This window comes from Perca flavescens, chromosome 8 (genome assembly GCF_004354835.1).
Source record: "Perca flavescens isolate YP-PL-M2 chromosome 8, PFLA_1.0, whole genome shotgun sequence".
Taxonomy (NCBI): domain Eukaryota; kingdom Metazoa; phylum Chordata; class Actinopteri; order Perciformes; family Percidae; genus Perca; species Perca flavescens.
The window spans coordinates 395,313-532,303 of record NC_041338.1 but is presented as its reverse complement, the minus strand read 5'-3'; the positions used below and the strand labels follow the sequence as shown (position 1 = coordinate 532,303).

Below are 136,991 nucleotides of genomic sequence, written 5' to 3'. Positions count from 1 at the left end.
GGAAATGCCAAACAGGACACTCAAGGAATTAGGGACAATAGTGTAATTGAGGGCCTGTGAGAGAGTTCTGAAAATGTCGGACCAATAATCTGATAGCACCGGACATGACCAGAACATGTGAAGATTATCGGCTGGGGATTGTTTGCATCTGTTACAGTGATCACTTCTGTTAGGAAACAGTTTTGCCAGTCTGGCATTAGTGAAATGGGCTCTGTGAAGCACTTTACATTGAATTAGGGCATGTCTAGCACAAATAGATGAAGAGTGAACTAAACTGAGAATGTTTTTCCACTGGTCGTTGGAAATGTCAATGCCCAAATCATGCTTCCAGGTTAGCTTAAGGGAGTCAATTGGGGGGGGGGTTAAGGAGATAATTTTACCGTAAATGGTTGAAATCAGTCGACTTTGACCAGAGTCGAAGGTGAGAATTGAATCAATTTCTGATTCGGGAGGACGATTGGGAAAATGGGGAAATAACTTTTGAATAAAGTGCCTCACTTGAAAAAAGCGAAAGAGATGACTATTAGGAAGGTAAGATTTTGCTGATAAAGAAGAGAAAGAGGAGAACACTTTGTTTTCATACAGGTCGTTTAGAGTAGAGAGACCCTTAGCTGCCCAAATATCAAAGAAGCTGTCTGAAAGGGACGGGGAAACTAAGTGATTATTTGAAATTGGCATATGAATCGAAGCTCTATGTAGACCAAATTGTTTTCTGAATTGATGCCAAATCTTAATAGTATTGATAACTATAGGATTGCTCGATATTTTGTGTACTCCAAGGGGAAGCTGGGAGCAGATATTAGAAAGTAAGCAACGAGAGGAAGATATCTCTACATGCACCCAGGGCGGACAAGAGGCATAGCTTTTGAAGCCAACCCAATAAAGTAATTTATGGATGTTACATGCCCAATAGTAGTATCAAAAATTTGGCAGTGCTAAACCCCCTTCAGATTTGGGAAGCTGAAGGACTGACTTCCTAATGCGAGCTGGTTTGTTATTCCAAAGGAATCCATTCAATTGCTGATCTAAATTGCCGAAAAAGGATTTATTAATGCAGACTGGAAGATGCTGGAAAAGATACAAAAACTTTGGCAGAACAACCATTTTAATAAGGTTCGCCCGACCTATTTCAGAAAGGGAAAGGGAACTCCACCTAGCAATATCTGACTTGCATCTTTCCAAAAGTGGTGTAAAGTTCTTAAAAAACAAGTCTTTAAGCGAACTGGTGATAAATATCCCCAGATATTTAAACCCGTCCAAGGCTAACTTAAAGGGGAATAAAGAATGAGGAAGAGATGTAGCCAGCTGATTAACAAAAAATAACTCGCTCTTTTGAAAGTTTAACTTGTACCCTGATAGGCAGCCAAACTGTTCTAGAACAGATAGTATAGGGGGGATAGAAGCTGTGGGGTCAGAGACGTATAATAACAAGTCGTCTGCATAAAGGGAAAGTTTATGGACCATGCCATGACGTGTGATGCCTTTAAATGCATCGTGACTTCGGAGCCAGATGGCCAAGGGCTCAATAGCTATATTGAATAACAAAGAGCGGACAGCCTTGACGCGTCCCCCGCTGGAGTAAAAAGGGTGGCGATCGAACACCGTTGGTATGTACCGATGCGGACGGGGAAGCGTACAAAAGCCTTATCCAAGAAATGAGTTTGGGGTCAAACCCAAATTTTCCTAACACAAAGAAGAGGTATTCCCACTCGACCCTATCGAAGGCTTTCTCCGCATCCAACGAAACTACAACTTCTGGGGTATTAGATGAAGGAGAAAAAATAATGTCAAGTAGTCTCCGAGTATTGAAGAAAGAATGCCTATCCAATCTAAAGCCTGTTTGATCTGATGAAATTATGGATGGCATTACCCTTTGGAGGCGGGTAGACAGAATTTTGGCTAGTATCTTGCAGTCCACATTTAGCAAAGAAATGGGTCTGTAGTTACCGCAGGAAGTGGGATCCCTATCCTTTTTCAAAAGTAAGGATATAGAAGCCATGTATAGCGTCGATGGGAGTTGACCTTCTTGAAATGAATTATTGTACATCTTCACTAAGATTGGGACTAATAAAGTAGAGTATGCCTTGTAGAACTCAACTGTAAACCCATCAGGGCCTGGGGATTTCTTATTTTGCATTGAGTTAATCGCTTCTTTGACTTCTTGGGGGGAAATAAGGCTGCCCAATTCCTTAGCCAACTCTTCATCAATTCTAGGAAATATTAAAGAATCTAAGGGATTGGGGAACATTATCGGAGCTGAAGACTGTTCCGTAGTATAGAGGTTAATGTAAAAGCCTAGAAAAACTCTGTTGATTTCAGCTGGGTCTGTGGTAAGATTACCACTGGGGGACATAATTCTTGGAATTAATCTAGAGGCAATGGCCGCACGGGCCTGCTGGGCTAGAAGTCTACCCTCCTTATCACCGTGTTCAAAAAAACGTTGCTTGGATTGCTGCAGTTGTTTCTCAACAATATGAGTCATCAGACAATCATATTCTGATTGTAGTAGAAGTCGTTTTTTGTAAAGGGCAGGTACGGGAGAGACAGCGCAAGTTTCATCAAGTTTGAGGAGTTTGTCTAGTATGTCCTGCCTTTTAGTCCTTTCAGCCTTACGCATGTACGAGGTGAAGGAAATAATCTGACCTCGAACAAAGGTTTTAAGGGCTTCCCATAAGAATCCACTGTTGACCTCAGGGGTATCATTAAATTCAATATAATTACTAATTTGAGTGGCCACAAAGTCCTTAAACTCATGACATGCTAATAAATGAGAACTAAATTTCCAAAGTGAAGGGGAGATAACACTAAGAGGAAGATTAATATCAAGCGAGGTGGGGGCATGGTCCGAAACAACTATGGGGTGATAGCCACTAGTGGTAACCAGATGCAACAATTTATTATCAATCAAGAAAAAGTCAATCCGGGAAAAGGTTCGGTGAGGCGGAGAGAAAAAAGAGAAAACTTTACTCTGGGGGTTTTTAAACCTCCAGGGGTCCGAAATTCCCAAATGAGATGAGCAGTTAAAAACTACTTTAGCAGAATTGGATAGATTAATTTGCTTAGAGGACGACCTGTCGAGAATTGTGTCTTGCACTAGATTAAAGTCGCCTCCTATCAGTATGTGATGATTGTCACTGTTCGGGATTTTAGCAAAAAGGTTGATGAAGAATTGCTCGTCGTCCCAATTGGGAGCATAGATAGAGACTAGGACCACTGAAAGGCTCTGTAGCGAGCCCGATACAATGACATAACGGCCATTGACATCCTCAATAACATGTGTTGGTTCAAACAGTATATTCTTAGTAATAATAATAGCAGCCCCTCTAGCTTTGGCCGAGAATTTCGAGTGAAACACATGACTCATCCAAGGCTTTTTGATTCGTTGGATATCTGATGTTTTAAGATGCGTTTCCTGTAGGAATATAATATCCCCTTTCAAATGTTGCAGCTGCGTCATTACCTTACCAATCTTAATGGCCTTATTCATTCCTTTGGTATTCCATGAAATCAGGCGCACACCTTTACTCATCCTCGCCATATCGACCGCCATTTAGAGCGATTCATAAGGTTGTAAATGGAACTGTATGGGCTTCTGCAATGGGAGAGAGGGAGGAAGAGGAGACAAAAAAAAAACGTATTTGAGGCCTCACCAGAAATATTCCCCCAAAATACGAACATTGTCCGAGCAACACAGCTCAACGCTTTACAGCAACACAAGACTTCCAACGTCTCTTTCCCACCACATTTAAACAACAACCTACCCTTTTGTACAGAAAATTTCAAGTGATCAACAAATGTGCGGGCACATAATATAAGTAAACAACAAAAATTAGGTTATGACCATATACCATGTAAATTCGCCAAGAGAGAAAAAATAAATATATTGTAAACACTTTATAACCATTTTCATGTATGTTCAAATAGGCACAGTGTAGGCACCACTGCACATTTTTACAAGCGGAAAATAAGTGTAGAGGATGTAGAACACAAATCCATTTGGGATAGCACTTGTATTTAGTCCCGCCTGTGACTTAAAAACAAAACGCACTGAGTAAAAAGAGACCAAGTGTAGTAACCAAGTACTACCTATAATGTGCATCACACACAAACTATAGGCACTACAGCCGTAAAACTAGTCCCTCAGTGGCTAAGAAAATTAAATAATAATAAATAAAATAAACAAAACCTTGCAGACAGCTTAGCCTGTGGCTAGTGGGCCGACCAAAAATAAATAAATAAGTAAGTAAATTTGTTAAAACAGAATGTGTATAGTGACCACAAGCACCAGGCCTAACGAAGAGATGAGAGGGAGGAGAAAGAAATAATAGTAAATAAGTAAATGGATAAATAAAAATTTAATTTAAAAAAGTAATAATAATAATAATAATAAATTGGCATACCTGTAAGTGTACATTGATCTAAACTTAGAGCTAAATCACTGAACTAAATGGACACAGGGGTGTATACAGAACTATACTCCATAATGCCAATTAAAAGCCATCTAACGGTAACGTTATAGATCTAGTGTAACCACTATCATATGTAACGACCAACCGTTATGTATAACACGCACATCCAAGTCAAAATGGAAATCCAGGCATGTAAGGAATACCGCTTCATGAGTCAGTCGATCCAGTCATGAGTTACTCCACAACTCACTTCAAGTTTAGACCTCAGCAGGACGAATGGATGCAATGTAGTCCTTGGCTTCAGTGACCGACGCAAATCTTCTCCTCTCACCATCCTTCGTTACAATAGTAAGCCTGGCCGGGAACAACAGCGCTGGTTTTAGGCCAAGATTGTACAGTTCAGATAGCACCTCTCTGTACTTGGAGCGTTGTTCCATCACCTCCGGTGCGTAATCTTCATAAATAGAGATAGGTGTGCCTCGGTAGTGAAGCTTTCCCCTCCTCGCTCTGGCCTCGCGGATGATCAATTCCTTTAGTTGGAATTTATGTAGCTGGACGATAACAGGTCTGGGCCTCTGCCCCGGCCTCGGTTTGTCAGACAGCGACCGGTGGGCTCTGTCACATTCCGGCGGAGATTTCAGTACTCCATCCCCAAATGCCTCCGCAAGTAGTTCAGAGAAGAAGATGGATGGTCGGGGCCCTTCAATGGATTCAGGTAGTCCAATAATTCTTATGTTATTGCGCCGGCTACGGGACTCGAGATCCACGACTTTGGCTAGCAATTTAGCGTAGCTCTCTGTGAGGCTAGCACAGGTCGTTTCCAGGGCTTGCACACGCTCATCCTGTGCGTTAGCGTGTGTCTCGAGCGAGGCAATCTTCGAGGCGTGGTCCGTCCCGGCATTTTGAATTCGGTCTAGCTTTACCTCGAGTGCTGAAACGGCAGTGTTAAAGTCTGCAGATAGAGCAACGCGGTGTTCCCCAAGAAGGCTAGCAATGGCTGCCATGTTAACCTCTTTGCCGTTGTCTCTGCTCGCCTCGGCTTTCTGATCCTTCCTGCTTTGTTTTGTAGTTTTAGCTGCCATAATTTGATGCCGAAATGTATGCAACAAAGATATTGACCACTTGATAGTGGAATAAAAGAAATGGTAGGGTTTTAAAACTATTAAAGACAGAAAAAAGAGTGGGAGCGAGACTTAACGCGTGTCTACGCCATCTCGCCAAACAGGAAGTCCATCTTGCGTGCGTTTTCTTTTAGTTGCATGCTGTGGCCTCTCAGGGCCACCGTAGACGCATCCACATGATACAAGTCTTCCGTGATCGCACACCACGCAGTTAAGCCAAGGACACAGGAGGACACAGAGGGTTAAAAAAACATGCTGGACTCTTCAGAAGAGGTCATCATCTTCACTCGAGTTTCTACATTACTACACCATTTTCTGAACATAGCCATACTGAGAAATACAGAGAGAGTTTTGTGGAGCTGATAGTCACCCACAGTTACCCATTAACTTATTCCCTTATGTCATGCAGATTTGGACCTACAGTATACCCCCATGGACTGCCCACTGGGAGCCACGTCTACTTTTTTTGGCCAATTATGTGCCTGTCTCTCTAGTCAGCCAATCAGCTTAGTAGAAGTCAGCTCTGTACGCAGGGTTTCCAGTGGTATGACACAACGCCACCTGCATGATGGTCAAATCTATGTACAGTATAAGACAGTTAAACTCCTATAGACCTGAGCGGAATATCACCAAGGGTGCACTGAGGACAACAGTAACGGCCTCTGTTTGCATATGTGTATTTACACAGTGCTGTCGTAGGGAATAATAGATCCAGGTCCAGACTCAATGGTGGAGGTACAATGAGGACACTTGTTACAGGCTTTTGAACTGCGGATTGATTTGTAAATGTGCCCTTGAAAGATTCCTCCTGAATGGAAAGTTTGAAATGTGTTTCTTGTTCAAATAGACTTTACCTGTGGCCATTCAGTCATTGAAAAGTTTTGTTCTCTACACTTTATAATGGATTTCTTATTGGGCAAATGAAGGTCTGGGAAATTATCAAGATCACACGTTCCTTAGCAAGTAACTGAATTGAGATCTACAATTAAAGCCACCTTGAGTGTATCAGAGTCTAGTAGTTTCAAACTTACAGTATTCTTCCATGTCCTTTGAAAGTAGGGTTTTAAACTAATGACCAACCTGTAATTTTACCAAATTGAAGTCATAAAAGATAATCTCACGTAATCCTAGCCTAGATTGCTCTACTTCTAGTAGTACTGTATCTCTATGTGAGGTATTATCTCTTCTGTGTATGTATTTTCAAATCTTTAGTGGGAAGTTACATCTGGAAGTCAATCTGGAAATATAATCAAGATTGACTCGGGAGTCGAAAGGAACTGCTCAACATTGCATTGGTGTTCTATGGGAAGACTGTAACCCAAACTTTAATTCTAATTCATCAGTTATCATATGTGATGCTACATAAGTTTTGCACGGGCCTAAAACCCAGCCAGTACCCTTGTCTTCAAGGCCCAACCCAACTGGTACTGCCAAATGTGAGACTTGAACTTGACCTAAAGCTATATTTTTCATTATTTAATTAATTACTGATCTTCGATGATGTAGAAGTGTGCCCCAGGGTTTGTCAGTACTTTGTGATATTACTGTTGGGTGTGTTTTGAAATTATTCAAATTAAACAATTCAGATTGAAATTATTCAAATTCAGTTTGTTGATGCAATTATTCCATTTGAGCAAATTCAAATATAAATTATACTAATTCAGTTCTAGTGACACTTATTTCTGCGTTGCTAAAATTCTTCTTTGCTCCTGTTTATTTCCTGATCTTGTTTTCTTAGGATTTATTATTGCTGTTCAGGAGGCATGTACCTTATTTTGTTTGTGCACAAATGCAATGACCAGCAGTGAGAGACCAAATGACCAAGGCAAAGATCCAAGGGATATATTGTGCAAGTATTGACTTACTTATGTAAGTCTGTATTAAAAGGAAAATCCACCCAAAAGCATGATATATTTGATGACATTCACAGCCTTTTAGTCAATAAAGCTAAAATACCAACATCCATTGACAAGATGGAAATCACCACTTGAATCGATGAGGTCATCATATTAGTCCCCATGACTGAATCTGTGGGCACATATTTCAATTTGAGCTATTACATTCAACAGTCCAACAGTTTTAGTAGAATAAACAGAAAATGCTTCTGATTAACACGATGAAATATGCTGTGTCCCATTCTATTTTCGGGTGGATTTTCAGTTGACGGCTTGTATCTGTTTATTTATTCATCCTAGGTGTATTAGCTGTGAATGTTTACTGGGTTTCAGTATTGCGTCAGATACATGTGATGTTGCACGTTCCCACCATAAGGGTAAAGAGCAACGACTGATTAAGTAACAGCTTTGTTTTTCATCGTTTTTAAATTCATTTTTAGATTTTTTAAGATTTCTTAAATATTCTGATTTTGTTTGTCTGTGGAAATGACATGTCTTAAAGTTTGGGTGCATGGGGTGTGGTGGGTGGCAGTAAGCAATGCTACAGTTACCTGCCACATTGCAGTGTTTGGTACCACCACGAGGGGATGCCTAAACTGGACACTTTCTTACTTAATGGGGCTTTGACAGGTGCTGACTGCATGTGTAACACACACAGTTCTTATTAAACCTCCTTGACAACACAAACGTGCATGTGCATGCACGCACATGCACGCACACACACACACACACACACACACACACACACACACACACACACACACACACACAACATCACAAAGCATGAAACACACATGAAAGCAGCAGGCAGTCAGCTGACACAGCCTAAGCTTTTTATGCATAATGATATGTGATGACATCACCTATATGAAGATTAAAACTATCCTTTTGGCTAATTCTGGCAATAAAGAAAAATAAGAAAGTGCTATAACTCTAAAAGTCAAAGCTTTGACTATTTCTGATGAGTGCATGTTGACTACCCCACCATGCTGATTTATGAAACTGAGCGGTCTCCCCCCCGATGGGGTACGAGACAATGACTCTGCAGTTTTGGAGGAAAGCTGAGGTCAAACTTAAGGGGCACACAAGAAGTCCAAACAACTCTCACAATAACTTAATCCAGTCCTTTGCTCATATCATGTTCTGGAAGTACCGGATGGTGGTATGTTATATATTTTTTTGTATTATTGTCAATAACTCCCATTAATAAAATCAGCTATTATGTTATCCTTTTAAAAAATAATGTTCTACGTAGGGTCAGCCTGGTATAAGCTATGCTCTTGTGCCATAGAACTGTATTGTGAATATATAGATACATTTATTGTTGGTTTTGTGGCTTTCATGGGATTTGTCAATAATAATAAATATGAAATAACCATTTTTATAATTCATGCAAAATAAAAAAACTGTAAACACTTTTCTCCGTTTTTACTGTCAAAGGACCTACCTTCACTGGCACTAATTTACTCAAAGGAACTGTAAAATGAACTGATGCTGAGCACGGACAGCCCACAGTTAAAAGAAACAGCTTGACTGACAGGCTGAAATGTAGGCAGTAGTTTTCCACTGTTGTTTAAGTGTTACCCCCTTTTTCGCCTCAGTGCCAGCTCACAGTAGAAGGCCTATTGAACATTAACTGCATAAAATGGGATATATTTGAGAAATGCTTTCAGTGGTATAACAACACTATATCCTCAGTGTGTTTTGTAGGAACTGTTTGTGATTAAATGATTAAACACAACATGCTCTAGAGGCTCATTCTGGCAGACACTGTGACACATACAATCATAACATGTTTTGTTGACTCAGGTATTAGCCTTAGTATGTCATAACCATCATGAATATGTAAGTTTTTGTTTGGGCAGGGAGCATGCTGTCAGAAAGAAAGAGTACAGTTGATGTCCATTTGTGTTCTCTAAAGTACAACTGCTGGTCGTGTACTCTCAAAGAGTCATAGTTGATCCTTAATGTACTTCTACATTTTCTAGTTTGATAAGGTAAATATGTCCCTACCATTTCTCCAACATACAGTATAGGGGTACAGCGATGCTGCGCAAAGATTGTTGATATTTAGGCCTATATCAGCTTGTACACAGTCTCCAGTTGTTGTTTTATGACAGAGTAGTACTAGCTCCTCCTGAATCTCTCAGTCCTGGACTGGTGGATCTGTTACCTTCTTCCAGACCTCAACAAGAAGGAAAGGCTGTTACCTGGGGGGTTTGGATCTTTAATGATTCTCCTAGCCTATTTCATGCAGCGTCTGGTGTAAATATCCTTTAGGCAGGGTAGGACACCGCCTATTGTATGTTCAGCCAAACAACTGTTTACTGTTTGCTCTATTAGTCTCTGTTTTACTTTCGTGAATCATTTAGCTTTTATGCACACTGCTGAAGAGCGGCTAAACAGAGTACTCTGAGCACGATGGCAGTAAATATCTATCTATTTAATGAAGAATTGATATGTCTTATCTGATTATGCCACTAATTGATGGAATACTCGGTAGAATACTCGACTAGGCTACCTAAATAATCGATAGTTGCAGCCCTACTCGCTACAGCTACTAGCATGATAAATCTAGACTTAACCACCACCAAAATAACTTGTTAATAAATTGTTGACTTACATGTCATGCTATCACATCTTTTTTCTCTCCAAGTGCCATATCTCGGTGTCGTTCACCCATCCTGCAACGGCGTGTATTGATAAGCATCTGTACTCTTGAAAGCCTTCAGGCTAACCTTATCTCCTGGATTATGCAAGGTAAATATGTCAATGTGGAGAAAAGTAAGTTGGGACAGACGCTTTGCAGATTTTAAGGGATAAAATACAGTTGGAGGTAATAAATATGGATCACAACCAATAACTGTTTTCTTTTCTAAATATCGATTTGCCGCCCCATAGATTACAAACTGTAAGGGCACAAATATGTACCCTTGTTAAGAGATACAATAGGTGTACCCAAAGATTCTCTACATACCTTTGCTTGGAGGGTACAGCCCCAGTGACGAGCCATTGAACCCCTTATGGTACAAATTTTGCAAGGGCTACTATTTCTGTATGTGTAGGCAATGAATCTCTGCTCAGATTTTGTGACGTAGTTTGACTTTTCTGATAAAAGAGGATTTAATCAAACATTTTTTACATCCATTACAAAGGACAAAGTCTAATTTGATCAAATATGTTTTCAAAGCAAACAAAAGCAAGAAAAAGTTTCTCTTCTCTGTTCTCCGCTCTGTCCTCATGGTCACATTTTTCTATGCTTTCTTCATTTAATAGGCTATATATTTAGTTAAGACAGAAAAAGTTAGGAAGTGTGTGCTCAATTGCAAAAAAAAAATATATATATATATTTTTTCCATGTAGGCCTATTTGACATATTCTATAGATGGCTGTAGTAGACATTGAAACTATAGTGAAAGATATCAGTTATGTAATGTTGCTGGAATGATGCCAATATAAAGCCACTCAGTGAAAATAGACAGGGCGCAGCGCTGCACCCTGCTCACATGGACTGTGTGGCCGCTCCAACAGTCTGCGGGCTGGTCCTGTTAATGGGCGCCCAAATGAAATAGCAAGAGGTCCACAGCGCACACATGCTGCTCAGGTGGGCGGTGTGGTAGTCTCGCTTTGCCAGACCTTCCTCCACAGCACTGCAGAGGAGGGCCTGGCTAGTCCACACAGCATTCTGGGATGGGAGAAAAACGTGCTGTTTTAGTCGTGCGAGAGAAAACTCAGATTGGACAGATAGTCTAGCTAGCTGTCTGGATTTACCCTGCAGAGATCTGAGGAGCAGTTAACCATAGTCCTCACAAATCCACCGGAGGTTAGAATTACATCGCAAATGACTTTTCATAGTTACATAGTTACACCAAAGCCGTTTATATATACTAATCACATAACTGTTAAGGGAGTCAGCTGAACTGATGAACCCACTGAGAATCACCAGATTTTTTTTGTCTCTATTTTACTATAGAGTGCATAGTGCAGTGTTTCCAAACTCTTAGTACAAGATTCCCAGCTGGTCATACTATCATTCTATCTGACATTCAAAGCAACTGATTCTCCTTTCATTTGGCTCGTAAACATCTTTTACTACCAGACCAATGTTTCAACCTCTCAGCTCCTGGTGAAATACAACGAGTACATTTCCCCTAAACATATCACAGTGCAATTCTTTCAGTTAAGTTATTGTAACAATCACTTAGTCCAAGACCTAACAATGTAAGACACATCTTTCAAAATGACCCTTTGAAGTGCTAAAGATGATCTGTTTGCTTCACTGTTTTCACATTAGAGTAGGGAAACATTTAACTGGTCATTACCCATCAAATTCAACAAAAATCAATTTCCATAATTCCTATCCCATAATCAGAAGTGTGATCAATGAAGGCATCTTCCCCAATCATCGATGCAACATACTTTTACTGAATTACAACATTACTGTAAGGTTCTGTCTAATCAAATACTTAAAAAAAAAACAAAAAAAACAACAACCACTGTAACAGAACTGAAAGAAAATGGATTACTGTAAATACTGTAAAAGTTTTCTGTAGTACACAATACACTAATCTGCATCAATTGGGTCTTCTGGATTTGGCCATAAGTTCTCGTCCACATGACAATGTATGTTTTCATAGTTCATGCACCTTGGGCAAAATCTGACATTGGTTAGCAGTAATGTCATCACAAGCCTCATCCACACTGTTGTATTGTACACACTGTGATCATTGCAGTGGTCCTTTGTGGCCCTGATGGTTTGAGCCCTACTGTGAGTTACCAACACTAAGGTTGTTGGTTCAAATCCCACTGAGGTCACATAAAATCTCACACCTTTGGGTGGTGATACTGAAGTTTTGCATCGGACTATAATAGGCAAAATAAAAACCATACATACACTATATTAGGCAAATGTTTCACTGACTATCAGTTATGAACAATGAGCATAGTGTTAGTAAAAATTATTTTAACAATAGAGAAGAAAATCCTATCAAAAGTTATGCATGTACTTTGTTTGACCGTAGTGTATTTCAATGTGAAACTGGTCTTTAGATGTTTTTTGTACACTGTCAATGTCAGATGTACTTGGAGTTGTGAAAAGAGGTTTTTGATGATCTGTTGGTTTATTTGTATATAAGGTAGTGAAGTTTAAAAAAAAAACTGTAACATAGCCTATAGTTATTCCAAGTATTAACAGTACTATATTTTCAGCAACAACAAAAACATACATCCACTATTTGAATATTTAGGTAGGCTAGTTTTAAGTGTCATCCCTGCTGCTGCCATATAGACGGACTTTGTGCCCTCTGTGTTTTGATGCCAGCGCGTGACGCACTCCTACAGACGCAGTTTTGAGCTGGTATGGTTCTGATTAGTGCTGTTAGTGGGGTGTAATGGTCCAACCCTCAGTCTCCACCAATGGAAATATGGGCAGGGCTCAACACCCATCTTCGGGTCTCTTGCTATATAACTGGCGGCGTAAAAGCCCATACTGTTCATCTTGTGTAACATAAGGCTAATCAACGCACGCTGCAGCTTTTTTGAAGAGACTTTCTGTTGCATATTAAATGACGTAAGTACAAGTATGATTTTGAATCTTATTTTTTATCATTTCAATTAACGCTCTGCTTTTGAACAAATGACATATGAATGGAGTTGCAAGCATTATAAATGCATGTTTTTTTTAAACTGTTTTGTTGATGTTTTGGTGAAATATATGTCGTTGTAAGTATATTTTCAAAAGTCTAATAATTCATTATTTATTAATTATCTCCACTTTGTCGGTTCAATGAAGAGGGTTAACACAAACAAAACAGAATCACCTTTGGATGATTAAAAAATGAAATATTAGGAGAACCCGGCAGAATTAAGAAAGGAAGTCTACCTAATATGTTAATCTAATATTAATGGTTGAATATATGCAGAATCAGATGTGATCTATATCATATTTAGATAATAATATTCATTCTGAGTTTTATTTTATATTTCAGAATTGTATGCACCATTTTGAGGCAGATTTTTTGCAGTTGGACATCAGTCGAGAAATCTCCACTGTCATTCATATCATCTACTCAAAAAAGTATCAATGACCCTGTAAAAAATACTCTGCTACTAAAACAGGCCTATCACTACACTATTTTAACAACTAAAACACAGCAACAAATATTGAATCCTTGTCGTTCATCACGGGACTAAATGTAGGAACCCATTTAACTACTAGGCCTAATTACTTTTATGGCAGAAGCCCAAATATCAAGGGAAAATTAACAAAACTCTAAAATCTGCAGGTCGGGCAGGCAAGACGCGCTCCGCTTTTGAGACGCTCCCACTGTGTTATTAATATGATAGGCTACATCCATGGGTATTAACCTGTTAATAAGGGCGCCGAAATGAAAGGCAATAGGTCCGCGGAGCACAAGCGCCGCTCAGGTCCGATGTGGCCTGGTCTGTCCCGCACAGATAGCTCTCAGTTTCAAGCGGTTTCAGGTGCAGAATGTGTTTTTAGGAGATATTAGGAAGATAGCCGTCAGGAATTATGGACAGAGAGACACAACCCAACCCACGCTTATTGCACCATATTAGACCTTTGTATGCCCCCCCCCCTTTGGGCTGGGGTTATCTGTACCCTTAAGTTTGAGTAAATGTATTCTTCTGCTCCAACACTCATGTCCATCACTTTCATCAGTTCCAGGCTGGGTAACAAGTGCACCCTGGTTCAGATGAATGGGAATGGAGTCCACGGGAAACAAACTGTCAATGGCAAAAGCATGAATGGGCTCGGAGTCAACGGGAAGGCAGTAGTACATGGGAACAGCATCCACCACGTCAGTGTGAATGGCAGTTTGTATCTGGCCAAAACCAAGAGCCGCAGGCAGAGATGGGAGGTGAAGCCCTCGGAGATGGCCAACAAGACGCTCAATCCCATCAGAGCCATTGTGGATGGAATGAAGCTCACTCCGAACCCGGATAAACCCATGATTGCACTTTCCATAGGTGAGCAATAAATCAGTCAGCAGATAAACACTCTTTAGGACAATCTAATATTGTGTGATTATAATCAATAAAGGCTACCTCCTTACATTTCTGATTTGTTTCTAAAAAGATTGGAAATAAACCAGACCAATAACTTACCTATATGATATGAAATGCAATGGCATGTTGTCTGTGTACTGCGTTCACTGTCTTATTTATTTTAGTTTGACAACAACTCCACTAGCCTTTTATCTTTTAGAGATATGTGGTTTCTTACATGACTTTTTTCCATGTGTAGAGGGATACTTTGTTAAATGCCTAATCCTTGTGTTCTGTCCCTGTGGACTGATTGCTGACTATCACATCTGTTCTCCAGGGGACCCCACTGTGTTTGGAAACATGCCTACAGACTTTGCTGTGCTGCAGGCCATGAAAGACGCCATAGACTGCCAGAAATACAACGGCTATGCTCCTTCCGTTGGTAAGTCACATTAACCAGTAAACTCACTACATCTAAAGCAAACATCTTTAGGTTTGCACAAAGGAACCAGAAATTATCTGATCTCAGTAAATAACATACTATGTGCTAATGTTTACCAACCTCAGCAGTCAGTGATGTCCTGCTCCGAACAAGGACATGTAGTGGCAATTAACAAATTTGATTTTATATATACTGTATATAGAATGTATATGTACTGTATATTTTCTCTGTGTCCAACCACAGGTTATCTGAAGAGCCGACAGGCAGTGGCCAACTTTTACACCTGCCCTGAGGCTCCCCTAGAGGCAGAGGTGCTTACTTCTTAAACACCTCATACTTTTGCTAACATACTTTTTTATACATGCCTTTTCATCCTCATTCCTCTGCAGTGCTACCTTGGAACCTGAATTACAATATACTATGACAACCTAAAGTACACGTGTCAAACTTAAGGCCAGTGGGCAAAATCTGGCCCCTTGCAAATTTTGATCTGGCCCCCATACATATTTAAGTTCACAATAAATTTTGGCCCGCCTAGTTTTTGTCACTGTTTGCAAAATTGTTGCCGCTTTTTTCAACATTTTTGACGCTTTTTACGATGTTTTTGATACTTTTTACGGTATTTCTGTTGCTTCATTCAACGTTTTTGATGCTTTTTTTGGCATTTCCTTTGACATGTTTGCCGACCAAACTGTAGGTGAGAAGACTATATAGGACATGCAATAATACAGTCAAAGATAATTTCCTTTTTTGATGAGATAAAAACAATAAACTCTACATGTCATGGCCCTTGATGTGATTCTCATTTTCCACTGTGGCCCTTTAATAAATTGAGTTTGACACCCCTAACCTAATGGGATTGTTAGTGAATGAAAATTACTTCCAGCGGCATTATGTAATAAACACAATATTTTGCAAGAGTGCATGTATTGGAGTTAATCTACTTGTTACAGTGACTTTATTCTCATCAAAGACTAGAAACTGTTGAGTGTTGTTGTTTGCATGGATAAGTGGTTTTGGTGTCTATGCTTTTCAAAGTAAAGATCACCACCCTCTCTATTCCAGGATGTCATTTTGACCAGTGGCTGCAGTCAGGCCATTGACCTGGCTATCAGTGTCCTATGTAACCCAGGGGACAACATCCTGGTCCCATGCCCAGGCTTCTCTTTATATAAGACTCTGGCTGTCTCCATGGGCATCGAGGTCAAACTCTACAACCTGCTGGTAAATAGGAGCACGTACCATCCCAACTCCCATTATACTGTTTATTCTTTTGTGTCTATTCACTTAGCCTCACTGACTATGTTTACATACACACAATATTGCTGTTTTTGTCCATATACTGGAAATATGTTTGTGCATATTTAAAAACCTGTTGATATCCAAGTCTTTCATAATGTTTAAAATAGGTGTGTTTCCCGTTTTGACCAGAGATCTGGGATTTTCCTTTGGCCATGCATCTCTACCGCAGCCTTGCAAACTTTTGGCTATGGTTGGTTTGTGTACAACAACCATAGCAATGCACAGAGCTGACCCGAAGCCATAAACAGGCAAGAGGACGAAAACTGTTGCACCCTAACTGAGACCCATATTCCCAATGCGCTGTATACATGTCCAAAGAAAGCTCCGAGAAATTCCACCAGATGTTTCATTTCAGCCAGATGTCCGTCCCCTTCCTCTGTCTCTGTGTTGGTGTTCTAACCTCCGGTGGATTTGTGAGGACTATGGTTAACTGCTCCTCAGATCTCTGCAGGGTAAATCCAGACAGCTAGCTAGACTATCTGTCCAATTAGAGTTTTCTGTTGCACGACTAAAACTACTTTTGAATGTTCACATGTTCCACCAAAACAAGTTCCTTCCTGAGACTATTTAGCAGAGGCACCGTCGCTCTGTGTGGTGCTAAGACCATTGACGATTGTGATTGGTTTAAAAAAATGCCAATAAACCCAAGCACATTTTTCTTCCATCCGAGAATGCTGTGTGGACTCCACAGACTTTCCTTTGCAGCGCTGTGGAGAAAGATCTTAACCTGACTCCACCAGATGGATTGCTTCGCATTTGCTCGGCACATCCATGTGGGAACTTTCCGTTGGAGAACTTTTGGGAAGGGGTGAAAATGCTGGTTAGCTGATTGGATAAACCATCTGTCTATCACCACCTATAGTTTGTGATAGACGGGCCAAATCAACCAATCAGATCAAACTCTTGCCGAAACCATTCAGGAGAAGAGCACAAACATCTTTTCCTCCGAGAAAAGCCTCCAGTGCTGTTTTTTGCTCTTCTTTCAATGAAGGAATACGTTCTAATTCGGATAAAACTTGCGCGATAGCTACGCTCATCTCTTCCGTGGAAGCTGCCGTGTTGCCAGTCGCTTCTCAATTTTACAAGTTGCTTTCTCATGTTTGCAATAGTAACTATCCCTAAACATCTTCAAGACATGGGTATTATTATCATACACAATGAATAAAGTGTCTGCCCTCACCCAGACAAGCATCTTTGATTTGCAGCCAGAGAAGTCATGGGAGGTTGACCTGAAACACTTGGAGAGCCTGATTGACGAGAGGACATCCTGTCTGATTGTTACCAATCCATCCAACCCGTGTGGCTCTGTGTTCAGCGAGGAACACCTACAGAAAATCCTCAAAGGTTAGCTGCAGTTCTGCCAACTTGGCATGTTTATGTGCGATGTGTCACCATTTTTGTTTTCTGGAACTGCCCAAGACAAATTTCTCCTAAAGGTGACAATAAAGGCATATCTTATCTTATCTTTAGAAAAATAGTTAAAATACCTCAAAAGCTTTGAAGACAGTGGCGAACATATGGATTATCACATAAACACAGCATTTGTGTCTTAGTGAAACAATCAAATTTTGCTTGTTTTCCCCAGTGGCCTCCAGACACTGCGTTCCCATTCTGGCTGATGAAATCTACAGCAATATGGTGAGTACTACCACAGGGCTTGACCCTTTGTAACGCCAGCGAGGCACTGTTTCGGCTACAGTGACAGCAGAGGTTGAGCATCGTTTGAATTTGAACAATTCTGATTCCAATTGCATTTCTTCCTTTCGCTTACAGTTCTTATTGATTCTCGATTCCAATACTTTGGGGGGTGGAGTTGAAACAAGTTACATGCGTATTTCACAGATAGGGGGGCATTTTTTAAATTTTGATTCAATGGTGATTTACAGTTTTACCGTCTTTTTCAATGTAAGAAAATCCACACTAGAGTGTTCCATGGCTGCAACACAACAAGCGCCTGGAAGTAAAGTGGCTGCTACCGAAACCAAAACTTGCACGTGTTAAATTTGGATCCCAATGATCGGATTTGACCAAATTTTTCCAAACTATTCCAATAAAAAAAAAGTTGGGACCGGTTCTCGATGCCCAATCCTAGTGACAGCAGAAGTTGTGTTTTATTTGGGGGTATTTGCCCTGGATCTGGACCATGGGTGGACGACCCTTCATCAGAACAGGGGGGATTAGTGGGCATGTGCTGTGAATGAGGCCTGGAAGCAGCAACCAGTAAGATGGGTACACTGGATGAGCAGGGTGCATGGAGGTCAGCAGGGGTAAGTAGTGGGCGTGGGCCAGGGTGATAGTGTTTTAGACTAAAGCGTGATTTATGCTTCTGCTTAAAATCTACGCTGTGGCTACGTACGCAGGTACATGGAGACAAGGACCTACGCCGGACCCTACGCCGTAGCCTGACACACACCTCTCGAAAAATGAAACTACGCGTTGCAGCGACACACGTTGCTCGGCCGTGGCTTGGTAGCGTTGCGTTTCCCCCGACTCATTTCCTGGTTCTTCTTCTCCATAAACACCATGAGATCAAGGAGAGGGTTAACTTCTCCTGCTGCAGATCTCCCACCGTGGTCAGAAAGAACAAGGGGACACTTTGATTCTCTCACTAGGACTCTAGAGTCACTACTCCCTCTGAAGATAATCTCCATCACTCTCTCACTCACTCTATCACACACACTACACACACACACACACACACACACACACACACACACACACACACACACACACACACCTTTCAGTTTTTGGTCTTTATACAGCTACAGTATGTTCTTTTAAAAGTCAGTGTTAAATAGCATATAGTATTAATCGTGGTGATACTTTTGAAGAAATTGTTAGTAGCGTGATATGAAAATGGACAAATAGAGGTTTGGTCTGTCCATTCAACAGAGTATGAGGTTAATTCATCATTTACTGTATTATGGAGAGAGAAAAATGAGGGTCTATGTCTCAATCATCTCTGTAAAGTGCAGGGAGAATCTTGTAGTTGATGGGTGCAGATAACAGAAGTAGTTGAAGAGAGTACAGCAGAATACTAGAAATTAACGAGGATATAACTACACCAGCATTACCTAGGAGTCCCATCCACTCACAGCCATATACATACTGTATGAACAAAACTTTATTTCACAGCTACACAAAAGGGAAGGCTTGCCTCTGTGGAAACGTTTAGAGTCAGGGTTCTCGGGTGCATTTACAAAACCCCCACCATCTGACAATGTTACTTTAAAAAGCAAGCAGACCAGAATGACTCTGCACTTTTTGGCAGCATGTGTTTGCAATTATTGCATATGTGTTGGGTTGTGGTGCAGCAGGAATAGGGGCGGAATGGGGGTGTTTGGTGGGTGGAGACCACACGCCCCTATTTCTTTATGATGTGAGGGTTTGGAAGGTAAGGGGCCAGGGTGACTGTGAACTGCATCACCCAAGCAAGGCTCAGTCAGAGGGGCATTATCCCCCTGTCCCTGTCCTCCTTAAGTCAAGCATTATTGTTATAATCTTGCAGAATAAAATGTTTCCTTTTTCACACTTTTAATTTGTGCATATCTACGGCTAGTGCTGATATAGTTAGTAATTGCTCCATGTGAACCTCTCCGTACTGATCATAATGTGTTATATAATTCTATGTGTACTTAAGTCATACTTTATTTCAGAGGGGGAGGTCTGTCTGAGTAAGCTCAGACAAGCACACGCCAAAAACTGCTTGCTATGCAGGCATGTTTCAAATTGACATTGCTGTTATGTCATCCAGAGCAGTCTGGCCAATAGGACGCGGGGCAGTTCCCCGCTTCAAAGATACTGATACTGGGTTTAATGAGAACCAGCTTGAAGCTGGAAGCGTTGCAGACTCTGGTTACAGACCATCACCATCACCCTTAGCTTCTCTCTCTCTCTCTCTCTCTCTCTCTCTCTCTCTTTCTCTCTCTCTTCCTTTGGTTTCTCCCTCATCTCCAGAATAAATATTATATGATCAATAAAATAAAAATGGTTGATGGGGTTATTTATAAAAGAAATACAGCCATTTGGTCTATAATGCTTGTTTTAGAAGCTGAGGTACTGAAAAAGTTTGAGGCATGCTCTTTGTGTCATATGATTTAAAAGATTGCTACCTTATAGTAATAGGTTAGGTCATTTGTAGCATTTAAGCTGTACTTTCTAATAGCTTTATAACAGCAATGAGACAAATGACTATGTACAGTATGACAATGATGTGTTGTTTGGAAAGGGTCAGTAGTTGGGACAAATCACAGCCTCACTCTGTAGTTCCCCTCAGTTGTACACTATGCAGCGTTTTAGCATCCTTTAGTTCCGTGTATTGGTGTATTGTTTAACCTGCTCAACAACCTCATTCCCAGCGGAAGCAGGGAATGAGTCGTGCCAAACAGCTCACAAACAAAGTTTGCGACTAGGTAAACATAGTGGCGGCATATTTAGCTGCTTAAGAGCCAGATATACTTCATAACAGGAATAATACAGTGAGCGTTGGTTAGGTCTGGGCGGTTTTATCGACTTTTTAAAGCTATAGTGTGTAGTTTCTGTCGCCCCCATGAGGAATTCTAAGTAATGACAACAAAATTGTCGGTGCGTCCACATGATACAAGCCTTCCGTGATCGCACACATTTTGCCATCTGAACATATTTCATTTAGTTCCTACTCCTGTTCTCAGGTTTTCCCAGGTTGCAGTTGTCCTTCCATGGCATCTCTCAGCAGTGATGTTCCCATCCTTTCTTGCGGCGGCTTGGCTAAGCGCTGGCTGGTCCCGGGTTGGAGAATGGGATGGATCCTCATCCATGACAGGAATGATATATTTGGATCCAAGGTATGTAAGCTTTTTGTGCATTCTTCTTTTAACAGAAAGAGAAAAGGAAGACTCCAATAGATCACTGTTACATTTACCTTATTGACACATGCATTATGTCTCCTCTGCAGATTCGACAGGGTCTGGTGAAACTGAGTCAACGTATTCTGGGAGCCTGCAGTATCATCCAGGGTGCCCTGGAAAGCATCCTCAACAACACACCTCAAAGCTTCTACAGCGACACCATTAACTTCCTGAAGGTAAACAGGGGGATAATGATTAAGATCTTCTTACCATCTCTGTATTTTACTGGGACTTGCACTTCAAATAGTTGTCTTAATAGTCGGCTAGTCTATATCCACGACCTTCTACTTCCGGGATTGCTCCGTCGTATGTCCTTCTTTTTGGCCGGATGTCTGTTGCTGCTATCTGTCCAATCTGAGTTTTCTGTTGCACGACTAAAACTACTTTTGAACGTACAGACTATTTAGCAGAGGCACCGGGGGTCCGTGCGGAGCTTAGCACCGCCCAAGACGATTGTGAGTGGTTTAAAGAAATGCCAATAAACCAGAGCACGTTTCTTTCCCATCCTGGATTGCTGTGTGGACTAGCCAGACCCTCATCTGCAGCACTGTGGAGGAAGGTCTGGCAATGCGAGACTAAGAGTCTCACATTGCCAGACCTTCTCCATGTTGCCATGCATAATATGGTATTTTTTTTCATCACATTCAAATTTGTATGACATATTTTCACATATTAAAATATGCACATGTGTACATTGTGCATTAAATGTTAGATTAGAAGCACAATATGAATATAAAAACTAATACATGTATTTTGAGGCCCTGTTCTGGAAAATATTACTCATAATCCCTTTAAATTATGTGACCAAACTATTTTGTGTCTTCAGTCCTCTTCTACTATGTTAGTACTTTTTTTTTTTAAACTTGTTTTGTTTATATATAATTCATGACTTACAATATAATATGTATCATATGAGACCGATTGGATGATTTATCCTTTTCTTCCTCAGACCAACTCTGAGATTTGTTTCAATGAGCTGTGCACCGTCCCTGGCCTGAACCCTATCATGCCTTCAGGAGCCATGTACCTCATGGTCAGTACTAAAAGCATGTGTGGTTTATTTTAACTATGTATACTGTATTTGTGGATGGTTGCCTGAAATGTATATATCCCACATGAGATATAAAAACGCCTATGTGAATTACCAGCTGTTACATTACAGCATCTCAAAATTGATTGCCATATGAATAGATAAGTGGACAAAAATCAATTGAATTCAAGTAGTATGTCATTTTGAGTTAGTCGATGATATTTAATTTTGACCTTTTTATGTAGCTGATGCAGGTGTTATAAAATAATATGATGCTACAGTTGTTTTACAAGAAAAAACATTAAAATACACCAGATGAGCCAAACCTAATGGACAGTGTAACATGTTATATTGTAAATATTTCACATTCATTCATTGTAATCTAACCTATCCATGCACGTGAATCATCATTCTACAGTATTATATTATATTAAAGGAGATTTGGATATTAATTTGAGATTCTTATAAGAGGGAATGTGTGTGTGTGTGTGTGTGTGTGTGTCTAGGTGGGGATTGACATGGATCGCTTTCCAGATTTTAAGAGCGATGTGGATTTTACTGAACGGCTGGTGACCGAGCAGTCGGTCTTCTGTCTGCCTGCCTCAGTAAGACACCTTTTTCTGTCATTTATCCATTTGTCCCAACATCTTTCTACACACTTACATTTAGAATACAATGTAAAAACATGTGTGACCCCTTTAATGCCTGAGAGTATCCTTGTTCTGCCCCTCTCCCAGGCGTTTGAGTATCCTAACTTCTTTCGCATTGTGGTGACCGTGCCAGAGGAGATGATGGTGGAGGCTTGTGGTCGGATCAAGGAGTTTTGCCAGCACCACTATTGTTCCGGCAGCCACGACAGCAATTATCTGGACCAGTGATGTGGCGGAGCTGGACCAGTCTGACCCCATGGGCCTCGTGGAGCCCAAAGCCCAGAGGATGCTAGTCACATACTGTGGACTGAGCTGGAATCAGCTTTAAATGTTATTCCACCATGTTAGGAAATTAGAGCTGTAGAAATCTGATGTCAAAACTGTGGTAATAATGTCATCACTGTGGCAACAAAAAGCTTGGAAGATACATAACTGATGGTCCATTGATGGTGTAATGTTTTGATGTAAACCATATGAAATGAGCTGACCTAATATTTATATTTTATACAGGCAACTTATATTACTTGTTTTTGTGTAATGCTTTGTATATCTATGAAATGTACTCTTTGATATAAACTGCAGGATTGTAGACTGTGCATAGGGACAAAGTGCTTCACGTCATACTCTGAAAGCCGCATTATTATGTAACCCACGCAACTTCTAGGCAAGACCCGCCCTTCAATAGCATTCTCACGCTACTATTGGCCAGGCGTCCATGCTTATTCAAGGTAACGTAACCCTATTTGTTCAGGTCCTATCCCCTGACCAATCGGCTATCCTAACCTTAACCACTCAGGGTCAATGCCTAACCCCAACCAATCAAGCTGCTTCGTAGGGCGGGACTTGCCTAGAAGTTACGTGGGATCCGTAATAACGCAGAATTGACGAGAAGGCAACGTCACGCAATACAAGTCAGTGGAGAGCGGGGCGTGGTTTTCCCCTCCAGTGGTGGCAGTTCCTAAATGTGATCTGTCTCCATACTGTCACACACCAGCTGGCTTCTTTTCTGAATTGAATATATATTTGAATATGCATTTTTATAAATGTTATTATTGATAATCTTCTGTATACTTTGCTTGTGCTAGAAAACAACTTTCAACGCCGTGATAGACTCCTTTGGCATGTTTGCTTTGTTTGTATGTTAATTATGTGTCATATTAAATCATATATACATATGTATATATATATATTTTTTTCTTCTTTTTCAGACACAAAATATATTTTTCAGACACTAAATTGTATTCAGTAGTTCTGTTAATAGTTACCTAAATAAAAACATATTGACATAGCTTTCAGAACTAAGCATTTTGCACAAACAACACATAAACCAATAGAAGACTGTGAACAATAGCATGGATTTTGATCAGAATTATCAAGAGAACCCCCAACACAAAATAAGACATCTACAAGAAAACGTTACGAGCCTGAATGTTCCTTTGAACCTAAAAAAATTGAAAAGCCCTAAATCATTCCTCAGAAATTAGCTTCACATGGATTTACAATCTGTGCAACATACCACACTCTATCTTTGAATCAACAATAACCAATAAAACTAGACTGGTCACACAACACTGGCGCTCTCTTCAGAAAGGGACAGAGCAGACTGTTCTTACTTCACTGCATAGTACTTTAAAAGTAATGCTAGCATACCCTGAAAAACTAACAACATTTTCCAGGATCGCATTAACAGTTTGGGCTCCAAGGTATTTGGTTAAACATAGATTTACTTAGGTAGAAACACTATGTAAATCTGGACAGAAAGTTAGGACAATGAATAAAGTAAGCCCTCTTGCAGGCTTTTAGGGCCCGAGGCCAGCTGCCTTGTTTGCCCATTGATAATCCAGTCTTGAATATTGCCATGGGGTAGAAAATGGAATGCATGTTTGCAGAGAAATTTTAGTTTTTGTAATTATCTATTTATCTATATCTATGATGTATTATATTTAAAGATTGTGAGACTTTTTATCATTGGATATAATATGATAAAACTTAGAAATCTACAGCCTTTGTATGGTCGGTGCACAGAACAGTGATACAATATCACCATCTAATGTTGAACTGGAAATATTACAGCAGATTTCTTCTTACAATGTGACCCTGCCTTTTGGTGTGTTTATGTGTGTGTGCACACTGCTACCCGTATGAGAATAGTGACCTTTGCAACATGCGTCCTCCTTATACACATTAATACTTCATGGTGGTGAAGCTGTGTGTTGTCCAATGATTAACTACTGGGCTGATAAGGCAGGAATAGGAGAGAGAAAGAAATTGGGGAAGAAAAAACACAGAGAGCGAAGGAAAGAAACACGTCAGATAGAGAAGTAAAATCAGCATAGATAAAGGAAGGACGTTGACTCAGCAGTTGCTGTTTGAGGGGAAAAAAAGAGGAAGAGGAAAGCTCTGACAGTGTCCAAGTGTGTGCAGCAAGTGCATGCTGAGTTTTCATTTTGCTGCTTTTCTCCTGCCGTGGTTCAATGTACTCCATGGAGGACACACAGGTGGCCAGGACCATAGAGCTGAATGATGGCACACAAATGCCAGTTTTGGGTCTCGGGACTTGGAAGGTAGCCTAAACACTCATTTCCTATTATTTTACAGTAAACAATCCAATTGTTAGCAATTTGTTTTCTTGCATACAGTTTGAGAGTAATGTTCTTAATTATGCGTTGTGAATACATGCATTTTAGATAAAAGAGTATTTACTGAATGAAGTAGAGAGGCAAGTGAAAATACTGGCTTCTGATAGGCAGATTATTCGTCCTCCCCCAGGGCAAATGGCACAGGACTTCCTCTCAGGCTGTACATGGAAGCTTATTTAGCTTTCTTGCCAAGAGTTAGAGAAGATCAAAATCAGAAAAGGATTTATTGCCACAAAAAGTTACACTTATGTGGAATTTGCCTTGGTGAATGGTGCATACATGAACAAACAAACAAACATATTAAACATGTATATGAAATAAACAATGAATACAGAAACAAATATATACATACAAACTAACTTGCATATGGAAAAAGAGGCTCATACCACTCTATCTGTGGCTGTGGCTCAGGTGGTAGAGCGGTCCAGACAGCTAGCTAGACTATCTGTCCAATCGGAGTTTTCTGTTGCACAACTAAAACTACTTTTGAACGTACACATATTCCACCTAAACAGTAGTAATTCTCCCATCCCAGAATGCTGTGTGGACTAGCCAGACCCTCTGTCTCAGCGCTGTGGAGGAAGGTCTGGCAATGCAAGACTACTGTGAATTAACTATGGAGCTTGAACAATTAGTCAATTAGCTTAGCATAAAGACTGGTGCTGCCAGAAATTCCGCCACATGTCCTTTTTTCGTCCGGATGTCTGTCCCCTTCCTCTTTCTTTGTTCCAAGTTGATAATATTTTCCAATGCACCTGCACAGAAGAATTTTTGGATGTGCGAATAATTTAGAAAAGCATGTCACGTGTTTTATATAGCGGGTAGATACTGTAGTGCTGGAGGTGTAAGAGAGTAAAGCTCATTTTAAAAATGTTTTACTTCTTGCAGCCCTCAAATCTTCCCCCCACCTCAGTCCAGGGTGCAGTGGAGGCTGCCATTGCAGCTGGCTACCGCCATATAGACACCGCTTACAGCTACAACAATGAGGTTGATATTGGCAAGGCTCTGTGCTCAAAGACAAAGCAGGGCATCATCAGGCGCCAGGACATGTTCATCGTCAGTAAGGTGGGTGCTGAGGAGAACAGACGTTACAGCAAGCCAGGGTGCAACATGAGAAGGGGAATACATTGTTTTTATTTTCACAACTGATGCATTTGTCTATGGCAGAGTAGGAAAAAACTCCTGTCACACTTAAAAGTGACTGAATCTTACACATAAAATAGGTTTTCTGATTAACTCAAAAAAGCTTTTGAGTTACTTAAAGGAAAAAGTATTGTGTTGTAGATGATGTTATGCATTAATGTGTGCTTAGATTTCTTACCTCTTTATATGCTTTTGTATGTTGCTGCCCTATGCAGCATATTGTTTACCTTTCTGTTAACACTCATGTCCTTTTTTAAAGTTGTGGTGTACCCATCATGCCCCAGAGGACATCCCTGTGTGCCTGAATAAGTCTCTGAAGGATCTCCAGCTGGACTATCTGGATCTTTACCTTGTGCATTTCCCTGTTGGCCTAAAGGTTGAGTGTAACTTTTTAAATATTTTTGACAGAATTTAAATCACACATTGCCAGACCTATCTGCACAGTGCTGAAGAGTTAGGTCTCGCTACACACTCTTGGATAGGAGAAAAAAAAATCGCTCTGGGTTGTTTTCATTTTTTTTAAATCAATCACTCAATCGTCTCAGTTGGCGCTAAGTCTGTAAAATAGTCTGGGGAAGGAACTTGTTTTGGTGGAACATTTGCACCCCACAAAAGAAAACGCCACACACAATATTAAATGAAGTTACTGAAGCTCACGTTACTGTTCATAGTACAGTAACGTGAGCTGTTTAAATTAGCTGGATACACGGTTTAACCATAGACTGTAACAGTTTAACGTAATTTGCTCTCACCAGTGTATCACTGTGTTTACCATGTCCATGGCATGTCCCGTAGCAAAAAGAACGGCAATGCATAGAGAGCGGACATCCTGCACGTCAGGCTTTATCTTGGAAATGTACTTCTCTTAATCCAGACTACGTGATTCTTGACCATCAGGGAGCTGAAACCCTCCAAATCAAACCCAGAGAATTGCTCCAAGACACTAATGGCTTGTCACAGTGTTATACACAACCATCCTAATGGGGTTGTGTTTCTAACCGCCTAACAAAATGTAACTTCAATTTAAACTCTGTTTTGGTCTCCACCAACTCCATAAAATACACAAGTATTAAAATGTAAATAAAAATATCTGTGTCTGCTTGAGGTTTGACTTTATTTAACCACTAGTCACTAGCTGTGTATGCTGTTTGGTGCTGGGCAGGTAGTGTACAGTGGACTTATCAAAACTCATCTGAAAACAGCAGCCTGCTTTTGCTTTAAATGGGGATAAAATGCTTTTATATGGGGGATTACTGAGAGCAGGGAAAGTCAACCATAGACTTTATGTGCAGGCCAGAGAACCACAATAATGGCCTATGGTCGGCTAAAACAGTTCATTCTCACTGCTTTGTCACTATGACAATCCTGTTCTAGTTACATATAATTTTATTCATTACCAATATCCAAAATATCACTGAATGCAGGTTTTGAGTTATTTCTGACTGTTTTTCTAAATGTTGTGTGTTAAATGTGTTTATTATCCTAAATATGTAATTATAGCACATTCCAGACATAAAGGGAATTTAAAGGGCTTTACATAAACAAAAACATGCAAAAAAATGAAACAGAAAATGTGACAGGTCCCAAAAAAGAGAGAGAAAAAAGAGGGAAGTAATTATAAATGTTGTGAAAAGGACACATGCCATATCTTTGCCATGAAGCATTTGTTTGACTGCTACCTTAACATTTCTTCCTAGAAAATGGGTGATGAACTTTTCCCAAAGAAGGATGGGAAGATGCTGACCTGTGACATAGACTATGTGGATGTATGGAGGGTAAGAACACATGTACTCTTTCTCTTTGTATGTGCACTGGCACCTCCACAGCTGCCATATACAGTATATGCAGCTCTACACATACATCTACAATATCTTATACAATGTCTGTTGTTGTGTGTGCAGGGGATGCAGGCCCTGCAAGCATCAGGAAAGGTGAAGAGTATTGGTGTGTCCAACTTCAGCATCCTGCAGCTGGAGAGACTTCTTGCTCTGTGCAGGGTGCCTCCTGCTGTCAATCAGGTATTATATAACATTTACATATAGTTGGGTCGTCCTAATAGTGTGTTCCATGCTGGTGTCACACCCGAGTTGAATGCGTTTCATTTACAAGTCAGATTTTTCATTGGTTTCATTAGCTCTAGCCAGGTTAGCCATTGTTAGCAATACCAGTTGTCCACAGTATACAGCATAACAACATGTCCACAGATAGAAGTTGGACAGGACTGTGTGTATGACACAATATCTAGAATGTTGATTCTGGATAGGGATAATATCCTTGTGGATATCTGAAATGTTCTTTTTGACTAGGAGGAATTGAATTACGGTTATATCTGACATAGGCTAAATAGCCAGTCTAGCTACAGTATTACATGTTAAAACGGCCACTTTAAAATTAGTTTTGACTACTACAATCAAAGTTGAAGATATCTTGAAAACTATTTCAATGTTGTGGATTTTTTAAATTACCATTCTGACTAGATAGAGAATATGATTTTGACAAGGAGAAATGCTATTATGGATATCTAAAAGGTAATTTTAGATAGGAGTGTGATTAAATGTTAAAACGGCATGCCATAGTGATGATGTAATGTTATTATGTGATGAATTGTTGATGTAATGTAATAATGTGATGTAATCACATTGCATCATTTAATCATCATCATGTAATGAGTCACAGGTTATGCTTTTACATCAACATTAACATTAACATAACATTGTTGTGTAGGGACATCAGCATCCATATGTGTTCAGCTTTTGTTTGGTGTTATGTCATCCATAGATCGAGCTACATCCCTACCTGGTGCAGACAGATATGATAGAGTTCTGTAAATCCAAGAACATCGCCCTGACTGCCTACAGTCCCTTTGGCTCGCCTGCGAGACCCCCAGAGCTGTAAGGCACACAGCAACACTCACACATTCCACTGACTCACAACCCGAACCCTCCCCGCCAATCAGTCCCAAAACGTCCCAGTTAGAGAGGAAATGCCGTAAACATATTCTTTGTAAATCTTTACAATCATTCCCCAAAAGAACCAAGCAGGCCTGCCTTTTTGCACGGTCCAAATGTTCTTCAAAACGTGACATTTTCAGCGTGTAGCTTGCTAGCTCGAAGTTGGTTGTTGATGTTTCCTGAAGCAAAGACGTTTGAGAACGGCGACACACAGAGGTTTTATTTTCTTAATAATTCCACACTCTCTGAGCTTGAGTTGATTTGGAAGTAGTCTAGTCAAATATACAGCTCACAAGGATATGAGCATGCAGAAAAGGTGGGGTGGGTCCGGATGTTTCTGATGCAGACTGAAGTAGGATCAGTCTAGTGGAATATGGAGTGTTGAGTGCGATAGAAATGTATTATATCCATCAAGCCTACTGATTCTTGTGAATTTATGAATCCTGTGCTCTGGTCTTTTGTATACTGCCTATGATAGGGTCAGAGGAGACACTGATCCACATAAGCTCCTGGAGGACCCAGTCGTAGCAGATATAGCCAAGAAGCACCGACACAGCCCTGCACAGGTCAGTGTGAGTCTATTGCATGTGTGCAAGTGTGTGTGTGTGTATTACTTTGTTTTTAACAGTGGTATTCTCCTAGGTATTGCTGAAGTACCATGTGCAGCAGGGTATTGCAGTCATCCCAAAGAGTGATAAGCCTCATCACATCCTTGAAAACACAAAGGTAAAACATATTAAAAAAACACATGCATATAAGGGCTATGGCATGCCATTCAGGTGTGGTAAGCATTTTGTCCTTAAAAAGATTGTACTGTATACATATTGTAGCCTGGAGACAGTGTGCATGCATTATTTTTTTCATTGGATTGACAGACTTCACCATCCCTACAGCCCTAGGGTGCCTGAAAAAGTAAAACTAAAATGTCCCTCTTCTCATGATGCATAATGCCAGTGTTGTGTCAGCATTCACCACAACATGCAATGTGCATAAATGTTATCATGGAGTATGTGATTTATTAGGGACGCAGATGATGATAATGGCTAAGTTGACCAAATAGGCAATAAGCACCAAAGTAGTGTATTTCCCCTTTGAAGGGCTGGTCTATTTTTCCATGTTTTTGTGTCTAAGTGACTGATGGGAACAACAATTGTTGAAATTGGTCCAGTATTAAGCAAGACCAGTGCAGCCGACTGCCACGATACAGGCTGCAATGTAATCACACTGGGCATTGTGCACAGTCAATTTACGTCCACTAAAAGTTCTGTTTTGTGTCTGACAACATTATGAAAATGATTCCTACAGGTATAGACCTTTTAGTTAAAGAGTAAGATCCTTTTAGTTTAACCAGAAACAGCTTTGAGGTCGCCATCGCCAAACCCACCAGCAGGGGCGGCGCCAGAGATGTTCTTTTGCTGGTGCTTTGGGGTTGCTGGACGTTTCAGTGAGGGTCTCTGAAACGTTGAGTTTCCCTTGACACAAATATAGCCTAACATTACACACACTCACGCAGATGCCCACCCACCTCCACCGCGGTTTACTAAGCAAGCGAACGAGAGAGATTGATTTAAAGTTGCCGATACAACAGCACCATAGAACTCTGATTAGCCCACCAAACATATTTCAAATACCAGCCAACCAGCCGGGTTCAAACAATCATTACTGCAGCTCTCATACAGTGGCTCAGAAGAGTAATGCAGCAGGCCAAATACACCACACACATAAAAACACACGCGCCTGTAGGCTATCCTCACAGTTTTCACACTTGCACATATGGTTAAAATAATGTAGTCATGTCTGTAGTGACTTGTGGCCTGGCTGTGCGGTCCCCTGGTCTGATGTCATGTACAGCAGGGTGACGTTAAGCCTCCTCAGCAGCAATCACGGCCGTGGTCAGCTCATCTTCCTCCGGCCGCTTTTCTTCGTCCCGGTTGGTGACAAGTTCACCATATCTCTCAGTCTCATTTACAGGTTGTGATAAAGTCTCCACACCTTGATGTTTAGGGAGTAAAAAACTATCCATTGCTGGCGTAAGACTCACTTCTCTAATCCTAACCAAATATTGAGCTCTTCTTCTTCTGTGTGAAAATGTTACTGTGGAAGTAAGGTCAAAAGTTCAATGTGAGCTGCACCCTTTGGCCGAATACGATCACCTGTGTTTTTTAGCCTAAAAACAATTGGTTTGTTTCATTAATGTATTTATTCATTTTTCAAATATAAATTATACTATTTACACGTTAATTGTTTATTTATAAATAAATCAACCACAGCAATTTCTTGGGGATGCTAAGGGGGTGCTACGGCAGTCCTAGGCGTAGCCCTATCCCATCCTGGCCCCGCCTATGCCCACCAGACTCCATTTACAGTAAATAATCACTACTTTTAGTGTGTATAGAGCCAGCATATTTCCACATGTAAATGGGTGAATAAAGGGTTTATTTCAACCAAACTAGAGTCATGATTATTGGAACAGTGGAAAGATGAACCAAGATGGCTTTTGTTAGCTTTATTCTGTTTCTGTCGACTTTGAATAAAAGTCCTCCTATTAAAACATACTGTAGGAAAACAAGGTCCACAACAGAAGTTACCCTTTTACTGTACTGCAAGACTTATAAAACACTATTGTCTAGTACTAACATTTAAATTATGAGCATCAATATAGTTGTTTGTAAAGACCCATTGGTCAAAAATAGTTTCAATGTTTGTGCAGATGTTTGACTTCAGTCTGACTGAAGAAGACATGAGAGCACTAAGAGGACTGGACCGAGGGTGGAGGGCCTGCATGCTCGAGGAGTAAGTCAACACACAGCAAGTTTTCTGCAAGGTGCAGCTATTTTCCCAGTGCTGATTGTTGTTCTGTTTCTCAGAATCAAGTCTCATCCGTACTACCCCTTTGTCTGAGGCTGCCAGGAGAGTGGAGAGAACAGACAGCACACTGGATCTACGCATAATTGTCAGACCAGCTACACGCAGTCTACTGTACCTGCAGTATCACACACTGTAATTCATCAGTGACTTGTTTACATAATAACAATAGAATATGAAGAGGGAAGACAAATCTGAGGATGGTTGCTCTTATTTGCTTCTGCTAAGTCACATTATTCAAAAGCACAACATTTATTTTCAGTGTTATGCAGCTGATACACAGATTTACCTCCCCCTAGAGAGCCTAATTACAAAAACAAATTAACTTACCTCAGTAACTGTCTGAGACATCAAATCCTTCTCCAGCTCAATGAAAATAAAACTGTAAATGTTCTTTTATTTGGAAAACAGCATTTGACCAACATTACTTTTCGTCATCTCATCCATTGGTTAAATCCCCTTTAAAATCACATGCAAAAAAACTTGGGACTCGTATTTCACGTTTGAAGACTTAATGTAACTTAATGTACTGTAGCTCTGCATCATCTCCAAACTTCATTCTTTCCCTTGATATCCACCTGCCAGTGGTGCAATGTAACTAAGTACATTTACTACTGTACTACAACTTTGAGGTACTTATATTGTACTCTAGTCTTTTCTCTTGATTCTTCTAGTTCTATTTCATAGGCAAATATTGTACTTTTTACTCCACAACATTAATCTGACAGCTTTAGTTACTAGTTAATTTACAAATTAAGATTTCTGCACACAAAACACATGTAGTTTATAAAATACTACCCAACAATATAATGCCGTACAGCTGAAATGATTATCCAATTAAACACTTAGTTGATTGACAGAAGTGATTTTTCTGCATTGAGTACTTTAACTTTTTATACTTTAAGTATGTTTCCCTGATGACACTTACATACTTTTACTTAATAATTAGTATGGGAGAAAAGGGAAATATTTTGTGAAATGGTCTGAAAGTTATATTCATACAATTAGCCTTTGTTACCACTTAGTACATAACATGCAAATAAAACCACTGTAGATTGAGCACTGTGTAAAACGGTTACAGCTTGTTTTTTAAAAACGACAACACGTCCCTAGAATTTCTTTTATGAATATAAAAGGTCCCTGGCACAGAAAAAGGTTGGGAACCACTGCTGCAAAGCCCTTTGGATCAACTGTGTTGCGTGTAAAGTGCTTTATAAATAAAGTTGATTTGATTCAGCTTCCAAATGTGATCGTAATGAATGTGACCAACACATTTTAGGTCATTAATAAGCTCTGAAAAGTGACTTTTCTAATGTTTTTAATGTTACACAATCAATTCTTTTTTAATTAAAGGCAATTTGACAGGTTAAGACTTGCAAATGCAAAGTCCAATAAAAGATTCTGAAAAATTTATGAAATTTCGCTACAATATACAATAGTGAACATTATCATTTTCTTGCATGAACTCTCTAAATATGTGTTAAGGTAGGCAGTGGGGGATGGACCTTGAAAAAGCACAAAACTATATGTGCTTTGGTTTCGGAAGGTCCTGACACACCAAGGCGACCGCTGGCCGTCGGCCGAATAGCCAATTCATCTTATTGGCTGTTCAGCTTGGAAACAAGAGTGAGGAAAACAAACAGACGACTGTGAGAGGCACAGGGAAGGCCTGCAAGTATCATGTGTAACAGAGATAGACTGCAAAGATGCAACAGACTGGCATAGAAGACCCTGTATGTAGAAAGGGTTTTCATAATTGGCAGTTTGACATCAAGTCATTTTGAGCCTCTCTTCCGCATTTGTGTATAAGTGGGCATTCACACCACCCGCGTCGGCCGTCAGATGGTGCTGCAAAAACCCAGGTCTTTCCATTCATTTTTAATGGGCTTTTGTTTATATTCAAATTCTTGATTTTCTTAACCTTCTTATATTTAGAGAATGTGCAAGATGCACCTACAACACCAAAACAAATTCCTTGTATGTGTAAAAAAACATACTTAGCAATAAAGCTTTTCTGATTCTGATTTGGAATCTTTACCAAAAAATTTATAAAAAGTGGTAACCATTATTACCACTTCTCTTCCTTTTTTGATGCTGCAGTCCCCCTGAGATTGTGAGAAAATGAATAGGGACATAACAAAATATGTATCTTATATAAAAAAAAGATTTTGTATCAGAAATATGTATCAGGCTTGGTCTCAGTCAAAGGTCAGGCCCTGTATTTTTGGACAAAGAAAAAGTCCCTCATCACAGTTGTTACATGGGGTGTAATCTTCCTTTTATCCCTTTTCCCACCTAGTTCTTCTTCTCTGGAGAGGGTGATGATGGTGAGGGCTTCAAAGTGCACACACATGCTGAGGCCCCTGCGGTGCGATTCGGCAGGTCAGGTCCCCTAAGCCATGAGCGCATCCAGGGGTAGTACACCTGAGTGGCTCTGGAGAACTCCATACCCTCCCAGCTGTAGCCCCCGAGCACAAAGATTCTGTCTTTCCAGACTGAAAGCCCTGCCTCGCTGTTGGGCAGCAGCAGTGGTGACACCCGGGTCCACTGGCTGCTGCTTGGGTTGAAAGATTCCACTTCCAGGATGTCGAAGCGCTCAGTGGTGTCTGCGTTGTCATCGCTGCCCCCGATGGCGTAGATGAGGTGGTTAAGGGAGGCCATGCAATGCCAGCCCCGGGCCACAGACATGGGCTGTTGTTCCACCCACACATCACAGTCCGGGCATGAATTATAACTCAGGAAATCTCGGCGGTACGGGCCGATCTGAGAGTCGTGACCGCCTGAGATGCAGACTACACCCTTGTAGACGGTCCCAGCATGGGCATAAGTAGACCTAGAGAAGACAGGATTCAAAAAGCCAAATTTAGCACTGCAAAAAAACAATAGCTAAAGAAAAAATCAACATCTATGATAAAGCTCCAGAGACTCTATGGTGGTGGAGACCTCACATCTTTGGCAGAGTTCAAAACAAAAAGCTGGCAAAACAATAAATGGGCACAAGAAGTATAATGACAGGAGGGCATATATAAATCACCATATTCTATACCAAATACCTCGATATCGATACTGCGGCGAAATCGTCGGGTTGACTATTGGTGCTTTCACAAAAAATGTTCACAATGAGATTTAGATAAATAATCATCAATAATGTGGATCTAACGAGGAAGTGGACGAGGTTAAACAATAGAACAGCTGGAACAGTCTGGTAAGTTCACCCTAACGCGCACACAAACATTCAGAAGATTACAATTTTAAATATTGCCATGTGAAATTGCATTATGATATGATCTGCTTGCGCGCTTTCACTTCACGCATGAGCAGATCAGTTTCTTCCCATGAACATCTCTCCTTCCTGCTCAGCAAATCCTCCATCATAACAGCTATGCTCCAAGGTGTGTGTACACACACACACACACACACACACACACACACACACACACACACACACACACACACACACACACACACACACACACACACACACACACACACACACACACACACACACACACACACACACACACACACACACACACACACACACACACACACACACACACACACACACACACACACACCTAACCTATTGGTAGTGCAATTTGAAAAGTCAGCATCCACCAAAGCCATACAGGATGATTAAGAATTATGTATTATATTATATACAATGCACATTAATCAACATTTCTGTAAATGTCAGTGTTAGCCAGTCTAATTTTCAACTGTAGTCCTAGTTACCCAGCATGCATGTCTTGATGTTGGGAGGAAACCGGAGCACCCGGAGCACACCCACGTAAACACGGGGAGAACATACAAACTCCACACAGACAGGCCCTGCCCTGGACCAGTGATGGAACTCTGCAGTGCCAACTTGCTGTGAGGCAGAAGTGCTAACCACTGAGCCACCGTGCTGCCGTGATACATCCTCGGGGAACCACAAATGCCAAATTTCATGGCAATCCAATCATGAGAAAAAGTTGCCCGTGAAGCAGCAGACCCAGTAGTAAAATGTGTTCCTACCTGGGCAGTTCTGCCACATAGGACCAGCTGTCCTCAGCGGGATGGTAAACCTCCACAGAGGACAATGTTCTGGTATCATTCCTCCCACCCACGGCGATTAGGCACTCTCCCATCGCCCCCAGATAAAAATCTGCTCGCTGCTCGTTCATTGGAGCACCCTGGGAAAGCATCACAGTGTCAATGTGTCTGGTCTATGCAGCTGCCGAAAGACAAGCAGATTGGGAATCTTCTTTTACTCTGATGCCTCCTCAGATAAGTTTAGTTTGGTGTATTTGTTTCACAGAAAATGAAATACAAATTACATTGAAGAAATACAAAAATACATGTGAGAGTGTGGTAGAAATGGCTTATTCAAAAACCACAACCAAAAGAAAATACACAAATGTAGACATACAAAATTAACAGAATAATTGCCCTATTTACAGTACAAACAAATGTTTCTAAGAGTTTTCCCCAAAATCACACAGTTAAGACAGCAGTCTATTTTTCGTCAGATTAGCTCGACGGCTGAATGTTCTGGTACTTTTGTTTGTGCTTGAGTTGGGATGAACATCCAAATCCACATGATCAAATCCAGCAACCCTGGGCACAGCTCAACCAATGGCACACTAGCAATATGAGTGTAAAAGTTTTTTGGAAATTTCCCAAAATTTTGGATCCCACATGACCTCTTTCACAGCCATTGGCAGGAGCACCTTTACAGCAGTTTGATAGACTTTTTTTTCCCATAAGCAACCCTAACTGCCTGAAGGGGCTCGGTAGATGATGACAGGCTAAATGCTGATATCAAGAACATTTTAAAATGGCACTTCATCTTTTGGGATTTATTTATTGTATTAGGACAATACTCTTGTGTTGTCTTCCCGTCGACTGTGCAACTTTTTGTTTTTCTGGGTAAAAAATAAATAAAAAATGTTCACTTTACCCGACCTTTTAAGTCACTTTTATCCAAGTTTGTATTTTGATTTTTTCTGCATCTTTTAAAGATTTTCAATGTTCTTTTATCAATTTCTTTTTTCAAATGTTAAAAAAAAATGAATAAAACACTCAAATTCAATGAAAGTAGTGAAGTGATCATTTATTTTACTTGTGAAGAGCGTTGTAGGGTGACGTTACAAATTTTTTTTTAATTTGGTTGAAAGGAACCCAAATTCCTGATATAGAAACTCTTTGAAAATGGGTCAAATTTATCATTTAACATGAATCAATGTTTCTGTAAATGCACCAATGTTAGCCAGGCGGCGTAATTTCAACTCTAGTTCTAGTAACCTAGCATGCATGAGTTTATGGTGGGAGGAAACCTGATCACCCACGCAAACACGGGGAGAACATACAAACTCCACACAGACAGGCCTGCCCTGGACCGGGGATCGAACTCTGCAGCGCCAACTCGCTGTGAGGCAGAAGTGCTAACCACTGAGCCAACCCTGCTTTACTGTATACACTTCATTTGTAAACTGAGAAGTATTTGACAAGGAGAATGGATGTGACTCTTTGGTACAGTACCGTGGTCCACTTGTTGTGGCGGGGGTCGTATCTGTGCAGGTTACAGGAAGCGCCTCCACCGTTGTCCCTGGACGAGCTGCCACCAGCAGTGAAGATGAAGCCCCCCAGCACTGCCAGGCGGTGGTGGCTCCGCTCTGACGGCAGCGCAGTTTCCACCACCCAGTTTTTCTCGTCACCGTCCAGCCAGCAAACATTGGCGCTGAGCTCCTCTCCACGTTCTGACACCTAGCAGTAAAGGGAGGAGGTTACAGGAATCCATGTTAGGCAGGGACGGAACGATACACTCAACTCTTATGAGTTATGATTTGATACTACGTATAAAAATAAATTAAACTCAGTTTACGATTTCAGGTTCCGGATTTGATTTACTCACAAATTGGTCCAATTCAGGCACTAGGGTTGTAATATCTTAAACAAAAAGTGCCATTAAAGAAAATATTTCTTTCTTTCGAAGTGAGAACAAATATTCTATATGAACACATTTTCGAGCAAATAAATAAAGAAGGTAAATGGTTACATTTGATTTTGATACTCTCAAAATTAAGTCATCATTATTATCAAAGTAGACTCGCATAGCCAGACCTTCCTCCACAGCGCTGCAGAGGAGGGCGAGTCCACACAGCATTCTGGGATGGAAGAAAACGTGTTCTAGTTTATTGGCATTTCTTTAAACCAATCACAATCATCTTTGGTGGACGGAGCAACGATGCCTCTGCAACAATCCCGTAAATTAAACATCGTCGATATAGACCACTTTGACGATAGTCTATATCGACAACGTTTCACTAGTCAGACCTTCCTTTGCAGCCCTGTGGAGGAAGATCTGGCAATGCAAGACTATCATCAAAGTGATTGGTCACCATCACACATGGGTACCTCTCCTCCAATCAGCAGTAGGCGCTCTACACCTCCCCTCGGCGCGGTGCGTCCTGTTTGCAGGAGCGGCTGGGCGCTGGGCCTGGCGTGATATGCCTCAGCTTCCTCCAGCAGGGCCTTGCAGCTGGCATCCTCCGTCAGCAGGGCCCGCACCGCCGGCAGCACTCGGCCCATCAGGTCCTCGGCTGGCACCAGAGGGAGGCGGATGTGGGAGAGGAGCTGTGCGGTGTGGGCGGCCCGCTCAGGAGTCTGGCTGAGCCACTGCAGGGTGGCCTGGAGAAGGGCCTCCTCGCTGTCATGCTGAACCTGAAGATGACGAGAGGAGCTCAGATATTTGTTGAAGATATCTATATTTATATTCTACCTAGAATAAACATTTTAGATATCGGCAATAGGATTCTTACCAGAAAAAATAATATATAATATCTAATCATTTTGACTAGTACTAGTCTTGCATTGCCAGACCTTCCTCCACAGCACTGCGGAGGAGGGTCTGGCTCGTCCACCCAACTTTCCGGGATGAAAGAAAAAACGTGCTCTGGTTTATTGGCATTTCTTTAAACCAATCACAATCGTCTTGGGCGGGGCTAAGCTCCGGAGAGAGCCACGGTGCCTCTGCTAAATAGTCTCAGGAAGGAACTGGTTTTGGTGGAACATGTGGACGTTCAAAAGTAGTTTTAGTCGTGCAACAAAAAAACTCTGATTGGACAGATAGTCTAGCTAGCTGTCTGGATTTACCCTGCAGAGATCTGAGGAGCAGTTAACCATAGTCCTCACAAATCCACCGGAGGTTAGAACGCCAACACAGAGACAGAGGAAGGGGACGGACATCTGGCCGAAAAGGACATTGACGGTTGATATAGACTAGACTACAAATGTAATTAAGGATCAAGAATAAATGTTCAATGTCCACACATAAACAACGTAGAGTAATTACCTGGCCACTGGAGAGGTAGGATGTGAGTTTGTGTAAAGGAATGCTGTGAGAGAACTCAGGGGTGAAAGAGAGCATGGCAAAGCGTGCGAGGATGAAGTCATCGATGCACGTCTCGAGTGGCTTCAGGCTGTAGAGCAGCGCCAGCTCCTGCAGGTGAAGGTAGTTGTCCTCACTCAGCTCCTCCTTCAGGTAATGGCCACAGACTTCCACCACTGGACCCACCTGAACAACAGCAGCCTTTTACATCTCACAGGTCTTCTTTATAATGAAAAAGCTTTGTTTCCATCATAATATATAGTTATTTTAATCTCCTAACAATTTAATGGGGAACACTTTATTTTTACCTGTTATTAAGCATTTGTAAGCACTATACAAACTATGAATAAATGCACCGTAACTTCCTCTAACTACACTTGCCACTGCCAACCTTGCTCACATTTTACGCTGACATTTTTTTGTCCCTTTTTGGTTTTCTTTTTATTACAATATCTGCGGTAGCTGGTTCCATTTTGTTGAAAGTGGGGAAGGTAATGCATTCTCACCATTTAGTTTTGGCCTATAGCCGTTTGTCCTTCTGTCTTTCACATACAGTGTAACCTTGCATACCTGGACATATCTCCACAGTGCTGTGGTCTGGCTACATCGCTTATCATTCTGGGATAGGGGAAAAGAAACCTTCTGGATTGTTTGCATTCCTTTACTCGAGGCCAGCGGGCCAAATCCGGCCCCTCACAAATTTTTATACGTTTTTTTCAAACTGCAAAAATTTGGCAGATTTTCTAACTTTGAGAATGGGATGCATCAACAGTGCCCTTGCAAAATAGAAAGTGGAAATCCGGCAAGTGAGAGACGCACCAGATGTCAGGCTCTATCCCAGCACCGTACATCCGAAAGATATACTGTATATCTATACAAAGAAAGTGCCCAGTTTCTAACCTGCAGAAAGTGGGCAGCTTCCAGCACATGGTCAATGTTTTCTTCATCCAATGGCAGCTTTCCAGTGTACAGTGAGTCCACTACAGTCTTCAGACCGATGTAGGACATGCCAACCAGCTCCACCTGCAAAGGGGAAGAGAACAACAGAGGTTAATCAGGAGTGGGACAAACAGAATGCTAATGTCTGGTTACTCCATCCCACTACACATTTATCACAGCAAATGAGCTATCTTAACCCTCATGCTTTCCTCGGGTCAAATTTGACCCATTTTTAAAGTTTTTTATATGAGAAAATATAGGATGTACAAATAAGTGCCAAAAATGTCAAAAATAAACTAAAAAATTGGAATTGTTAGAATAGCAATAAACAATCCAAAAATGTCAAAAACTTTGAAAAAAGCACCAAAAACGGCAAAAAAACGGGAAAAACATTGAAAAAGTGACAAACCCGTTGGAAAAAACGCGACAAAATGTCAGAAAAAGCAATAAATATGTTGACAAAAAGTGACCAAAAATGTTGGTAAAAAAGCAGCAAATGCGTTGAAAAAACAAACAAAAAACCTTTAAAAAAAAAAGCAACTAAAACAACAAAAGTGTTGTTTTTTTTCATGGTCGATGGGGAAGACAACCCAAGGGTAAATTACTTTACTATTACTAATCTCTACCTGGAAATGGAGCCAGACAAAGCGAAAGGAATGCAGTTTTTTAGAAAGGAAGAGACACAAAGAAACAAAGGCTGGGACAATGATTCTTTTGCGATAAATGGGTGCTGATTTGATTTGTATTGCAATTTTTCATTTATTGCGATTCTAGAAGTATTGTGATTCGATAGTATTGAGTATTGCGATTTTCTTTTCCTTGTTTAACAAAACCTAAAGTTGAATAATACACTTCTAGAGACAACGGCCCTCATTTATGAAACGTGCGTACGACCTAAAACAGGCGTACGCCGATTCCTACGCAAAGCTCGGCATTTATCAATTTGGACGTGAGCGTAGGCTGCGATCAAATCTCACGTCTGGTCTGAACTCGTGTACGCAAGTTCTCGAGTCAGTGTGGACTTGCGGTGCAGCATATAATCAGTTTAACAGGAGAAGCAGAAGTCATCAGTTGATCACATATCAGCAATGGCAGATCTGGCTCTTTTAGAAGACCTCTATGTGCCAGTCTGCAACATTGTTTTAGCCTGGGGGGTTCTGCACAACATCTCGCAGGAAAACACGGTGCCATAAATGTAGCGATGGAGCCAGATGACCCGATGCCCAGAGAGCAGTGTCCAGAACAGCCCCAACTGAGGGCTATATGAAGGAGACAGGATATTATTCCTCACTTTTAAAATGTAGCCTATAGTGTTATGTTTGGCAATGATATTCAATACAGGAAACATGACGATGCACAACATTTTTATTTATTCTTCAGGTTTTTGTTTCTCTTTCAAGTGAATGATTTATTTCTGCCATTGACCAAGTTATTTTGGCTTGTTTGTCCAGCCCCTCTGCTGTCAGGAGACAGGGTCCAGCACGGGGGGGAGGACACGCGCTCCCCTCAGCTGTTGCCTCGTTCCGACAAACACGAGTAAAATAAAAGACACTGCATAAACTCCGCTACCGTGTGTTTATTTAATTATAGGTACACCTACATGTAGGCCTAATAGATTGCAATAGAAGCCTGTATATTACTATTAGGACTATAGAAAATGTGTCAAGGATGTATAAATGAAATAGGCTAAACTTCAGCTGGAGTCCGATTTACTACGGCAACACTGTTGACCGCATCAGTGATCTCTTTTCATCCCGCATTCTTTCTACAGCCTTTAATACCAGTTTTCAGGCTGCCAAAAAGTACACACGTTAGTGCAAATGAACCGGAGATATCAGGGTTTCAATCTCCACCTCTGAAAAGTTCCGCTTCTCAGCCGGATTACATCTCGCCATGTCGTAAATTGTAGGGGCGAGGCCTCAAAACCCAGAATATATTGGGGCGTGATATTTAAATGACGATCGTTTCCAGCCGCCGCATTTATCAATGTACGACCATTCTTACGCTCGGATTGGTGTGATACGAACTTTTCATGAATCCCACGTGAAGCCTGTCGTAAGATGATTTCTGCGCTCATATCTGCGCTGGTTTCTACGTTAGGTTGATAAATGAGGGCCAATATATCTTATAGTGCTCATATTATGCTTTTTGGCATTTCCCCTTTCCTTTATTGTGTTATATATCTTTTTGTGCACGTTATAAGTTTAAAAAGTGAAAAAGCCCAAAGTCCCCCCCCCAAAAGGACTTACCATCTCCAACAGAAAACACTGTTCACAAACTGCTCCAAACAGCTCTGTTGCCTTTACTTCAGAGACAAATGCTCGTCACTTTGTAACACACGTTATAATGCTCGCCTAGCTGCTAGCATGGCACGCCCTCATACTCTGCTTCTGACTGGCTAGTAGTCCTTACCTAGCTACTGTCAGGGCACGGCCTCATACTCTGCTTCTGGCTGGCTAGTAGTCCTTACCTAGCTACTGTCAGGGCACGGCCTCATACTCTGCTTCTGACTGGCTAGTAGTCCTTACCTAGCTACTGTCAGGGTCCTGATACTCTGCTTCTGACTGGCTAGTAGTCCTTACCTAGCTACTGTCAGGGTCCTCATACTCTGCTTCTGACTGGCTAGTAGTCATTAACTAGGTACTGTCAGGGCACACCCTCATACTCTGCTTCTGACTGGCTAGTAGTCCTTACCTAGGTACTGTGCATGTGTGACTCCCAACAAAGATGGAACAGAAGTGAGGGCATATCATAGTGGGGGTCTGGGTGTCCTCCCCAGGAAACTTCTGAGCATCAAAGACTTCATTTCCTGCATTCTAACACACTTTTATACACCAATTCACAGTGAAAACACCTTTACTTAGCCTATGCAAAGAAAAAAAAACACAAACGACATTCAAAATATATCAAAATTATAATGTGTGTCATTGGGCATTTTTAAGTGGGTATATGGAAATCCTGAAGCTTTCTTAGTGGGTATACTGCGTATACCTGCGTATCACGTAGACTACACCATTGGTATAAAATGTATTTCATTTGTAAAGAAGTACATAACATTTTCTGCTTTCAGTCGGTTTCACTGGAAACGGATATGATGTAGTGTGCGGTACCGTAAAAATCACAAGACATACGTGAATCGATGTAGCTCCCATTGTTCAAATGATCTATAGAGTTCCCTGATATTCCCCAGTGTAGAAACATTTCTTTGCGTGTACCTCCTCCTGGTGTTGCTCCCTCATGCCCAATGTGAACATGGCATGGAAGTATGGGCTGGAGAGGGCCAGCAGGGCTCGGTGAGCAGGGATCCGCTGCTTGTCAGCCACCAGCACCACATCACAGAAGTGGTTGCGCATCCGCTGCTTGTTGAGGCCCCGCAACACATCCTCAGCATTCCTTAAGTACCACACCTGCCAGCACAACACGTTTGTTGAAGGTCTTGGGAGAGCTTTTTTTTACCCTCTCCAAAAGGGTTACAATTTGACATCCTGTACTGCTACAACTTTAATTTCTAGTCATAGTTCTATTATCTTTATTATTACTATAAGAAGTATAAGTATCTGTATCATTGTCTCTGTGTCCCATCCAACAGCGGCAAATGGGCTGCCTGTCTGTGGTTTCTGCCTGTAAAAAGAACGTTTTTGCCTCGCCGCTGTTGCACCACATGCTTGGCCTCAAGGACACGCACAATGACTTCTGGTGCAAAACGCAGAATGTAATCTATACTGTGTTTGTTTACAAGAAAACTCCACATGGTACCTTTTATTATAAGTGCTGCTCACTACAAATAATTCAAAAATAAATGTTGTAATTGAATAAAAGTTTGTAGAGAGACATTGATATGTGCACACTCTATTGACTGTCTTCTGAGATTCTGGTATTTTAATAAAGTCATTAATAATCTGACCAGTAGAGATGATAGGTCATGTGAGAGTTCCTAGGGACAGACTGTGGCTCAGAAGAAATGAACTATTCTGTACATTTGACATAGCAGCTGGCAAAGCATTCACAAACCGTTCAACGTAATCAGAATGTAACATGTCGAGAGAATACTTTACTGTAGTGTCCTGAAACACTGTCCTGCCTCAGCAAGTGACACTCATCCCTGCAAGTGGGCTTCACACACACACACACACACACACACACACACACACACACACACACACACACACACACACACACACACACACACACACACACACACACACACACACACACACACACACACAGACCTTGGATTCACTGTAATTGGATTCACTGTCAATGGATTCACTGTCACTGATCCGCTGGGGCCGGGTTGGCATCATCATCTAAAGCACACACACACACGCACGCACGCATAACACACACAAACACAAATGATTGCAATATTAGTGTGTAACAACTCTGCTTAAGTAATGTGCTCCAGTCCTAGTAACCTACTAAATTAATCCCCCACTGAAGCGATTTAGCCTAAAGTTACATGGAACTGGACGTATAGAGTACTAACGTTGCAGTGTGTAATGACACACACACACACACACACACACACACACACACACACACACACACACAGATGTGTGCATAATGACAGCTTAATATTAATCTTGCAACATATAGGCTAAGTACAATACAAACCTATTTGGAACATATTCCTTAACATGCCAAAGGTAAAACAAAACAAACAAATACAAAATAAAGACCCATAACAACCACACACACACACACACACACACACACACACACACACACACACACACACACACACACACACACACACACACACACACACACACACACAGCTTACATGTGGACGTATCGTGGAGCAGAAGGTATAGGAGTAGGCAACACTGTGATACAGTCAACAGCAGCTCTTGCTAGCGCATTTTAGCACATGAAGGACAAGCAGCTGCCTTTTTTTGGAGGAAACGATAACAATGCGACTCTTTTCAACGACGACACAAGCTGCACCGCTTCCCGAAACAGTCTCTTGTAACACAGTCACTTCTTACAGATACATATTCCTGTAAATACTGTTTTTTAGACCACAGAAAGAGCTGAACAATGCAGAGTATCGCCAGCTGAGCATAGTATATAAGCAGCTGAGCTAGCCTCAACACACGGTCTTCCGGTTTTTGTTTTCAGAATAAAAGAACATTCGGGTGATAATCATAAAGTCTATGATGACAATGAGAAGTACACGGTGAGAATATATACAGTACAATATAACAACCTCCAAAACCTGACTGTGTGAAAGGAACCAATGGTATATCAAAATATAACTTTATGTCATTTTCACTTGGAATTTAATCATACTATTATTTTGCCATTTTATTTTGTATGGGGTTCCATTTGTGCCAAAATTAAGTCGACATGCTACCTCCAAAACCTTGATGTTGTGATTCAATGCAAGTACATTCAAGACTGGCAGTGTCACCGACCGTTTAAAAGACATTGAACTATTCCATGGTCAATACGTAGGCGATATAATGAACTTGTTTGTTTGTAACATAATTACTCCACACTGCAGCGACCAAGAACAGACTACAAAAAGACTATAGTTTGTTTTTTTATGCGTCTTGCATTGCAATATCCTAACTCTTACCGTGAAATGTTTCCAAGTATTTGAATGGCTCATTGATGGGTCCAGATCAGCGAAGGGTTGGTTTTGTTGCACATTTCTATCATTAAGAAAAACAAACACAGACAAAAAATGACACAAGGAGAGAGACAAACCATAGAGACAAAACATAGAGGAAAAAAGAAAGAAATCTGGCTAAAAATCTACTGTACAGAATAGGCGTAAAGGTCTTTGTTTTGTATTTGTTTGTTTTGTTTTACCTTTGGTATTTTAAGGAATATGTTCCAAATAGGTTTGTATTGCACTTAGCCTATATGTTGCAAGATTAATATTAAGCTCTGATTATGCACACATCTGTCCGTGTGTGTGTGTGTGTGTGTGTGTGTGTGTGTTGTTATTGGTCTTTGTTTTGTGTGTTTGTTAAGAAATATGTTCTAAATATGTTTGTATTGCACTTATGTTGTTTAGGACTACCCCCTTAAAAACAAGATGGTTCTTAAAGGGTTATCCCCAATAAAGAATTTCAGAATGAAGATGGATACACACAATTATGATTTCCTTAATTGTTCACTGTTGATCTGTCCCTCTAATATAACTGCATAAGCCGTTTGTACTTTTAACGCCTGAGTCATAGTTTTGCTGTGAACAGGCGGCTGTGATGGGTTGTTGGCGGACCAGCAGGTGGCGTGGTGATGCAGTGACAGACAACCCGGAGGGACAGAGCCCAGGCCGGGTAGGTGTCAGTCATCAGAGAGGAGGAGGAGGGAAGAGCCCTCAGCCTCTGTGCTGTCTGCCTGCTGGAGCCTACTGATACTTCATCACTGGACTTCATACAGTCTACACATGTAACACCCCCCCGCCCCTGTCTGACAGATACATTACTGAATTGTGTAGTTGTATAGTTTGTAATGTATTGTATGTAATGTACAGTAACACTAGTCTTGTGTTGTAGGCCTACATTGTTAAGAATGTTGCAATGAACAGCATATCGCAATATTTGTATTGTAACACAATACTTTTTGTACTGTATAACCTAGTTTGTATTTAAAAATAAGGGACAAATCCTATACATTTAATTTAATTGAAATGAAACTATTGGTGGATTTTAATACCTCTGCACTGCCCAAGTTGCACAATTTAGCCTGTGTAAAACCGGAAGTTTATAGATTTGCCTTCAGAATAAAACAATGAATTATCTCTGAAAAAGAACAATTAATGAATTGGTATTACAAATTAAAGTAATTGTACATCCAACAATATATAATTCCTCCTGCAATGTCACAGATATCCTCATTCAATGGATCTTACAATTGTACTCTTTTATTGTTGTTGGTAATTAATTGTCATGTTTATTGAGGATTACTTTTTGAGATATATAGCCCCATTCCTGCTCTACATTTGTTATTCTTTCTCCTTTCCCCTCTCTCTGTTTCCTGACAGCAGAACTAATTCCAACCTCTCTGTCTTTCCCCATGTTCCTGCCTTTCCCCTGTATTGTTTCCAATGCGGATCGATAAGAGATAGATAAGATAAGATAGACTTTATTAGTCCCACACTGGGGAAATTCCTGTGCTACAGCAGCTCAAAAGAAAGAAAGCTGCCAAAATAAAGTCAGTTTGTTTGATGTTGTTTGTTTGGAATGATTTTCAAAGTATTTTCTTTCTGAAATCAGCTCATTGTACGATGTATATGTCGTGTAAAAACTGGACATCATGACATCATGTAGGCAAAAACAAATCATTTCTCCACTGAAGCTGTCTTTTCTTGTCTAACAGACTCATATAGCAAATGTAGCAAATGCCTTAGAAATAATAAATGGTTCATGAAGATAATAGGCTGTCAAATTAATGAGAAAACGTATTATTAAAAGGAAACTGTAAGTTACTAACCCAGCTTTGTGAGAGGTGATGATTCTAAGGCCTGGCTCGTTTTAATTTAAAAAAATAAGTTATGACGTACATGTGTGACTGCTAAATGTATCATTGCATTTATATTTGTATGTGAATAAATAATATTACAACGGTGTTTTGGCTGCAGCCATTGTGGCCATTCTGCACTGTTCAATCCCTGCACTGTTCTCTTTTGCACTACCACCATTGCACACAGTCTACCATAGCACCTTCAACTCTTTACATTTCTGTGAGTGATTTTTATAACTTTAAATTTCTGTGAGTGATTTTTATGTATGTGAGATATATGTGTGTTTGTTGTGTTATGGTAAGCTATTGGATGCCTAAAATTTCCCTTGGGATGAATTAAGTATCTATCTATCTATCTATCTATCTATCTATCTATCTATCTATCTATCTATCTATCTATCTATCTATCTATCCATCCATCCATCCATCCATCCATCTATCTATTCTCTACCTTTGTCATACTTTATTTTGAAAGTCCTTGCGGGAATATGAAGTTGTATGTTGTGGCTGACTTGACAACGGCCCTCATCCCATTGACCATTGACAGAGAGAAGGTGAATACAGCGTCTGGGGGACTTCTCGTCTCTCTCTCTGTCTGTCTGTCTGCTGGCAACCTGATCGACTTGCATCACCAACGCCCATAAAGTAGCAATATACAGGAAATAAACCTAGGTGCTAGAAGAAGAGCATCCGACCGGCTCAATTGTTCCAGTGCAGCGGTCGTGATTTTGGAGTGAAGCCTATTGTATAACGTTATCAGTTATAGTTCTCTGATGTATTACATCAACTGTATAAGTTAGCTGCTTTATTACTGTGTACCGTTAGCTAGCTCTCTCTAACCTGGACCGATACAACGTTGACTTCGACTGTTTCACTCCTGTCTGACGTTAAACGAAAAATGGCAACCCAAATCGATAAAGAGGCTTGCAGAGAAGCTTACAACCAAGTCAGAGACGATAACACGGACACCAATTGGTGAGTGTATTTATCCATACTCCGTTAAAGATTGTGACTAATGTATATTTCCTTGCACATTTGCAAAAGTAAATGTTTCATGAATGAACCTTATCTGAATAACGAAGACGTAGTAGCCATTATTCACTTCGGCAAACATACAGTACATTAATCTGTCCGTTTTTCGATCAAATTCACATAACGTTAGCGTGTTGCCGCCCACTGCGCCGTCTTTTCTGTTGTGAAGGGTGCTAAAATAAGAGGCGTACCTTTTACAAAACTTTAAATTGTATTTAAATGAGCGCAAGTTGGCTAACTAGATACATGCCGAATTGAAGACAGAATCATAAACATATAGAAAATGTAATGCGCTGTATGTTATGCCAAATGAACGTCTGCATGTACCAATGCAACTTTAAATTGCTCGATATTTTAAAGTAGTTCGACCCTCTGGCTGAATACGCACTAGAACGGCACATCGGTGTTTGCCTGTAACTCAAACCCATTGGATACGTGAAACCCTGATTCCAATGCTTAAACGTATACCAATATTGGCTAAAATACATGCAGGATTCAGTGTCCTGTGCTGGCTGATCCGATCTAGCTGATATGTATTCTGGCTATTTAGCGGTCACACACTGCACAGTTATCAGGCCCAGCGGGGCTGAAGTAATTTCCTTTGTCCTGTATTCAGAGAGGATAACGTTATGGCAGTGACACTTACACATGGCTAACACACAGCTCCCACATTGCACGGGTGTTAAGCATTTTGTGTATTGCTTCAGTCTGCAAATGGGCCTGATGTGCACATAATGCAGTTGTTGTGAATCAACAGATGATGAGACTGGATAATACATGGAGTAATAATGCACGGTGTATTCTGCATCTTCCAGGACTGTGTTTAAATATGAGGGCTCTATGATCGTGCCTGCAGGACAAGGGGCTGACTATGAGGACTTCAAGAGGATGTGCACAGGTAAAGAGCAGATTTTATTTAAATATTCCACCCTAGTTTTTATCCAAGCCTGGCCAGTGTAATGCCTGGGTGAAAGATTGTGAAAAGAAGTGTGTGTTTGTGTGTGTGTGTGTGTGTGTGTGTGTGTGTGTGTGTGTGTGTGTGTGTGTGTGTGTGTGTGTGTGTGTGTGTGTGTGTGTGTGTGTGTGTGTGTGTGTGTGGTTATCTGGACGGGTTAAACAGCCTATATGCCCCACAACTTGACACTAATCTTTTAAGACTCTGTGCTCTGTCACCCATTGGATGCCACTGTATGCATTGCATAATCTGCCTGTTCTACAATATCCTGTGCATGGTTTTTACAAGGTGAAACATTTAAGGTCAACCTTTTGAATAGCAGCACAACATTGTTTCCTGGATTGCTCTGGGAAGATGTAGAAGCCTACTTTAAAATGATTTGTTCTCAAAACTATTTGGCATTCATGCAAGTTTAATTGTTCACCTGTCACCGCTTTAGGATTAAAAAAAATGCTCCAACCAAAGCATCTACATGCAGCTAAATAAAAGAAATACATGATTAAGAACAAGTTTTTCCTTGGGTTAGGGTCCCAACACCTCTAAACTGTGTGTGTGTGTGTGTGTGTGTGTGTGTGTGTGTGTGTGTGTGTGTGTGTGTGTGTGTGTGTGTGTGTGTGTGTGTGTGTGTGTGTGTGTGTGTGTGTGTGTGTGTGTGTGTGTGTGTGTGTGTGTGTGTTTGTTTGTGTTTTTAATGAAGGATTAGGTCTGCTGTGTAGTCACTGCACAGCATTGTGCATAGTAGTATCTCTGTTTACATGGAACCCATTTTTGTTCATCACAAAAAGAGAAAAAGGAGAAAAATAGTGAGTTGGGGCTTCCAGAAAATGATTCCTAGTGAGCAAGTCCAGTAGAACTAATGAATGGCTTGCTGTAGAGAAGTTCCCCTCTTTCTGTGTCCTAAGAGTAAAGCATCTGCTCAGATGTTGGGTGTGGCTGTTTCTGATGTTTGCTCTTGTTGTCTTTAACTCTTGCTGCCTCGGGCCTGTACTTTCTTTTTCTTTTTCTTCCTGATATTTCAGAGCTCACATTCCTATGTTGAAATAACTCATTCATCACCATGCTTTACTGCAGTTCAACTGGTGCGTTTGCCATTGGTTCCTGTTCAGAGATGACACACACACTATCAGACATGTTTCTATCTGTGGGCTTGTTTCCCTTATTTAGCAGTGAAGCTGTAACTCTGCAGAAAACCCTGCTCTGAGTGTAGGAGGAGCTGATGCAGACAGCTCATCTAGTGAGGCTTCAAGAGGAGGACTCCCTTTGAACATTGAAGTTTTAAGTAAACCAGCTGCAGGAAGTAGAAATAGATGAATTCTGGCGTGCCCAACCTAGATCAATGCAAGAGCATACTGCATGCAGGGCATTGTTGTTATTTGATTTGCCACTTTTTAAGGACTTTTAAAACATGACTTCTGCTGAAACAATAACAACCAATAACTTATTGTGTCAGTGTCATAAATGATTCATCACCAAACTATCAGTTTATGAGAAATTCAGTCCCGAATGTCCCCTGATAAGAAGTTGTTTCTCAGGTTTTCTCAAGTCTTCACAATAGATTTCTAATGTTTTTTAGCCATGTTAGTGACATTGCTCAAGGGATAGCAATGTTGGCTGAATATCACGACAAATATTGGATGGATTGCAGTGATTGATGATGAATTTGGTACAAACATTGATTGTCCCCAGAGGATAAATCCTACTGACTTTTCCTCTAGTGCTGCCATAAGTTTATCATTTTTGAAAACCTTTTTAACTGGATTGCTGGGTAATTGGGTTCAGATATTCTAGATCCCCAGAGGACGGATCCTAATGACTTAAAGGCAGAGTTGGTAGAATCTCCTCGGGGCTCTGACTTACCCCTCCCCCCCAACACACACACACACACACACACACACACACGCACACACAGACATAATCTGTTGCCTGCTGCTTCAAAGTGATGCGAAACGGACTATTTTTCACTCATCCAAACTACTGCATTTTACATACATCAGTCTCAGTTTGGGAAGTCCATCTCTCTATTTATACAACTTCACAATTTAAATAGTTTTCCATTTAATTTATTCCCAGGAGCAATTAACCCTTTGTTTTTATATTTTGTTTAAAATGTTTTTTTTTAAATGATAAATGACTGACAATTTATGTTATTACAACTCTCAAGACATCTCATCTCCGTACATGCTGCACAAAATGATAACAACTAATGTGGTGTAAAAGTTGTTTATTTTTCATATAAACAATAATAATTCTCATATAGTAATCAAAACTTTGTCCAGTGGTTCCAGTGAGAAACCGGCAATCAAATTACATCACACACTCGCCGTTTTAATTCCAGAGTACTTTTGTGACTCTGCATTTCGTTGTACTTTTATGTTGTGATATACTGTAGGTCTCAAATTGAATTCATAAAGGTCTTGAGAAGTCTTTAATTTGACTTGTCGAAACCTGCCGAAACCCTGTTTTTAGTCACTGCTTTTTCAGCTTCAGTATTCCTTTTTCTTTGCTTTTTTAGCTGGGCGGGTATATTTGGTCATGGACCAAAATGTTGACCTGAGAGTGGCGCTAGTTATAAAAGATCTGGGGGTCACCAAAATGACTAGGATTCATCCTTTGGGGATCCACACTAAATGAAATGGTCAACAGACTGGCCTCCTCATCCTCAGGCTCAGTTCACATGTTGGTAACACCACTCCTTGCCAAACTCACCTGACACTGTCCACAGGAGACAGCTCCAGTTTCCAGGCTGTCTCAGAGGGACTGAGTGTGGGCTCAGAGGAAGATACGGTGTCACCCGCCCAACCTTTGGTCTGCTAAAGTGAAGTTAATGGATGCAGAGCAACAAGTCTATTTTGCTGTCTCATCATCATTGTAGTTTCAGTCCAGTTTTCTCTGCAGCAGGGGGGAGGCCGGCTGCAGAGAAAAACTGTACTGAAACTACATGCTGTGTCAGCATGGAAGACAAACCAGGAAGCCAGAGGGAGGAAGTGTGGGGGTGTGGGTGAGCTCCTGGTTGGGGCGAGGGTATGTGTTTGTACTAGTTCCTCTCTGGTATCTCAAACGGTGACAATGACAAAGGGAGGTGATTCACTTTGAGTGCCACGGAATTTACTTAGTTCAATCAGGCGTGTGTGTGTGTGTGTGTGTGTGTGTGTGTGTGTGTGTGTGTGTGTGTGTGTGTGTGTGTGTGTGTGTGTGTGTGTGTGTGTGTGTGTGTGTGTGTGTGTGTGTGTGTGTGTGTGTGTGTGTGTGTGTGTGTGTGTGTGTGTGTGTGTGTGTGTGTGTGTGTGTGTGTGTGTGTGTGTGTGTGTGTGTGTGTGTGTTGCTCCAGGCAATGTCCTTTGTGGCCCATGCTGATAAAACTCTTTATAGTGGCCGCTCCTGTAAATGTGCGTGTGATCTGATCTGAGAACAGTGCCGCCGAGGCTCTGCCAAGAAAGCCTTAATCAGCGGCTTCAACAGCTACATAAAGATAATGCAGGTTGTACTGTTAAAAAAAACTCCTAATGCAATTAAGCAAAATCAACTGACCTTTTGGCAGGAACTCGGCTTAAATGAGCCTGTTTCCACCGTTAGAACCATTTCAGAATGTATCATTCCAAATTTGAGTGTTTTTATTTAACCCTCTGAGGTCTTTATTCACATATCTTCTTAAATGGACCTTTTTAGGGTATTTGCATGTGTCTGATCCCCATGTGTTTCATATCAAAATGGTCAGAACAAACTCAGCTGTATAGTGACGCCCACGTTTTTTCTAGAGCGACGTGTGAAGAGATAATTTGGTGCTAAAGCTGAAACGCTGACGTTGTCTTTTTGAAATTCCTCAAATTCCTCAAATTCCTTCTCTTTTGAAAACAGACCTTAATTTATGATGTGTTGTATGAGTTGTTTCGGTGCTTGAAATTAATTTAAGTCTTAGGTTATATATGATTAAAATAGTAAATAAATGTCAAACATTGTTTGGAAGCCCTGGTGCGTCTTTCGTCCTCAGAGCATTAAAATCATAAAGTGAATGATTGTCTTTCTGAGTGTTTAGTTTGTTCTGTTGGTTTAGAGATGACAACTTTGTAACAGAAGGCCTGAGTTACACACTAGGGATGTGGGATTTTTACCAGACAGGGAGGGTCTAAAGAAAGAAGCCATTAGTTGCATAATTGGATGTATTCGATCCAGTGGTTGTGAGGAAGTCAGGATATCTTGCCTCTACTGCCTCAGTATGACTATTCTTTTTTTAATCTGTCTTCAGTACTTCAGCTCTATGAAGTACTAAGTGAAGTACTAAGTGCAATATTTATTCGCTAAAGTGCCTCTCTTTTAGTCGATAAAATGTCAGAAAATATGCAACAAGAGGACATCTTTGTCCAACCAACACTCCTAACACCCAAACATATGAAAGTGAAAATGACATAAAACTCTTCTCTCTTTGGAGAACCTTGAACCAATGAGTGTTTGGCATTCTTTGCTTGATAAATAACTTAACCGATTAAGTGAATATCAGAATTAATTTGGAAACGCTTCTTGACGCTTTCAACGTAAAGGCAAATAACAGTCTGGTAAGTTCAGAAAATGACATCACTTTACTGTAATGCAGCCTTTAAAACCAGGAAAAGACAACACTTACCATATTACGATATCCAAAATCTAAGACGATATCTAGTCTCATATTAACATATCGATATAAAAACGATATATTGCCCAATGTCATGGGCTTTGATCAGTCATTGACCTTTAAAGATCTTCAGGATGTCTTGAGATCATACAGTAAGGATGTTATTTCCAGGTGGAAACCTAATAAGTGTCAGGGAGAAGTTTGACTGCTCTGTTGAAGACTGCAGCGCATAGTCCGAGTATACAGAGTTTTTGTTAGTCACACAGAGGCAATAATATCTGGAAGACAATAATGAGTAATTGTTATAGTTACATAATGACACCGTACCGCCTGAAGACAGCAGACAACACAGCCTGGGTGTATTTGTTCGACACAGTATTGAGGGAAATAGGTGTGACATGGGCTAATCACACTTGGAGATCTGTGTGATCTGTGAAATACACATTTCTATTTACTTCATGTATAAACTAAAGTTATGTATGAGCGGCCTATATTTTTCATCTCACTGTACAACACCTTCTTTAACAAATTCAAATATAAAATTAAAAAACTCCCACTTTTCAATTTTCTGTGTGTGTGTGTGTGTGTGTGTGTGTGTGTGTGTGTGTGTGTGTGTGTGTGTGTGTGTGTGTGTGTGTGTGTGTGTGTGTGTGTGTGTGTGTGTGTGTGTGTGTGTGTGTGTGTGTGTGTGTGTGTGTGTGTGTGTGTGTGTGTGTGTGTGTGTGTGTGTGTGTGTGTGTGTGTGTGTGTGTGTGTGTGTGTGTGTGTGTGTGTGTGTGGCACAATAATATTTTAAGTGCAGACGGTGCATACCGGTCAGCCAAATGCCTGTCTAAACAGGTATGTCTTTATCAGATTTTTGAAAGAATCCAGAGAAAGAGCAGACCCTAACGGAGGAGACCGATTCATTCATTCCATAGATCACCTCCGATCTTAAGCCGGGTGGGTGGAACAGACGGTACATTTAACATGCTAAACCTAGGACAGCAAGCTGACGAATATGGGTGAAGTAGCTCAGCCACATACAGTATGCAGGAGCCTGACCATGCAATGCTCTGTATGTAAGAGTAGGAATTTTAAAGTAAATCCTCTAAAGAGCCTCCGTACCGGGGTAATGTGAGATCATCTGTGTGACCTAGTGAGTAGCCTTGCAGCAGCATTCTCGATTGACTGAAGACGATCCAAAGCAGACATACTAAGTGAGGAGAAAAGTGCACTAGTAGTAATCAATGCAAGATGAGATGAAGGCATGTATAAGCATCTCAAGTTTGGCAGTTGAAACTACAGATCTCAGTTTTAGGTATGTTAATAAGACATAATAAGCTTTACTTTGTATCAAATTAGACCAAAACTAGAAATACTAATAAAAATAATGTGGTCTTAACTACTGGGGACATCATTTGAAATTGGTAAAAATTTGAAGTTGGAAAAAAGCTAATACATTGCAAAATATATCGCAGAATATTGCAATATGTTTAAAATTGCAACATTATGGTATTGTGACATAATTATGGTGATGATATGGTACCGTGAGGCCTCTGGTGATTCCCACCCCTAATGGGAGACATTACTGGAGACCCTCCAGTGTTCTCGCTAGATTCAGTGACTTTTCAGACCCTCTTCGCAACTTTATTTCTAAAAAGCGACTAGTGACATATTTAGTGACTTCATATATTGCTCAGAGTAATCCCAGTCCACGGCTCTTCTGCCAACAACACGGGGTCTCTCTTTCCCACTTTGCACCGTGCGCAAATTTGCATTTCCTATGATGGCAAGAGAATGTCCCGCCCTACTCTGCCTTACTCTGTCTCTGATTGGCTTACCCTGGTATTCTTACCCTAACCAATCTCACTTCTTCTGCCTCAACCTAACCAATCCAACCAACAAAGGCAACGAGTACTAGCCAATCAGAGGCAGAGTAGGCCGGGACATTCCTTCGCCATCCTAGGAAAAGCTTTATGCAAATGATACGTTATGATGTTACCAATATGTAAATGAGCATATGACATCATTGAGCAACTTTCAGTGACTTTTGGAGCTACTTTCATTGGAAAAGAGTTGGCAACACTGGACCCCTCGTTCCATGTTCCATATGTCTGTGAGCAGTTCACGCTAAAGAGGGATGTTTCCTGCTCACATTGTTTCATTTGAAGAGGATTTAGGGGCCTGAAGAGGTACAAGTCAGAAAGAAAAGCAGCAGAGGCGGTTTTTTTCTTCTTTTTCGCCTTGTTGCATGTATTCACCCATTATTCACAGACAGTCAGTTCTGCAGTGGACCACCGTGGGAGTGACAGGCGTGGTCACTCTGGGAGGGTTGACACAACTGCAAGGCTCACAAAAGATTTAGCTCATTTAGTCTGTTGACCTGAATATTTCCTCATTGTACACACCCCCCCCACACACACACACACACACACACACACACACACACACACACACATACACACACACACAGTTTAGAGGTGTTGGGACTCCGCCAGTGCAGTGGAAATACAAAAAGCAGCACCTTGTATTCATCTGCAAGCAACACTGAAACTCTCTTCTTTCACTCACTCTCTTAGTCTGTATCACACACACACACACACACACACACATACACATACAGTACAGTTTTGCAACGCTTGATGCTACCCCAGACTTACACATCCTAACACAAAGTGACACTATGGAATCACAATGTGTAGCCTTTTTCTATCAGCAGATGGAAAAACCGAGCATGACCTTACATCACATGACAGGAGGTCAATTAGCACCTGCCTGGCGTAACAACAGACTGCTGTTTGTGTGTGTCAGGCACTGATTGGACAGGAGAATTTGCAGTGTGTAACATGTTAAAACATCAACTGCAAACCCTTTCATTCTGTGTAGTCAGTGTTACATCGTATCTTCCTTCTGTTTCCTCAGATGATGCCCGTCTGTTCGCCTTCGTCCGGATCACAATGGGAGACACCATGAGCAAACGAGCCAAGTTCACTCTCATCACCTGGATCGGTGAGAACATCAGTGGGCTGCAGCGCGCCAAGATCAGCACCGACAAGGCGCTGGTCAAAGAGATCGTGCAGGTCAGAGACTGGTTGGTGTCGCATGTGAAGAAAGTAGCAATTAAAGTAATGGTTGTTCTAATGAGAGTAAAAGAGAGTGAAGCTGTAATGGTCCCTTTGGGCAAACTGGCTGGTTACACAGGCAATATGGCAACACAGCCATCTGAACTCAAGATAATATGAAGAGGAAACATGGAGGTAGGGAATATAAGCAACAGAACATGGAGTTAAAATATGGATGGGCGGGTCCTTAGACACAGGGCCTTCAGGCGGGGGAGGAGTTCATGTCCCGGAAGAAGCTAAGGGGAAGATACAAGACTTTCACCCACGAAATGGGTGTTTGTGTCCCAGGAGTACTAGTGATTTTAACCCAAACCACAATCTTTGTTCTAATCTTAACTAGTCGCTTTGGTGCCTAAATTTAAATGTTGTCACCGCAGGACTGTCACCTTTTGTCGGATAAACTCAACTGCAACAGCTGCTGAAATGACCGTAAGCTCCCGGTGTCCTGTACCTGGCTCACAGTACGCTAAACTTAACGGTCATGTGACCGGTCGTCGTGTGACCGGCCGGCGGTCACCGTAATTGCGTAGGAGATCATACAAATGGTTGTGAATACGTTTTCGTACAACATCATACAAACCTCTGTGCCACTCTCTGCTGTGACTGGACTTTGAGTAGGGTCGGGTCAGGGCTTTTTTGAGACCAACCGAAATGTGTCTTCAGCAGAGTGCGGCAAGTATTAAAAGCTGAATCGATTTCCTCGTCAGATTCCTGTAAGGTGTGACTACTAATTCACTGAGAAGTTTGTCATACTTCCTTAAAGGAAAAAGGATTTTCTAGGAAAACGTGTTTGTATTCCTCAAAGCTATGGAAAGTATTCTTTTGCTATCTGTGGAAAAACTGATTTGAAAAATGTAAAACATTACCCAGCCGTGATTAGCTTGGCTTCTTCCCATTCTGCAACAAATGAAAAGTAACTTTTGGTTTTCTGAACTGTCTTGTCTCTGCAGAACTTTGCCAAGGAGTTTATGTTTAGTGACCCGAGGGAACTGGAAGCAGACAACATCCGCACAGAGCTGAAGAAGGCTGGTGGAGCCAACTATGATGCTCAGACCGAGTAGAGAAGTGCCATGGTTCACTGGAAGGGTTGGGGGGCGGGTCAGGGTGGGGTGTGGTGGAATAAAGGGGGGCGGGGGGATGGGGCAGGGCTGCTACCTCTTGGGGAGAGGGCGAGGCAGGAAGGAGAGGGCGCTTGATGAAATGCACTCACAATCAATGTGTCATTTTTACACTTGGGTTTGTGTACCAATTAAACACATGAGATGCAATGTATTAATGAATGAGCATTAGAGGTGTTGGTGGGTATATTCTTTTTTCTTCTTTTCCCATATTTTGAGTTTTTAAACTACCCTAACCTAATCGGCTGCTGGCTGCGGCCTTATATTGAACAGACAGATATGACCTTACAAGAAAACAGCAAATAAGCACATTTCCCAAAATGACAAACTATTCCTTTAAGGGCTGGCTCTAGTCCAAAGACGGATGCCGACAGGGAACTTGATGCGGATCTGTTACTACATTGGGTTACTGCCTCAAACCAACACTCTGAAGGAACACCGAATATACAAGCTCGCCACCATGCACACACAAAAACAGCAAGTATATAAGCGCTCTTAAAGATCACAATCTCTCCTCTCCTAGCCTCTGCCCTCTCCCCAGTCAGCTCATAGTTGGTTATCTACTCAACTGTGCATCGACATCTCATCCTCGTCTCAGCTGGGCTGCAGTTGAGCAATAGGAAATTTCATCAAGGCTTCAGCACTGTTTGCTAGAAATACGTTCATGTAATGAGCATAGGGGGGAATAAACTGAAGGGTTTCACTTCAAATTGTCATATGGTGTGAAGGGATCATGTTGTAAGAGGGAGTTCGTTGACGGGGATAGACATTTTAAAAAGGAAACTCTTTTCTTGCAGGCATGCGTTTGACAACTCTTAGTCATGATACACTGTACCTCCAGGAGGAAAAGATCTCCATTTTCTAACTCTATCCTTGGTGATGGTTGCCGGCTTGCTTTGAGTAATCTTGAGTCATACTGCTAAGCACACATTTAGCTACCTCTTCATCTCTAGCCGGACAGCTGTGTTTGGATTACAGCCTCAAAGTCGACCATTAGGTCTTGTTCTGAGGCAGACTGTAATTCATCCGCCTGTCTTCATACTTGTGCTGTGAATCCTTTTTTATCACTAGTCCAAATGTGTCATTTTGTACTTTTTACTTTCTCCTTTTCCAGCTTTTGTTGGACATGATCAATGTTAGCAGTTTCCAGAGCTGGGGGCAGAATTTGTAGAAGAGAACATGGAAAAGAATAAGACTCTCGGTCTTACAGGAGGGTTTCTGACTGTATATATTATGTTGTAGAAATACAGAGAAACTAATATATTGACCCCTCAGCAGCCTTTTGTAGTCAAGCATTGAATGTTTTGCAAAATCGCAAAGGATTCAGAGAATTGAGATCTTTTCCTCTGGTGTTTCATCTCACGATCTACCACTTTAAGGTATTCATGCCTACTGTAACCTACTGTTTGACTGCCTTAGCCTCCCAGGGAGAGAGGGGCATCATGGGAGTTTGTGAACACTACACTGTGATTGGCTATCGTCCTTACTTCGGGGGTGGGACTTTGATCTGCACATGGCTCATCACCACGTGGGCCTGGGCTTATCATCCTGACCCAGGAGGAGCCCTTTCTCGGTTGTAGCATCTCTGTTTATTTGGTTTCAAACCCTCTCTTCCTCTCCCTCTCCCCCCCACCCCTGCAAAAAAAATTGATGTTTTACTTGTACCTTTTTGTTTTTGAGATGATTTTATTTTTAAGAGCATTGTTATCTTGGTCATTGGCAGGAGAGATTTTCAAAAAATGATGCAAAAAAAAGAAAAAGAAAGAGAAAACTGAGTGGGCACAAGATCAGTCATTTCCAAATAAAAATTGATGTTTTTTTCCAAAACTTGCTTCTCAAAGTGTCTTTTGTGTGTGACATATCTGGTTTGTCTGTTTTAAATTGTGCATCAGAAGTCTGACAATGTTGTGGGACTGGAATACCATTGCAAATCTTTCATAAAATATTTATTGGATTCTTCACTGTACCAAGAAGTGGCCAATACACAGCTCTGAAATACCATATTCAATTTGTAAGATCTCTTTTTGTTACCAATGTAAGATGAGGTAATGGGAGCATTTTGGCACTTGTGGATTCAAGGTCCACATAGCAACTGTCTCTGGGAGCTTATGGGACTCCCAGGGGTTTCCATGGTCACCGCTGTAATCATCATGCTTAGCCAGTCAGTGGTCGGGGGGGGACAAAATGTTTTATAGTGTTCTAGTCTTAGTGTCTAAGTACATTAGGTCCTCCTCACTATCTGCGCCTGATCTCAACTTACATTTTGTTAGACCTCAATAAATTAATACATCACATATTAAATGTTAGTCATTTCAAAAGAAATGTTATAAGGTTACCTAAAGAGTAATGCTGTTTAGTTCTGTGTTTCTGCTATGCTGACGTCCTCCCATCCTTTCTTAAATCTGATTGTAGAGTGAATGATCAGACCAGTTGCACTCAGAGAACATTTTCTGTTGCTGCTCCGTATTCAAACAGTCCCTCTCCATTCTACTATTTACCAGGAAAGGTAAATACATTGCTGATAAGTCTGTTACCATCACTCCACTTCTGAGGTCTTTGCACTGGCTTCCTGTCCCAAAAATTAATTGATTTGTCTCAGGTGGTTTGGGACAGGTCTGCTTGCCGTCCTCAGAGTCAGAACTAAATAGGGAGAAGCAGAATGCTCCACATATCTGGAACAGACTCCCAGAAAACTGAAGCTCAGCCACAACTCTCACTTCTTTAAATCAAAGCTGAAGTCTTTTCTGATTTATGCTGCCTTTCTTTAAATAATTGTTCATTTCTTACTCTGCACTGTAACTTTTATTCTCGTATTTTATCTGTTTTTATATTTTGTATTGTTTTAAACTGCTCTTTAATGTTTTATTTAAAGCACTTTTGCTCTGTTGCTGAAATGTGCTACATAAATAAAGCTGCCTTGCCTTGCCTTACCATTCCTAATGACTGAACACAGTCAGTAAGCTCTTGCACTCTGCATTAACATGGGTGTGGTCAGTCAGCATGTCCACAGAGGCCAGGCAAAGTCAATGAAATAATTAAGGCTGGACACTGATTCCAATAAAGAGGCCTAATTAGCTTGTTCTCTTGTCGCTTACAATGCCGGATTTTCAATATAAGTGAACTCTGCTGTTCTCTATCAGGTCAGTCGATGGCTCCCAGCTGTTTAAACCCACACACCATCAGCATGTTACAGCTGTCAGATGAATGGATTAATGGTTTGTCTGCATGACTCAGCCACTGATCAAACATGACTTCTGCTGAGTGTGTGTGTGTGTGTGTGTGTGTGTGTCTGACAAGCTGGGTGGCTGGGTGGTTGCAGTGATATCTATGAGGACTAATTGCAGGTTGCATAATGACAGAGCTCTGGTATTGCTCACTGTGGCTTTAAGTAAGCTGTGAGGAAGTGAGTAGTTTAAGCTCAAGTCACAGTGTGTGTGTGTGTGTGTGTGCGTGTGTCTCTATGGGAGTTACGTATAGGTTGAGACAGGGGTGATGTGTTTTAAGGGGCTATGTTAATGAGGTTAATGCTTTAAAAAAGATTACATTTTCATTTTATGGAGTTTATATTATAGGTATGGAAAATAATTGAGTGTTAGCTTAAAATCCTCTTTTATATTGTTGTTCTCAGGTTCCAAAGAATATGTTATCAACATCCTCCTCCTAACATACACACAATACCTTGAATTCAAGACACCACAGTAATTGTCATGAGTGCATTTAGAAATCAATTTTCATGTTCTCACCTGTTCAGCTCAGCCAAAGCCTGGGAGGGGTGCTAGGGGCATGTCCCATTTATGGCAGCTACTTCTCAAGCCATTTGTTAATGGAACGCCTACAAATCTGTAAATTGTTTGGGAAAAACATGGCTGTTGCCATGCTAACTGCTTAGCACATAGCGCTTTGAACTGATTTCACACAAAGAGGATCACACAGGTAAGACGATAACAACAACAAAGTAACCAGACGACACATGAACATTTCTCACCCTTTGGATCTTGTGTACAGATCGAAAGAGTAGGTAAAAAGTTGGATCGTTACAAAGCTACAAAAAGGCATGTGAGGGCTGATGGTAGGATAAAGATCACAGTGTACAGGAAACCCACTCACATAGGCCAGTATCTCAATTTTATCCCCAACCACTACTTCAAACATCTCAGTGGGAGAAGCCTTCTACCCAGTGTGCCTCCCTTCTGCGGCGGGGCTGTGTGAACATTTAGATCTGAAACAGCTGATGGTAATCAGATAATGCAAGCACAACTTCAGTGCTCTGCGTGACCTAATACTATGTTCGTGATGACCAGTGAGCAAACTCCATCCACTGATGAAGACCATGAGGTTGAAACATCCGAAAAGCTAGTAAGTGGATTCACACAGGATTAGGGGGGCTTAGTTCGTTTTGTATCACATACTGTCTCAAGGGTCAAGAATGAACTTCCATGCTCAACATTTTGTGATAGTAGTACATTTAAGGTATTAGAATAGGGTCTTTCAATTTTATTTATAGTATCAAATCATAACAAGACTTATTTCAAGACACTTTACAGATTAGGTAGGTCTAGACCACACTCTATAATTTACAAAGACCCAACAATTCCCACTAGAGCAGGCATTTAGTGCAATATTTAAAGGTGCTCAAAGTGATGTGACGCGTTTTTTAGACTACAACATTTTTCGTCCCCTGAACACACTGTAAAAAAACGCTGTATGTTGTAGCTTAAAAACGCGTCACATCACTTAGAGCACCTTTAATAGTTCTTATCTTTATATGCAGGGATACTACTCATTTTGTGCATATACTGTTTCATAGGATTGATCTATAGGCATCTTGATTCTTAGATTAATGCAGAGATGAGCTCATACTCTATGACTAACAGGGTTTGTTTTCATCATTCATGTCTTCATGTTTATAGAAACAGCAACAGCAGAGAGAGAGAGAGAGAGAGAGAGAGAGAGAGAGAGAAAGACAGAGAGAGAGATGTTAGCATACAGGACCTGTGTAGGAGTGTTCAAACAAGGACTGTCAGATCAGTTCCTGCAAAGTGATACCACTCAGATCCTTCCTGCATTCCTCAGACCTCCTCAACACAGCAGCATATTTTACAGCCCACAGCAAGTCATGTGCTCTGTGTGTGTGTGTGTGTGTGTGTGTGTGTGTGTGTGTGTGTGTGTGTGTGTGTGTGTGTGTGTGTGTGTGTGTGTGAAAGAGAGAGAGCAAGAGAAAGTTAGAAAAAGGCAAGAATTGTCTTTCAGCCACCCAATGTCTCCAAATGTTTGTGTGATGACGATCTTGTTTCATCCACATAAAAATCAAAAAGTGATGGGACGATGATGGTTTTCGGCTCCAAACAACTCTCTCTGTATTTCTCAGTATGACTATGTTTGCGTCCGGCGACTTTCGAGCAGAAACTGGAGTGAAGATCATGACCTCTTCTCAAAAGTCCATCATGTTTGTTTAATCCTCCGTGTCCTCCTTGGCTTCTAGCAACTGGGTGAAGGGGGCGTGGCGGCGGTGTACGGTCACAAAAGGCTTGTATCATGTGGACGCGCCGACAGTTTTGTTGTCATAACTTAGAATTCCTCATGGGGACGACAGAAACTTAACACCTGTTCAAGGTGGAGATTTCAACTCTAATAATGCTGGATAGTTTGATGAATAATGCATAATATTTTAATTGTGATATTTTGTGAGTAAAGTCTGAATCTTTAACGTAACCAGTAACATTTGTCAGATATATTTAGTAGTAGCCTACAATGTTTTCCTCTGAAGTAGAAGTATACATTGTATGTCACTAGTAGGCCTATACGGTTGCATTGCTTTGGGGGCCTTCTGTAAGTTATTTTGGGGTACAATGGCTCTGGAGAAAGCTGCAAGCAACAATACAGGAGGCCAAGCAATTGGCCAATTTCCAAAAGGCACGTTTTGTTTGGGCACCACACTGGTTGCACCAATGATGTGTCTTTTTGTCTGTAAACACAGAAAAGCTGAATACATTACGTCGGTATAATTCTCAGCCATGTATACACAATATAAGACATTAAGTTTAGAGTTTGAAATAAAAAGCCTTTCAAACTTGGTCAGTTGGTTTCTTTCACTTTCAATCTGCGACTCCGTCACCAGTTTGAATGATTCAGATTCACATTTGGTTAGTCACAGCTCAGCGGGGCCCTAAATCCAAAAGGACCAGCGTGCTCCGAGTCGTCTGTGTGCGAGTGAATGATGTTCAAACAACCCCTCACTCTGGGAATGAGCTCATAATGTCTCCAAGAAAGAGACAGGCAGGGGCCCTGGGTGTGTGGGTGGGTGTTTCGGGAAGGGGGATCTCTTCCCACGTAATGATTTCATCTATTCAAGAAATATTTCCCTTAAATCCTCTCCCGTAGTGTATGTTGTAGGGTTGTCTACAGGAATAAAGATGTGTTTTACATTAATTAGTGATTGTTGTACTTTGCCTGTTGTAAAATTAATAATTAACAAGGGTATAGTGCTAGCTCTTATTACAAGCAGATTCTATTCCCTCTCAGGCGTTCAAAATCCTAAATTTGTGTTTAAAGCTGCTACAAAAAGTATTTTTTTTTATATTGGATAAAATACCAATGTGTGATATGAAAAGGGTCACTCTTTGTAACAAACCCACAGAGAAATATCACCAGCTCTTCAGTCCCCCCCCCAGAGCCTTTTAGCACCTTTGTTTTACTTTTGCACACTGTACACTACCTGCTCAGCAGCACCAACAGCAGGCAGACAAATGCTGTGTTGTTCCCTCATTTACTCACTCACTCACAATTCCCTATAAAGTGTTTATTAAAAGGGTAATATCGGGGTTTTTCAACCTGGACCCTATTTTTCTATGACCCTCTATATCTCTTGCGAATGCGCCACATGAAACACATTTGATTGACACACGATTGGGTGTGATTTCTAAATCACATGAAGTCCCTTGGTAATACTAGCCCTGTGCCAATAGAGCACACAGTGGGTTCTGGAAGTAAAAATACAATGCAATTTCTCCATTGACAATTGAAGTATAAGCCATAAATCATAACCGTCGATGTTAGACTTAAAACCAGCATGCCGACATGACTAAGCGATTGTATACTCCCCTAAAGGATTATTAGGAACACCATAATAATACCGTGTTTGACCCTATCCTCTCAATATGGGCCAACATTTCTAAAGAATGCTTCCAGCCCCTTGTTGAATCAATGACACAAAGAATGAAGGCAGTTCTGAAGGCGAAAGGGATCCCCCCCCGCCACACCATTACACCACCAGCCTGCCCAGTGGTAACAAGGCATGACCGATCCATGTTCTCATTCTGTTTACTCCAAATTCTGACTCTACCATCTGAATGTCTCAGCAGAAATTGAGACTCATCAGACCAGGCAACATTTTTTCAGTCTTCAACTGTTCAATTTTGGTGAGCTTGTGCAAATTGTAGCCTCATGTTCCTATTTTTAGTGGAGCTGAGTGGTACCAGGTGGGGTCTTCTGCTGGTGTAGCCCATCCCCCTCAAGGTTGTGTGTGTTGTGGCTTCACAAATGCTTTGCTGCAGACCTCGGTTGTAACGAGTGGTTATTTGAGTCAAAGTTGATCTTCTATCAGCTGGAATCACTCGGACCAGGACTGCAGCGTACTGGATGTTTTTCCTTTTTCAGACCATTCTTTGTAAACCCTAGAAATGGTTGTGGGTGAGAATCCCAGTAACTGAGCAGATTGTGAAATACTCAGACCAGCCCGTCTGGCACCAACAACCACACCACGCTCAAAGTTGCTTAGATCACCTTTCTTTCCCATTCTGACATTCAGTTTGGAGTTCAGGAGATAGTCTAGACCTGGACCACACCCCTAAATGCATTGAAGCAGCTGCCAAGTGATTGGTTGATTAGATAATTTCATTAACGTGAAATTTAACAGGTGTTCCTAACATTCCTTTAGGTGAGTGTATATGCTCATATAGACGCCAAAAATTATTGTTTTGAGATAAATGTCTTTTATTCACGATGTCTTGGATAAGTACTTCATTACCCACAATCCTGAACAATCCCACAGTGATGCCTCTGATTGGTGGAACTCATGCTGGTGAGGAGGGGAGCTGTCAGTACCATAGACAATATATAAACTGGACCAACAGACCCCGTGTCTCTGGTCTGAGACCAGTGGAGGATATCAGAAGTCTCAGTGTTACTGAGCAGCCTCCAACTGAGCTTGAAGACGTAGATGTGACGTGAGCAACGTGTCTGAAAGTGTGAAGTCTTCTGGTAGCTGTGCCGAGAGAAATCTCAATCATTCCCAATCTTACAGAGACGGAGAGCGTAGGTATATGTAAGGAGATAACATAGACACAGGCTAATTACTGATCACTAACATGCTAGTTAACATTAGTAATTAAACCTAAACAGCTAATGGAAGTCCAAACTGCCTGTGAGCTTCTCCTGTACTATACGGTAATTCCTCTACTGTGTGACAGTAAGTCTTGTGGTTATGACCCAATCGTTAGCCTATTGTTATAAAAGCGTCTGCTACGGCCATAACGTGAGCTACAAGGTAATGGAGCCTTTTATACATTGTCGTGTTTCTTTAGAAATAAACTCAAACTAAACACACGTAACAGCTGTTATATATTTTAACGGTTATTTTCAAGTTTTATTTTGAGAGTCTTTTAAAGTTATTACATGCTGTCTCAGCTAGCAGTAAGCCGAAATTAACTAATGTTAGCTTCCTTTATTCAGTGGTGCGCAGTGGTTTATGGGATAATGAAAATATGTACACAGTCTTGTACCTTTGACTTTTTTGGATTTTCTGTTTGTTTTTTCACTCGAAATGATATGTTGTATGCTTATGAGTCACGTCGTAGCTGGTTAGCCTAAGGCATGGTCTAAAACTCTTTATATATGGATTTTTACAGACGTCAAAGGGAGAAATGAACGGGAAATTTACTTCCGGAATCCAAGGTCTCTCGGAGTAGGGGTGGGACTGTTGAGCTCTATAGAAGAAGAAGACATACTTTATTAATCCCCTGGGGGGAATAAACATTTTTGTAGTCAGCCGATAATACGCATTACACACAGGCCTGAAAAATACACACACATGTACAAACAGGACCCATACATGCATCGATGGAGAGATGGCAGAGCGAGGGCGCCCTGAGCATTTAGGGTTTCGGTGCTTTTTTCATTTTATTTAAAGTTGAAAGATCATTGAGGGGCGACACTCATTTACAATGACATTGAGTAATTACAAAGACAACAACACAAGAACACCAACACAGAAAAGAATACGCCATCATAAGAAAAAAAGACAATCAAACTTATAATAACATTTGATAAATAAATCAGGATAATATCGGATTCAGAAGAAAATACAATTATGTAAAGCAAGTACATGTAGAAGTTTGCAAGGCTAAAACCAGATTTCTAAATTGTCCAAAAGGCACGAGTGAGTTGATTTTAAGAAAGTGCTGTAATGTGTTCCAGGAGCCTTGCTCAAGGGCATCTCGGCAGTGCCCAGGAGGTGAACTGGAAACCTCTCCAGCTGCCAATCCACACTCCATACGTGGTCTGTATGGGGACTTGAACCGTGGATTTGACAGATTTTAAGGCAGTATGAACTCTGACCCCCGAAACGCTTTTATTTTGGTTGCTTTTAAGGTTTTTGTGATCCAGGAATGGCAGTCAGTCTAAATAAAATGTAAATTGGGAAGGTGTTAGAAGCCTGACTGAAACAGGAAGAGGGAGAGAGACACGGAGAGAGACAGCGAGAGAGAGAGAAATAATGGTTGGCGGGAGGACGAAGGGGGGGAAGGGGCCCGGGGGGGGGCTTGGAAATTGAAATTTGCGCTACTGAGCAAAGCAAATGGGGGTGGGGGGTCGGGGGTGGATGGGTCTCTTTTCAGATTCTTCCAGGCCATGTGAATAGGGAAGACAGAGAGGGAATGTGAGCGTGAATGGGTCAGTTCTCAGTGCTCCTGTGTGCCAGCGCTGCACAGTGTTGGCACAGAGGTGCCATTGTCAGAGACTAACGAGCTGAGAGCCACTTCATTCTCCCACCAAAAATGAGCATCTGTTTACCAAGTTTACTGAGTGCGTTTACACTCGAAATACAAGCTGACAGTGGGGTGTCTGTTTGCTGTGATCTCAGGCATTATTGTTTTTTTATATCACTACTGATGATCTGTTTCTCTGAGGTATTTGCCTCCCATATGAAGGATACCACTGTTTGAATGATGACATCTTTATTGTACAGTTAGTCTGGTGTTAGTCTCGATTTGCCAGACCTTCCTCCACAGCACTGCGGAGGAGGGTCTGGCTAGTCCACACAGCACTTCTGGATAGGAGAACAATGTGCTCTGATTTATTGGCATTTCTTTAAACCAATCACAATCGTCGTGGGCGGCCCTAAGCACCAGACGGAGCCACGGTGCCTCTGCTAAATAGCCTCGGGAAGGAACTTGTTTTGGTGGAACATGTGTACGTTCAAAAGTAGTTTTAGTCGTGCAACAGAAAACTCAGATTGGACAGATAGTCTGAGGAGCAGTTAACCATAGTCCTCATGCAGTTTAAAATTACAACACAAAGAAAGAGGAAGGTGACGGACATCCGGCCAAAAAGAGTGAAATCTGGCGGAATTTCCAGCGGCAACGGAGCAATCCCGGAAGTGGAAGGACGTGGACATAGACTAATGGTCCCTTAACCACCATGGCTCCAGTGGAGCTGCTCGGTGGTCAGCAGATCAGACTGTGCACTGGGCAGCTTCCAGGTGTGTAACCTGTGATCAGGGCGTTCCTGCAAAAGAGAGGCTTCCTCTCAGTGAACCTACCCAGAATAAATAAAGGTTAAAAAAAACAATCTACAGAATATGTATAGAATTCCTCTCTGTTTTATTGTCATTGTTCAAGGATGTCAGTGCAGCAAATGCCATCACATCTAAGTTTCACTCATAGATCAGCCAGCTACGGTGGCCGACAGGGGCAAACGCACTGCAACTAAAAAAAACAAAACACATGCAAATAGACAAATCACAAGCAAATTAAGAAAACGCTGCATTTAGCAAACACACTGCAAATACACACAATACAACCAAATACACAAATGCACTGCAAATGAAAAGCACACAAGCCTGGAAACAAAAAGAAAGCTTGATTTTTGACCCCACACAGAGAGAGAGAGAGAGAGAGAGAGAGAGAAAGGTTTGTTTTGGAAATGGGAAGAAAAGAGTAGTAAAGTGGCGACATAAAAAGGTGCATATTCATTTTTTACGTTTGGCCCTGGTCTTTTAGAGTATTATAAAAGAGCAACAGGTTTACGTAGCTACCGTGATAGAGACTGACTTCTACAAGAGCTAACACTAACATAATTTAAAGCCGATATATGTTACTGAAAAGTAGAACACTTATTAAAAATCTTATTAAAAAATAAAACAATCCACTCTCTCTGTTATAACCTCGCCTTCCGTTGTGTAAACTGGATGCAGCGTTTATCTGTTGCATTTGTTTTCGGGGGTTTTGTGCTTTTCTTTTTGCATTGTTTCTGTATTTGCAGCACATTTGTGTATTTGGTTGTGTTGTGTGTATTTGCAGCAGGTTTGCCAAATGTTGCGCATGTGTTGTCAAATTAATGAAGACGTTTTCTTAATTTGCTTGTGTTTAGTCTATTTGCATGTTGTCTTAAGTTGCAGTGCGTTTGCCCCTGTTGGCCACCGTAGCCAGCCCTTGTATGAATGTGACTATACTGATAATACAAATCCATTGAAGAAAACTAAATGAATGCTATTTTGCATGTGCTTCCTCTTCTTTAGTTCAACAGGATAGTAGTAGAGTTGTAGAATTAAACTGAAACGAAACAGAAGCCTTATCTGCGTCTGTATGTAAGGAAGTTCAAATATACAGCTCACTTCCTGTTCCAAAGGTTATTTTTATAGACAGCTGACCAATCTAGACTGAGCGAGGGAAGCAATGCAAGAAGGAGTAAAGTCAACTTTGTGTTCACAATGCTTTTTCCTGAGTGAATGAGTTAACTGGTCCAAGAAATCGTCTCTGTTGCTTGAAGTTCGTGGACGTGACGTTAAATCTAAATCTATCCATTCAGCAGACATCTTAGTTATAACAAGATTGAGTGATCAGTTTTGTCTTTATATGTGCAGTATTTATTCAGTTTGGGTAATCCCATAATCTCTACAAAATTAACGTTAGCTCAAGTTTGCTAGCTGACTTACAGGGACTAATCGTTTCTGTTGCTTTTTTATTTTGAGAATTTCGTAAAAGCGCACGCTCTACCAGGTGAGCTATCCAGGCGCCCCTCAAGGGAGTGATTTAACGCCATGTCATTGGCACTTCAGTGACATTGCTCAAATATGACATGTGATATGTCAGAAACCCTCCAGAACATTTTCACATCCACTAATGAAGTCAGGAGAATTAGAAGCATACTTGAAATTGTTACTTGAATGGGCTTTAAGTGGACCAAGTGTCTTTCTTTTGATTGTCACATGTCTGCGTCACACTACCACTGGCCTACACAACAGCTCCACTCACCCTTAACTCAAAGTTATACCTTAAGGCAACGCATATCTCCTTTCCTAGTCCCTTCTACATCTTCCCTTTGTCTGTCTCTGTCAGACCACCGCAAAATCTTACACAATTCTGCTTTCTGACCCCCTTTTTGCTGTCTCTAACGCTTACTGTCCTTTATCTTTCTCTTTCTATTCAACTGTGCCTCCCCCATTCAATCCAATTACTAACAGACTGTACTTATCTATTTCCTGCTGAAGATTCTACTCTCCTTTTAATTAAACTATAACTCTCTGCTCTGCATGGATCAGTGACACCCAGTAAAATAGTTATTCATTTATTGAACCTGCCCTATTGACACATTGCACTGTCTTCTGTAGCCATTTGCTTATGGTAAAAGGTCAACTTCTTCTGTGCCCAGACCTTTATAATAAGAACGAGAATAGCGGTGCATTTTAATGGCACTCTGAATGACTCCAAGACTGGTTTTGTAATATCAGTGTAAATTAAGGCATGGGTCAACTATAGAGTTATTAGGGTGTAAGCCATGGCTACATATGTTTGATTCATGATATAGAAAACTCAAACTGGATACACATGAATTTATTTTATCTAAATATGCAAAAGCGTAATCAAACAGCACTTCAATTTGATTGTGAGCCCTGTCAGTAGATTTTTACTTACTTTCAGCAACATTATCCTCAAACTGCAATAGCTCAGCATGCGCTCCTGTTACATGAGCGATAGCCTGGATCAACGGCAGTACATTTCCAGGATAAAGCCTGAAATCAGTCAGTTTGATTTGGTGGGATTGCACACGGCAATAAACTAATAATCCAATAAGCTAATTTCAATAGCTCACAGTTAACAATTAACAGTCAACAGTTAACTTCATTTAATATTGTTCCACCAAAACAAGTTCCTTCCTGAGACTATTCTGCAGAGCCACCGTCGCTGTGTCCAGAGCTTAGCACCGCCCAAGACCATTGTGATTGGTTTAGAGAAATGCCAATAAACCAGAGCGTTTTTTTTCTCCTATCCTAGAATGTATCTGTGGTGCAAGACTACATGAGAGATCAACAGAGACGCATGTCAGAGCAGACAGGCAGTAAGCCTCTCTTACAACAGGCATTTTGAGTTAAGGAACAGTCACAGTTATCCCCTACTCATGATATCGTAATAAATGATGTGATGTGGCAATTCTGATGTAGGTAATAAACAGGGGTAGAAGATGTATTGAGATTGTTTAGCAAAAGTAGCAATACCTTAATACAAACATATTTCTTTACAGAAAGTCTTTCTGGCAGAGAGTTGGATAAGAAGATTGATATATATATATATATATATATATATATATATATATATATATATATATCTATATATATATATCAAACTCTCATACTTGTTCATTCAGTAGGCTGTAAGGCTACAGTTAGCTTAGCTTACTTGAAGCAGAAACAGCTAGCCCAAAGGTACATATTAAGACATTATATCTTGTTTGTTCAGACTATACAAAGACCGAAGTGTAAAGTCAACAATTTGCTGCTTTACGTGGGTTATGCCCAACTATTTCTTGGCTCAACAGCTGCTGACTATAGTTAAATATTTAGCGTACAGATATGTTGGTGTTATCAGCCTTCCCGTGTAACTCACAGCAAGAAAATGAATAAGCCTATTTAATTATTCCTTAAATATATTTAGTGGAGTGCAATATAATGAATGTAATTGCATTCCACCACTGGTAGCCTCATAAATACATATTGAGCAGAGGGATCACAAACCATAAGCAGTGCATGATGCTGCTGATGTTTGGTAGTATGATACTGTAAAAAAAATAAAATAAAAAATAAAAACACATTTCTAGAATAATGTCTTCTCTATTTCCAAACACCATGCATCAGTGTTTCTTTTTGTCAAATATGCAAATTTGCAGAGCAAAATTAAAGGGTAACTACTGTTTTTTTAGTGACTGATGGAACAACAATCTTTGACATTGGTCCAGTATTAAGAGAGATCGCTGAAGTCGGCAGTGGAGAAACAAGCTTCAATGTGTAATAGGACAATTGTCCAGCTTGTATTTACCATCACAACAGTGCTGGTTTTGCCATTGACAGACTCAGATTAATATTCTAAGTGTCTGACAACATTATGGAAACCAAAAAGGTAAAAGTATACTTGAAATCGTTAGTTGAATGGGCTTCAATTGAAGTCAAAAGAAAGCAGAGCAAGTATTCACAGAACGGAGGTGTAAAATGACTGTACCTTTATAATGGATGGAGCAGCAGCTGTTAGTAATACCAGTACCCTGTAACCAACATACCTAAGTGGAGTGCAGTCAATATATTATCATATTGATGCAATGTGGTGTGTCCTTACTTTTTGAAACACCTAATTTGATACCATTTTGTATTTTCAGGCACTACACTTATTTGTATGTCTGGTAACATGTATATGCCTTCAGAGTTTAAAAGACATTGTGCTCACCTGGCTGAACAAATGCCAGACAAATGACTTTTCAGAGATGTAAAACATCTAAGCTCTTGTACGTCATGGCTGTGCTGGGGCTGCCTTCTGTAACAGGTCTGTTTTACAAGGTTGCACTTTACAGTCAAACCGGCAAGCAGAAGTCCCAATGCCCACATGAAAACTGTGATGAGATCCTAGATTCTTTCAGCAGATGAATCAGCTGCTGTCACAGTGACAAGAATGAGGAAGATGTCTTTCACAGCATCTGACAGAAAGAGATATGATTCTTTATAAATGTCCATGTATGTACAAGCTGTGTGTGTGTGTGTGTGTGTGTGTGTGTGTGTGTGCGCGCGTGCATGTGTGTGTGTGTGCTAGGTGAATTGCATGGTTGGTCACTCTCATGCAAGTATTTACAATTGCCTTGCACGGTTGGAAATGGTCTTAGTTTCACAAGGATGATTCCATTAAAGGTTAAATTCCATTTGGCCAATCATTTTCCAACTATAGGACATCAGAAGCCAGAACACATGAAGAAACTTCTACCTAAAGGGAAACAATTATTTCATTGAATTGTCATCTACCAAGAAACATGACAATAAGTGTTTGTCGTTTCAATGATGAAACACAGCTGCAGCCTGAGGTGGTACGTTGTGGTGCATGCACAGAGGCAGAGGAAATAGACAGGTTTTCTGTAAGAAGCCAATAATTGTCTCAGACTCAGAGGAGTGTCTTATTGAAATCCTTTAGTACACAATGCACTCAGTCATACAAGACACTTGTGTACAGGAACTCTTTGGTTTTGTTGTTTTGCTGTGAGACCTGGGAAGCACAATTCCTCTTGTGACAGACCTCATATGCTGTTTATGTTAAAACCTCAACAGAAAGGTCGCTTTTACAGCATGTCATGTGTCCTCTGCAGAAGATCCTTTAAAAATGCTTGAAAATTCTATGTAATCATTCACATGATCTTTGCCTCTGGCATGAGAATACAGACCAAACACAGAAAGCACAAGTGACTACAATTACATGTGGCAAACCAAAATAGCTTTTCTTGAAATGGATATGCAAGAACGCTTTGAAGTCGGGTGACAATTTCAGTCCATCAAAGTGTATGTGTGGTGTGTGTCGTTTCTTTCTTCTTTTTTGAATTTGGTATTCAAATGGTGTATTTCCTGTGCAGTGTCTCAGCAGTGAGACTTTTACCATATAGGGTTGCAACTGAGAGGAGGGTTAGTGGACAGAGGGAAGAGAAAAGAAGAACTAACGAGACTCACTTCTCGAGTCTCAACTTGTTGACAGCTGAATCAGTAAAGAAGCATGAACACAGTTCAGCTCATAGTAATCAAGCCAAGTCTGTCTTTTTTTGGAATGTGTGCATACACAATCATATATCAGTGAACCATGTGTATTGCCTGGTTCTGTCCGTACCTGCTTGAATCACCAATGAAGAAACAAAATAGCAAAGGAGCTAAAAAAGACACTGATCTAAATTGTAAACCTATAGGGTTTGCAACTGTTGACCCAGAGTGGCCATATTGTCTTCTTTTTTTTTTGCCACAGTCACTTACCTTTTTGATAATTTAGCCAATATTGCTATCATCCTGCGTTCCATTGTACAGGCCTTGCTGTGTAGTGTTTTGGTGGTCTAACTCATGGATTAGATATGCAGGCACTATTTAGTAAAGGTTACTAAGTTTCCCAGGAGTAACACAGTTTGGTATTAACATAACTCTTTTTGTGGTACAAACCATTTAAGGCCTGTATGGATTTATAATGAGTGTACAAACATGTTATATTCAGTTTGGGGTAGTGTAAACGGGGAACCAGAAGCCACAGCAGCTGAACTGTACATTTATGTTCAGCTCTTTTCTGTGACTTGCAGATACATGCTCACCTTCTCAGTTTCAACAGCTTGTAAAGGAACAAAAAAAGTGGGGTTTAAGTGTCTTATTTTGAATCTCTCTCCATCAACTGATTTTGTTAAATCAAATTGTTAATTTAAAATTGTGTCCTTTCAAAATATTGCCAACAGGCCTATTGTATCCACCTAAAAGTGTTCTTTCACTTTGTGCTTACATATAGTAGGAAGAGGGCAACACTTTATAATGTTGGTGATTCAGCTCTGATAAAAATAATACACTTGGCTCGCTTTATGTAGGATGTTACTTTAGGAAGGGGTCAAAAACGGTTATGACCCAGATATCAACTTTGGAACTTTGTAATGAAAGTTGTGAAATTTGTTGTGAATGCACTCCAGAAGACGTAGGTTCAGAAATGACAGTATTGCTCTTGGTGCACACACTGATTCATCATTGGTATCCTGCTTACACCAGTCTGTTTACCCGGCGTGTGCAGATGGCTGCGCGTCACCTTCACATTCAGCACCGACGTGGGTGCATCCACTGTCTACAAGACCTCATTACAATGCAACACACCCAGCTCAGTGCACTCACATAGTAAATCTCATGCCCTTAAAAGGAGCTTTTCAACTGCTTGCTGTTCCTGCAAAGGGCTCTCTCTTTCTCTTTCTCTCTCTCTCTCTCTCTCTCTAGGGTAACTCCTGTGCAGACTCTACTGGTGAAAGATGAAATTACAGTTCCTCCTCATGTTAAAGTGAATTACTAGGTTTCTATGTAGGCTTACATGTGGTTTGGGGGCACATAATGTGTGTGTTTGCATGGGAAATAAATTATGGAATAAAATAGTTATTTCCTGGAAAATATATTAATGACTAAAAGATGGAGAGTAAAGCATGAGTAACCACTAACAGCGCCTTACAGTATGATTCATATGAACATTGTAAACATAATTGTTTCCCTTATCCAATAACAAATTTAAAAAAAGAATATGATTTTCTAAATGTTGTTTCAAATCCTTTTAAAGATATTGGTAACACAAAAGGGTAAAGTTGCAATTTATCTGATTTCTAACTTTAATTAGCTTGCATTCGTGCATTTCATTGCAATGACTATGTGTCTTTCTAAATATGGATTGCTGTCTTTACTGCACTTGGTTTAATACAAAATAAAACAGACGGTGTGTTGAATGTACCCCTACTAAACCACGGCCAATTCTCCCCGTCATAATGAAGCAGGTGAACATTTGGCTCATTTGATTGGCTACAATAAATGTCGTCCCTTTTAGTACCAGGAAGTTTACATTTTTTGCCACAGTGTGCAGGATGTAGCTAAAGCTTAGCTGTTGTTCTTCAAAAGGTTAGCCTTAATGTTGAAGTTGCTTAGCTTTGAGAACATCATGCACGTTATAACGTTATTTTCATTACACCCAAAGTGTTTCATATGCGTTACAGCCCTTTGTGTAGGGGATCAAAGTGAAGTCACGTCAATGCTGTGCTTTGCTAGCTAGCGTTAGCTGCTAATCACCCGAGGTCCAAGAGGAGAAGTTGTTATTTAACAATGGAGACAGGCTAGCTTCATTATTCAGTAACGATACTGATTTTAAATGTAACGTAGAGCAATGCTAAAGACATTTAAAAAAAGCGACAACATATTAATATTTACGCTACATTTAACATTTCATAGTGTTCTACGTTATCTCCGTATCTTTTGGTCGTTACAGACTATCAAAGTTGTTCTTTTACTGCAGTGAAATTCAGATTGCTGAATTGAAGTGATACATTTCTGATTGCTTTATTTCTAAATTATTGATGCAGTGTGTTGGTTATGGATCAGCCTTTGAATAGAGTTGAGATAAATATATAATTACTATAATATTTCTCATTAGATCACTGGTTCCCGATCTGGGGTTTGTCACACAACATGATGGGGAAGAAGATGAATTAGATTGAAAACCTCTCTCTCTTCAGCCTATAAGCCAAACTTGGAATTTGGAGAACACTAAGTCAATAACTTAGCAAGGTATTGCTTAATTTTAATGCTAAAAAGGGTTGGGACCCACTGCCCTAGATACTGACTAATGAGTCAACTCAGTAATGACAGCCATGATGATTTTGGAATGATACAACAAATTGCTAGATTCAGTTACAACTGATAGGATTGCAATATGTCAGACTTCTATGAGCCTACAAAGTCAGTCATTAAAGGTGCCCTGCCACACGTATTTCATGACTTTGTGGTAATGTCTGAAGTTCTACCATGGACTCTGTAAAAAGTTTTGTGGGAAAAACGCCTTGGTTACCTTGTTTCAAGCCATTCTAGCGTGGTATAGAAAGCCTGCAGGAAGACTTAGCTCGATTTGTGCCACTTCTCATTAATATTCAACGAGCTAAGCTGCTTGACTCTGATTGGCTAACAGCTAGCAAATGAGAGCCTGGCTATCAGCATCCTTTACCCAGCGCAACTGGGCGAGCTCATGAATAGTAATGAGCTCAGGCAACAATTATGATATCGTCACTTGTGTGATTTCCATTGTAAGTAGTCATGCCCCAGGGTTACCCCCAGTCAGAGCTAAAAGCTGACTTATGTAATACTTAATCTAAGATTCTTTTAAAAAAGAATTCCCAGTGGCTTAGGCCTGGTGGTAGTGGGCCACCAGGCTTGCAATACACTGGGGGAAACCCTGTGCTCTATGTAGACATATACAGACACAATACATGACTATACTGACATCAGTACAATATGCACAATATGCATTCTGTTAGGGTGTACCCCACTGTATGTTGACATAATGACGCTAGCGTGTGTGTTGGATTGTAGAGCATCATGGGTAACACAGAGAGTGTGGTGGTGCAAAAGCGCCTGGCCCGCTTCCGCCCCGAGGAGCGGCCTGTGGTGGAGGGGGTCTTCGACAGGATCCAGAGCGGTGCTGAGGGCCCTTCAGAAGCCCCGGGGAAAACGCCAGCAGGGAAGACGCTAACGCTTGAGATGCTGCAGGTGTGACTGATATTATCAGGGTTAAACCATAAGGGTTGCCTGATGGCCCGGGGCAAATAAAACGCCACGTCGGACAGTTTTTCTTTACTTTTTTAACATTCTTTTCGAGGTTTAAAAAAAGGGGCCAGTAAAACCTGACTTTAGGCAAGTGGAATTTAACGTTGAACCCTGCATATACTTCTCTATAATTAGTGCATACAGGTGTCAGGTAAAAACGACATGAGACTAGTTTACAGTATTCATTTACTCAGAGATACTACTAATTTCCCTTTACATTTAATTTCCACTTTTATTCTTTCTAATTTAGTGTAGTTTTACAGATTCCTATATGTACAGTAGGAATACGCACTCCGAAATATGCTCTGTGATTTATGTGTCTCTTTGACTTTGACTCAATTTTATGCTGTTGTTCCACTGAGCAGATGTCATTAGGCCTACTATCCAATGCATTCTATAGGTATATCTGTCAGGAAAAGCTAGTTTCTACTAGTGTGTTGCCTGTGTATAATCAAGCCTTCCTTTTGTCTGCCCCAGTCCTCAATGGGCAGCCTGGCACCAGACTCCATGGTGAGGAGGATCTACCATTGCATGTGTACTATCGACCCTGGACTGGCAGCACCCGCAGCTTCTGGGAAGTACAGCGCCTCGGCTGCCTCTGGAGTAGCTCGAGAGCAATTGGTCATCTTTCTAGCAGATACGCTGCGAGGCACTGCAGAGGAACGGGCTCCTCTCGTCATGGCCATGTGCCAGCATGGGGCAGGGGCAGCAACGGTTGTCACATGTGAGCAGGTAGCAGAGGTGAGTAGAGGGTTAAACTAAATAGGAAATAACATATCAATTTCTGTAGTACTTCTCCCCTTTTCTACTTTTATTTACGTCACAACCCTCCCTTCTCACTGTGCTACCTCTAACCCTCGATTCCAGGATTTTTTAAGTGTGGTGGCACGGGGGGAGGGGGCTTTGGGGTTAGAAGGGGTGCCCCCCTTCTAGCCGTGCCCCTACCAACCCTCCCTACTGATGCCCTACTCTGGCCCCTTTACCTTTTCTCCGTAGTTCCTCCAGGACCTGATTTCTGCTGTAGTTCAGATCCTGGTCCACAGAGGGCGCCTGCACGCGTGGAAAACAGAGCGAATGGGTGATGGCACCCTAGGTGTCAAACTCCTGGCAGAGCACATGTGTTCTGAACTCAAACCCTCAGGTAAACAGGTGATTCAAAGGAAAATTCGCCACCTTTAATGTGGAACAGAAAGAAATGACTAGGGCTGTCCTCGACTAAAGAAATTCTTAGTCCACTAACACTTATACAATTTTGTCGACTAATCGATTAGTTGATTTAATTGACAGAGCTGTGCGCTTTGAGAGGTGGTTAAGACTAGAAAAGCACAATATAAATGTAGTTAATTAACCATCTGTAAAACTGAGTTTCTCCACAATTAATCCTGCAAAAGCACCACTTTAAATCTTGTGTTTACCATAAATGTGCTCAGAAGTTTCTTGGAAATAAGTAATTAAGCATGAATAAGCATAAAAAATGACTAATCGACTAAAGAAATCTTAGTCGACTAAGACCAAAACGACAGATTAGTCGACTAATCGACTAAGAGGTGGCAGCCCTAGAAATTACATACATACGTAACATAACCAGAGCTTTAAATGAACTCTTTTGATAGCCAGCTAGTAGATTTCTAAAGTAACCAGTCAGTCAGATTTTCCACTAGCCACTTTTGTTTTTTTCCTAACTTTACTTTAATTTCGGCTCCTCTGGTTTGTTTGGCTCCGTTTGGTTTGTCTTCTCCGTTTCATCGTAGCCCAAAATTGCTATGCACGTAGCTAAGGGTTGTCTGGCGCGTCGTAGGATGTAGGATTAGTACTACAGGCAGGTGTTGCCAGATACATATTACGTTTCCAAGCCAAAGACACACAAAACTTCCCAAATTTCTTGGCAGAAAACAGACCAATCTAAGGCCTAGTCCACACGGACACGGGTATTTTTATAACCAGAGTTTTTTCTCCTCCGTCCACACATGCTCGGTTTAAAATAAATCTCCGTCCACATGAAAACGCAAAAACACGCTGTCAAGCCATTGCAAAGAATCATCAACAAAGCAGTTAGCGGCGCACAATATGACGTCAAACACAGCGGATAACGGCGCACACTCTGACGTCGCAAGGCAAAAAACCCGGTTATACTGTCCACACGTCAACACTGTAACCGGCGTTCCTGAAAATGCTCACCCTGGCCGGAGTTTTCAAAAATGTTCGGTTACAGGGCCCTGAAACTGCGTTTTTGTGTGGACGGAAGGCCGAACCACGTAAAAAAAGTCACGGTTATAAAAATACCCGTGTTCGTGTGGACTAGGCCTAAAAACCCTGACTTGTTGCATCGTTTCTGCAGCCGGCCGATTCAAACAGACGCTTCGCTTCATTCATCACCGGCTAAACTATAAACTGTTAACCGCCAAAGTTTGTTTTTACCCACATATAACAGGTTGGCAGGTGTCAATTTAAAGCCCTGCATATAACTATTTAACATTATGTTGGAAAAAAGCTATGTATGGTTACTGCAGTATGTACAAAAATGTAGAGGGATGTACAAAAAGTTCAAACTCTATATATCCTTTTTGAAAGGATATATAGAAGACAGGATGTAGGGGACTGCAGATGTTAATTAGCCTGTGGCTTACTCTGGTACAATGTATCAAATGGTAACATTTATGTTTAAAATTGAATCATGCTTAAATGTAATTTTGCCATTACAATGGTCCCTAATAAATAAAAAATAAATAAAAAAGAATAAAAAAAATTAAGGTTCAGTGTCTCTCCTCTCCTCTCCTCTCAGATCAAGGATGTTATGGTGTTTCCTGTCTGGAGGACTGGATCTTCAGGGTCTCCCAGGTATCATTGTACCTGGAGATCCTGGTAGCTGAGGGCCTAAACGTGTCCCTGAGCGGCCGGCCGGCCCCCACCCTGCTGCCCCCCTGCATTGGGACACCCTGGAAAGAGCTGAGGTGTCTGCTGGACCTTCCCACCCTTATGTTTCTGGCACCACAGGTTAGAATAATAATATATTGGGCATCATATCGATAGATTCTGACCAAAACGTCTTCACTCTTTCTTTGGTTTGAACACATTTTTGGTGACATTTCTTAAACCACATTCAACTCATTTTTTTAATGAAGTTTAAAAGATTTGTAAATGTTGACATCTCCGGAGAGAAGGAAGAAACAAATACCAACAGGTGTGTGTGTGCCACTCTTGTTTTAGTGGCATATGTCGATTCCCAGTGGTGTGTCACTGTTGATTATTGGGATGCTGCTGCTGTTCTACTGATTTACGGCACTTACTGTTTAAACCACATTAAAGGGTAACTCCTGTTTTTTTCAACCTGGACCCTATGTTCCCATGTTTCTGTGTTTAAGTGACTGATGGGAACAACAATCTTTGACATTAGTCCAGTATTAAGAGAGATCGCTGCAGTTGGCAGTCAGTGAAACAAGCTACAATGTAAGTTAATAGGACAATTCTCCAGCTTGTATACTTCACAAAAGTGCTCATTTCGCCGATAACAGACTTAGATTAATATTCTAAGTGTCAGACAACATTATGGAAAGGATTTCTAGGGAGGTCGACCTTTCTTTTAAACATAAAAACATCCACGAAATTGCGTTTGCTAAAGCCACCAGACTCCATGTAAATAAACATCATAAAACACACTTCATTCAAAGTCAACAGAAACAGAAACAAAATATAACTTAGAAAAACCGTCTTGGGTCGTCTTTTCACTTTACCAACAATAAAAACTTTAGTTTTGGTTGAAATAAACACATAGTTTACCGATTTACAAGTGAAAATATGTAGCTCAATAAACGCTAAAAGTACTGTTTTTTTAAATGAATACGCCGACTTATTGGGACTTTGTCTTATTCCCCGTATCCCCAGAGTTAGATAAGTCCATACATACCGTTCTCATCTCCACGTGTGTCCTAACTCTGTCTGACGCACCCACCGCTAGCCTAGCTTAGCACAGATCCTGGAGGTAACCGGCTCCATCTAGCCTACTGCCCCCAATAAGTGACAAAATAATGGCAACATTTTCCTATTTACATGTTGTGGTTTCTATACACAGTCACAGGGTGTACAATAACAAGGTCGCATGACACACAGCCATCTTCTAAGCGTATACATACTGGGAACTATATTGTCAGAAGGCGAAGCACTGCTACTTGGGCGGAGTGATTAGCGCAACACCCGAAAAGCCCCGTTGTTACTCTCTGCTCCTCACCACGGGGCTTCTCAGGTGCTGCGAGTAAATCACTCCGCCCAAGTAGCAGAGAGTAGCAGTGCTTCGCCTTCTGAACATATAGTTCCCAGTATGCATAGCCTACGGTTAGAAGATGGCTGTGTCTGTGACAAAAGACAGACATAATGAAAAAATGACGTAAAAAAATGCTAGATCATTTTGGTTTGCTGTGTAATATTAATCTGTTAAAAATAATGGCAAGGGATATGTCATGTCAATGACCAGATGAAAATATAACCAATTATTCATTCATAAGTGTCATCTGTGTTATAGAAAGATATTTACATACACAACACCATGTCATTCTCTCCAGTTGCCAGACCGCTACAGCGCCCCCTGGAGACTTGTGTTTTCCACGCGGCTGCATGGGGAGAGCTTCACCAGGATGGCTGCTGGTCTGACAAAGTGTGGGCCCACCCTGCTGCTTATCAAAGACACAAAGGGGCATGTTTTTGGGGGCTTCGCCTCCCACGCCTGGGAGGTCAAACCTCATTTCCAGGGTGAGAGAAGAGAATCTCGTCTGATCCTACTGTACTATACATTGCATGGCTCAGATGTAATTCACTATTTAATGAATACCATCTTCATCAAGCATCAGTATCAGCTGCTTTTAACAATTTGATAGAGAACATTAGCTGACATGACTTGCTCTCTCATGTTAGTTAAGTGAACCAATGTTACACAGTTTACCATTTGAAATACTGTGCTACATACAAGATATAACTATGTATCTTAAATTATTTTATTTTATGTGAGGGAAATGGATGAAATAAAAACGTCTTTCAAGGACCCGGAAACTTTTAGCTGTGGTAGACCCTGATAAAACATTGAAATGGTCCTCTCTGTCTAAATAATACACATTTCCTTCTCCTAGTTGCTTAAATAAATTCAAATCTCATGTACTGTTTCATCATACTGATGTAGCTTTACCTTTCTAAGCTAACTTAACAATACTAACAAATTAATACGCAGTTTATGATGCATTTTTCCAACTGAGTGATGTGTTGAAGAAGCTACCACAACCTGAATCTAAAGGCTGGAGGAACTGCAAGGGGAGAGCAATAATGAATTAATTTCCCTGCAACCTTCAGGAATGGAATATTGAACAATATTTTTTGATTGTTCAATGGTCTTAAAAAGTCAGATGGTTAGTTTACCCCCAGATTAGTCTATATTGACGACGTTTCATTAACGGGATAGTTCCGGAGCCCTCATTTTCAGCCGGATGGCCCTCACCTTTCGACTATGGTTAACTGCTCCTCAGATCTCTGCAGGGTAAATCCAGACAGCTAGCTAGACTATCTGTCCAATCTGAGTTTTCTGTTGCACGACTAAAACTACTTTTGAACGTACACATGTTCCACCAAAACAAGTTCCTTCCTCAGACTATTTAGCAGAGGCACCGTGGCTCTGTCCGGAGTTTAGCGCTGCCCAAGACGATTGTGATTGGTTTAAAGAAATGCCAATAAACCAGAGCACTAGACAGACCTTCCTCTGCAGCACTTTAGAGAACTGGCAATGCGAGACTACCCCAAATGGACATCTCTACATAGTCCTCTTGTGTTTCATTCTTCACACAAACACAATCATTATAGGTGATCAAAATTGGACCTTAGGTCAGTGTTTCCCAAACCTGTTTAAACCATGACAAGCCTCATAAGGATTTTTAGCATGGAAGTGCACTTTTGACCGGCTGATGTTCAATTGTTTCAGACTGCACTATGGGCCAGCCTTTCTTTGAGCTCTATTTACAGCCTTACATTTTACCATTGCCTGCTATGGTAACAATTTCAGACTGCTTTAATCCATGAACGTGTGTGTGTGTGTGTGTGTGTGTGTGTGTGTGTGTGTGTGTGTGTGTGTGTGTGTGTGTGTGTGTGTGTGTGTGTGTGTGTGTGTGTGTGTGTGTGTGTGAGTGTGAAAGTGTGTTGCTGTCTTGTCATTTGCTGCAGCGTACCTCATTGTTTTTGTGAAAAAACCAACAGTACATTTGTACTTAAGGCACCTCAGGGTGCAGTGGTACCCACATTGGGAACCTCTGCTTTAGGTAATAAGATTTACAGCTGCATTCAAATTCAACAGCAGGTGAACGGTTTATGGAACTGTTGATTTTGTTCTGTTGAATGAAAAAAAATAATGTATACGCATGATAGAACTGTGCCACACAGGAGTGAAGTGTGATGTCTCTGATAGATAACAGTGAATTTAGGCTTCTAATGTACATCCATAAGGCTGTCTAAAAACAGTACTATCATGTTGGTGTGGACCAGACCCCTGATCAGAACTGATATTAAAGCACTGATAAAAAGGACACATTGAGGAAGTAATACTACTTGTTTGAATACTGTGGGCTGTCACTTGACTTTTCTCTCAGATCTTAATAATTTGTATATATGTGTGTGTGTGTGTGCAGGTGACTCCAGATGCTTCCTGTTCTCTGTGTTCCCCAGACTGAGAGTTTATACAGCAACAGGATACAACCAGCACTTCATGTACTTTAACCAGAATCAGCAGACCATGCCCAACGGACTGGTGAGACTACCCTAGTTTAACTAATTTAGGGAAACTTCTGTTGGTCATGGCATGCAATTATTACATCGAGATTAAGATGTACAATGTAATTCACTTAATCTAGCCAGTTCATTTATTTTTTTTTCTTCAGATATTGCCTGGTACAACTTTTATTATTCAGGGGACTAAAACCTTTATTAAAACTTTGTAACTAACGGTCTACCGGTCCTCGAACCTTTCATGTTATTGATGCGATACAGTGTTATTCATACATACAGTATTTATTGTATACGTTACACCAGTTGTATTTTTCACATTGGTAAAAAGGCAGCCCTAATAGCCAGTAAACAAACAGGGCTGAACTGCTATTCGGCTCTCATTAGTGTCGTTTCCAGCAGCAGCAGACAGCTGTTTTCAGTGAAAAAGCTCTGATTACGCCACCTGCCCAGCACCAAGCAGCAGACAGACAAAGTTAGTGATTAGCCCTGTGTTCCAATACCCATACTACCATACTATTTAGTATGCTAGAAAAAGACTTATGTCAAATGCAGTATGCCAAAAATACCAGGATGTCATACTGCATCCGCTCGGATTTTGCAGCATGCATGCCAGCATGCTTTTCTGGCTATACTGACCCCCGATCCCTTGCCAGAATATATAAACAAGAGGGTCAAAGTTCAAGGTGCAATTTTATGAAGATTTAGTATGTCCCAATTGTATGCATACTGCATGCAACAGGACATACTTTGTAAGGCAGCTGCAGTACATACTAAAAGTAAAAAGTCAGTCAACCTAGCTTTTTCTCAGGAGTTGACCTAACAGAGCTAAAATGCTAGTGAATGTTAAACACAATATAATATGACAATTTTGTGTTTCAGTTTATTCTGCATATTCCCCATAGTGGCCAAAAAAATCAATCAGTGAATGGAGCTATAAAAAGAATTGGTAATAGTCAGAAAATGTCAATCTCTTTTGATGTGGTATTACTGTTGGCATTATTTTCATCTTTATCACAAGTGTTGAACAAAAAAAGACTTCAATGATAGATATGGTTATACTTATTAAATGCTTGTCTTAATTCTTTGTGTCTCATGGTGTTTATGTTTTGCGGTCTTCATCAGGGTATGGGCGGTCAGCAATACTACTTTGGCCTGTGGCTGGACAGTGATTTTGGTCGTGGTCATAGCCGTGCACGGCCTAAGTGCACCACCTACGGCAGCCCACAGCTTTCTGGAGATGAGGACTTCACCCTGGACTCAATGGAAGTGTGGGCGGTCGGAAAACCCCCCGAACCAGAGGAGGTTAGAGTACTTGCTTCTTTTTTTCTGCCTTTATTTGATTGCAGGCTAGGGGTGTCACAATTTCAAAATAAAATCAAAAATCGATTGAAACAAGCTTTCAATTTGGACTATCGGTTTTGACATGCAACAAAGGTACCTGGCTGCAGTTAAACTGTGGATTACACAATCAGAATACTTGTTCAATTGTTTATTCATCCTGCGAATGTTAAGGAGGATCCATGCTGTTTTCCAAGGTGATCTTGCCTGACATATTTCCACACAGTAACACTGGGACAGACTCCGTACAACCAGTCTTCAACTGTCCTACACTGCAGGCTCACAGCAGTGTTGGAGTTTGTCCACAAAGGTGGCTAATGTGACTGCTGTGAGGGGACACATATGGAGAAAACAGCAGGGACATCTGCTGGGCAAAAAAGAGGAGAGACGTGGGAATTAAAGAGGGAGACGTGTATGCACAGCCGTACGTGTAGTGTTTTCACACTTTTTTTCTCGTATACAGTCAAGGAGTAACAGACATTACAATTTGATTTTTCAACTCTACAATTTGTCATACACTGAAATCCATTTCAGTAGAATTATAACAAAACGGGCCACACATTTTTTTGGCATGTAATTACATACATGCCTAATGTTGGCATGCACATTAGGCATGCAATTAAATGTACCACAAATAGAGAACCTCATTTACATTCCAGCTGTTTCCTTTAGAACATGAAGAATTAAAGCCATTGTATTTGTGTATGTTTTGTGTTTCAGCACGAGGGGGGGAAGGGCAAGAAGAGTATCCTAGATATGGATCCAGAGGTCCAGGCCATGATGGAGATGGCAGGGAAGACTCTACACAGCCAGGGCCTCAGGGAGCCGGAGGAAGACTAGGAGCAGTGAGGGGCAACAAAACCAAAACAGTCTTAACTTATCTAGGCTCCCATTCCACCTGGTACTGACACAAGTTGGGATTTTATCATCTCACATAGCTGGACAATATTTATTACACCTGACTTTAAGACATGTCTCCTGTATACAAATTGGATTTCTCCCTTTCACCCTTCAACACACAAAATGCAGCTGCTGTAAAAATATGGTGTTGGTTAGTGAAGATGTCATCACAACATAAACCAGGCTAACTAGGTCTAAAGGCAGCTTATAAGTGGTCCGTGAAGCCTGGTCTGACCCATACACACAACTGAAAGCTACGAGTGTGCAGGCTTCAAGCCAGCTTTTATTATGCGTGTGAAAGGGACCAATGTGTCATGGCTGTGTTCACTCTTATTTCCTCCAAGCTTCACTGGTGTTTGACAGAAGCTAACAAATATACGAGAGATACGACAGAAAAAAATTATCAGATAAGGGGTGTGGAAACAGTTTGTTGCTCAGCAGTTGCCTCAGTCAACCAGAATGACAAGGCATCCACATCATCTCTATTGAAACCACTAACTCAAGTATTAGGTTGAGGAAAGTGAGCACAACAAAACAGTAAGTTATACCATTTATAGTTATGTTTAACAGTAAAAGAATACATGGAAATATCCTAAAGGGTCTTAGTTCAAAGGAGGTAAGGATCATCTCAAAGCAGACATATCATGTTCTCATACTGTCTGTCTGAATACACTTGTATTCACCCTCAGTCAGAAACAGGGAGGGCCAATGTGGGCTGATTACATCATTTTCTGGTCTAATCAGCCCACATAAAACACACTGGGTTGTCTTATGTGTGTGTTTTCGCAGGACAAAGTGAGTTTTTCATGATATGTCCCCTTAAAGGCCATTTTAAGAAAACCCTAATTGTGAGTTGCTGTGTGACTGATTATTTTATTGCTGCAATATTTGACAAATCCTGAGGTTTAGAAGACCAATTGTGACATACACGGGCTTGTTAGTCATTCTCTATCTACTGTACTAGTTCACCGTCTGAGCCATTCTAAGTATATGTGAACATGTGACTAATGAGATCCTTCATAAGTTGTTTAAACATCTGAGAAGTTTAGGAGTTCTTCAGGGAATTTCTTGAGTACAAGACTTGAGATTTACTGTTTATTCAAATACCAGGGATTCTAAATACTTTGTCCCTTCTCAAACTGACAGCTTTGGATAATCTTCATGAATACAAGAGACAAAACGTTCTTCTAACTACCCATTTTTACAGACTGGATGCACTACTGTATTGTTCATTTATTTTAATGTTTTTGTTCAAGGTGTGTTGCTTATTCACCCACTTTATGACCCAGACATTAGATGAGAGGTTGGACTGATCTGCCCATTATGGCATTATGGCGTTTTTCTGGAGCAAATCTACAACATGGAGCAAAATGTACAACAGTGTTAAGACAAATAGAGGAATGCCTGTATATGTTTATCATTATAATATACCTGTATTGTCCATGCAGATGTGCATTTTATTGTCTTACTGCATTAAGCCGAGGATTGTTATCAAGTACAACCTAGACTGAGGAACTGCATCGAAATCAACAGGAGTGTGGTACAGATTTGCAATATAGTGAAGAAGTAGGCCAGTTTATCAGGGCTTGGATGCAACAGAATCACTTAATACAGTGCAGAGGTGATTCAGTATATCACCATATAATTTGCCCACTTGCTTTTAGCAGTAAGTTTAACTAGTTGCTTTACCAAACACTGTAAAACATCATTGGCACGGGTAGGCATTTATGTCCTCAGACCCAAGTAGAAAAGTTTTGGACTAGATAGGGAATTTACTAAATATGTACCTGTAGCACTGTAGTAGGACAAATGACCATTTAGTCATTGGAACCACATCTATCTGTTCATTTTGGACAATTGTGCAGTTCGAATTATGCGTATTGCCTCCTACAATAATTTCAGTGTTGTAGAATATAGTGTTAGAAGTTGATGTACGTGTGTGTGTGTGTGTGTGTGTGTGTGTGTGTGTGTGTGTGTGTAGTGAAAACAGTATCTGTGTGTTGCTTGTATTAAAGTAAGAAGGGGCCTAGAAGGTGCAACTTTCACTTGTTTCTCAGTTGAGGGAACTGTGACAATTTCTGTCTTCATTTGAACACGTCTGACAGACAGGCTGTAAAATGTTGGCATCAACATATAAATAACCAGATCCCCGATTTGATCTCTAATTAGTCTAATAAGTTAGTACTAAAACAGACACCTGCTCAGAGACTGAAAGGTGACTCTGTGCTGATTCCCTTCCTCCTCTTCTCCTCTGCTATCATGCAAATGACTGAGCCAAGTTACACATGCAAATCTCCTATATAATCTTACAGCAACTCACACAGTAGCACGGTGGACATGGTTCCATAAAGAATGTTTATACTTGTCTTTATTTGTGTATGGAAATGATTTTATTTTATTCCCAGAAACATGAATATATTATTAACCCCGTTTCACCTCATATGCTCTTACACTTATTATTCTACCCCAGCTACATAAAAAACAGTTTATAACAACTGTATTTCTCAATTAGTCAAACTTAACTTGTATAGCACCTTTCATTTAAGGCCATTTCAGAGATCTTTTTAGGTGTATGACTTATCTATGCCTATGATGTTATTGTTATAGGCCAACAATAAGATAGCAGAAATATACTACAGGGGTCTTCAATGGCTTTTAGGCCAAGAACCCCATGGCTGAAAGAGAGACAGAGCAGGGACCCCCTACTACATACAGTATATATACATATATATATTTAGTTGCATATTACACTGGGCCAGATGGATGAAAATGGATGGATTAATATGTATATGTGCATACATCATGTTTTAATGTTAACCATACATGTAGAAGGCACAGTGTCCTTAAGCTGAACTGTATCGTGGATGGCTACCATGATGGCTACCTTACTTAGTCAGCGTATCATTAATGTTGTGTAAATTCAGTGTTTTTTTTAAATAAGCCGATTCATCTTTGCTAATAATATGTTGGATTCAGACATATTCTAATTTGAACAACAACAAAAAAACTTTCAAATAAATATTAAAAACTAATTTGGCGGGTGCCTGAGTAGTTCACCTGGTAGAGTGCACGCCCATATATAGAGGTTTACTCCTCGACGCAGCGGCCGTGGGTTTGATTCCGACCAGCGGCCCTTTGCTACATGTCATTCCCCCCTCTCTCTCCTCTTTCGTGTCTTTAGCTGTCCTATAGAAATAAAGGCCTAAAATGCTCAAAAAATAATCTAAAAAAATAAAGCAGTAAAACAATGAAAAACCAACGGTTTTGTTATCAGATTGATAGCCAACCTTTTAGTCTTGCGTTTCTATAAAATGATCCAGTCATTTATAGGCCAGATGCAAGGATTAGAGCAAACAGGGAATACATTGCCTTCTCTGCTAATGCTACTCTCATCTACAATTATTACCATAAAGCATACTTTTTAATTCAGTAGCCCGTGAAAAATGTGATGTTTGTTTCGTATTGAACAGCATTAATGTCCAGCAATTAAACAAAACACGTTTGATTTTGCTCTCATTTTTTATGAGTTGAAATAAAAGTTTTAAGACTTTTTTTTCAGAGTTTCGATGCACTCAAAAGGCGTATTTCTCTCAAATTGTGTGCACAAATTTGTTAAAATCCATGTTAGTGAGCCAAAATAATCCATCTATCTGACAGGTGAGGCCTATCAAGATGCCGATTTACCGGCATTATTATTAGACAGGTGTGCCTAGGGCTGGTCACAATAAACAGCAGCTCTGTGTGCAGTGTTACCACAACACAATGCTACACATGGCACAGGTTTTCATGCTGAGTGCAGGGATGTCCACCAGAGCTGTTGCCCGTGAAATGAATGTTCATTCCACTACCATAAGCCTTGTGTTCCAATCTCATGTTAGAGAATTTGGCTGTGCATGGAACCACATGTCACCAGGCCAGCCGTGGACATCCACATGGAGCTTCTTCACCTGCAGGACCGTCTGGAGCCACACACCAACAGTCTTCATTCTGCAGGACATTACATAAGTATTACGCTGATACAACTTTTGTACTTTAACTTAATTATGGTTTTAAAAGCCAGACTTTTATGTAATAGAGTTAAATATATAAATACATTTATAAATATAAAAGAGGTAAATATTCCTAAATGTCAGAGGGAAATACTGTTATAGATGAAATTACCCATCAGTGTAAAGTAGGCAAAATGAGCAAATACATGTTAATCCATCAGTCCTAAAATTCCAATAATCAGCCTATAATATATAATAATATAACTCCCAAAGGGATCATACTGCAACATAATACTTCAGTTTTGATATTTTAGGTATTATGCTGATACTACTTTTGCTCTTTAACTTAAGTAAGATTTTGAAAGCAATACTTTTATTGTAATAGAGTAGGATATTTTGTAACAGTGGTAGTAGCTTTACTACTTTTACTTAAAAGGCTATTGGATGAGTTAAAAAAAAGCATTGCTCTATCTTTTTATCCTTCTCATTTATTTAATTTATTACTGGGATTGTTTCAAGTTAATGAAATGATTCTTGGTCGTGTCAGGACCTTCTGGACCACCTTAATGGACAGTTAGGAGTCCCCGTACCGCCCTTTGAGAACCACCTGTCACACACGTGTGTTGATAGATGGGGTTTAAGATGGCGAGGCTTTCTCTGTGTCCAAAGAGACAGCGGACTGGCTGGGAGCAGCTTGTCACACATGTACCCTAAAGCATGGAAAGCTCCCGAAACATTTCTTTAGAAAGGAAATACTGGGCCCAGTTGGATCCCGACCCCGGCCCAGTGGCCCACTTTAAAACGCTCTCCGTCCGATGCCACTCGCACAGTGGAGTTTGCATAGATAGCGTCCTTGCTTCCGGTCCCTTTTTTATAATGCAAGTGAACTTTTACTTCCTTGTACACACAGATAGAGGAACTGACCGTTTTGCGGCTGGCGTTGTTGTCAACACTCTACATCCTCTCAGCTTCATTTCATGACTTTAAAATCATGAGCACTTAGAAAACGGGCGGCAACTTCGCAGAGCTGAAAATATTAATAATTAGTCACTTGTAAGGTAAGTCTTTTTACTTTTCTTCCAATCTGTTTTTGGTACGTGCTGAGCCGCCTGTGTGTCACTTCAATTAGGAGAAAATCCGCTTTTTACCGGCAGCATAGAGCAGCATGCACTCGGTTCCATGCCCGTCATACCGGTTCCACCGGCTGCAATTACACAACAGCCGTTCTATCTCTCTGTTCTCATGGGCTAATGGCACGGGTGGGGGGTAACCAAGTACTACTCAAGTATTTACTCAATTTGTACAAATTTGAGGCTACCTGTACTTTACTTTTATACTTTTACTCCGCTACATCAATCTGACATCTTTAGTTAGTACTGCAGGTACTTTTCAAATAAACATTTTGCACACAAAATGTTTTCCTATGAATGGAAGTAGGCTAGTCACCATAGAGCTCCGGTCCAGCTGAGATGATCAGACCATTAAACACACTCTTTCTACAATGGGAGGATTATTATACTTTGAGTTCTTTTACTTTGAATACTTTAGGTGCATTTTCCTGATGATACTTACATACTTTTACTTATATATGTGAATACTTCTTCCACCACTGGTTAATGGTGAATAGGGCTACTGTGTATTCCGGTGGTTCTCTGGGGTAACCACTTGTTAAGTAAGAGAAACACTTAGAAAACATGTGTAGATACAGGATAAATAGCATGACTTATAGAATTAATGTGTGTGTGTGTGTGTGTGTGTGTGTGTGTGTGTGTGTGTGTGTGTGATATATATATATATATATATGCATGCAAAGTTTTGGAGAAGTTTTTTATTATTATTATTATTATTATTCATGTTCCTTACGGTAATTCCCTTTGAACCACAAAGGGCTTGGTGTTGCTTTATTTGGATCCCCTTTAGCTGCTAACAGTGGAGCAGCTACCCTTCCCGGGGTCCACATACAAGAATCACAACATATACAGTATGAACACTGTCAACACATATTCCATGCACAACCATTTTGCTTAGTTTTTAATCAAACTTCTCAGTTGTATACTGTACATACAGATGTCAATTGATTAGGTCCACCTTGCTAAAAGGCTAATACTAATAATATGAATAGAAATTAATCAATCATATCTTCATGAAGGTTATAATGGTGAAACAAATAAGTGCTTGGTTTTTGAATTATGAGATGTTTTTCTATCTGTATTGATAGAAAATGATTTAATCAAATATTACTTGTGTTTGACATGTCTCTTCATTTGATCCATTTACAGAAATGTTGATTAATGCGCATTGTCCTCCCAAATAAAATGAATTGGAGCATTACACTGTCATGAGCTGTTTTAAAAATTTTCTTCACTCAGAGTAAGCTCTAAAACTGGCTGGAATCCAAGTTTCAAGAGCCCTTTTTCTGATAAAGGGAGTCTACAGTGTTATTTTGTATTGCCAACATAACAAGGACCTCTGAATGTCTACATAATTAGCTAAAAAGTAAAGGTAGGATTTTCTAAATGTTGACAAGCAATGACACAAAATATTCTGGTTTTTGCCCATATTCTGAAAAAGGATATATTTCTCTAAGCTGTTTACATGGCTAATGAAAAGGAATATTCCACTAATGTTCCTGTTTACATGCAGTGTGTGTTTGACAGGGGTCAATGCACTAACTTGTCGTTTATCATGTCAAAATAACAAAAAGTGGAATGCCTGGATCTCCTTCAACGTTTTCCACCAGCGGGAGACTTGTTTGACCGTTCGAACCAACCCATTCTCACTCCCAACTCGTAAAAAATAATGACACTTGATCAGTGGCTCTCAGCGTCAGATACCGATGCAAAAATCACCCTTTAGCGTCAGTATGGAACGCACCGGGCAGACCAGCAGCTCCGTCCCGTTCTTGTCCTGCGTACCACTGAAACGTACATATTGTAACCCCACCCATGATCTTTTCCTAACACCTAACTGTCCAGTTCTTCTGCCGCATGTCAGTTAAATGTACGTCCCGACCCAGAGCGTCAAAAAGTGACGGCAAGAGTTCCAGCCAAGCACATCTAAATATGGTGCTAAAGGAGACTTTTTGCGTCAACAACAAACGCCAAAGGCACCTGACCGAGCGTCACTTTTTGACGCGATGGGAGTGAGAATGCGTTGTTCGAACACAGCTTCCCTCCTTCAACCACATTTTTTAAAAGGTCAGCATTGCGATATTTGAGCATATCAAAAAGTAGGCTACCCTAGCCTTGCAAACTGTTGGCTGGTTGGTTTGTGTACAAGGCACAGAGATGACCGTAAACAGGCAAGAGGCAACTTGAAGTAAAACCCCCAATTGAGACACATATTTTGAATGCGCTGTATACATGTCTAAAAAATGTTCCTAAAACCTGAATAGCATATCCCACATGTCCAGCCCTAATTCTGAATATCCAAACAGAATTAAGACATGTGGGATATGCCGGTATTATTTGGGTTTTATAATCATTGTTTGGACATGTTTACAGCACATTCAGTTGGGTTTTTACCGCAGTTTATGGCCAGTTAACAGCCTCTTGCCTATTTAGAGCTTACGGTCACACTTATTTTAAACATTATACAGTGGTGTGAAAAAGTGTTTGCCCCCTTCCTCATTTCCTGTTCCTTTGCATGTGTGTCACACTTAAGTGTTTCGGAACATCAAACCAATTTAAACAAAAGTCAAGGACAACACAAGTAAACACAAAATGCAATTTGTAAATGAAGGTGTTTATTATTAAAGGAGAAAAAAAATCCAAACCATCATGGCCCTGTGTGAAAAAGTGATTGCCCCCCTTGTTAAAACATACTATAACTGTGGTTGTCCACACCTGAGTTCAATTTCTCTAGCCACACCCAGGCCTGATTATTGCCACACCTGTTCACAATCAAGGCATCACTTAAATAGGAGCTGCTTGACACAGTAAGGTCCACCAGAAGATCCTTAAAAGCTACACATCATGCCGAGACCCAAAGAAATTCAGGAACAATTGAGAAAGAAAGTAATTGAGATCTATCAGTCTGGAAAGGGTTATAAAGCCATTTCCAAAGCTTTGGGAATCCAGCGAACCACAGTGAGAGCCATTATCCACAAATGGCGAAGACATGGAACAGTGGTGAACCTTCCCAGGAGTGGCCGGCCGCCCAAAATTACCCCAAGAGCGCAGCGACGACTCATCCAAGAGGTCACAAAAGACCCCACAACAACGTCCAAAGAACTGCAGGCCTCACTTGCCTCAGTTAAGGTCAGCGTTCATGCCTCCACCATCAGGAAAAGACTGGGCAAAAATGGCCTGCATGGCAGAGTTCCAAGGAGAAAACCACTGCTGAGCAAAAAGAACATCAAAGCTCGTCTCAATTTCTCCAGAACACATCTTGATGATCCCCAAGACTTTTGGGACAACATTCTGTGGACCGATGAGACAAAAGTGGAACTCTTTGGAAGGTGTGTGTCCAAGTATATCTGGCGTAGAAGGAACACTGCATTTCATAAAAAGAACATTATACCAACTGTAAAATATGGTGGTGGCAGTGTGATGGTCTGGGGCTGTTTTGCTGCTTCAGGACCTGGAAGACTTGCCGTGATAAAAGGAACTATGAATTCTGCTGTCTACCAAGAGATCCTGAAGGAGAATGTCCGACCATCTGTTCGTGTACTCAAGCTGAAACGAACTTGGGTTCTGCAGCAGGACAATGATCCTAAACACACCAGCAAGTCCACCACCGAATGGCTGAAGAAAAACAAAATGAAGACTTTGGAGTGGCCTAGCCAAAGTCCTGACCTGAATCCTATTGAGATGTTGTGGTATGACCTTAAAAGGCCGTTCATGCTCGAAAACCCTCTAATGTAACTGAATTAGGACAATTCTGCAAAGATGAGTGGGCCAAAATTCCTCCAGGACGCTGTAAAAGCCTCATTGCACGTTATCGCAAACGCTTGGTTGCAGTTGTTGCTGCTAAGGGTGGCCCAACCAGTTATTAGGTTTAGGGGGCAATCACTTTTTCACACAGGGCCATGATGGTTTGGATTTTTTTCTCCTTTAATGATAAACACCTTCATTTACAAATTGCATTTTGTGTTTACTTGTGTTGTCATTGACTATTGTTTAAATTGGTTTGATGTTCAAACACTTAAGTGTGACAAACATGCAAAGGAACAGGAAATGAGGAAGGGGCAAACACTTTTTCACACCACTGTATATATATATATATATATATATATATATATATATATATATATATATATATATATATATATATATATATATATATATATATATATATATATATATATATATATATATATATATATAACTGTTTTTTTTTTTGATATGCTCATACATCACAATGACAACCTTTTTTAAGAAAGTGGTTGAAGGAATCAAAGAAGGGTTGAACAAGTCTGTCACTGGTGGAAATCCTGAGAGTCTTGCTAGAGTCGGGGCGCGCTCCAGTCATTTCAGTCGTTTGGTGTAAGGTGCTCATTAAACTCAGAGGCAGTCTTACCGTGTTTGATATTAAAAGTGCAGTAGGTAAAACTTATAAAACTAACTTTCTGTCATATTTGCTGAAACTGACCCTATGTTCCAGTTGAACTACATGAAGCAGGTCATTTAAAAAAAATTATCTGGCTCCTCTGGCACCACCTACAGCCTGTAGTGAGATTTGCAAAAATCCAGCGCTCCCTGTTTTTTGGCTAAGTCCTGGATCTTCCCAATCCTACCTACAGCACCTTTAACGTAAGTTTTAAGTCTCGGAAGTGAGGTTTAATCTTGTGAACATTGTCAACAACCAATGGGTGCGCTCACTCCAGCACCAAACAGGAAGCAGAAAACTTCTAGAGCCAGTTCTGTTTATGGTTGCTATGGCGCCGTGCTAAGCTAAATGCTAAAGGGGGAAAGTTGCATATTTTAACAATTCTGAAGCGAATCATCCAACGGGAGTTTTACCGGCAGATAAACGCAGACGTCCAGGTACTGCCGCCATTCATCTGCATGTATGGCGGAACAGAAAATAGACAAACCTTCACTTAAGTTACCGGCTAATGCTACCGCTAGCTAGCTGGCTAGCTTGGTTACATTTTACAAAACAAATCTAGTTATAGTTTTGCAATTTGGGACCCTTTACATATTATGAGGTGATTGTCTTTAGATGTGAGATGGAGTCAGGCCTCATTCTTATCAAAGTCTGTTAAGTCTTAATCACTTAAGGACTAGTTTGGAGTTACAGTATTTACGAACGCTACAAATGTTAGAGCTGCTCATCTCATTGGCTGAATTTGACAGCAATAGGTGGAGCCAATCAAGGGTCACAGGTTTACATTGTGTTTCACTAGTTAATTTGTTCTAGAGCTAACTCATTTATGCCAACGAAGTTGACTGGCCACAGTGGGCCCAGGTATGTGTACTCATTTTAATTGTAGACATTGAAATGTGTAAGTTATTAGATAAAATTAGCTTTTGTTTGGTGAGACTGGATGAATACAGTATGACCTCTGCTTTAACTTTCTTGCAAGTGAACTTAACTGCAATTTCAAAACCTCTCTTGTCACTACTGTCTCATCTGTTCCTCTGGCCTTTGTCTCACTTTAACCAGTGAGAAATGTTTTGCCTCTTGTTGCATTTGGTATTTTGTGCGATGCAATTAATGCAGTTTTGACCCATTTAAGTACAATATCAAAAATGTGAATTAAATTCCCATGAAATGTGATCCTATTAACCTTAACCAGAAAGTTGCTAGGTGCGTGTATTTGTGTGTATACATATGCATTCCTTCACTGTATATATGTTTCATAGTGTTTCTAAGGAATGACACACCAACAGAGCAAAACATGTTAAAATTCTGCACAGTGCATCATCACATCATAATTTCATATGAACACTGGTTTTCCTGAAGCGGGCGTGTTTGCATGTGTGACGTGAACACATTTATGGCTGTATTGGCACAGTATTTGTGTTATGTATTGCTGCAGCATGGGTACGAGGAAATTAGTTTAGTCTAAATAAGGCTGATCCCAATTGGGGACATTCCCTTCACAGGGTAAATGTTTGAGCAGGTAAAACAGGGGAATAGTTGTGTAATGTCAGTTAATCATTTATTGATATTAAGCAAGGGATTCATCGGCACACTCTTTATAATGATAAGCATCAAAGCATTCTTTTTGATGTATACAACATCACACGTCTTTTTAATCACATCTAAATATAAAGAATGGGGTCCCAGTGGCAATGATTTTTAAGAGCTTTTGGACTTTTCCAAGTGATTCTGTGTTGTCTTTAATTAACACATTATTACTTTTTTGGATGTAGAAAAATCCTAGAAAACTCTTCACACTACATTTTTATTGATATTTCATAACCTAGTGTAGTTCAAATGTCATTAAACAGAACTCCTGTGGCACTGTTTTGTTTTGATATCTCTATTCATTTGCAAGTTAAATATTAGGCATTGTGATGTACCATTTTAACCTTCAACCCTATACCTCAACTCCACAAGTATGTACTTTAAGTATGTATCCACACTATTTTTATTTTACACTATATTCCTGGTTCATTTCAGCCATAGAAATGCACCGGGTCATGGGAAGTCAAACTGTTATCCACTTACTGCCACACACATATGCTGATAAGATGGTGGGCACTGCAACTGTAGAGTTGTGCTTTTTAATAACAAATGTTTTGTCCAGTCTAGTGACGTTGTCTATTGTTGTCTAAGTTTTAAGTCCAATCAAAACAGCCCCATCCTCATTACCACCAATGCCCATCTAACTTTCTCCCTCAAAGCCACGAAGAAATAAACTAATACAGTATGCTGTATGTATAAAATAAACTAATACAGTGTACTGTATGTATAAAATAAACTAATACAGTGTGCTGTATGTTTAAAATAAACTAATACAGTGTACTGTATGTATATAATAAACTAAGTCAGTGTACTGTATGTATAAAATAAATGATTGACAGAGCACGAGGGATTGTATTGAAACAAGACTGATAATAATAAAATGATCTGAGGCAGAAAGAGAGCATGGTCACTATAAGATATGTATCTGAGCTCTTAACATTTGCATGTGATATTAATATTGCTGTTGTATTGTATGTGAGGAAAAGTGGATGACAGATGTGAGGATCCACAGCTGGAGAGGACACACAGTAACACTAATCGATAGAACAGGGGAACTCCTTTTAACTCTGTTTAACCCTGATGATGCTATGTTCACACTTGGCGTCTTTTTTTTTTACAAGAAAAAGTTGACTAGAGCACTTTTGTAGTAAAAAAAAGCTGGCAGCGTTTTGGTTCCAAAAAGTAGCCGAGAGCTGTTGCTATAACAACAGCTGCTACAGTATTCTATAGCACTATGTGGAACAGTGCTAACGTTGGATCAAACAAAGTGACTCCATTTTTTGTTGTTATGAAAATGACAGATCTGGCTACTCTGCCTGTCATTGGTCGGCTGTCAAAAAGGCGCTTGACTTAGGGGCGTTTTTTCAAAAAAGTAGAACTTTTTTCAACTGTAAAAAGACTCTCTGAGCAGCAGAAAAAAAGTCGGCGGTGGCGTTTAAAAAAACGCTTAGGACTTTTTTGAAAACACCTCTGTCTGAATTCAATTTCAATTTTATTTATAGTATCAAATCATAACAAGAGTTTTCTCAAGACACTTTACAGATAGAGTAGGTCTAGACCACTCCATAATTTACAAAGACCCAACAATTTCCCACGAGCAAGCATTTGGTGCATCACTGGCGCGGAAAAACTTTGCCTTTTTACAGGCAGAATCCTCGGACAGACCCAGGCTCTTTGTGGGTATCATCTGTCGCTGCTGGTTGGGGCGTAGCAGGGTGGTGCGGGGCATAGCAGGGCATAGTAGGATGGTGCGGGGCATAGCAGGGCGTAGTAGGATGGTGCGGGGCATAGCAGGGCGTAGCAGGGTGGTGCGGGGCATAGTAGGGCGTAGCAGGATGGTGCGGGGCATAGCAGGACGTAGCAGGATGGTGCGGGGCATAGTAGGGCGTAGTAGGATGGTGCGGGGCATAGCAGAGCGTAGTAGGATGGTGTGGGGCATAGTAGGGCGTAGTAGGATGGTGCAGGGCATAATGGTGCGGGGCATAGCAGAGCGTAGTAGGATGGTGCGGGGCATAGCAGGGCGTAGTAGGATGGTGCGGGGCATAGCAGGGCGTAGTAGGATGGTGCGGGGCATAGCAGGCGTAGTAGGATGGTGCGGGGCATAGCAGGGCGTAGTAGGATGGTGCGGGGCATAGTAGGGCGTAGTAGGATGGTGCGGGACATAGCAGGGCGTAGTAGTGTGGTGCGGGGCATAGCAGGGCGTAGTAGTGTGGTGCGGGGCATAGCAGAGCGTAGTAGGATGGTGCGGGGCATAGCAGAGCGTAGTAGGATGGTGCGGGGCATAGCAGAGCGTAGTAGGATGGTCTTGGGGCATAGTAGGGCGTAGTAGGATGGTGCGGGGCATAGCAGGGCGTGGTAGGATGGTGCGGGGCATAGCAGGGGCGTAGTAGGATGGTGCGGGGCATAGTATGGTGCGTAGCATAGGATGGTGCGGGGCATAATGGTGCGGGGCATAGCAGGCGTAGTAGGATGGTGCGGGGCATAGCAGGCGTAGTAGGATGGTGCGGGGCATAGCAGGGCGTAGTAGGATGGTGCGGGGCATAGCAGGACGTAGTAGGATGGTGCGGGGCATAGCAGGGCGTAGTAGGATGGTGCGGGGCATAGCAGAGCGTAGTAGGATGGTGCGGGGCATAGCAGGGCGTAGTAGGATGGTGCGGGGCATAGCAGAGCGTAGTAGGATGGTGCGGGGCATAGTAGGGGCGTAGTAGGATGGTGCGGGGCATAGCAGGCGTAGTAGGATGGTGGGGGCATAGCAGGCGTAGTAGGATGGTGCGGGGCATAGCAGGGCGTAGTAGGATGGTGCGGGGCATAGCAGAGCGTAGTAGGATGGTGCGGGGCATAGCAGGGCGTAGTAGGATGGTGCGGGGCATAGCAGGGCGTAGTAGGATGGTGCGGGGCATAGCAGGGCGTAGTAGGATGGTGCGGGGCATAGCAGGCGTAGTAGGATGGTGCGGGGCATAGCAGGGCGTAGTAGGATGGTGCGGGGCATAGCAGGGCGTAGTAGGATGGTGCGGGGCATAGCAGGGCGTAGTAGGATGGTGCGGGGCATAGCAGGGCGTAGCAGGATGGTGCGGGGCATAGTAGGGCGTAGCAGGATGGTGCGGGGCATAGCAGAGCGTAGTAGGATGGTGCGGGGCATAGTAGGGCGTAGTAGGATGGTGCGGGGCATAGCAGAGCGTAGTAGGATGGTGCGGGGCATAGCAGGGCGTAGTAGGATGGTGCGGGGCATAGCAGAGCGTAGTAGGATGGTGCGGGGCATAGTAGGGCGTAGTAGGATGGTGCGGGGCATAGCAGGCGTAGTAGGATGGTGCGGGGCATAGTAGGGCGTAGTAGTGTGGTGCGGGGCATAGCAGAGCGTAGTAGGATGGTGCGGGGCATAGCAGGGCGTAGTAGTGCGGTGCGGGGCATAGCAGAGCGTAGTAGGATGGTGCGGGGCATAGCAGGGTGTAGTAGGATGGTGCGGGGCATAGCAGGACGTAGCAGGATGGTGCGGGGCATAGTAGGGCGTAGCAGGATGGTGCGGGGCATAGCAGAGCGTAGTAGGATGGTGCGGGGCATAGCAGAGCGTAGTAGGATGGTGCGGGGCATAGTAGGGCGTAGTAGGATGGTGCGGGGCATAGCAGGGCGTAGTAGGATGGTGCGGGACATAGCAGGGCGTAGTAGTGTGGTGCGGTGCGGGGCATAGCAGAGCGTAGTAGGATGGTGCGGGGCATAGTAGGGCGTAGTAGGATGGTGCGGGGCATAGCAGGGCGTAGTAGGATGGTGCGGGGCATAGTAGGGCGTAGTAGGATGGTGCGGGGCATAGTAGGGCGTGTGGTAGGATGGTGCGGGGCATAGCAGGCGTAGTAGGATGGTGCGGGGCATAGTAGGGGGCGTAGTAGGATGGTGCGGGGCATAGCAGGCGTAGTAGGATGGTGCGGGGCATAGCAGGGCGTAGTAGGATGGTGCGGGGCATAGCAGAGCGTAGTAGGATGGTGCGGGGCATAGTAGGGCGTAGTAGGATGGTGCGGGGCATAGTAGGGCGTAGTAGGATGGTGCGGGACATAGCAGGGCGTAGTAGTGTGGTGCGGTGCGGGGCATAGCAGAGCGTAGTAGGATGGTGCGGGGCATAGTAGGGCGTAGTAGGATGGTGCAGGGCATAGCAGGGCGTAGTAGGATGGTGCGGGGCATAGCAGGACGTAGCAGGATGGTGTGGGGCATAGTAGGGCGTAGTAGGATGGTGCGGGGCATAGCAGAGCGTAGCAGGGTGGTGCGGGGCATAGCAGAGCGTAGCAGGGTGGTGCGGGGCGTAGTAGGGCGCGCAGAGTGCAGTTGTTAGCTGCCTGTGAATGAAAGTCTTTGTGTCTCTCCTGTCCTGTCTCAGCTGCAGAGATGGCTTCTAGGGAGCAGCAGGGCGAGATGACGGAGTACAAGAAGATCTTGATCAAACGGGACTTGGAGATGGGCGTGGTCATGACGGTGTTTCGGCAGAAGACGGAGCGGCTCACTGTCCAGGTCATCATGGAGACCCGGCAGGTGGCATGGACACGCACTGCAGACAAAACCGATGGTGTCTGTGAGTATATAAATTATTATATTAATCAGGGCTGGGACGATATGCTTTTGTCCCGATTCTATTCCTTCGGTTTGTATCATGATATACAGTACCTATATATATTTATTGTGATTCTACAAGTATTGTGATTTGATAGTATTGAGTATTGCGATTTCTTTTCTTAACTTCTTTAACAAAAACAAAAGTTGAATAATACACTTTCTAAAAACTAATTGCTTTCGAATCACAAATCAGTCAGTCTGACTGGATTTTCTGCTTTTGCTCTGTTTTGCTGGAAATGGATTTGATGTAGGCGGTAGCATATAAACAGAAAATATTAAGGTCAATCATTGGTAGAATGAAAAACTAGTGATTCTAGGGAAAAGAATCGATTTTAAAAATCATCGCAAAAAAATCACAATATCTATATATATATTTTCCCCCATCCCTAATACTAAAATTGAAAAATCATCATCTTCTTCTTAGTTAGTATTTTTCAGAGACAATATATCTTCACCATTAAAGCCATTGGGATAGTAAAATGTGGGCTATACTCGCCGCAGCTGACCTGTCGAGCGCCAGTGTGACGTCATGGGAGCGCCGTAACTGTTTATACTGGCGCATGGTGGTCGCGACACTAGCTGCAGTCTTCTCCTGAACAGAGGGGGCGCTAATGAGGAAAGGCTACCGACTTTACTCTTTCTACAGACTAGAAGAAGAAGAAAAAGGTAAACAACGGCAGAACTGGCAGCAGCATTGACGTCAGTGCTTTGATTTGATTGGATGAGCTACTTGGTGGGATCGAGCCATCATTCACCATAAAAGAACTCCTCTTAACCCAGGAAGTTTACCAGAGAGACTTGTAGTCACTCTGAGAGTCCTGGCATGACGTTGTCCTCGAGCTCGTTCATGCTTCCTGCTTCTGCTTTGTCGCACGCTGCTGAAAAAAATAGAGTGGTTAGCGCCGTCGGACGCGCAGTCAAAATCCTGGCGCGCCAGCGAGATCTACGTCATTTTGACATCACATTGGCGCGCACCAGCTCGGCTGCGGCGACTGTAAAAAGTCCTTAAGCGTGTGCAAAACCTTGGATGAACTTTAAAGAATTAAATTAATCAATCACATGAAATATTTAATGTTGACTCAATGTAAAAAAAAAAAATATTCACTTTAATTTATAGTTTTTTTATATCCATGCAATTTATTTTCTTAATGTAGAGCAAGCCAATTATTTTATATATATATATATATATATATATATATATATATATATTTTGTTTGTTTTTTTTTGTCCAAAAATTTAAAAAAAATTGTTGTCTTCAGTCTTAATGTAAATAATCCATTCAGTTTAATCTGAAATGTTTACAAACATTTTTTGAATGATATAACAAACTAATTGTTTTAGGTTTTCTCAACAAAACATATTTATTGTACATATCTGTTGTACATATCTGTTTGCAATTTACATGGATGAATAATCTCCTTCAGTTTGATGTCTAGCTGCTAGTTTATATTGTATCCCAATAAAAAAAATAGTTTCACCATAAACATGATTTACAACATTTAGTTTATATCAAAAAACTACACATTTTCAGCTATTGGAGTGAGAAAATACATATTAAGCAAACAACAGCATTGTTTGCTTTTTTCAGTGTAGTTGACTGAATTAGTATGTATAGCTTTAGTTAGCTTTAAATTGCTGTCTCATGCAGTGCATTTTACATTATATTCATGATGAACACAGTGATGATGGTACCCTGTGGAGTTTTTTGCCTTTAGTACTGTAATGCTGTTTTTACGATCGGCCCCCAGATTATTAAGGACACACATGCACGCACATTAGCATCCAGGCAACTTGGTATATATTCTGACTACCAGTTTCACTCTTTCCACCCACAGAAATGTACCACAGTCAAAATAACATTCACCTTTATTGTTTTTTTTGTTATGTTTTTTATTTTTACCTTCATAAGTAGGAACAAGTTCTTATTTACAGTGGCGGCCTAACAAGTGACAAAGCTACTTAGGGGAAGAGAAGGAGGGCTAGGAGATAAAAATACATTACACAAACCGTATGAAAGTAACACTTCAAATTGGCAGTGAACTAGTTTAGAGGCCGCAGAAGTCTCAGAGGCAGATCTAAAAACACAGCAAACCAAAAGGATCTGCCCGCCACTAGGGCTTATTTGGATTTTTCTTTGTGATTTGGGAGAACCATCCCTTAAAATAGAAAAATGTTATTATACATTGGGCAGTGTGCATACACTGTTTTGTGTCATCTCGCCATGATATGTTGGTTATGTAATTAAGCGGATATCACCATGGCTGAATGTTGAACTTGTTGTGCAAGCGCTGTACAATGCACTACCTCGACTGGCTACTAGATACTTGATCTTGGTATTATTTGGTATGTTAGTAATTTCTTTTAAGTCTTCTTTAATAGAATCCTGGTAAATATTGTTCCATCAAGAAGATATTAAGGAGAGGGGCATGCATGGGGCTGTGCTGGTTTGGACGTCTTTAAAGCTGTCACACATTGTGATGGTTGCACTTGCAGGATTCACCTTAGCTCCAGCCGGGCTCACTGTGGGCCCCTCTTATATTCTTAGCCACCCTTACATTCTTCTTTATCTTAACATTCATCCTATCGGCCCCTGAATAGCTTCACCAATGCAGGTAGTTTTCAGTGCCTTTTGTTGTCTGTAGTAGGAGCGAAAGCTGCTCTTGTCATTTCCTTCCCCACATTTCCTCAGCTACTAACAAAACCGAGTCCCTGCTCAGCTCTTTTGTAGCTGAGTCATCACTGCCTAGTCTATATCGACGACGTTTCACTTTCGGGATTGCTCCGGTGCCGCCGGAAATTCCACTGGATGCCCCGTGCGCATTTTCTCCCCCCTTACGGGCTGTGGTAGTAACCGTATATTTTATGAGGGGTGCTGCCGCTCTATCGCTAGCTATAGGTGGAGAAATTCATGCACCCAGCTGCTGTGTTAATCACTGCGGGTTGACCTGACATTAGCTGAGGCGTTGTAGTGAGCTAGCGGGCTATCGGTTGCACTAATTCCCATTAAACTGAACATTTCCATTGATGGTGAAGTGAGACAAGGTGAATGGGACTTCATTGGGAATATTTATGTTGACATTTCTGTCTAATCGAATCATAATCGCAATATCTGGCGGAAAAATGGCAATTTGATTTTTTTCCCCAAATTGTTCAGCCCTACTTTATTGCATTGAATTCCATCATGACAACAGTCATAGTTGCTAAGAGATTTGTGATGTTGCAGTTAAGATACTATTTGTGGATATTTTGGGTGTGTGTTTTGATTCTCCCGCACCAAAGTATGTCAAAGTGTGAAAATAACCATGCCCTAAAGAAAGCTAAATATAGCAGTGTGAGAGCTGAAAAAGAACCATGTCACATCTATTCTACTGTTTGTCACTTGTGTTTTTTATGATTCAGACTACAGATGGAATTCTCCTGCCTTAAAACAAATTAAATAAAATACATACATAAAATAGATAAATATTCTCAAATGCTAAAACAAATGTGTAAAACTGCAAAGCCTGCATGCCACTCTACCAGTTCGACATGACGTGCCATGTTTTGTTTTTTTGGCGGCCATGACAAATAGGTGTTATGTCATGCCATTGATTCAGCAGAAATATGTGCACTGTGTTTCAGTGGACCTGTTTGAGATCCGAGAGATCCGTCCAGGGAGGAACGCCAAGGACTTTGAGCGCTTCAAAGATGGCAAGGACAAACACGATGAAAACAGCTGCTTCACAATCTTCTACGGCTCACAGTTTGTTCTCAACACCCTCAGTCTGGGAGGTGAGCTCTTTGTTTATGTGTGTTCTAATGACTTCTAATCCAAAGTGGATTTATACATTTCCTTTGTTAGGTCTTTGGATATGGTTGATGTTTTGAAGGCTTACAGTATGCTGATTTTTTAGGGATGTCCCGATCAGTGTTGGTCATCTTACTTTAAAAAAGTAATTAGTTACAGTTACAAATTACTTCTCCCAAAAAGTAATTGAGTTAGTAACTCAGTTACCACATTGTAAAAGTAATTAGTTACTCAGCAAAGTAACTGTGGCGTTATTTTTTATGTTCTATAACATCTTTAACGTCAAATATGTTTATATTAACTGATTGAAGAATAAAAACACTATATACAGTATCAGCTGTTGCTGACCCGAAAAATTGAGCGTTGCTTGTTTTACCAGAGTGGCTCCGTCTCCTTGGCTGGAGCTCACGCTCGCTGCATTTGGGCTGGGGGGGTTGGGTTAGCAGCAGCAACAAGTGTCCTGTTAGCATGTGTTGATGTGAGGGGCTTCATAAGATTGGAGTTGTTTGAGGCAGACGTGGATAAAGTCTTTTTTTCCTGGGCATAGCGTGCATGTGACATTAACATTCTTGCCTTTAATTTCAATGAGCGAGAAGTAGGGCCGGTACTTCCAGTAGATTACTCCGTTACTGAAAAAATAACACCGTTATACTTAAACGCTGTTACTCCCAACACTGGTCCCGATCCACACACGCCCTGCGCCACAGACGCACCTCCAGACTGCCTGGATGCCGCCACTTTCAAACCAAGATGGCGCAGCCATTCACCAGTGTCTGTCCAGACAGTGTCTCATAGGTTTCCAGCCCTTGGCAACAATTTAAAAAGTCTGTCTCTCTAAGTCACCCGTATTTTACAGAAGCAGATTACTCTAATTATCCACACTTCTTGTGTATTACGCTTAAGACATATTTTAGTTACTTTGTTTACTTATTTTTGTAAACAAAAATGGTGTGCAGCTCTATTATCTGAGCAACTACAAGTATCGGATCTGGACTCGGTATCGGCAGATATTCAATAATTAAGAAATCGGATCGGGAGTCAGAAAAGCTGATCGGGACATTCCTACAATATAATAATATTTTAAGTTCAAAGATCATAAATAAAGCTACTAGGACAGCACTCTGATTTGATAGTTTAATGCTACACAACAGAGGTTTCTGGCGGCGCCCTTCCTCAGCGTGTACACCGTCAAATACAAACAAAACTCCACACACAGGTGGGTTTAATTACACAGCCAATACTGCACAGGTGGAGTAAATCATCCACAACTAGCACTTCAATCCCAACGGAGGGACCACAACCGATCCTTGTTGTTTAATGTTTAATCTCTGCACTGCTTTAGTGTCTAAAAGGAGGGCATAGGCCATCTGCCAATGGTATCTATCTCTGTAATAAACAATACAGAAATGATTTGGGTCCATGTTTAAAGCTTTTAAGATTTCTTAGCTATTCCCTATCATTATATTAGGTATCACAAACTTGCTGAAGTGAAATTTTCTTTTTTAATCTTGTGAACCTATTATCAAGCATCTAATTAAGTGCTTTGATAAGGTTATGTTCACGTTTTCTGTTTAGTGCTCCTTTGCTCCCAGAACTCGTGTGAACAATGAGCGCTCAAAGGCCAAGTATTTCCTAAACAGCCAATCTGAGGATGTTTTAAAAGCAGATGCAATTTCATTTGATTTATAGTGTCAAATCATAACAGAAGTCTCAGGAAACTATCGAGATAGAGTGGGTCTAGACCACACTGTATAATTTACAGAAAACCAACAATTCCCTTAAGAGTATGCATTCAGATCCCCTCCGCGCCATCCCACAGTGCTAAATGTCTGTTTAGTACCGTCATACTTTCTGGTTTGCTCATTTTCCAGCTGACTCTGTTGAAGAGGCACAGAAATGGCAGATAGGACTAGAATTGCTGAGGCAAGAGACACTGGAAGCTCCGACTCCAGTTCTTATAGAGAGGTAAGCTTGGTACACACACACACACACACACACACACACACACACACACACACACACACACACACACACACATCACACAGTTATTAGTGATACAGACAACCAATCATTGATCTCTTTGTGTTCTTCTCCCTCCAGTTGGCTGAGGAAGCAGATGTATTCTGTCAATCAGACCAAAACAAACAGGTACTGTATATATGTCTAATGTGGTTACTCAATCATACTAGTTTTGTACATAAATGATGAAATCAATATCAATTTACACATGTAAATGTACTATCTAAAGTAATCAAATTTCAACATGTGAGAAAGCCTGTAGGAACTGTAGCACTGCTCATTATCCCATCTTTTGTCTAAACTGTTGAAAACGTTTCTAAATATTTTACACGTTACATACAAAAAGGCATATTGAAAGCATTAAAGATGCCAGATGCACAGATGATGTGTACTGTTTCTTTGTGTCCTTCCCAGCATCTCCATGAAGGAGCTGAAGGCTCTGCTAGCGTTGCTCAACTACAAGGCCCCCAACTATCGTACTCTCAAAGACAAATTCCAGGTACTCTTGTCTTCATATCGTGTCCTCATCATTGTTGTGTGTAATTTATTCTTTAATTAATTAATTCAACTTTTTAGGGTATCTCTTTATCTCAGGCCTTAGAACCATGACTCCATGATTAAACCTACATAGACACAATAGACAAGGACAATCGGAGGACTATTAATCTATTCTACCAATGCAACTAATGCAACCAATGCAAACTGCGTTATTTCTGTCATATCAGAGATTGCCAATGACTTGATTAGTCCAACCCACTTCTCAATCCTAACTTGCTTTAGTGTCACACACTGATGCAAAAATCTCCCTTTAGTCCAATCCAATCCACCTTTATTTATAAAGCACTTTAAAAACAACATAGTTGACCAAAGTGCTGAACACAATCTAAAATAAGTAATAACATATAGTAGTGACACAATAGAACAATAAAATAGCAATACAAAAGAATTCGAAAAAGAAAAACAGCCTCAAAAATCATCCCTCAAACTGAGTTAAAAGCCAAAGAAAATAAATGAGTTTTAAGACGAGATTTAAAAACGGGAAGAGACTCGGTCAATCTGATGTGCAAAGGCAGTTCATTCCAGAGTCTCGGAGCTGCCACCGCAAACGCACGATCACCCCTGGATTTACGCTTGGTCTTAGGGATGACCAGTAGTGCCTGGTCCGCTGACCGGAGCAAACGAGAGGGGGTATAGGGTACAATCAAATCGGACAAATACTTGGGGGCCAAATCATGCAGACATTTAAAAATCAAATAAAAGAATTTTTAAATCTGTGCGAAAATGCACAGGAAGCCAGTGGAGAGATTGTAGGATAGGTGTGATATGATCACATTTTCGAGGTCCAGTTAAAAGACGAGCAGCTGCATTTTGAACCAATTGTAATCGTGCCATATTAGATTTGCTAATGCCAGTGTAGAGTGCATTGCAATAATCTAAACGAGTAGTAATAAAGGCATGAATTAAAATTTCAAAATCATGTCGCGATAGAACCGGTTTCACCTTAGCCAGTTGACTAAGCTGGAAAAAGCTGAGCATCGAGTTTTAAGCGACCATCCAACTTGACTCCCAGGTTTGTAACCACAGGGCTAATATCTCTAGTGTCTGTATGGAACGCAGCGGGCAGACCAGCAGCAGGACGTAGTATTAGGAGCACCAACGGTAGTGAGTGGGTCAAACAACACAAGACTTTCCCCCAGGAGACCGGCTTTTGTGTCCCGTTCATAACCTGCGTATCACTGAAACGTCCATTTTGTAACCCCACCCACGATCTCTTCCTAACACCTAACTGTCCCGTTCTTCTCCCTCATGTCAGTTAAACGTACCTCCCGACCTAGAGCGTTAAAAAGTGACGCCAAGAGTCCCGACCCAGAGCATCTAAATATGATGGGGGGCTAGATGCTAAAGGAGACTTTTTGCATCAGTAACAAATGCCAAAGGGACCTGACCAAGCGTCACTTCTTGTGGCGCTGGGAGTGAGAATGTGTTGATTAGACATGACCTGATTTGGAAATAAATCTTTCATCACTCTGTAGGTGCTCTTGTACTGTCGTCTCAATCATTGTTTTTTACTTCTGCTTTCACAGGAAGTGGGAGCAAAGAAAGACCGCCTGGACTTTGAGCAATTTCATAAATTGTACAACATTATAATGTTTGAACAGAATGAGGTGAGTCTAAATTGAACACATTAATGTAACTACATACTGTATATATTATTGCACCAATGTTTTTTTCCCCCAGCATTTACATTCATATTTTATTTTAAACCCAGATCCTTGATGAGTTCAAAAAGGAATCATGTGCTTTTATTCTGGGGTGAGCTCCTGTTTTTCTTCTCTTTGCCAAACACTTGATCTTAACAAACCTGATGTGAAGTTAGTCTGCAGTTAGTCAGCGTGTTTGACTGTGTGTCTGCTCTTCTCCATTATACAGTAACACAGATAAGCCAGATGCCTCGGCAGTTCTGCTCCATGACTTCCAACGATTCCTCGTCTACCAGCAAAAAGTAAAATAAGTCATTGATTAGTACACCAGACAGAGGAGGTGTTGTTGTAACTTTGCATGTCTGACTCATGTTTTATCTGCTTCTTTGTGCTTGTGTCAATCCACTATTCTCTCATTCCCTTTCCCAGTAATTTGTAACCTGCAGTTAATTATTATTTTATTAGCAACATGCTGTACACCATCTTGTATTGGTATCCACCAATCCCCCCTCCCCCCCTTTTTATTTCCTGCCTTGCATTCTCAAACCTCCATGTTCTACTTGCCTCCAAAGTCCCCTTTCTTTCTTTCCTCTATCACTTTGCAGAGGGCAAGGAGGAAAAGAAAAAGAAAGAAATACTAAGGTGAAAAAAAAGATTAACTGGATGATTAAATAAACCTCCACCCACATGACAGGGTTTCCACAGAGTCTTAAAAGTCTTAAAAAAGTCTAGCCTTTCAGCGGCAAAACCAGCACTTTTGTGGAGCTAAATACAAGCTGGAGAGTTGTCCTGTTAACTTACATTGTAGCTTGTTTCACTGACCGCCGACTGGTCCAGGTTGAAAAAAACACTAGTTACCCTTTAATAGGCAGAATCTCTTTTTGCCAGTTTGAGGACTCTGACTCTGTTTTTTGTTGTTGTTGCATTGCTCTCAATGTACACAGAAATATGTACAGGGGCTCGGTCCTCGACGCAGCAGCCAGGGGTTCGGCTCTGACCTGCGGCCCTTTGCTGCGTGTCGTTCCCCCTCTCTCTCCCCTTTCATGTCTAAAGCTGTCCTGTCAGAAACAAAAGGCCTAAAAATCCCACACACGAAAAAAAACAACTTTTTAAAACATATATTCCTCTCTTCTTTCTGTGTCCCTTCATCCCTCAGGAATCCTGGGCCAGTGACCTGAACCAAGTCAGAGAACTGATGACCACCTTCATCGATGACACCATGAGAAAAACCAATGATCCCGAGTTCACCGTCAGCGAGGTATTCTGCTCTGGGCCTGCAAGTATCGTGTGTAACAGAGATAGACTGCAAAGATGCAACAGGTGGGGGGAGGGAAGACCACAACAGGACGTCACACAAATGGGTCATTCGGATTGCTTATTCTGGTCTAAATTTGGCAGGAAATGGCAGGCTGAATAGTTATTTGTAGGAATGCAGTTCAATGACTTAGACGAGAAATATAATAAGGATTATGACCGTTTGGCTTGAAAAAAATGCTGCTAAAAGTTTTGTTGTTGTATATGAAGTTTTGTCATTACTAAAAATGAATCGCACAAATAATGAGGGACTGTGTAAACTCTCTCCTCCTCCAGTTCCTCAGTTTCCTCTTTTCCAAGGAGAACTCTGTGTGGGATGAGAAGTTCTCCGAGATCAGGAACCTGGACATGAACAACCCTCTGTCTCATTACTGGATCAGCTCCTCACACAACACGTCAGTATGACTCCACCCAACATATCATCTACTTATGCTACTAAATGCTCCGTTTTTGGTTCACTTCCTGTATTTGGGTCGGATCGCGTTCTCACCTGAAGGGAAGGGAACTCTAGAGCACTTGGAAGGAAACCGAGACCCCCGGTTTTCCACTCCAGAGTTAGTTTTAAACAGACCAAACGAGGCAGGTGTGAAAGCAACCTAACTCATACATTAATTACTCATCCTGTGAAAACAGTTCCAAAAATGTCTTCACATGCTGAGAATCAACAACACACACCTTCCACGTTCTGTGTGTGTGTCGCGTTAGGTCACTGCCGTGTCACTATGACAACCAGCCACACTCCCCTCACGCACGAGGCAGTACTAATAATCTGCAATGGAAAAAGTTTGACGGGGCACCGTGGTCGAGCTGGTACTAGCAGTGAGTAAGCGCCAAAAGTGGAGTGAGCTGGATGTGGGTTTGGAGACACATTTATGACAAAAAGTCTACAAATGTACACAATGGAGTTTAGAAATGTGGATTTTAACAAACTATATTTTTGGAGCTGAAAGTCAAGATATCCCCATGACCATTTTCTGTCACTTCCAACTTTATGGAAGCACAATACTAAGTTGCTGCAGTCCTTTAATGACTTTATCAATATTTCTACATTCAGAATGGATTAGAAAGTTAGATCCAGGAGTGTTTTTTCTTCTGGCTTATTAATGGTTAATAACCGATCTAAGAAGCGTTAGTCAATTTAATTAACAAGAATAGAGCAATTAGTTACATATTGTCAACCTTTTATTAGAATTTGGTACCAGATATCCTGGTAATAATTCACTAATTCACCAAATAGGCAAACAGGATCAAAACCTGACATCCTCCAAAATTAACAGTAAATGGAATCACCAAGGTTTTCATTTTGTGAATCATATTTAATCTGGCATGTCTCCCCTTTTGTTTGTCCTTCCACAGCTACCTGACAGGTGATCAGATTCGTAGTGAGTCATCCACAGAGGCGTATGTGCGATGTCTGCGTCTGGGATGCCGCTGTGTTGAATGTCAGTATAAAGCAGCCCCAGTGTGCTACACCTACAGTAGATCATGGATGTATTTTAGTTCACATTCGGGAGTTACATTAGCAGCATTGGTCTCATTTTGGGCCATTTCACCCAGCATAAATTTAGAAAGTAATAATAAATCATACTTTATTTTATATCTACAACACCTGTACTGAATCTGTGCAGTGGACTGCTGGGAAGGGCCCGTCGAGCCAATCATCTACCACGGCTGGACCAGGACCACCAAGATCAAGTTTGAGGATGTAGTCAAAGCCATTAACGATCACGCTTTTGTCACTTCAGAGTAAGAATCGCAAAAACATGCGTGTCACTATGTCTGTGACACACACACACACACACACACACACACACACACACACACACACACACACACACATTTTTCACATTTGTTCATTCAATCTGTCATACCAACATTCAACATAACTGCTGTATACTGTATATTGTCTGTATGTCTATGTAGGTGTATTGTTTACTCTACATGTCACCTTTTTGTTACACACTATCTATCTAGGTTCATGATTTCAAAAAATATTTTTCTCTAAAAACCATAATAGCTGGAGCGTTCCTCCTTTTCGCAGCAGAAAGGCTTCTGGCGTCATGACGTTGTGCGCTAGTGATGATGTGATCATGTTACGTGATGTCTGCTGCAAAACCATGTGACACCATTTCTATTTCTATCTAAAATGCCTTTACACTTTGTCCATAAAAATGAGCATATCTCAAAAACAAAAACTTTACTTAGTTCAAATAACTTATGGAGTGTTAAGACATATTTGAATCATGCTTCTAAATTCAGAATTCTTTTGGATCAACATGTTTTGTATTTGGTAAAATTTGATGAAAACACTTGAATGAGTCCCAAAACCTGGAAATGAGTTCGCATTTTTGCACTTCCTGTTCCGTTGTCTTGAAGTCCATGGGTTTTTTATTGTGTTTTTGATTAGATTCATGAAATAAGGTCTGTGATTAAGCTAAAGAGAACTCCATGTTGTGTTTCACGATATAAAATAAGTATCATCAACCTTTGTTTTCTGCAATAATACAAAATTCAATGGAAAAATCCCATTGGATTTTGGACAGGGAACCAAGGTTGGCGGACAAAAATACGTCAAATGGTTATTATTTATACATCACGTTTTAACGTTAAACATGAATTTGGAAGGCACAGTGTTTGGCTATCATAGTGGCTACATTACCTATAGTAAGCTTATCTTCAATTTATGTATATCATTTTTTCTAACTCTGGGGGTTACAGTGAATAAGCTAAATTCCCAATAAGTCGGCGTGTTCCTTTAACATTGTCATCTCACAGCCACCCATTGTCTCAAACACGTGGCCTTGATAACTATGCCTCTCTCTCTCCCTCTCTCCCTCTCTCTCTCTCAGGTTCCCAGTGATCCTGTCCATAGAGGAGCATTGCCCTATAGAGCAGCAGCGTCAGATGGCTCGTATCTTCAGAGAGGTGTTTGGAGACAAACTGCTGATTGATCCTGTGGAGCAGATGGCTGAGCAGCTTCCTTCACCTACGCAGCTGAAGGGCAAGATCATACTCAAGGTACTCTGTGTGTGTGTGTGTGTGTGTGTGTGTGTGTGTGTGTGTGTGTGTGTGTGTGTGTGTGTGTGTGTGTGTGTGTGTGTGTGTGTGTGTGTGTGTGTGTGTGTGTGTGTGTGTGTGTGTGTGTGTGTGTGTGTGTGTGTGTGTGTGTGTGTGTGTGTGAACATACTGATGTGTCGTGGAGTTGGTAAGTCAATGTCAAAAGGTTTTGTTTTGTCCTTGTGCAGCACAAGAAGCTCAATGTGGAGGGAGGAGGATTCAGTAAAGACTTCAGGAAGGGGGAGAAACAGGGGGATCTGGAGATCTGGGACCCTGTGGACCAGGTACTGTCTGAGGGCTCAAATGGGTTAAATCTGATGTAGCTGAGACTTCTTAAACTCTCATTTCCTAACATAAGGATGATCTGTTGATCTGTTTTACATACTGCCTAAACCATCTAAACGACATTCATTTATATGAACATTTCCATTTCTCTTTCTCAGCGGTGGAACACACACTTCTGTGTGATCTCGGATGACAAGCTGTACTACGCAGAGGAGCATGAGGAGGAGGATGAAGATCCAAGGAAGGTAAAAAATAGGGACTGACCGATACTGGTTTTTCAAGGCCGATGCCTATTAGTAGTTAATGAAACCGATAGCCGATATTTGGAACAGATATGTTTACATTTACGGTGAAAATAAAAATAAGTAAAAGGAAGAGGTCATGATTTGTATTGGAGCAACTGTAAGGTTAAAGCTACCCTTTGAGTAGTGCTTTGATGAGTGGGTTCCTATATTGTTTGTATTGTGCTGGTAATGCCCCAAGAAAACGCATCAAAATGCCAACAAAAGGCATGGAAAAAGAGTGCTAGCCAACAAACGTGGTTTAAACAATGAAAAAAAAAAAGCTTTGTTAATGTTTTATGCTTTAATGTCTCAAGGATACACACAATGCATTCTGGTGAGAAACAATAAAAGTTACAATAAGGTACATGTAACTGAAGACATTTTCTGATATTATTAAAACTTTAATTTTAAGTTTTAGGGTAAAGCACATACACTTTAAAGCAGGGGTGTCAAACTCTGTTTCACTAAAGCCCAGTTCAGACTAAAGCTTCACGACGAGATGAGTTGAAACTTGCAGGCAGGAGCCGGTCTGCAGCGTTCTGAAAGCTGCCAGTTCCTTTGCAGCGGCTCGGGTTCAAATCCAACCTGCGGCCCTTTGCTGCGTGTCTTCCCCTTTCTTTCTCTCCCCCCTTTCCTGTCTATCCACTGTCACTATCGAATAAAGGGAAAAGCCCCAAACAATAATCTTAAAAAGATCAGTGATCGTTTCCTTACAAACAAGAGACAATGACGAAGTGTGTGTGTGTGTGTGTGTGTGTGTGTGTGCGTGTTAAAACCAGTGTTGTTCTTGGGTTTCTCAGTTCCAGAACATGCACTGTTCAGAGCCGTGGTTCCATGGTCGCATGAAGGAGGGCAGGCTGATGGCCGAGCAACTGATCCGTGATTACTGTGCAGAGACTGGGGGGAAAGACGGCACCTTCTTGGTCCGACAGAGCGATACATATGTCACAGACTTCACCCTCTCCTTCTGGTACAACCTCTCGTTTCTTGATCTCATGGCCAGCCCAGGGGAGGAACAATAATCAGTCAGTGGGGGCACAGCGGATTTTATCAGAATACAGCATAGAAAATCTGCTTAGAAATATAGGAATCAATCTTATTTCAGGGGCCGCCTCTTCCAAAGGTCTGATTTAGAAAGTCAGATTATAGAAGGTTTTTGCTTTTATTGCTTTTAGGTTATAAAGATTGTGTAATATTATGTATCTGTAAGCACATGTCTTCTGTGTGTATTTCAGGCGCAGTGGGAGGGTCCAGCACTGTCGTATTCGCTCGGGTTCAGAGGGGGCACACACTTACTTCTACCTGACGCCAAACCTGCACTTTCCCAGCGTGTACTCCCTGATCCATCACTACAAAGAAAACCCGCTGCGCTGTCAAGACTTTGAACTGCGCCTCACTGACGCTGTACCAGTGCCCAACCCACATCTACAAGAGGGGTTCGTTGTATATGAACAAACATGAGTCATGAGTTCACATGCTAAAAATCATTATACAATGTAAGCTAGCGATTACAGCTTTCCTTGGCGTTAGCATGTAGCTACTGTACATATAGTTAGCAGTGGACTATACAGAGTATAGCAGCACTTTCTACCGTCACAAATCACAAAAAAGGCTTCTGAACCAAAAACTACACAGCTGAACATGTTCCAACAGGAATGTGATCCGAAATTGGGGAGAAATTAACATCTGCAGATTACAGGTTTCCCTGACGTTAGCATGTAGCTACATATAGCAGTGTTTGTACTGTAAACACTGCAGTAGTGTGTCTGGAGCAGATGACCATATATAAAAAACTGGCTCTGTACGACGCCAACAGCAAAAAAAACTGTTGAAACCAGAGTGTTTAGAAACAGTCTGTACAGTCGATGATATCTGCCTATTAATAATACTCTTAATAACAAATAGAAGTAAGGGGACTCGTGGACATAAATCAGAAGTGCCAGTACTCTGTATAATATTGGTTTGGTAAAGCTTTACCTTTCACATTCTCTTAGTATCATCAACCACAGGTGCATGCCCTCTATTTTATTTTACATTGCACTTTCACTCTCATACGCCCACAGAAGCACAGTCACTCTTTCCCCTCTCTCTTTCTTCACACACACACACACACACACACACACAGACACACAGACAGACAGACATACAATGTAACTATCTGTGTGTGTGTGTGTGTGTGTGTGTGTGTGTGTGTGTGTGTGTGTGCAGGTGGTTCTACAGTAATCTGAGCAGAGGTCAGGCAGAGGATTACCTACTGAGGATTCCTAGAGATGGAGCTTTCCTCATCCGACAGAGAGAAGGAGAACCAGACTCCTTCGCCATCACATTCAGGTGCAATGACTTGAGACTTTTTCTTTTTTCAGACTATTTCTATTTGCTGGATTCTTTGTGTGTGTGTGTGTATTATTAATCATCTCTCTTATTCAGAGGTGACGGTAAGGTGAAACACTGTCGGATCCAGAAGGAGGGCAACATGTACCTGCTGGGCACCACCACAGAGTTTGAGAGCCTCGTGGAGCTGGTCAACTACTTCAAGAAGAAGCCACTGTATCGCAAGATCAAGCTACGTTACCCAGTCACCTCCGAGCTGGTTGACCGCTTCAGCACAGTGAGTTACTGTCAGAGCAGTCTATATCCACAACATTCCACTTCTGGGAATGCTCCGTTGCCGCCGGAAATTCCGCCGGATTTCACTTTTTTCGGCCGGATGTCTGTCCCCTTCCTCTTTCTTTGTGTTGTAATTTTAAAATCCGGTGGATTTGTGAGGACTATGGTTAACTGGTCCTCAGATCTCTGCAGGGTAAATCCAGACAGCTAGCTAGACTATCTGTCTAATCAGAGTTTTCTGTTGCACGACTAAAACTACTTTTGAACGTACAAGTTCCTTCCTGAGACTATTTAGCAGAGGCACCGTGGCTCCGTCCGGCTCTTAGCACATTTTTCGCCCCGGAATGCTGTGTGGACTAGCCAGACCTTCCTCCGTAGCGCTGTGGAGGAAAGTTGGGCTAATATCAGTTCAATGCATGTTTCTAAACCCAATAATATGTCATTTGCACTGACTGGTACCTAACAGTGTGTTGTGCTAACACAGGAGAAAGGCTGTGCCTCTCTGTATGAGGTGAAGACATATGTGGAACCCAACGAGATTGAGCCCTCACTGGTGTGTATACGTCACATATATTATGTTATCTTTTGAAAACACATAGAAACACAGAAACATTCATGATTGTGTGTGTTTTGTCTCCTTCAGCCTCAAAGTACAGTTAGAGCCGTATATGGCTACCAGGCTGTGAAGCCAGATGAGCTCAGCTTCCGTAAAGGAGATTTGATACACAATGTTACAAAGGAGATTGATGGATGGTGAGTCTACACACACACGCTCACACACACACACACACACACACACACACACACGTTCAACAACAGGCTATATCAAAGATAGATGAGTTAGTCACTTTACTCAATTAAATTTTATTTTTAGTGTCAAATCATAACAGAAGTTATCTCAAAAAACTTTACAGATAGAGTAGGTCTAGACCCCACTCCATTATTTACAAGGACCCAATAATTCCCCCCAAAAGCAGGCATTTGGTGCGACAGTGGCGAGGAAAAACTTCCTTTAAACAGGCAGAAGCCTCGGACAGAACCTGACTCTCGTGGCTGTCCATCTGACGCTGCCGGATGGGACACAGAGACACAGATACAGATCAACAGAAACATGATTCATAGTAATTATAGCAGTTGGTATTTGTAGTAACAATAAGGATAATACAACTATAACTACAAATAATAGTAGTAGCAGTGCAGGGCGTAGCAGTTCCCCTGCATAATGCATGTTCATCTGCATATAGTTTGCTGGTATGGCCATTTGCAAACACACACCAAGAACAAACAGGACTGTACACATTGCCCTCCTCATTCTTCTCACTACAGGTGTAGAGGTGACCATGGCGGAAGGTTGCAGCAGTTCTTCCCAGCTAACTATGTAGAGGAAGTGTGCAGCAACACCAAACCTGAGACCAAAGGACAGGTGAAGATTAGAGTTTCAGTCAGAGTTTAAATGGAGGTCAAGCAGCGTAACGATTGAGTGAAAATAATCTCTGTGTGTTTGGGATGTGCATTAAAACAGGACATGGAAGACAACCCACTAGGAGAACTATGTAAGGGTGTTGTGGACATCTCCAAGTGCAACATCCAAAACTGTGAGTTATTATAGTATCTGATGCATGCTTTACATTCACTCCTGAGGTTGAGTGCAAACATAAGTTTAACTAATAATACTGCAGCTTTTGCATATGTCAACTAATGGCACCAACACGTTTGAGAGAAGGGGTTAGCCAGTGACTGTGAATTATCTCTTTGCAGTCCTTAAGGCTATTTAGGAATTATTTTCTTTGCATTTGGAGTGGTGCATGTGCCGTTATCACAAATGTGACTTCCTATGGTTTAATCTGTAAAAGTCATCTATATCCAAAATTAAGAATGGGATTCAAATTCCCAATGGCTATAAAAAAAATATGGGAGTTGTCCATCCCTCATCGCCCTCCCTCACTGTGCCTCCTTTCCTCGGTTCTAGTAAAGAATGGTAAAAATGGGAAGCCCAACGTACTGACCCTGCAGGACAAGGAGGAGGACAGTCTGCAGTTTGACCTGGCAGCCGGCTCTCTGGAGGAGCTGTTTGAATGGTACCAAGTGGCCTGGGACATTACTCAGAGACAGATGAGCATGCAGTATAACAGGGAACAAGAGGTTAGTATCTCATGGTATATGATATGTATGTAATCAAAACTGGCCAGTGCAACCCACCCCAAAAACCTTATATAATTTCCTTTACATATATAAAGACATTTGCACCATAAGGTAATGCAGAAAAGTGTTGCAGAAAAATTCACCAGAATGCATAAAATGTATTGTTTGACGCTCAAAATTTGAATTTTGCTCAAAAGTGGAGATTTCAAGCCCCCCAATGTCGAACACAAAGTTACGGCAAGAATGTATAAAGGCCGTTTTCTTTTTATCAAATCTTTCTGTGTCTGTCAGCTCACATTGTGGTTTTACATGTTGGAAGCCTGTTTAACATTAGTTCAGACTAAATCTAAGGACAGCACGTCACTGTATATATATGGTCTGTCAGCATCACTGTACAAACAGGAAGTGGCTGTTTCTCTGTCCAATCTCAGATCAGACAGCAGGTGGAAGTGGAGAAGAAAGCAGAGGTTGCCATGGAGATGTCAGACCTGGTGGTCTACTGTCAGCCGCGCAGCAAGGAGAAGGACCGCTTTGGTAAACACATGCACATGCTGAACACAAAGCCACGAACTCGAGCCACATGATGATGTGACAAGGGCTAAACAAAGTTTACCACAGCTTCATACAGGAAATATGCTCCAATGCATCATATACTCTTAATGTCTAAGGCTAGTTTTAGCATTACTTTAAAATTAGATAGGGTCTACTCAGTCTAGCATATATATTTCAGTATGATTAATAATAGATTCTTAAATTTGTTAAGTTTTATATATAAAAATGTATATGTAATAAATCAACGCAATACTTGGTCTTATCTTTGTAACCACTTCATAAGATGAATAAAAAGCTTTGTAGTTAAACCCCAAATCTCTAACCCCCAGTTATGAAAGAAGATATATTCAAACTGTATATATATATATATATATATATATATATATATATATATATATATATATATATATATATATATATATATACACACACACACATTAGAGTTAGTTCCATTTGAATTAGAGTCTGAATATCTAACAACTGAGCATGATACTGCACCTGAAAAAGGGTCAATCCATATGGTAACATTAATTGTCACACTTTAGATTTGCTTCCACATCGTTTGCCAGTGACATTACATTACTGCACCGTTCACCTCTCCATCATCTGGAAAAGTACTACACTACCCACAATCCTAAGCGTAACAGAGACCTCTCTGATTGGTGGAGCAACTAACAACCACATAACAACAACAACAACAACCAGCTAACAGTATGTTATGCTAACTAGCAACACCCAACAACAACTGGATAACAACAACCAGCTAACATGTTAAGCTAAAGATATTCAATATAACTACATATATCAAGTATTACAGTTCCAGTCCAGTTTATTGGTCTGTTGGTATCAACTGATGTGGCCTAACAACCATTATGAGCTCAACCTGTGCCTCTCAAAGGACTGCTCTTTTCTGTGTCTCTGCAGACGGCTACAGCTACAAAGAGGTCCGCTCCTTCGTGGAGAACAAGATACCAGGAAAGAACCGCACAAAGGACTTCCTGCAGTACAACCGCAAGGCTCTGAGTCGCATCTACCCAAAAGGCCAGCGTGTGGAGTCCTCCAACTATGACCCTTACCCACTGTGGGCCGTTGGCAGTCATATGGTGGCTCTCAACTTCCAGACTGCAGGTACAGAAGTTTATCTGGACTGAACTCTCAAAAAGGTTGGGGGTCCATACAATACTTGTTGTTCTTTTGTGCTCTTGTCAATCCATCAATTTCCATGTATTAGGGATGGTCACACTAGCCCAATAAGTGTATTATTGTACCTAGGGCTGGACAATTTTATTTTTATTATTTTTTTATTAATTTATTGACATCAAAATTCTGAAGCTGTTATCAATGTATTTTTCCCATGACGATAATTCCGATTATTTATTCCTGTTGATAGGCCTACTTTCTCCTTAAAAACATTCTACCGGGGCCCATATATAGAGGTTTACTCCTCGACGCAGCAGGCCCTGGTTTGACTCCGACCTGCGTCCCTTTGCTGCATGTTATTCCCCCTCTCTCTCTCTCTCTCCCTTTCATGTCTTCAGCTGTCCTGTCAAATAAATGCCTAAAATGCAAATCTACCACATGTGTAGTCACGTGACTTGTGACTTGGCCCGGACCAGTCAGCCGCATGGAAAGCATAACGGAGGATAACTCAAACACTGAGTCTGAGTCAACTGAGAAACTTGTGTCCGTCGTCTGAAAACCTTTAGGCTTCAGAAAAGATGATTTAGGACAACGTGATTAATTATCGTCCATTCATTGTTATCGAGGTAAAATGTGCAGTAATCATGATTTTGATTTTAGGTCATATCATGCAGCCCTAATTGTACCCATTATTAATGTTAATATTCCGGTAGTCTGGAGCCCTGTGCCATGCGTTTGCTTGGAAAAAGCACCCACCGGTATATAATAACCTTATTTTTAGTTTCATAAAACATACCCAAATTCACCAGTATGTAGGATATCACTACAGACATTCTTGGTCTTATGTCGCAACTTTTAATTTTGCTATCACTTATTCTTGTATTGCTAAACCTATCTCAGCAGCGAATTTGAGTGGTCAAAGCTGTTTAACAGTGGAAGAGTCCCCCGTTATTTTGTTATTTAAAGGCTTTTATTATAAAGAGGCAAAATCAGGAAATATTGGGTCTTCATCAGCAGTAACATAACACGACTTCTATAAGCGAACATGAATCGTAAAATGAAGCAGTGTATGTAATGTAAACGCTGCCTGGAGCAGATGAACATATATAGAAAGGGCTCGGCCGAGAGTAGAACAAACTGTTGAAACCAGAGCCTTCAGAACAGTATGAAACTTGAGGTTTTAGCTCACAGGGAAACCTTATAAATACTTAATTATTTGAAACTTTGCCCACATTGAAAATGAAAATCTGACATTGTAACTTTATAGATAAGATAGAAAATACGGAAAAACATAATAGGTCTCATTTAAATGAAACTGCAAGGGCAAGAGTGAAGTTCAGAGGTGGGAACGGGGTAGAAAGAGAGGCAGAGCAGACAGAACTTGCTGGTGTGTTATATGGATTGATTGAATAATTTCATATTGACTGGCTGCCTAAAGGCTAGGTAAAACTGTGTTTTTAGCTGTATAGAGCAGAGGTTCATACTGTATAATGTGTATGTGTCCACCCAGATAAATACACTCAGTTGAACAGTGCCCTCTTCAGTCTGAATGGATGTACGGGTTACGTACTGCAGCCGGAGCTCATGCGCTATGATAGCTACGACCCTTACCAGGAGAAGAAGAAGGTCAAGTACAACATTGCAGTTAGGGTACGTCTCTACACAAACACACACATTTCATGACAACCATAGACTGTAAAAATAATGAACAAAGCTTCTGGGCCGATACGAAAGTGCCTTGAACCTGCATTCTATCTAATTTCCAGCAGGGGGCAACTCTACTGGTTGCAAAAAGAAGTCTGTTTCTACAGAAGTCTACGGGGAAATAACCCTACTTCTCACTTGAATTATTACCTCAATAAACAGTCCATGTTTTCAAGAAAACATGACAGCAAATATGAAAACATTTCAACAAATCGTAAAACACAAAAAAAGTAGGGCTTATCTAGCAGAGGACGGACCCTCCTGATTGGACAGATGGACTGTCTGTCTTTTAACAGGAAGGAGAGGTGAAAAACACGGAAAAGTACCTGCTTTTAACAGACAGACTTTCTTTTGTGATTTGTGTTTTCCTATTTGCTGTTGTTTTATGATTTGCTGTTGCATTTTTCTATTTGCTGTTGTGATTTGCAATTCAGGGCCACCGTAGTTATGCTTGTCTCGCATTTCCAGACCGTCCTCCACTGTGGAGGAAGGTCTGGCTAGTCCACACAGCATTCTGGGATGGGAGAAAAACGTGCTCTGGTTTATTGCCATTTCTTTAAACCAATCACAATCGTCTAGGGCGGTGCTAAGAGCCGGACGGAGCCACGGTGCCTCTGCTAAATAGTCTCAGGAAGGAACTTGTTTTGGTGGAACATGTACGTTCAAAAGTAGTTTTAGTCGTGCGAGCAAAAACTCCGATTGGACAGATAGTCTAGCTAGCTGTCTGGATTTACCCTGCAGAGATCTGAGGAGCAGTTAACCATAGTCCTCACAAATCCACCAGAGGTTAGAATGCCAACACAAAGAAAGAGGAAGGGGACGGACATCCGAAAGTGACATCCGGTGGAATTTCCAGCAGAACAAGAGCAACCCCTGAAGTGGAACGTCGTGGATATAAACTAGCATTACGCCAACCAAGCTAGCTACTGCGAGCGTTAGCTGGTAACATGTAGATGAATGATGCCAGTACCCAGAGGTCTGTACTTACCGCATCACCCTCCCCAGCTCCACCCTCCCCAGCTCCACCCTCCCCAGCTCCACCCTCCCCAGCTCCACCCTCTCGTCAAAAATCGCCACATCCGGTTGCAAAACAACAACATGGTGACGCCCGTATTGGCAAACATGAGGCTTCACGTCCACTATTTTTACAGTCTATGGTAATAACTGGCTAACACATACTTCATCATCCTCATCATCATCATGAGCTTTCTTTAAGTTATATTCAAGTTCAGGGCTAAGCTAATATTGTCATCATGTTAGAGGTGCATGAGCTGGCTGGCTGATCTTTATTTTGTAAATGAAGTAAGGAGCATACTGACATTTGGCATGTTGGTCTTTGAAAGAACTTTTTAACAGCAGTTGTGGTTGTCTGCAGGTGATTGCTGCCAGACACCTTCCTAAGCCCGGCCGCAGCATCGCCAGTCCATTCGTGGAGATTGAGCTGTGTGGGCACACAGAAGAGAAGTCCAAGACCATAGTCTATCGTAAGAAAAGGCGGGAGGTGGGAGATGTGGAGGGTGACAGTTAAACCTATGGGATCAAAGAAATGAGACTGAAGTGAGAAATGATTTGTGATCATGTGAACAGCGCTGTCGTTCTGTCTGCTGCAGGCGATAACGGTCTGAACCCGGTGTGGAAATCCCCAGCAGACTCTACAGTCTTCACCGTGTACGAGCCTGAACTCACCTTCCTGCGCTTTGTGGTCAACGAGGAGGACATGTTCTCAGACCCCAACTTCCTGGCTCAGGCCACATTTCCTGTCAAAGGCATCCGCTCAGGTGGGAACACACACATACAGCACAGAGGGCCAGAGCTGGTGAACGGCTGCTCACATGAAGCTCATGTACTACTCATTATTAAGCAATACTATTATTTTAAGTATTTTTGTTCCCTAGAAGCAGGATTTCTGTACTCTATACTTCAGGGAGGGAGCGGTTCAATAAAAATATCTGAAGCGTTCGGTCTGCTAGTCACAGTTCGGGGCATGTATATATTGTTCGGTTCATTTTAGCCTCTCAGATTTCAGACAAAAAGGCTTGTGCAGAAAAAAAACTTCAAATAAAGTTATTAGAGGGGAAAAAGCCATGTGCCGTAGTGAAACCACAGTTGGCATGGATAGGGTGCCAAGTGCAGCTAGTCAGTATCGGTCTGCTGTTATGGGAGCATTAGGATATAGTTATATAGTTACCTGACAATGATGGAAAATAGTGGTGGATAAAGCAGTGGCTGTTGCAAGCACTGTGCAACTCGTGTGGCCTATGCTAGCGGCAATACTTCTGATATAATGGCAGTGTGTCCGCGCAAGACGCAAGGAAGAGAGAGTCGGATAGGAAACCTTGCAGTATTTAAACAGCCTCTTTATGCAGACTCAGACTGGGCAATCCAATCCATAACTAAATAAACTAAAGCGAAATATATGCAAACGGGGAGGATGCAGGATTTCAGCACATGATGCAAGTAACTTGAGCAATTGCAATACCGTGCTGTATCGATCCCCCCACACCCCACCCCTACAGAGCACATGGTAAGAATTGAAGATGGCGTTGATGAACATATTAACATTTTATCATGTGTCTGATGGGTACTTAAATACAACAGGATGTATGTGCAGTATGCAGAGAGTGAGACAGCAGCTTGATCTGTCTCTACAGCGGACATGGAAACAACACTGCATCTATAAAGTAAATGGGCTCCAACAATCAAACACAGATGTGGTCCTTTGATTTTATAGTTTGATATGAGTGGTTGATATAGTATGGTTATTAACACAGAGATGACGGAGTATTTTGTTTCGTCAGGTTACCGCTCGGTACCTCTAAAGAACGGCTACAATGAAAACTTAGAGTTAGCCTCTCTGCTGGTCTACATCAATGTACAACAGGCAGGGGTGAGTAAACACACACACACACACACACACACACACACACACACACACACAGTGTCTTTAAAAAAATGGAAATGATTGGTTTTATTTTCCATCACTCTGAGAGATCATTGAGTTTATCGGAAAATGGACTTGTAAATGAGGAAGGAAGCTCAAACACCTTACTGTTTTTTCTTTGGCATTTTCTCTCTCTAACCTTTTCTTTTTCTGTTTTTGGTTGTTAATGGTTAGACCTGATTTGTGGTGAGGTCTGTCATGTATTGCTACGAGCTTGCTATCATTGCTCTCAGCTACGAGTGTGGACTGGTAGCTGGAGAGATGCCAGTTCACCTACTGGGCACTGCCATGGTGCTCTTGTTCTGTAGTTAGTGGAATGTATGACTTTTTTGTGGAATAAAACACACATAAGCACACCAATCGTGAGCTTAGAATTATAAGGTTCTGTCTCCACTTTTGGCCGAAATTGAGTTTTTGACATAATCTGATCCCATAGGTGTTTATTAATGCCTGTGTGGTGTTATTTTTGTAAAAAAATATTTTCTTAGTTATTAATAAAATAAAAAGGTTCCATCTCACAAAATAGCTGGGATGTAAAAACTTTGATGCTCAATATCTCAGAACTACCCTAAACGGAGATAGAACCTTATAATTCTAAGCTCACGCAATGTTGATTTACATCCGCAGTTTGATGTCAGTGTGGAGATATTTCTGTGAATGTGATCACGACTTGTCCTTCAGAAAGCAGAGGAGGAGCTGTACTCGTCCTCCAGCCAGCTGAGGAAGAAGCAGGCGGAGGTCAGCAGCGAGCCTTTCCTGTACGACACGCACACCAACATTCAGCGCTCCGCCCTCCCTCGCCAACACAACCAGCTCGTGAGAGAGGGCAGCACCGGCGAGAAGCACAGGTGAGCCTCAAACTCACAGGCTGCACTCAACCCATTCAGCCACTTTTTCCATATGCAACAGTTATTCCGTATGAACATATTTGTTTCTGTATTTATTGTTTATTTCATATTAATGTTTAATATGTCTGTTAGTTCATGTATGCACCATTCACCAAGACAGATTCCATATAAATTGTAAACCTATTCTAGTAGCCTCCAAGAGTACAAAAATGACTCTTTAAGTCCCTCCTTATTTGCGCTGTGTTTTCTTTGTGCCCCAGGACAAAAGAAAAGAAGATTAACAACAGTAAGTTCTACTCGTGAGGACTGAGCAGAACTCCCCTGTACACGTCCCACCTGCCTGAGTGGTGGATGAATGCCGACTATAAATCCAACATCACCTCGAGGTGTTTAGTTAAGGAATTATGATTTGTGCTGTTAAGAGTTTTCCCAACTGTGACATGTTATCATTTTTCATTTTCATACCAAAAATACTTTTCTATTTATTTAAGATTAAAAAAAAAAAAAAAAAAAAACTTAATATGGGGCTTAATATTTTCTCAAATATGGAAATATTGGAACGGGGGGGGAGGGGAAAGTTGAATGGTGTAACTCCTTTATAACAGATCAGATGCAAGGTTGTAACATTTCCTCTGAGGGGTCCCACAGACAGCCGGTGTCGTGCGTAACAAGTCTGTAATCAAACTGCATCCCGTTAGAGGTGGACAACACTCATACTCAGATATTTATTTTCCATCAACTGCGATAATAGTACCACTGCAGTACAGCAGACTGTTGCTCTGCCACATATATCTTTTTAGTGTCTAATTTCAAATCCTCGTATGAAAAGCTGTTTTTGCTGTGCAGATTCACCAGTGTGACATTATTTTCTCTGTGTGGTATATTTTTGAAAGTGAAGTCAGATTAGTGACATCAAAAATGAAAGCATTTTTGATGTATTTAATTTGAAGCCAGTCCATAGCTTTCCTATAATTTCTCTGAGACCTTCTTAAGCATTGAGTCAATAAAGTATGCTTGTTGAACTATAACCTTTATCTCTGATTCATCTTACTTTCCTATTTTGCCTAGAGCTGTGTTGGATTGTATTCACTTTAATATGATTCATGTATTCATGCTGTAAACATTAAGACATAGTAGTTGGATTCAAATGAATCATTAAGATCAAAAAGTTGGCAACAGAGGCAAGATGCAATATACCAACATTTTCTGGCATTTAACTATATATTTTTTCAGCTATCCCCAATTCTGTGCTGGGCAAAAATGAAGTTTCTTTTGAACTATTCTTTTTTCCGTGTCAGGCATGTACCGGTTCAGCCTGTCGAACTATTCAGACATACCAGTGTGATGAAGAAGGTGTTGGTTCCTATTTAATGAAGAATTCCTAGGTGTAGTTACTTACGTCTCCTCCTTTTGGTGCTTATTCTGACGTTTTTGTCGCTTTTTTAAAGGTCCCAAGACGTGGTGCTCTTTGGATGCTTTTATATAGACCTTAGTGGTCCCCTAATACTGTATCTGAAGTCTCTTTTATATAGACCTTAGTGGTCCCCTAATACTGTATCTGAAGTCTCTTTTATATAGACCTTAGTGGTCCCCTAATACTGTATCTGAAGTCTCTTTTATATAGACCTTAATGGTCCCCTAATACTGTATCTGAAGTCTCTTTTATATAGACCTTAGTGGTCCCCTAATACTGTATCTGAAGTCTCTTTTATATAGACCTTAGTGGTCCCCTAATACTGTATCTGAAGTCTCTTTTATATAGACCTTAATGGTCCCCTAATACTGTATCTGAAGTCTCTTTTATATAGACCTTAGTGGTCCCCTAATACTGTATCTGAAGTCTCTTTTATATAGACCTTAATGGTCCCCTAATACTGTATCTGAAGTCTCTTTTATATAGACCTTAGTGGTCCTCTAATACTGTATCTGAAGTCTCTTTTATATAGACCTTAGTGGTCCCCTAATACTGTATCTGAAGTCTCTTTTATATAGACCTTAGTGGTCCCCTAATACTGTATCTGAAGTCTCTTTTATATAGACCTTAGTGGTCCCCTAATACTGTATCTGAAGTCTCTTTTATATAGGTCTTAGTGGTCTCCTAATACTGTATCTGAAGTCTCTTTCCCTAAATTCAGCCTTGGTGCAGAATTACAGCCACTAGAGCCAGTCCCACAATGAGCTTTCCTTAGGATGTGCCATTTCTGTGTCTGTAGCTATTGAGGAGGAGAGAGGGGGGGCAAGGTGGAGGGTGGGGGTGTGGCCTTGACCAACTGCCACTTTGCTCATTTGAAAGCCATGATGTCTCTCTCTCTCTCTCTCATGGGTGGGCCAAATTCTCTGGGCGGGCAAAGCAGAGAAAGGGGAGGTAACCTTGCTCCTTATGACCTCATAAGGAGAAGATTCCTGATTGGTCCAACTGAGCTTTCATTTTCTCAAAGGCAGAGCAGGATACCCAGGGCTCGGTTTACACCTATCACCATTTCTAGCCACTGGGGGACCATAGGCAGCCTGGGGGAACTCATATAAATGTTAAAAAACCTCAAAGTGACATTTTCATGCCATGGGACCTTTAGTGCTTTAGGGGCTTGTTTAAATGTTTTTTTTCCCTCTTTTCAATTTTGTTGTTGTTCATGGTCAATAAACCTAATTTATATGACAGTATACCTCATTTTTGAGTTTGAAAAAAAAGCAGACGGCGATTAGCTTTGGAGCGAGTACCGACTCTAGAGTCCTAGTGAGAGAAACAAAGTGTCTCCCCTGTTCTTTCTGACCACGGTGAGACATCTTTAGCAGTAAGTTTACCAGAGAGACTTGCAGTCACCCTGAGAGTCCTGGCATCTGGTTACCCTCGAACTTGTCCATGCTTCCTGTTTCCGCTTTGTTGCGCACCCCTAAAAAAAATAGAGTCTGGTCATGCACTCAAAATCCTGGCGCGGCAGTGAGATCTACGTCATTTTGACGTCACATTGGTGCACGACAGGTCAGCTGTGGCGACTGTAAAAAGGCATAAAGGCGATGTGTTCAAGCTCGGAGAACAATCGTCCCTCAAAGAGGGGGAAGAAGGGGGAGAAGGGGGAAGAAAAAAGAAAGAAGAAAAGAGAGAAAAAAAGGAAAAAAATTGAAGGCATGAAGGTATTTTAGCCCCCCATGTACACTTATAGAATTGTTTTGATGTTTTTTAATTGTTTGGGCAAGCTGTGGGTGGGATTCGAACCGTTGAACTGTGGAACTTTAAGTCTACTGCCAGTCTAGACGTTTTCCTGCCCTCTACTGTTAAAATGAACTGTTATTTTGTATTTTGTTATATAGTCCAATACAGGGCAGATATTCCATCAGTTTCTATATTTTAGTCCAGTTGTCCAGCTTAAAAACAGTTTATTGCCTTATTTGGAAACCACTCCCAGAATTGGGGGTTATAAAGTTGGGCTGGGGTGTAAATAGTGATACAATAAATAATAAATGCAGATAAATAATTCTTCCCTACACCTTAGTAGGCTTAGTTCTGATTGCAAGGATTGTTTGGCATCTTTTATAAATGAAAATTGATACACCGTACTATTTATGAGAATGTCTTTGTGTGTAATTGTTCTTTTTTTTACCCTTCTCCTACCTTCCTGAAGGACTGCAAAGGAATCATGACATGACTTGGGTAGTGGATCTCTCCATTGCTGACCCTCATTCTAAAAATTCTCCTCATGTTTATAACTGTTATGCATGTTGTCATCATTGTCATCACCATTATTATTATTATAATTATTGTTGTACTGTTTACACAAACTGTCATTAAAATACCCACTTTGGTGTACACCAGTTTTGTTTGTTCTTAGAAAAAAAGGAATAAATAAAGATTTTATTTTTAAAGATTTATTTAAAACACACCATAAAAAGTACAACAAATAAAATGAACACTTCCAATGTTAAAACTATTCACAGTAAGCAGAAATCAATTATCAAACAAACACTATTTTAAACAATTTACAGTATAATCAACTATTATTACAACTACTATTTACAGTACATTTACATAATTATTTGGAGACCTTTTTTCTCATTTCCTCCAGCCACTGAGCTTTTGTAAGAGTCTGACTGAGGGCAATACACTCTGCCATGGTAATGACTGGGTCCAGCGTCCGCTGTGCAGAACTGGCCACACTTCTTCCATGTATTGGCTTCTCCGGTGCGTCTGTATGGCCTTTTTGTAGTGGCTCCAGCGTCCCCTGTGGTGGTAGTTTCACAGGTTTGTGGCATGGGGCTCTGAACCACAGACATGGGCATGGCTACTGGTACTAGCCGTACAGTTTGTCCTGCTGGTGTGAGGGTCGGAGGTGTGAGCAAGGGTCCTGGTGCTGCGGGCGCTAAAAACACAGACAACTTTGGCATGATGGGATGTGAGGCTATCTGCCTCTGTTGGGCCTGACCTGCTGTACTCTGCGGCAGCTGGTACTGATGTTTTTGTCTTGCTGGCACAGGTACAGCAGGGAGCACTCTCGCCTCCTGAAGAGGCTCTTCAGTCACAGGGAGGGCTGGAGTTAATGATATGCCCTGGAGCACCACCGACTGCTCCTGCCTCTTCTGCCTGTTGTTGTGCCATTGAATTAGGGCACCTAGCATGCAACGGGTGGTGCTCTCCACACCAGGCCTTTTTGAGGGCTTCTTGGGTGTTGTGAAGCAACCACTCAAAAGTCTCTCCTGGTGTCGTGCAGCAAAAACCACCCGCTGCTTATCTCCATCAGCCAGCTCTCCCACAGCGTTAGAATTTGGCTCGCCTGCTGGTTGCTGAGACACAAAGAGGTCTGATTTCACAGCTCCACCAAGGACTCTCACAAATGATCAAACAGTTTAGAAAATAGCAATGTAAAACCTTTACTGACACAGAGCTCTTATGACATATTATTGATGCTGTGGATTTAATAAAATATGTGTGCATATGGACTCAAAAAATAGCAGAGCTAAGCTCATATATATATATATATATATATATATATATATATATATATATATATATATATATATATTTTATTTTATTTTTTTTATTTATTACACTTACAATATTTTCATCTTGAGCATCGACTCCAGCCTCAGAGGATGAACTAGAGGGCAGAATTGATGCCCTGGAGGCCATTGCAGATGTGCTAGGAGCCAGGGTGGATGTGGCGGAGCGGAGGAAGAAGAGGCCGAAGCCTGAACCTCCAGTAGCAGTCCTATGGGGTCACCCGTGACATCAGAGAAGCCCTCATCCTCCTCCAGGTCGTCCTCCATGTTGTCCTCCTCAACTAACTGAGCAGTCTCCTCTGAATCCGAGTGCAGATCCTGCAGGGCCTGACCAGTCTGCTGGAACAGATACTGTATCCTTATAAGCTCTCCTAAAAACAATAGAGGTAAAGTGCATTATTGTCAGAAGTTTAAAATTAATTTCCGACATATATGTCCAAATCAGTTATCAGTCCAAATAATAAAATAAATAAAAGATTTCAGACATACTTACCAGTGTAACGGGAAGGTGGACAGAAATCTGGCACCATCTTCCTGCTGAAAAGCTTCTAGAAATTTTGGTTGATGCAGTGAAGCAGGTCACCTGGCGTCCTGGGTCCAGGTCACAGTCTCCTTTGGAGGCGTGGGTTCGAATCCCACTTCTGACAGAAACAGTTTTGGATTGCACCATAGTAGCTTGAGTGTAAACACTGTATATATGTCTCCATTGACTACATGCACATAAACCAGTGTACTCTTCCAAAAGTAATCAGTCAGAGTATAGTCTTGCATAACCAGACCTATCTCCACAGTGCTGTGTCAGTACTGGAGTATGGTCTGGCTGCACGGGTGGCACTAAGCCCCAGATGCAGCAACATCCCCAGTCCCCATGCAAAATAACAGCTAGCAGAAGGAGAGGAAACCTGCCGGAGGTCAGGCTTTATAACTCATACTGGCACACTGTACATCCGGTAAAACAGTATGTTTTAAGGTGGTACATCAGCTATTTAGATGAATAAAAAAAACAGAATGGTCAAATGGATGCAGTATTGGCCCAGACATCCTGACATTTAGTCCGTAGTAGGCTATAGATCTAGCTCCAAAACACTGCACCCTACATTTCTATTATACAACTCAATGGCATTTTCTGGTAGACCGTCCCTGTGCATGTCTATGTCTTTCATATTCCTTGCCCCTAATTTTTAAAACTGGTTTTCTGGTAAAAAGTTTGTCTAAAGACCAATCTGAGAAAACCCTGAAGACATCATCAGTGTTATTTTTTTTATTTTAAACTCTAAGACAGGGTTGAATATACTTCAAAATATAGATAAACTGTATACATACATACACAGAATCTCAATATGGTCTAAGACATTTTGGATTATTAATATGGACGTATTACTATACTATCACTTTTAATTTAGTTAGCATAGCAAGAATTTATTGACCAAATTTGATCATATGTATGGTTGTATTTTTTTTATTTTAAGCACTGATTTATGCTTATATATTGTTATAGAATGGCCCACTGTGCACTAAACCAACATGCAGCATCATGTTAAACTGTTAATTACTGTAATAGTTCTGTAGTGGGATTACTGGGGTCAATTAAAGCGTGGATAATTACTGGAAAAACACATGCCACACACAGCTGATACATATTCACAGACAATTTATTTTTGATTGAAATTATTTCACATCATAGTTGTTATTTTTCCTGTTGAAGATCTTTTGTATTTTTATTACAACAGCCACAGAGCAGCAGCAGCAGCAATAATAATAATAATAATAATAATAATAATAATAACCCAGCAGGAGAAGCAGATCAATGCGGAGAAAGACTGAAAAGAGAGAGAAACATGATGGGAGGCCCTTTCCCAGCTGCCAAAAAATATTTTTACTACAAGGAATTATGGGAAATAGGGTTGTTTTTTTCAGTCTGTCAGATTTGTCAGTCTGTGTCACCTCTGACCCCGTTCCTTCTGTTAAGACTCGAGCACAGCTGTACACATCTGGGACATGGTAGAAACTCTTAATAATAACCGACATCAGAGAGCTAATGGACAGGAGGGAGGAATCAAGATGGGAAACAGAAAGCAAAGCACAGTGAGCTCCACAGGATACGGAGACACGGCAGAACAGAAGAGGTGCTTCTATTCAACCGTTACATGTTCTACAGTAATACAAAAACCTTCCATGATAACCTCAACATGATGGCCCCCAGGCTCCCAGTTTGGACTAGCGGCAGCTCATCATGGCCAAAAACCTGTGGGACGAGTTCAGTGACAGGGTTTCCCCCAAGACTGGCCACTTCTTTGAAGGAAAAGTTTGCTTTCATGCCAAGTTGGATGAGAAGATGAATGCCAGCAGTGAGTTAGCTTATCTTAGCATTAAGACTGGAAACAGGGAACCAGCTAGGCTGTCTTCGTCAGAAAGTAGTCTTGCATTGCCAAACCTTCCTCCACAGCCCTGCGAAGGAGGGTCTGGCTAGTCCACACAGCATTCTAGGATGGGAGAAAAACGTGATCTGGTTTATTGGCATTTCTTTAAACCAATAGGGGTGGGGGAATAACATCAATACAGCATAGTATCGCAATATTTTCCGTGGCAATACTGTATCGTACACAGACGCCAAATATGGATCTATTATTATATATGTGTTGGTCAGTTTGTCTGCTTGACAATCCCATTTTGCAGCAATAAACTTGAAGGGAGATGAACAAACAGAGAAATATATCTTTTTAGATGAAACGGATATTAACAAAGTTTCCTTTTGGGGACATCATTTGAAATTGGGAAAAATTTGAAGTTGGAAAAACGGGATTACATTGCAAAATATATCGCAGAATATTGCAATATGTTTAAAATCGCAATACTATCGTCTCGTGACATAGGTATGGTGATGATATCGTCTCATGAGGCCTCTGGTGATTCCCACCCCTAGAAACCAATCCTCTCGGGCGGCGCTAAGCACCGGATGCAGCCAAAACCAGAGGCTGTCGGTTGTAGCTCGGAGGAGGTTTTCCGAATCGATCGGAGTTTAGAACGCCAACACAAAGACAGGTTAGGGTTAGGGTTAGGTTTTTAGGTGTGGGACATCCAGCGGAACCGGAGCTATCACGTGAATGAAACATGGATGATATAGACTAGTTGGAAGGTAACCTTACCAGCACCTCTAACTCTCACTAAAACAAACAACACATTGTTGGATTCGGGGCTATTCCTTGACTTCCTGGAGTCTTGTCATCACTATGGCAACCAGAGACTATTGTTTCACTTTGTTTTTGTTAAACAAAACAAGATACAATATGGAAGTTTTAGAGATGCAGGTAGGATTTTGTTAGCTTGGGACAGTTTCCAGTCTTTCTACTAAGCTAAGTGGATGCTGACTGTAGCTTCATATTAAATGGATATGGACATGACATTATAAATCTCATCAGTCTTTCATCAAAAAAGCCAGTAAGCCTATTTTTCTAAATGTCAAACTATTCTTTTAAAACATTCAGACTTAGAATACATTAGGGATAAAACAAAAACTACAGTAAAGTTACAACTGAATTCTCAGCTGGCTGATTTGATAACGGTCAGTCAGTGTGGT

General features: G+C 41.1%; 6 protein-coding genes across 11 annotated transcripts; 5 read left to right on the top strand and 1 right to left on the bottom strand.

Moving 5' to 3' along the window:
• The first annotated feature begins 14,087 nt into the window (after positions 1 to 14,087).
• On the top strand, positions 14,088 to 22,971 carry tat (tyrosine aminotransferase). The gene is made up of 11 exons (XM_028584336.1): positions 14,088 to 14,415; positions 14,771 to 14,875; positions 15,119 to 15,186; positions 15,941 to 16,099; positions 17,383 to 17,521; positions 17,763 to 17,815; positions 20,848 to 21,000; positions 21,111 to 21,239; positions 22,013 to 22,096; positions 22,600 to 22,698; positions 22,831 to 22,971. Exons 1-11 carry the CDS (start codon positions 14,088 to 14,090, stop codon positions 22,969 to 22,971), a joined length of 1,458 nt encoding a protein of 485 aa, XP_028440137.1.
• A 2,014-nt stretch (positions 22,972 to 24,985) lies between these two features.
• zgc:56622 (aldose reductase) lies at positions 24,986 to 33,100 on the top strand. The gene is made up of 10 exons (XM_028585692.1): positions 24,986 to 25,307; positions 26,271 to 26,447; positions 26,785 to 26,901; positions 28,223 to 28,300; positions 28,427 to 28,543; positions 29,304 to 29,416; positions 29,955 to 30,042; positions 30,119 to 30,202; positions 32,187 to 32,269; positions 32,344 to 33,100. Exons 1-10 carry the CDS (start codon positions 25,218 to 25,220, stop codon positions 32,375 to 32,377), a joined length of 981 nt encoding a protein of 326 aa, XP_028441493.1. The 5' UTR covers positions 24,986 to 25,217; the 3' UTR covers positions 32,378 to 33,100.
• A 542-nt stretch (positions 33,101 to 33,642) lies between these two features.
• Positions 33,643 to 45,752, bottom strand: klhl36 (kelch-like family member 36). 2 transcript variants are annotated; one of them, XM_028586453.1, is made up of 9 exons: positions 45,436 to 45,752; positions 44,882 to 44,959; positions 43,868 to 44,059; positions 40,614 to 40,736; positions 39,678 to 39,899; positions 38,741 to 39,046; positions 37,865 to 38,089; positions 36,359 to 36,516; positions 33,643 to 35,174 (listed from the first exon to the last, which is right to left on the bottom strand). In XM_028586453.1, exons 2-9 carry the CDS (start codon positions 44,957 to 44,959, stop codon positions 34,637 to 34,639), a joined length of 1,842 nt encoding a protein of 613 aa, XP_028442254.1. In that variant the 5' UTR covers positions 45,436 to 45,752; the 3' UTR covers positions 33,643 to 34,636. The 2 variants fall into 2 exon arrangements, with proteins under 2 accessions (XP_028442254.1, XP_028442255.1); XM_028586454.1 differs by lacking the exons at positions 43,868 to 44,059; positions 44,882 to 44,959; positions 45,436 to 45,752 and adding an exon at positions 43,347 to 43,375.
• A 2,901-nt stretch (positions 45,753 to 48,653) lies between these two features.
• Positions 48,654 to 58,912, top strand: cotl1 (coactosin-like F-actin binding protein 1). The gene is made up of 4 exons (XM_028585706.1): positions 48,654 to 49,103; positions 49,976 to 50,058; positions 57,626 to 57,783; positions 58,776 to 58,912. The coding sequence occupies exons 1-4, from the start codon at positions 49,027 to 49,029 to the stop codon at positions 58,884 to 58,886; spliced, it is 429 nt and encodes a 142-aa protein (XP_028441507.1). The 5' UTR covers positions 48,654 to 49,026; the 3' UTR covers positions 58,887 to 58,912.
• A 3,129-nt stretch (positions 58,913 to 62,041) lies between these two features.
• On the top strand, positions 62,042 to 90,125 carry meak7 (MTOR associated protein, eak-7 homolog). 5 transcript variants are annotated; one of them, XM_028585323.1, is made up of 10 exons: positions 77,072 to 77,133; positions 77,663 to 77,796; positions 78,595 to 78,771; positions 79,306 to 79,569; positions 79,825 to 79,969; positions 81,611 to 81,822; positions 83,385 to 83,571; positions 85,485 to 85,603; positions 86,704 to 86,883; positions 87,640 to 90,125. In XM_028585323.1, exons 3-10 carry the CDS (start codon positions 78,601 to 78,603, stop codon positions 87,757 to 87,759), a joined length of 1,398 nt encoding a protein of 465 aa, XP_028441124.1. In that variant the 5' UTR covers positions 77,072 to 77,133; positions 77,663 to 77,796; positions 78,595 to 78,600; the 3' UTR covers positions 87,760 to 90,125. The 5 variants fall into 5 exon arrangements, with proteins under 5 accessions (XP_028441128.1, XP_028441125.1, XP_028441126.1 ...); XM_028585327.1 differs by lacking the exons at positions 77,072 to 77,133; positions 77,663 to 77,796 and adding an exon at positions 62,042 to 62,083; XM_028585324.1 differs by lacking the exons at positions 77,072 to 77,133; positions 77,663 to 77,796 and adding an exon at positions 62,790 to 62,876.
• A 2,319-nt stretch (positions 90,126 to 92,444) lies between these two features.
• On the top strand, positions 92,445 to 129,450 carry plcg2 (phospholipase C, gamma 2). Its single transcript, XM_028585505.1, has 33 exons — positions 92,445 to 92,866; positions 103,309 to 103,500; positions 107,163 to 107,312; positions 109,200 to 109,293; positions 109,429 to 109,476; positions 109,762 to 109,846; positions 111,432 to 111,512; positions 111,617 to 111,660; positions 111,778 to 111,850; positions 112,705 to 112,806; positions 113,139 to 113,257; positions 114,219 to 114,304; positions 114,491 to 114,608; positions 115,712 to 115,880; positions 116,108 to 116,203; positions 116,363 to 116,449; positions 117,289 to 117,458; positions 117,724 to 117,924; positions 118,697 to 118,819; positions 118,916 to 119,096; positions 119,580 to 119,648; positions 119,739 to 119,848; positions 120,422 to 120,518; positions 120,618 to 120,690; positions 121,065 to 121,237; positions 121,669 to 121,771; positions 122,714 to 122,917; positions 124,440 to 124,579; positions 126,009 to 126,117; positions 126,244 to 126,411; positions 127,432 to 127,520; positions 128,256 to 128,422; positions 128,683 to 129,450. The coding sequence occupies exons 2-33, from the start codon at positions 103,317 to 103,319 to the stop codon at positions 128,723 to 128,725; spliced, it is 3,756 nt and encodes a 1,251-aa protein (XP_028441306.1). The 5' UTR covers positions 92,445 to 92,866; positions 103,309 to 103,316; the 3' UTR covers positions 128,726 to 129,450.
• The last annotated feature ends 7,541 nt before the right edge of the window (positions 129,451 to 136,991 follow it).

What these genes read in the sequence shown, in the direction of transcription:
- zgc:56622 (XM_028585692.1), top strand. Translation starts at nt 25,218, where the DNA reads ATGTACTCCATGGAGGACACACAGGTGGCCAGGACCATAGAGCTGAAT. An exon ending in TGGGTCTCGGGACTTGGAAG is followed by an intron (nt 25,308 to 26,270) that starts GTAGCCTAAACA and finishes TACTTCTTGCAG; the next exon opens with CCCTCAAATCTTCCCCCCAC. An exon ending in AGGGCCTGCATGCTCGAGGA is followed by an intron (nt 32,270 to 32,343) that starts GTAAGTCAACAC and finishes TCTGTTTCTCAG; the next exon opens with AATCAAGTCTCATCCGTACT.
- meak7 (XM_028585327.1), top strand. Translation starts at nt 78,601, where the DNA reads ATGGGTAACACAGAGAGTGTGGTGGTGCAAAAGCGCCTGGCCCGCTTC. An exon ending in TTCTGAACTCAAACCCTCAG is followed by an intron (nt 79,970 to 81,610) that starts GTAAACAGGTGA and finishes CTCTCCTCTCAG; the next exon opens with ATCAAGGATGTTATGGTGTT. An exon ending in AGACCATGCCCAACGGACTG is followed by an intron (nt 85,604 to 86,703) that starts GTGAGACTACCC and finishes GGTCTTCATCAG; the next exon opens with GGTATGGGCGGTCAGCAATA.
- tat (XM_028584336.1), top strand. Translation starts at nt 14,088, where the DNA reads ATGTCCATCACTTTCATCAGTTCCAGGCTGGGTAACAAGTGCACCCTG. An exon ending in ATGAAATCTACAGCAATATG is followed by an intron (nt 17,816 to 20,847) that starts GTGAGTACTACC and finishes TCCTGTTCTCAG; the next exon opens with GTTTTCCCAGGTTGCAGTTG. An exon ending in ATGATATATTTGGATCCAAG is followed by an intron (nt 21,001 to 21,110) that starts GTATGTAAGCTT and finishes TCTCCTCTGCAG; the next exon opens with ATTCGACAGGGTCTGGTGAA.
- cotl1 (XM_028585706.1), top strand. Translation starts at nt 49,027, where the DNA reads ATGGCAACCCAAATCGATAAAGAGGCTTGCAGAGAAGCTTACAACCAA. An exon ending in CTTCAAGAGGATGTGCACAG is followed by an intron (nt 50,059 to 57,625) that starts GTAAAGAGCAGA and finishes CTGTTTCCTCAG; the next exon opens with ATGATGCCCGTCTGTTCGCC. An exon ending in TGGTCAAAGAGATCGTGCAG is followed by an intron (nt 57,784 to 58,775) that starts GTCAGAGACTGG and finishes TTGTCTCTGCAG; the next exon opens with AACTTTGCCAAGGAGTTTAT.
- klhl36 (XM_028586453.1), bottom strand. Translation starts at nt 44,959, where the DNA reads ATGATGATGCCAACCCGGCCCCAGCGGATCAGTGACAGTGAATCCATT. An exon ending in GCCACAACAAGTGGACCACG is followed by an intron (nt 36,517 to 37,864) that starts GTACTGTACCAA and finishes ATGCTTTCCCAG; the next exon opens with GGTGCTCCAATGAACGAGCA. An exon ending in TATGTGGCAGAACTGCCCAG is followed by an intron (nt 35,175 to 36,358) that starts GTAGGAACACAT and finishes TGTCTTCTCTAG; the next exon opens with GTCTACTTATGCCCATGCTG.
- plcg2 (XM_028585505.1), top strand. Translation starts at nt 103,317, where the DNA reads ATGGCTTCTAGGGAGCAGCAGGGCGAGATGACGGAGTACAAGAAGATC. An exon ending in TCATGTGCTTTTATTCTGGG is followed by an intron (nt 111,661 to 111,777) that starts GTGAGCTCCTGT and finishes TCCATTATACAG; the next exon opens with TAACACAGATAAGCCAGATG. An exon ending in TCCTTCGCCATCACATTCAG is followed by an intron (nt 118,820 to 118,915) that starts GTGCAATGACTT and finishes TCTCTTATTCAG; the next exon opens with AGGTGACGGTAAGGTGAAAC.